General features: G+C 37.1%; 5 protein-coding genes and 1 non-coding gene across 8 annotated transcripts; 3 read left to right on the top strand and 3 right to left on the bottom strand.

Annotated features, from left to right (window-relative positions):
* Window positions 1–4,458: 4,458 nt before the first annotated feature.
* On the bottom strand, window positions 4,459–12,743 carry Rassf (Ras association family member). The gene is made up of 10 exons (XM_076442356.1): window positions 12,535–12,743; window positions 11,890–11,984; window positions 11,631–11,761; window positions 11,488–11,563; window positions 11,277–11,417; window positions 11,020–11,193; window positions 10,447–10,941; window positions 9,965–10,247; window positions 9,669–9,888; window positions 4,459–9,576 (listed from the first exon to the last, which is right to left on the bottom strand). Exons 1-10 carry the CDS (start codon window positions 12,572–12,574, stop codon window positions 9,516–9,518), a joined length of 1,716 nt encoding a protein of 571 aa, XP_076298471.1. The 5' UTR covers window positions 12,575–12,743; the 3' UTR covers window positions 4,459–9,515.
* A 360-nt stretch (window positions 12,744–13,103) lies between these two features.
* On the top strand, window positions 13,104–15,617 carry Ndc1 (Nuclear division cycle 1). Its single transcript, XM_076442345.1, has one exon. It carries the CDS (start codon window positions 13,377–13,379, stop codon window positions 15,105–15,107), a length of 1,731 nt encoding a protein of 576 aa, XP_076298460.1. The 5' UTR covers window positions 13,104–13,376; the 3' UTR covers window positions 15,108–15,617.
* On the bottom strand, window positions 15,428–18,648 carry LOC143217722 (WD repeat-containing protein 36). Its single transcript, XM_076442282.1, has 3 exons — window positions 16,876–18,648; window positions 16,515–16,792; window positions 15,428–16,392 (listed from the first exon to the last, which is right to left on the bottom strand). Exons 1-3 carry the CDS (start codon window positions 18,407–18,409, stop codon window positions 15,538–15,540), a joined length of 2,667 nt encoding a protein of 888 aa, XP_076298397.1. The 5' UTR covers window positions 18,410–18,648; the 3' UTR covers window positions 15,428–15,537.
* A 476-nt stretch (window positions 18,649–19,124) lies between these two features.
* On the top strand, window positions 19,125–19,196 carry Trnae-uuc (transfer RNA glutamic acid (anticodon UUC)). The gene has a single exon. It is a non-coding gene; the product is annotated as a tRNA-Glu (tRNA).
* Window positions 19,197–33,507: 14,311 nt separating this feature from the next.
* Window positions 33,508–35,304, bottom strand: LOC143218405 (peptidoglycan-recognition protein SC2-like). Its single transcript, XM_076443557.1, has 4 exons — window positions 35,192–35,304; window positions 34,243–34,406; window positions 33,875–34,037; window positions 33,508–33,755 (listed from the first exon to the last, which is right to left on the bottom strand). Exons 1-4 carry the CDS (start codon window positions 35,268–35,270, stop codon window positions 33,571–33,573), a joined length of 591 nt encoding a protein of 196 aa, XP_076299672.1. The 5' UTR covers window positions 35,271–35,304; the 3' UTR covers window positions 33,508–33,570.
* Window positions 35,305–42,287: 6,983 nt separating this feature from the next.
* Window positions 42,288–79,920, top strand: LOC143218495 (protein dissatisfaction). 3 transcript variants are annotated; one of them, XM_076443711.1, is made up of 10 exons: window positions 42,289–42,792; window positions 48,207–48,287; window positions 49,583–49,744; window positions 71,974–72,103; window positions 73,240–73,444; window positions 74,168–74,203; window positions 74,676–74,795; window positions 74,987–75,229; window positions 75,851–75,932; window positions 76,706–79,920. In XM_076443711.1, the coding sequence occupies exons 1-10, from the start codon at window positions 42,783–42,785 to the stop codon at window positions 76,957–76,959; spliced, it is 1,323 nt and encodes a 440-aa protein (XP_076299826.1). In that variant the 5' UTR covers window positions 42,289–42,782; the 3' UTR covers window positions 76,960–79,920. The 3 variants fall into 3 exon arrangements, with proteins under 3 accessions (XP_076299835.1, XP_076299826.1, XP_076299818.1); XM_076443703.1 differs by having other exon boundaries at window positions 42,290–42,792; window positions 71,971–72,103; XM_076443720.1 differs by lacking the exon at window positions 74,168–74,203 and having other exon boundaries at window positions 42,288–42,792; window positions 71,971–72,103.
* The last annotated feature ends 27,967 nt before the right edge of the window (window positions 79,921–107,887 follow it).

Here is a 107,887-nt window from a genome sequence, read left to right as displayed (position 1 = left end):
TCATTTCTATGCTTTAACATTTTCAGGATGAATTACATCGTATTAACGATATCAGGTCCATGTATTTACTTCCTCAAGTTGCAAACAAATAATTCAATTATTGTAGTAACAAAAGGTCAGTATACACTTTTATTATGTCCCCAGTTCAGTATCCATAAAAATTGAGGGTTAAAAGATAAAACAAACCGAGTCTGTATAAATGCAGTGAAAAACACGATTCCTTCAGTATCTCTAAAAATCGTGTAAAATTGGCACGAGGGATGAACGAGGGTTAAAGGATGAAACAAACCTAGTCTGTATAAATTGCAGTAAAAATGCGAATTATTCAGTATCCGCGAAAATTGAGTCAAATTGTCACGAGAGGAGGATGAGAGATGAAGGGTGAAACGTCCTGGTTTGTATAAATCACAATAAAAACTAGATTTATTCAGTATCCATAAAAATTGAGGGTTAAAGGATGAAACAAACCTATTCTGTATGAGTCCTTGCAAAAGTCATAGATTGAAAAGCTATAGATTGAGTGCAACTTACAAAACGAAGAGGGTAGTTGAAAGATTCCAAGCACGAGTTCGGATCGAAGCAAAACACGGTCCACGAGGACATTCGGCGAGTTAACCGATAGATCAACCCCTACGCCACTCCTTGCCGTCACGTTTGACTCGGAGCTTTCGTGTGCGAGCGACGCAAAAGCGAAACAAAGCGGTTGCGAGGCGTAATTAGCGGGACGCTGTTGCCGGGTGGCGCGCTGGTCTGTGATAAAAACAAAAAAAAAAGATGAAAAAAGTCGCGGACGCGTATTGTATTTTTTGTAAGGCTCGATTGTGCCAGATTTGTGATAGCCAAGTCCGCGACATCCTCGATTAAGTGGACGATGATGATGGGCAAGCGTGCCACCCCGGCGCCGAGGGAAACAAGCATGGCGACTCGACTACGACGAGTTTCTGCCGTCCGAGAACATAGAAAAAGGAAACAGTGCTGAACGAGCCTCCCGACGCGACGCGTTCTGTTTGTACAGAGCACATATTAGAGCATTTATTATTGCAGTGTACAGGCGATTAGGGGAACCAATGGGCTCAAAGTCGAAGCTCCGGAAGCTCTAGGGCCTCTGAACAGCACTGTTTCAAACCGTAACGATCTTCCTTCAGCTAAACTTCTTCCGTTCTAACAATCTTTGTCTGGTGTATCGTTTCGAAACTGCTTCCGTGTTTATTTATTGTTCAGGTGACTAGGAAAAACACGGTAGAGTTTCTTTCCGTTAAGTGAAAGGAAGTGGTGTGTATGTATAATATTGAAGACAGCATTTAAAATAATTATGGAAGTTATTTCGTTGTGTGTGTGTATTTGAGGTATTTTATACTGATTCGAAATACTACCTACCAGTTCCACCAACGAGTTTCATCGCTAACTTTTTTGTACTTTCTAGCAGTCTGAGCTCGAGAATATTAGCATAGTTAGAAACCTATAGGAGATCGCGAATCGAAAGAAAGAAAGGGAAAAGGGGAGAAAGGGAGAATCGTTACGGGCGCAAACGATCGAGAGAAGGAAACTAGTCGGCGTAACACGCGAGGAAGCCTAAGTCATAAATATTGTGTGCGACACACACCGCGTTTCGCGTTCCATGAGAAACCGGCGGCGAGTAACATGAATACGCAGTGTGCGTATGTGTGCGTGAGCATGTGTTGTTGTTGAATCTGGTGTCCACGATGCCAAAGATGTAAGTCATGTAATAAAGTTGTGACTAAGGTATTATGGTAACGTCAATGATAACGATGAACAACGGTGATAATCGTTATTGCTATCTTGTAACGTTTAATGTATATGAGTGTCGTGCAAAAAAAAAAAATATGAGCGGCTGAGCTCCTCGGTGTTGTGGGTATACATACTCGTTCCTAGCAACTCGTATGACAATTACTACTCGATACTACTCATAACATTGCATTGATCTACTTTACTCTACGTATTTCAAAGATAAATAAATACATTCTGTCCAATCTCAATAGCCGAGTGTTTACTGCAGTACCCTCTACGAACTTCTAACGTTATAAACAATTTTGAATATTGAACCGATGACAAATATACATATGTTGCAAAAAGTTCCATAAAGAAATAATGAAAAATAATGTATTGCAAATACAGTAAATCCTCCATAAATTGTTAGAGTATAATTATAAATTAGAGCACAAATGAAGATATAATTTCCACAGTACATATGAAAAATATATTATATTTATTGTCCATGAACAATGTGTGTCGCTCATAGTGTTGCTAAATATATATTTGCAAATTGTAAATGTCAATTTTACGACGATTTCCTGTCGAGAAGAATTTTTATATCTTTTGCCGTTAGGAAACCGGTTAAAAAAGGGTTCACAAAAATGAAGCAATCACTTTATTTCTTTCTCAACGATTTAATACAATTTTCTTATGCATTCGTATATTTTACAATCTCACATTTATATATATATATTTTTTTCAATATTTTGGACTGTGCACTTTCCAGCGTTGTTTCGTTACACTCCGACACATCAAGCGTCGAGTGTTTCATGTCAATGTGTCATGGTACGGAATATTTAAAATCTATTAATCTCTGATAAAATGCTTCCGTTTTTCTTATTTTCTACATATAGCTTAATATCTGACCCGTCTCCTTTTTTTCCTTTCCTTCTACCTTGTGTCCATGTCCAACACAAAAATTCCGTGCGAAACACGCTGTAATTGGTGCCAAATATTTCTCTCAACCGATCAAGACCATTTCCCTAACCATCAATGTGACATCGAGAATTATCCTCTCTGCGTACACCAGAAATCTACAACCTCTATTATAAGATAAGGATGCACATATTTTGTTATCGCAGTCATTTTCACATCATAGTACATTTCAATGTACGCTACTGTGCAAAAGAAAGAAGCACCCAGTATAATTATAAGATATAATGACAAACAATATCTTTATGTAGAAATTGTATTGTACAATGATTGATTTATTGCATTTAAAGTATTACATAATCCGCAATAACACATATTCTCAGAATTATTCAATTAAACAGCGGAATCCTTTTTCAATACTTACTGTGTTTTTATTTGATTTTTTATGCTTTTCTAATTAAATATGACCGGGTGCTTCTTTGTGTTGCACAGCAGTGTATGTTTCTGCAGCCCAGTCTGTCACTCCAAAAAGCAGTAAAATGGTTCTCCAAACCTAACATTTCACCCTCCTTCCGGTTTTATCAAGAATATCCTTCCAAGTTTTCAGAAACAAATATATAAAACGATGTCTAAAACAACTCTTTGTTGTCTCTTGTTGCCTTTTTCAAGATACATGCAACATCAATTAAAATTTTCTCGTTGTTGCCTTAGTGTGGGCGTAGCTTTAGGAATTAAGTTCCCTCAAAACCTCTGTTCTATAAATTCCTGTGAAACAATGTGTCGATACGTTTTATTTAAACGTGTTGAGTAACAAAAGAAATGCAAAGTGAGAGTTCACCATGGCTTGGAGCGGTAAGAAATATTTGGCAATCTTTGCATGTGTTTTCGATATTCTAACTGAACGCTGGAAATAAAGAGACGATCGTCATATCGGTCATAATGCATTCTTACAAAATATCGGTTACGATTTCGGCTAAAAACTAGCAGAAGCTACCCTTAAGAATTAAAGAGGATTCTTCGATCTGACAAATCGTTCGATCGTCGAAATCCTTCGTCGAGCACGTGGTCGTCGCAATTCGGACACTTGTTACGGTTATAACATGGCAAACAAAGCGCGCGATACTTGATTTATTAGAAAACGTGTACGGTTAGCTTCACATGGCCCAGTCCATGATCATCTGGTTCTAGCTACCTCTCTTTCTTTGCTATTTCTTCATCGAATTTATTTCGAGATATGTCAAGAATTCAATACGCATGCAGACTATAATTCGCGAAGCGATCGTATTGCGATTCGAGCGTCGCGTCAATTGTTTGTGAAACATGTTGGATATAAATTGTAATTTTATGTAGACTAATTACAATTCTATTTAGTGAACACATTCTACATTTTGGCAGGCATTCTGATATCTCCGGAATCGCAGCATTCTGCAACTGTGTCGATTACGGCAAAGACTGTATATAACTTCATTGATAAGTAGACTAGCAGTCCATTCGTATAATTTAATAACGTAGAATTTAATACCAATATTGTTATCAATAAAAAGTAGCAAAGTAGAAAACTTGCAGAAAAAAACACTTTAATTGAAAGTGAACATTTAGAAAACTGCCTCTATCGTGAAAGTCAATTTTCTCTTGCTCAATCGAGCAATAGATTAAACTGTACCTTGGGCAACCAGAAATTTTGGCTTTTCTCCTATGTAATCCAGCAAATTTGGATAAGAAAATGCCAAAAATTCAGTTTCAATTCTAGGAGAGCAATGGTTCAAAAGTTGCGAGTGTTTAAATTTGAGCGATTTTCAGTGTTTTTGACAGATAAGAGTGCCGCCATGTTGGTATGTATAGAGCGTCACGAGCCGCTTACAAATCTACTGGAGAACGTAGGAAGAAGGCAAAAATTTCTGGTTACCGAAGTTACATCATTTATCAATATACAGCGTATCCCAAAAATGTTGTGCTTCCTTCAAAGAGAAAATGACCTAAGGAATCACCGCTTTTAAAGAAGTACAATATATTTGAGACACCCTGTATATGAAGAAACTAATTTGTTATTTGCTTTTAGGTTTATTGGCAACGAGAGACACCGCTACGAATGAGGCATTATAAGCTTACTCCAATAACTGTAATATATTTACACAAAAAAAAACGAATAACCAAAAATAAAATAAAATTGATAATACAACTCATACTTCCCCCGTGTAACATGTTCAAAAATATTCTGTAATAAAAATCACGAGTTTTCAGGCCATTCCAGCTGTAGTCACCCCTCGAGAGGATCAACCGAAGTAAAAGGTCTTTCTCTACACTTGCACAGAGCGTAAAACTAACACTGAAAGTCTGTGTGCAACTCTTGAGTCGCAAACACGATCGCAACACCATACTTTGTGTGACTATACAAAAACAGTGACTAGCTTAAAATTATGATTATACGATCGGTATCTATTGTCATAAAAACAACGGTCGCTAACGATCTGCGCCGCTGTGCGTTTGTATACATCTTTTGCATGACGAGGAATGGTTCACAATGTGCAGTATTAACTTTTCTGTCGCTACACAATTATGATTGTGCGTAAGTATCTCCAGTTACTCTGGCGTACAAAGCGTTTGAGACTAGCAACGTACAAGGTGACGACTAAAAAAAAACAGACCAAAATACTGTGCGCATAGGACCACACGACCGAAGAGAAAACTTCTATATTCTATGGCGATTGCACGCCTGTGTGTTTGGGGTAACTTTTTAGTGGTGGGAAAAAGGGGGCCCCCCAACATTTCTCTAAATGGGAACTACAGTAAAGTCGCGACCTAGCTCCCATCACCTGTTCCGAGCAGGGACAGAGATCGTGTAGGGAAACTATTTTTTTACGACTGATAGGGCAGCATGTAAACACGGACCGCGCGGCAGCTCGAGCTTCTTGGCCCCTCGCAGGGATGCCCCAAGTGGAAAGGGTAGGCGAAGAGACAGTGGTCGTGGGCAGTGATCGAACCGGGTGCCAAATTCTCGGAAATACTCTTCTCCTTTTCCCCTTCCACTATCCCATTCCAGCACCATGCGCACACTCCAACGTCCCCCACTAAGACCGTAGACCACGGTGTCCCGTGCCATAGACTGGTCTGCTCATCAGAGAGGGGGTACATCATCTCACCGTGATTCCCCTCATCTGGCATTACTGGTCGTGGAGATCCTCAGGGAACTAGATCGCAACTTTAATGTAGTATTGACTTTTTGCTATTGTGATACCTCTTATTAAACTCAATAGAATTTAGGTACTTGAATCTTTTTTTATTGCGCGTAATTATAGAGTTTATTTAATGGTTTAATTGGCGGTATGTAATGCGTCTTCGGCCGGGCCGATCCGAGTTCGAGGGCAACCGCCGATCATCGACGACGATCTGTCGCAATGGTCCGATCGCGGCTTCATAATATACGCGAAAGTCAAAGTGAACACGCGTACTGTTGGTTATCTCCGAGCCACCGTTCTGATCTTGTCAACCGCGTCCATTGTTACTGGGACGCAGAGTGTATACGACGCAAAGCGGGGACCGTTATATGGTACGTTTCCGTGTTACATCATTCGACAGGAATCAAGATTTACCTTAATTGTTATTAGAGTTAATTCTGTGTTCAAGCGAGTTATCGAAGTGAAACCTGTTGAAGTAAGGACATTCTTAGGCGCACCGCGTACACAATTTTTGTTAGGCAGCGAATGAGTCTGATCCGTCACGCTCCGAGGTGAAACGCTATTCGGGTAAACTCGTGGGAGCAAGAAACAAACAGATGTGTAATCGCTATAAAAATTTTCACTTCGGTCGTGCGGTCTGCTTTCTTTTTTGTTTAAAAATACCGAGACAGTAACGGTGCAGCGATCGACCAATTTGTTCAAACTAGGAATGTGCGGGTTCCCGAAATTACGGGCTCGGACGGGCTCGGGCGATCCAGATTAACCTTCGCCGGACGGATACAGGGTCCAAACGTAAGGAATCGAGGGGAATACAGTTACCCTCTCTTTGTCATTACTGGATTAGTCACGTGACATTGTGACACGTGGACGACAGAGACGAAACGCGTCACGTGACCAGACCGTGGTTGAAGGGTGGAATATGGGGAAATACACCGCCCGAGCCCGTCCGACTTCCTCCAACCCGACCAGAACAGTCGGGTACTCGACACATCCATAGTTCAAACAAAATATAAAATTAATTAAAATTCCGAAATGGAAGAATTTTTTGGTCACATTAAAAATGATTCGTCTCAAAACGCTCTACGACAAGTGACTTTCGAAAAGTTCGCCATTAAATACATCCGAAATTTTTATTATGGATTTCCGTCGATATAATGATTAAATGAGTTTTAAAACACCGTGGAAGGGTAGTCGTAGACGATTCTTCCGCGAATCATTCGTAGTAGACAGTTTGAAATTTTTATTATTTAAAATAGAACAACCGAAGACATAGACTTCAAAAGTTAAACAAATTGCACTAATAATCCAATCACAGGTTTCGAAATTTCATTTTTGAAAATTCCATTCAGCAATTGTAGTTTATCCGCGATCCGATCACGAACAATTAAAGCGTCTTCCCTTGAGAATAAATTTCGGAAACCGTATTTACGATTCAAATAATTCCTATCTCGATGTCGTAAATATTACACTACGTGGTAAGAAGTATCATTAACTATTTATCGGCAGTGACACGTGTCGAAAATTGTCGTCGAGTAACGACAATCTCGTTACCTACGGATTTGATCGGAGCTGTCCAACTAATGTGTGACCCAAGGTACAACGTTTTATAATCATTTTTATCTAGGCAATATATACATACAGGCTGAATTGCGTAACCACAAAATTACAGATGCTGTCGCTTTTAATTGTGATTCAAAAAATTAAACAGGAATACAATGACGCCAATGGTTCTGTATTTTACGTAAAGAAAGTCAAGTTAATGTGATTCTATCACTATTCAAAATTAAAACACATAGCATGATATGCAGGGAGTTTATGATTTTTCTAAGATAATATGTTCTCCATATATTATAACTATAAAAATTGTTACAGTGATAAATGTATTAACCAAAAAATGTAAAGATTTAACGAATTAAAAGACAGAACTCGATTAGTATTATTTCTTTTTGTATCACAAAAAGCATTTGCAACTCCTGCGTTACTCAATTCAACCTGTCTATGCGATGATATACATATACATATACATATATATATATATATATATATATTTTTTTTAAAACTTTACGCCTTCCTAATATCTCCATTTCAAATTCAACAATTTTATCGTTAAAATTCTATTTTTCATTCACCGTTCACTATACAATAGGTTCTTTCCTTTTTGGCATCTACGCGACAAACAAAATTTTACAGAACACTATCCCACAAGGTGAGAAGTTGGACAGCCTTGTGTTAGAATTGCATACTATAAACAGCGACGAAATACTCATATAAAAGTTCCTGTTCGTTTTGTGACCGGAAATCATTAGAAATTGACTTGATATTGGTGTCTATCTATTACATGAACTTGTTTGTTTACCCTTTACGAGCTGCGACAATGATCTCATTCGACTTCAATGTTTATAAACGATCGAAACGCACGAATGGTTTAGTGTTGCAACCATAGTTAGTGTCTCGCAAGGTAGGTAGATTGTTCCACTATGCCCTTATTATCAAAACGGTAGACGAACAGAGCATCTCAACCATATCTATAATTGAAGAGGTTGAATGGTCCGCAAAATGTCATTCAACTTGCTACTGTGCAGAATAAGCACAGTATTGCAAAAGGAGGGCGGCGTATGCGTTTGTAAAAAATGATAGCAGAAGAAGTATGAAATCTGTACAACATGAACACGGCATCAAGAAACCCATTCATGCCCCATAGAGTCCGATAATGTTAATAAGAGATGATTTAGGGTGACAATGATTCTAGAGAGTCCTTATAATTTTGTATTAATAAAAGTTAAACGCGTGGAAAACTCAATCCACGCGTTGTATCATAATGTCCACGAGGAAGTTTTGGGGCACTAAGTATTTTAAGTATTCTAACAGCGATAAGGAGAGGCTCTGAAACTGAAGAAGACATAGAATTGTCAATGACTGACTTTTAAGACAAAGAGAAATTGCTGTCGAGCCATTTTATCGTTGGAATAGGTTCAGTCGTGAGTGCTATAATGTTGCAACGATGAACAATAAAAATTTGCGATTTGAACAGAATTTAAGCCCTTCGACGAATCTTGAATCGAAGCTACAGTGTACAATTTGTTCGTTGAACTTGTTTTAGAGAAAATTATAATGTATGTCGCGAGACATATGTGCAAGTCCATTATATGTATATATGTATATATTTTATAAATTATGTCCTATTCCGCATCTAGAACAGTCAGCAATTTAGGAGAAATCGCGTTAAACAACGACTCACATGACTATGTCATTACTACTGTTCAATGCACAGTCGACATAAAAAATATGTCCTTTACATATATAATTTTCTAGTTAAATTGCACTGATTTGTTCGATAATTAGCTGCACATACCGAGTGTGAATAAATGCAAGAAAGACGCAAACAAGTGAACGGAGCTAGATAATGTAACAACAAGACTTTAAGCTAAAGAGTGTTAGTACGTTACCGCTCGATACACTCAAACGTAAATCAACATTCTACATTTGATCTCTCAAATGGATTTATAGGGTAAAGATTATGTGCCGTTACTGCAATACGTATACCTATGAACTGATTATAAAAAAAGAATATTTCACGGCGAATAATTTACGTGTACGTATAAAAAAAAGAGAGAGAACGAGTGGTCTGTAAGTGTGGATTAATAGAAAAATAATGATATGGGTAATCAAGTATTTGTTAAGAGAGTATACTAACTACAGTCGGACTTTCAAGTCTTCCATTCTTTGCCGTATTCTTCGTCGCATCTCCTTGTATCTGTAAGTAAAGCAAATAAAGTTCAATTATACGTTTTGTTAATCGACTAACGTACATTTTGTTTATGTCGCTTTTTAAGAAAAGAATCGTACTTTTCCTTCAATAAACAAATTTGATGTTCCTCCTCGTAATGATAACGTTGTAAAATACCGTGACACTCGGCCAATGAGAGATTAAGAAACTGCGCGACGTCAGAGCTGATTTCTGGCGTGGACAGTTTATCCACCAAAAACAGTCGCGCAACATTTTCGTGCGGGCCCAGTACTACTCGAACTTCTAAAGGATATTCATCCTCTCTCAGTCTTCGTTGTTCTAAAGAGAAAGATGTTTAGCACGAGCACATCGGTGAGATCAACAAAGTCGCTGATGCTGTTTTATCAGTACCTACCCCCATTATCGCGGACCACAAACAATGCAAAGTTATCCGGCTTAGCGTCAACTTTATACTTGTCCAACATAAGATTGATAACCTCTTGAGTATTCACTAAGCTTGTAATCCACACGGACATTTGAGAGCCATGAGGAGGAGTAAAAAAACTGGTTTCACGATTATAGAAATGGCCGTTGATTGAACAACGACGCCGCAAACGGCTACGAGATTGCCGTCGACCTCCGGGTCGACGTCTGATAGCGGTAGAGCCTTGCTTCCGTCGTAAAACTACACCATCGAGCTAAAATATACCATAATTAAAAACATGCAAAGCTTGACATACAAGATAGAATAGAAAATCAGGTTATATTATTTTAAGACATTGTCTGCCGTGTTGGTCGCATACGCCCCAAACTAAGCTTTCCATTGAGGCCATAGGGAATTTTCAAACGACAGATTTTTAGAAGTAACAACATTAAGTGTGTACAAATACTACATACCTCCAAGCCACTATCAGTGGACATTGTCATATTGTCATCTTCTCGAAACTGAAGAGAATTAACTGAATCTGTGTCACTATCTCGATGTCTCTGAAGGCAATCAGGTCCCGACATCGACCGATTTAATCCTTTCTCTATCCAACTATCGTCAGTGCTGATAGATCTATTACTGGATGTGTTTCTTTCCAAATTGTCAAAGTATTCTACTCTTCGAAGCGTTCCGTTTCGATTCGGAGTTCCATGATAAATGGGTGTGTCAGTACTGGAAGAGCTGCCTATACTGTGCGTGGGCGTACTAGTTATACTGCTATCATTACCCCGGCTTGTTTGATGATTCGGGCTACTAGTCTCTGAATTTTCACGGGAATCGGATTTTTCGATACTTGATTGGGAGGAAAGCGGCATCGCGTCAGAACTGTTCTGTGAACTTATCGACGGTAAGTTCTCGGGCATTGTTTGATATAATTTGTTTCCATCTTCGACTTTACGCTCTACCTACAAAAGGAAACTTCAATAAGTAACAATATAAATTGTGATTAACATGTATATATATGTAAAAAATTGTCGTGCAACCTGAAGGAGTTCATCCAACTCGTCCCATTCCATACTTTTTACATCCAATTTCATTGGCAAAGTGAGACTTTTCAGATGATCAGGAGAAGTTGGTGCAGACTTTGCTTCAGTTTCTGTATCCGGTTCTGCTATTTCTTTCACCGAATTGTCCTCCTTTTCCTCATCTTCTGCATTCTATAATAAAATTTAAAAAATAGATTAAAATATATCACATTTTCAGTAATTGCATGTTGTTACTCTAGGTCGTAAATATGTACATCGGAAACACTGCGTCTGCACGAGTTTCTATTCCGAGCTGTAACTACCGTACGTTGATCATCATCTTCTTTTAGGTGGATTACTCCTCTGACACCCCAATAAATTCGAAGTGCACCTTCTAATATTAATCGCCCATTGACCTAAGTTAAGAAGAATTTAAACTACTGTGCTTGTCTATTTGTAATTGTATAATCAAAATATTACTATTACCTCACGACTTCTTATTCCTCCACTTTTGCCTTCATAATACTGATTGAAAACTTTCAACTTTGACTCTAAGTGAGATCTAAATATCAACAAAATTTAATTAATGTACCAATTTATCGAATATATAATTTATAATAGTTACACACCTTGGTAAAGATGGTCTAGCTTCTTTTTTTCCAAAACTAGTATGTGATTCTACTCTCGTTCCATGACCGAACAACTGCGGTCCAAACAATGCTCCATAACAAGGTACATGACAGTATGGTACACCTTTGTGCTAAGTAACAATGTATAGAGTAACATTAAATATCATCTTATAATTAAAAACATTGTAATAGAACATGAGCAATATAATTTAGCAATATTATGGTCTACTAACAATAAATAAAGAAATTCAAAGTATACCTCTGCATGCTGGCCAGGATTTAAACGTTTCCCACATTCTTCACAGCGTAAACATTCTGGATGCCAATCATATCCCAATGACTGTTTGCGTTCAGCTAAAGATCCATCAATAGTTGAATTGCAAATAAACAAATAACTTTGCTATATATTCGTATCAAATATATATTTGTTCTTGTAAATTTATTCATAAATGTAAAAAGTGTTATATAGAAACTTTAATTCATGTAAACATTCTACAACATATATTTACTCACACAGTGTTACTATTTATACTATTTATTACTATTTCTGCAATAATTTAAAATGAGTTTAACAAAGGTACATTGAATTATCAAATGTTGCTAATAGAATGCACAAATAAATATTTATTTTTATAGATTATTTACTTCTTTTTTGAATACGGAGTACATTATAATCTGTGAATTGCAACAATAAAAATACATATATTTTTATTGAGAAATATTTTAAACAACAGTCAAATATCCTGTGTATACACGTACAAGTTAATTTTCAAATAACTTTTTTGTTTGTGAAACATATACATGTAATGTCCGCATAAAGAAAAATCAATTCGTTCTAATGACATGAAGCAGTTCTTGTCAAAATTAGTACGCCTTATTAATATATGCGAAGATTGAGACTGACCGAAGTATACAGGTTTCCCACATTTATGGCACTTCCACATGACGAAGAGCACTTTAGGGTTTCATAAAATAATAAAAACTAATTTTTGTAGAGTTTTAAACCATTTTGTTTATACTATATAGATAGACAAATTGAAAATGACATGCGGGTTAATTGAAGATGTTACTAGTAAGGCAACCTTCCCTGAATAATGAGTAGTTCCTGTTTGGGTTCGAAAACTTATCAAATACTTGACTATGTTATATTTCTTTATCAGATTCATAGAATATAAAACACGTAGAGAAGAAATTATAATCTATATTTTCTGATTGTACAGCATCAACGAGATTGGAGATTGTACGGTAATTGTACTTTGTAAAAATATTTCATGTTCCTAAACTCACCTAAATATACAATTGGTTGTTAATGAAGCGACAATTCTATATAAAATAACTTGTTCAAAATGTATTGAAGCATATGTAAATCAAGTACTTTATATATGTAGAACAATTTATAAAGATTTATGTTTACATGAAATATTTACCAGACATCAGAACAGAAATTTCCCCTCTGGATGTTTTTCATGAAAGCAACCTTAAGGTGCCATTAATTATGGCGCGCTTGATGAATTTAACGGAAAACGTACAAGTACTTATACCGGCGTTTCAAAGCTGTGAATGGAACGTTTTCATTTTCTCGTAATATTGCAAAAGTATACATTTAAAATAATGGAGATTATTGATAAGACCAAGTGAACGTCTTTCATACAAGAAGTACTTATTTGCTAGTGTACTGATATATTGAAACAAATTAAAAATATACAGTAAAAACAGTGTATAGGTTAACTGTCTGAAGAAAACAAGATGATGCAGACAAATAAAAAGGGATATAAAGAATTGTTGATGCAGAGGATGTTCCTAGCTATAATCTCCACTATAGTAATACAATTTTTTCTTATATCAACGTTACTTCTAATTACAAATCTGAACACAAACTACGAATCGTGGTTGCAAAGTACTTGGACAGCGATAACCTCGTTTCGCATGTGGAGTTATTTTTGTATTCTTGCTACCGTTACGTTCTTCCAAGGAATCATTTGTAGCAAGAGCTTCTCAAATACTCCACCCTACATGAAAAGCAGATTTGCAAAATTTTGTGGAATGCTCACGTCGCAGAGTATTCTACTATGTACTCTGCACGTTATCATCGGCGGTCTGCTTGTTTGGCTGCATTTGTTAGTCAAAGGAGGTACATACAACTTTCTAACAACAGAATGCAAAGTAGTATATGGAACTTGTTTGATGGAAGAACAGTACATTCTGTTCCTGAGTGGATTTTGGTGTGGATTATATTTTTTCTTAAAGACTAGCCTGTTTCGTATAAATTACTTAAAATTTCCTATTATATCGTTGTCGAAAGTCTTCCGATTTAAGACAGAAATATGTTTGATGCTGCCGTCATGGATGATAAAATGTGTATGGCCAGTTGTATATTATTTAGTCGCCTATTACTTCTTGCGTTCCTATTGTCGTTCTATAATATTGTTTCTTATTTCTGCACAATTGGAAAGTGAACCATTAAGCAGTATTTCGAATTTACTGAGCCTATCATTGATCTTCCAATTATGGTTGTACCATTTGACTTATGTATTGACAATTGAAACCATGTACTTGCTGTTCGACTTGTACTTAACAGAGTGGGTTCCTTTTGACTTTAAACAAAGTCAAACATTTAGTAACGAGGACTCTGTGATAACGCTTACCGAAGCATTGTCTATGGATAAGATACCAATCATGCAACAGTTGGGCTATTTGGATTTAGTTACTATGGCAGAGAAGGAGAAATCGAGAAGAGGCATACTTTTCACATTAAGTCAACCCGGTGGTCATCCTTACAATTGGAATTGTATTGTAGAAAAGTGTACCAGTCTTATCAAGAAATTTTCAGACGATCTTAATGCAGCATGTACTAAAATCCAAGAACCACTGACAATGAATGCACCAACTTCAACCACAATAACAAAGAACGCAGCAATTCAAACAGGATATGTATACCGAATGCGTAATTTGGTAAGAGAAGAAACACCAGTATCTGCTCAACAAGACGAGATAAAGACATATGTTGAAAATGAATTATTCATTCAAAAATTCATAAAAACGAAATGGAACAATTTTCTGACATATTTACTATCTAAACCTTTGATCTCGTATATTTTTGGTGAAATCGAAGGTGGTCAAGTATGCCACATTTTATTCAATGGACAATCAATTATTTGGGCTGTTCAAGCTATCTCTTCTTTAGCTGTGTTGTCGTTAAGCGAAGATTCATATGGAATCGTACAAAAAGATCTGCCGCTTATAATCACCACATTACTTGATTTGAAACAAACACTTGATAAATTACAAAAGTCGAATTTTATGACGAAGAAACAAGGAGATGATCAATTTATTAAACAAATTTTTCAATCTCTATGCACCACCACAAAACGGAGTATTTACAGAGTTGTCATAAATTTCGAAACATACATCGGAGATTTGGCATTAGAACCAGCAACCATGGAGCAACTACATCATTTTCTTGTATACAGAGAATAAGTTTTGTAGTTTAATATTTGTAAACACTAATGTATATATCGTCATACTACAAAATAGTTACAAACTTTAGAATACTATTCAAGAGTCAAACTATATTTTACTTTAAAACTTGAATTACAGAGATTTCAAAACTATTTTTGTAATTGTTATATTTATATATATATATAAGTTGTATTTGTCATCGGTCTTTTTTTACTCGTACATTTATGGCTACTGAATCGAATGTCTGAAACTTTATATGAGATATAAGTTTGTATTGAAGAATGTATGTGTGATAATACTATGAAACTTGTTATTTGTAAATTGTTTATAAATCGAATATTTTCCAAACAATATGAAGTTTATTTTTCAATATGTACTTAGAAAATGGTTCGTAGTCTAGTTTAAAAAATGTATAAAATAATCATTCATTTTACTATTTAAAAATATATTACATTTTTTTTAAAGCTTGTACAACACTAAGATTATAGAACAATTTATCTCGCAATAAAAACCAATTTTTCGATTGTACATCTTGTAACGTGCTTAAATAATTTCTTAACGATTTTGTCTCCGTTATTGCAGTCCCGTGCCACTTTAAATACACGGCTAAGTAAGCTTGTGCCAATTCAAAGTCTATTTTCTTTTCCATCATATAGTGTATCATTTTCATAAATTGAAGTAATAAGGTGCTCGTTGTGTTTTCATCAGCTGAGAGTGACTGAACTTCAAAATCGATAGAAGTTGGACTCATATGTTTCAATTTTTCGATAACCTCGTCAAATTCGTTGTTCTTAACAGACAATAAGGCTTTGCTGAAAATAGTAATGTTCTGTAGGTCGGGATGTGTACCCACTTTTTTGTTTGCCTCTGCGCTTTTAACGTCCGAAAAGTCAAATTTCAGTTCTAATGATGCAACTGTCGGCAAGAAGAATGGAGCACTTTCTGGCGCTTTAGGTGCTTCGGTTGGTTTGTTTCGTTTTCTCACAATATCTATATTCAGTAGGTTCTGCCATCTTGAATTAGCGATACCGGACATTGTAACGAGATCATTCTGCAGTTGTTCCGGAGAAACATATTCTAACTCTGGTTCGATAAGCTCATCTTCCTCAATGTTGACAACTTCAACTACCGAACCAGGAAGGCCGATCATAGGAATAGGATCGTCTTTATTTATTGCTTTTAATGAGATATGGGAATAAAGAGTACGGTTTGACCATAAATATATCCCGAGATTACATACATGTGCTGTAGCAAGAAATTCTCCAGTCGGAGAAAAATGTAACGATATACATGCTTCTGGAACCTAAAATATTATCATAAACCATTAATAGATCGCAGAATAAGGATTATATTTAAATGTTCAAATGCACAGAATAGCACTTTGCACACTGATTTTTATAAATATATGTATTTTATAACAAGTACCTGAAAAATATCTATTAGATTTGAAGAGGGAATATCCCACACACAGATTGTACAATCCATTGATGCTGTTATTAACCATCTTGAATCTGGGTTAAAACATGCATCTGTTAATCGTCCTTCATGTCCTTCGAAACGACGTACAATTCTTTTTGTATCAAGATCTATCAATACGATACTAAAATCTTCCAAAGCAACAGCCACAAGAGAACTATCATTATGGTATCTCAACCATTCAACTGGTTCTTCCATTGCTAATGTTGTTCTTGGTTCTGTGACTCCTAGAAAATACATTCAACACAGATTACATTTATATAGATAATTAAATTATTCATATGTAGATAGAGTTATTTACTTGTCCTACCTTTTTTTGGTTTAAAATCCCAAAATTTGACAAAACTGTCTCTTCCAGCAGTAATTACAGTTTGATTCAAAGAATCTACCATTAAACCTTTTACATGGCCATCATGGGCTCCCTTTTCTGGTCCATAGCTGTTTCTGTGTATTCCCGATTGTATATTAAACTTTTCTACATGGCCTGTATTGTAACCAATAATAACAAAATTTCCACATTTTGTCAAGCATACAGTAGTTGCAAAAACATTGCGGTTGCCTTTAAATTTTTGTGGAAACAATTTGTATTCTCCCATTTTTGCTTGATTGAATGACCATGTAGTAACTGTACCCAAGCCTGTGTGGGCTGCTGCAATATTATCCCATTCTTTTTCCCTTGTTGTTTCTACAGCGAATGTAGTTATTGGAGGCATGATCATAGGATCATTAACAGCTCTTCCTTTCTTCTTTGAAGCTTTCCTATTGAACGAAGCTCTTCCTAAACTTTTGTTCAATATTTCTGTGATTGTTGAAAATATTCTTAAAGAAGAGTCACTTCCAGCTGTTAATATATTGTCACCTTGGTTCCCATAGAACCGTATCATAGTAGGAGGTTCTGAGTGAGCTTCTCTAATTTTCAAAAGTCTGCCAGCACCGTCAGCTAAATCAAATATCCACATCTTCAAAGAATTATCAGGTGACGACGATATTAACAGTGGCTCATTCGGTAAATACTTTAAACCAGTGACTCCTCCAAAGTGAGCCTTGTGAAGTTGACTCTCTACTTTTTGTTCCTCCAAGTTCCAAAACACAATATGGCCTTCTAAGCTTCCTGTGGCCATAATCGGATGATCGTCTGTGCGGAAAGAAATGGATATGACAGCACCCCAATCTTGTACCAACTCGAAAAGACTTTCATTGTATTTGAGATTATGTAAGATGATTCTTCCAGTGCTTAAACCCACAGCTACAACATCTACCGCAGGAGCTTGTTCCAACGCTGTTACAGGTGTATTCCAACCGTTAAATATATAAATGGACTTTGCAACTTTTATATTCCATAGCTGTAATTGGCCTTGTTCACTACCAAATAATATTTTGTTCATGTAGGTGTTAGGATGGACTAGTGTAGTTATTTTAAAAATATTATTGCTAAAGTTAAGCTGCACAACAAGCTCTTCCGATTTAATATCCCACACTTTAACATTACTATCTTCATCAACAGAAATTAAATGCGGACCAAAAGGTAAGAGACTATGGACTGCACATTCGTGTCCTTTGTACGTATGCTTCAACTCTGAACCTCTTCGCCAAGCATATATGACATTTCCACATGCTGTATAAATGTGATACGTGTCCGCTGATAAACATGTAATTTCACCTGGATGTGTTCCTGACACGCTAAGTAAGGTGAAATGTGCACAGCCGTACGTGTGAAACGAATTACCCACGCATGTTACTACGAGATTTTCTTTTCGCCGTTGAATATACCTTGTCACGAGAGGAATGTGATTACTGACATACCCTAACGCACGATTTTTAAAAAATATTTTACTATGCGCCATTCTTTCGTTTCATTAGATGTCAAGAACAGTGTTGTGTTTACACATGGAAAGTTAGGTTAAGGTATACAATCATGCTTTGAGGACATCAGCCGTGGGTGCCTCCATATTGAAAACTATGAACAATGCCTTTCTAAGAAGCACTAAGAAGGTAAAATCAGTTATACCAAAACATGGCAGTTTTCCAATGAATTTGTGACAGTTTGTTTGAATATTGCAAGTGTAACCGCTTGTGTTTTATATTTAAAATCGGGTACGAACTTCCGCAAGCATATTAACTAATACTTACATCATTTTATATATACGGCAATTAAATCTTTTTTATGAAAAATAATATCATGTACACCACAGAGAGTATCCTCTCTGGTAGACATAGACTATACACAGTTATATTGTAAAGTTTGATTTGAAGGTACAAGAATTTTTATTTTCTGAAAGAGTAACAAGTAAAAGTAGCATAAACCTAAGTTAAATATTAAGATATGTGAATTGTTAACGTTCTTGAACATACAAACGCAATACTTCTCACACATGCAATTACTGCAAGAATCATAGCAACTTAATATGAAATCACAATGTCTTAAGAATTGAATACGCTTCAAAAGTCGTTAAATAAAATTATTTATTCAGTGTTGATAATATTTGTTTTATTAATTTAATTGTATATGCAATTTTATTATATTGAAGTATCAATAAATTAACTGTGTTGAATAACTCCTCCGGTATGGTCTAGTGGCTAGGATACCTGGCTTTCACCCAGGAGGCTCGGGTTCGATTCCCGGTACCGGAAATTTTTTTTCATCATAATATTAATTTTACAATTTGTAAATAATATTTATTTATTAACATTTTGTTATATTACACCTTGTACACATATTTATTTTACTCTGTTAACTTGTACAAACGAGTTAATTCATCGCATCTACAATACACGTGAAATAACATAACTTGCGTCCCAGATAGCATTCGATGTCTCATAGACGTCTGTTTTAAGTCGTTTTTAGGTCTGAACGTCTTACGTCCCAAAAAGACGTTTTTAAGACGTTGTTTTTACGTCTGAAATAAGACATCTTTTCGGAGTTGTCGTCTAAAAAGACGCCTAAACTACGTCTAAAAGACGTCTGAAGACGTCTCAGTGCTATCTGGGGTCTTCCACGATTATAATGATGGGTAACTTTAATTCCTTTTCTGTACATATTAAAAATGTTATTTTAAGAGATGCGAATTTTTATTAAATCAGTTATATATCATTGTTATTGCATAAGAATATTATGTTTTGTAGGATAGTGTATTGCTGTTTTTAAAAATTTTATATAGTATTAAATAGTGCCATATAATTGAAAACAAAGCTTTTGTCCAAAATTTTCATTTTGTTTTTAAAAATGCATACCTTTTTGTAAATAAAGAACAAGATGACAATTCTAACTTTGATGTGGAGATAAATGGCTATAATAGCACGGTTTTGCCGATTTGTAAAGGAAAGCTCAGAAGATTTATTGCAATACGGTGACTATAAAGGCAGTATTTTGTAATTTTTCAATTGTTTGTTATTGAAGTACACAAAATGAATTTTTGTACCTTGAGAATGTGCTGTAACGTTATGTTTAATTTACCTACGTTTTTCAAGATTATTTATATCGTGTTATGACATGTCTTAGTATCTAGTAGTTATTAGTAGCTTTGCAACAGAACAAAGGTCATACTTGTACTATAGATATCTATAATGACAAATAATAGACATCTGGAATTAATGAATTATCTAACAAGTGCATATTATAGTACCGATTGGTATACGTGCACAAATTCGCTACTTTTAACCAAGACCCTTATAAGGACTACGTAGTAGATATGAATAAAATGTGTTCATAATGTTTCAAAATAGGATATGTTATTTGCCTATTAAATTTTCTTCATTTTCTCATTTGATTTAATTTGTATAAACGCAATACGGAAAGGTATATCCATAAAATGAAAGGTACATTGCAAACAAATTGCAGATCTGACGAATGTAATAATAAATTCAATAGTAACGCAAAACACTGATTAAATGAAGTTCGATGTTAGTTTATTTAATCACTCCATTTTGTACATAATACTTTTAATTTATACTTTTACCCTTTCCTATCATTTTTATCATAATATGATATATTTCAAAATAAGTTATTAGCAGATTTCACTCTGTATATCTTAACCACGATTCATACAGTCTCCACGATTTTGCAAAGGATAATCGCATGTTCCAATGTTCGGATTAAATTCTGTTCCTGCTCCGCACGATAAAATGAAGCATCCGCTTTGATCGCAATGTTGGTATTTTGAGCAGTCGCCTGGATACGGTAGAACTTCTCCCTGAAACGATAGTACAGTCAATTTTAAATTGATTAAATCATTTCGAATCATACGGACGACTAGTTTCAAAATCATTGAATATTTTGTTCCGGTTATCTGAACACATGCAGATTCTGCTAAACCAGTGGTCGGCAAACTGCGACTCACGAGCCACGTGCGGCCCTTCCACAAATGATGTGTTTAAAATAAACTTATTTTATTTTAATTTAATATAGTATTTTAATACAATTTTCAGTTTTATTTACAGTGTATCTAGTTTTAGCCGACTTTTAAAAACTGGGTTCTCGTAAAGAAAGGCTCTCAGAAGAAATCTAAATCGTTGTATGTACTGCTGATATTTAGCTCTTTTGACTAATGAGTTTGCCGACCACTGTGCAAAACGATACGTTAACTGTCAACGTTGCAAACTTGCTAGTAAAATGATATATTATTGATATAATATCGAAATACTAATTGCGTGCACATCACTTCTAAATTATAAGCGGAAAATGTTACTCACATGAGTCGGTGCACTGAAGAAAAATGCGATGCATGCGATTGCGCACAATAAAATCACCGTGAGCTTCATACTGGCTGTTGCTTCTTCTACGAATCCGTTCTTCGAATCTCGAGTGTCTTCTTTACTGAAGGAATCAATTTTATATACGAATCTCCTAACTTACTGTTACGTAAGAGTAATATGACTTAACACGTTATCTGGGAATACACGTTTTTCCAATGACTTCATGCATGTTTTCATCGTCGACGGCTTGTGCAAGATGACATTTTTTCGCAACTTTAGTTCCTCAAAGCGCGCAAGATCAAAGTCTCGGGCAAGAGCGCATTTACTCGAGGACAAATAGTCTCTAATAAAATTGGCTTTACTTGAAGAGAGAAATTCGTTATTTAATTGTTGGGTTCAACAATCGTGATTGATTGAATTTTATTCAAATATCTGTAGATGGCTAGCTCTACTGCACGTACATTACAAAAACATTCACATACAAATATTCTTTTTCTGTCATTAAAATATTCTAAATTTTCATTCAAACGCAACGGGTTCGTCCAGCTCGATGTATTTAATTTATAGGTGTTCGTTAATTAGTTTATTTTGTTATGTACGTATTGCTACTCATCTGAAAAATGTGAAATTTTTTCCAAGTCATTACGGAAGTAGAAAATGCTGTGAACTTTTTATATGAATATATATACGTATGTGTAGAATTAATGCTAATTCAGCTGTTACGATTTCGAGAAATACTACGTTCCGTCATATTCTTTTCGGAGCAGAGATCGTAAACCTCTTTAACTGGTATCGTATACCGGTTTCAGCAAGATACATTATTACTGTAATCCATAATTACCTGCAGTCACGAGCTAACGTTTCTGAAGTATTCTGGGGAGCTAACCCGGATACAAGTATCTACTTAGTTTACAAGCGATTCAATGGATAATTGTAGTTGGATATAATTGTACATGCACGCATAATCGACGTCGCGTAATACTTTGCACGTCGGCTTAACGTTGTGTGAGTGCCCAGTCAGCCAGGCCTGACTCGAGCAGAAATCGAGCCCAGCCTGTCGAGCAGGTAACGGGCATTATATTGGCTGAACGTCGCTCGAAGCATAGGATGCTCGATTTTGGACGAGTATCTACGCGCGCATAAAGGTCAGGTCATACACGTCGGTCAGTTAATTGACGCTGTTTTTCGGTGTTTATACACGTTCCGTTCGAATTTTAAGGCAACTTGAGAAGGGTCGAAATGCTCGAACAACGGCCAAGTGCCGAAGATCGTGTCATTTGCTAGCCTAACCCCAGGGGTTCTGAGAACCTTTTACTCCTCTCTACACCTCAGGAGATGCCTATGCCATAGCCTCCGAGAAATTCGGAAGGTATTCTCCTCGAGAATATCGTGTTCAATCTCTGACGGCACGAAGGCAGGATATAACATTTATTTAAAAAGCTATCACCTAGAACTTTTCAGAGTTCGTCGTGCTAATATATCCAGTCAGTCAGACCTGCCCGAGCAGAAAGCGAGCTCAGCGTGCCGAACAGTGTCGCCAGATTGTCACCAAAACAGATATCATGTACTGTCCAGAGAAAGAGTAAATTACCAGGAGGGGAACGGGGCTAGAGGAAGGCAAAGGCAATCTGAATGGTCAGGCTTCTTTCCCCGTTCCCGTTCCGCTAGTTTACACTCTTTCTCTCGACAGTACTCTCCTCCTTTCCACTTCCACAATCCCATTCGAAAAACTCTCATAAAGTTATACCCAGAAACGAAAAGTAATCAGGAATTCCAATTTCAGAATTAATCAAAATTTCCACTTTTTTTTTAGAAAAGATACCTGTTAACGGTAGCCAGGGCTGTTGCACAATTTTCCAAGCTAAACATTTTCTGGTAAATATAAGCACGGGGCCCCCAAAACCAAACCGCGGGTCCCCCAGACCGCGGAGCCCCCCGCGACCGCTTAGTCCGCTTACCATTACATCCGCCTCTGTCGCAACGCATTGGTGAGAAGGCGAATCATCACGGAACCATATCGATTATTATTAAATGTTACATTCTCCGCCACATTTCAGACGATGTTTTGGCACTAATTTGATACTATTCTCGTCGGTGGAAGAACTTTTAGCCATGTGGTATTTCAGATCACTGTACGTTCCACGTTATCCCCACGCCCACTCGCGCCCACTTACTGGTATCGCTGAAGTATTATCGCTGAAGTATTATCGCTTACATCTTGTCACCGACGAGAGACTGCCAGCCCCTGTGATATTCAGCGGGACAAGTAAGCGGGCGCGGGGATAACGTGGAACTTACAGTGATCTGAAATACCACATCGCTAAAAGTTCTACCACCGACGAGATAGATACTCGTCAAGTAGAAGAAGAATGATATAGTTGGATATAGTCTAGAATGTTCACATTACCCATTCTGTAATTGCCTTATAATACTATCACAGACGAAATACTATCTCGTCTCTTTACCTAAATAGAAACAGACGATATATGATATTGTTCACGCCCGGGGCGAACCAGCTTGAATAATACGTATATTTTGTTCTGAAGGAAGGTGAAATTGCAAAATGTTATGGAAGACACACACACACACACACACAATAGGTATAGGAATAGAATTTATTGAAAATCAACATATTTATTAAATGTGCAGCTATTAGCTCGATATTATCCTTTATTCATAAGACACTAGAAGTTCTTACAAATAGAGGATAATACCGATTGCCCAGGTCTCACCACGAGGAGGTTGCTGCACAAGAGACCCGAAAGGGAGTCAGAACGAATGCACTATTCCTTCTGGCTCCCTTTCTTACAACGACCAACTTATACTAAATTACGCAAGTATGTCAAGTAATTATCACGGGGCAAGCAATTATCGGAGAAGAAGTCTCCGATCCACGGGGGATCAAAAGCGAATCAGGCAGAAGGCTCTGATTCTTTCAAAGTGAGAAACAAGATCGAATCAGAGCAGAATCAGAGCAGAAGGCCCTGGTTCGAAGGTAACGCGGCGCGTACAATGCTTGCAGACCAGCGCCGGTCAGAGCCGATACCCGACGTGTCCACACCAAGAGAAATGGACAATGAGAAGTGTTCAAACAATATCCCATTTCTCTACCAACTACCTGTCACCAAGCAACACAACCCCGACGGCACACCGGCTCGGTTTCAGCCTGGCACCTGTGCACAAAAGGGCGCGATTTTCACCTGCCGAGGGCTCTAAGCCCAGGTCCTGCCGGCCGGGCTAGGATTCAGTTCGAAGGTAACGCGGCGCGTACAATGCTTGCAAACCAGCGCCGGTCAGAGCCGATACCCGACGTGTCCACACCAAGAGAAATGGACAATGAGAAGTGTTCAAACGATATCCCATTTCTCTACCAACTACCTGTCACCAAGCAACACAACCCCGACGGCACACCGGCTCGGTTTCAGCCTGGCACCTGTGCACAAAAGGGCGCGATTTTCACCTGCCGAGGGCTCTAAGCCCAGGTCCTGCCGGCCGGGCTAGGATTCAGCCGATTTGCAAGATTGCAAGGGTGCGGGATTCGCGTTCTCATTGCGTGATAATAGAAACACGGGTTTTTCAGTAGTCAAAAACGCCAGATAAAGGTCAATCTAGGCAGCAATCGCCCTCAAAGGTCTTATTTATTAACTTATTATACTTTTGTCGGTAACAAGGGAGACTGCTACGCATTTGCAAAGTACTGCCACATTGATGCAACCCGCCCTGTGTCGCGCATGCGCGAGAAAAGTTGGGCCCAATCGAAGCACTGATTGGCCACATTAGTGTGATACCGTGCTGCCCTCTCAAAAACAGGCTGAATCCCAGCCCGGCCGTCAGGCTCTGGGCTCGAGCCCCCGGCAGGTGAAAATCGCGCCCTTTTGTGCACAGGGGCCAGGCTAAATCGTCCTGATTTGGTCTCAACGCTGAGCCAAGCATTGCGTTAGCCCGTAACGTGTCGGGCTGGGGCTCGGCTAGCTGGGTCCGGCGGTGGGCTCGGGCAGACTGTGCCGTCGGGGAAGTTGCGGTGAACGCGGGTAGGATGACGAATAGAGAGGACACTGTAGCATGGCTACACGAGTGAACAGGTCTCACTGAGCCACGCCTCTCAATGTATCGACGCCGGATACCGACTCGAACCGGTCTGGTACATGCAAGCAAGGTCCGACACAGCAGAAGGAAGAAAGCAACTAATATCGCATAGTAAATTAGTTAATTTAAAGTTAACATAGTTATAGTTAAAATAACATAATTTAAGTTAAGAAGACTATACAAAATAAGTTTTGACCTATTTCATAAGTTCTGTAGATAACTAAGTCTAAAATATTACATATATGTAATGCGAAGAGATCTTGCGTCGCGTACTTAGTCCATATATGTATACCTGTAGACCCGGCACAGATAGTTTTCCCCTCGGCAAAGATAATGTGCTCTGTGGCGTCACATTTTCAAAAGATGTATGTATAAGCTATGCTCATCGACAGTGCCTACGCTTGGTTTATACGGGGGTGAAAGGGATCAGCGGGTGCGCCATGTACACAGAGTTGGGCAATAATCAACTAATATTTAAAAATGACTAATAGTCTTTTTGAATGTCAGTTATAGCAAAATAGTCATTAGTCAAAACTTTTTTATTAGTTAGTGATAACTAATTAATAATATTAATGTATGTTAATCGCACAATAGTGACTTATGACTGATCATCAACTACTAATTTACTAATAAGCAATAGCTAACGATTACTAAGAGCTGTGACTAATTATTTGCCATTTAGTTATCGCTAACTAATCAAAAAGTTTTGACTAATGACTATTTCGCTATGACTAACATTCAGAAAGACTATTAATCATTTTTAAATAATAGTTGATTATTGCCAAACTCTATACACAGTACACGGAAAGAATGGACAGGATAATTTTAAAGAATTTGTCATTTTATCATGAAATAATGAATTATAAACTGTATTTGAGATACAGACGTTTATTCTATATGTTTTATTAAGATATTACAATGAAGAATAAAGTAATAATAGTATTATGTATTAACTATTTTAGGAATCGGTATTTGATTCTGAAGATTAACAACTTTCGCATATTATGCAGGTTACAAAATGTGATTTACATATAAGTCGATCACATTTACAACATTTTAAGGTAGTACTGCTAGTTTTACATAATTTACATTTATCTCGCTTGTGATTAGTTATTATTAGACTGCGGATCTGTATGCATTTACAAAAAAATTGAGTAGATGAAATTCAGTATTGTTGAAAAATTTTAAAAATTGAAAATGTCAATACATGATTTCTGTTCTATTGCAATCATTCAAGGAAGAAATAACAAGAAATAATAAGAAATTCAATTTAGTTTCTATTTCTTGCAATCGATGTAGACAATTTTTATTTTCAATGGAGATTACACTTGTGTCGTACTTATTGAATAAAAAAGTTATTTTTTCAAAGAGTGTGTAATGGCGTAGTGTAATATTGATTTATTTCGGCTTCGCAGCCTAGAAATGGTCTTGGTTTTACATTGCTATCACACTCACTCATTTCCATACCGCACACATACATACTATATTCCTGTATCCCTACTGTATACATTTTTGTTTCACCTATCCTACATTACAGCTTATCAAATCTAGCTGTGCGGTTGACCAAAACTTAGAAATGCGCAGAAAAAAACGAAGACCGCACTCGACGAGAGAAGGATGCAACATTTGAACGATAACGTACACACATCGTCAAAACTGCGTACTGTCCATTATTTCTTACAGCAGTAAACATACAAAACAACTGTTTATATGTTTGTGTGAATACACTTGTGTCACTTTACTTTTTAACTGAACTGTCGCCACGTACATCGTTTGACAGGTGACGAACAGTTCTTTATCATCGTTGTGAAGTTCCGCCTATTTACCACTGCGCAGCGGGATCATTTAACCTTGCGGGGGACATTCAGCCGCACAGCTAGATTTGACAAGCTTGTGAATACACGTGAATATCTTCGGTCTATTGCTCACACATTCATAACTCCTCTGCGCTTCGCTTCTATCATTCTCAGCCAGCTTACCACCCCATCCCCTGATCGACCCTCAACTATTTCCTCCTCTCGTAATTCGCTGCCCTCTACTTTATAGCAGTCTTCTAAAAGATGCGTGTAATGGCGTAGTGTTTGGCGTCGGTTGCCGTGACTGCATTTTGAAATTATCTTAAGACATCTTTTGACGTCACAGAGCACCTTGTTTTTGTCGACCTGAACTCTCGGTTTTCCTATACACGTACCATACCTATGCCGGGTCTATTAGTATACATATCTGGTCTAAGGTCGCGTCGAGTCGGTCCGAATACATTTTGATAAATTGTTAATGTAATAATAGTTATAAGAAATTAGAGATAGGCTAATATAATGGTAAAAGTAATAATAAGAACGCTAAAATTATACAAGAAGGGATATCCAAATCCATCAAATTCTTAAAAAAAAACAACAACAGTGTAAGAACTTAGTATGATCAAATAAATTCTGATACTATAGACAGAAAATAGAAAATATAACCAGAAAGTATACCCATATAAACTAATCTCACAGCACAACTCCCGATGTTAAACAACAGTTTAAATTCTCGTTTTCTGCGCAATTCATATTGTGTGGTGTGCAATAATACTGTGTGCAAAAGAGCCGTGTGCGCAATAATCGTTAGGCTTCGAAGACTGTCTTGTACAGGCCAGCCTGTGCAGCTTGACGTCGGCACAGTATTCAATTTTACTCGTATTCGACATTTCTTTACATTTTGAGTTGTGCTTTATAGTAATTCACGCTCTAATGATCCAATTATGATGCGGTTCGGTATCTACATATATGGCATTGGGATGTCGCGGTAGAGAAACCGACTGGCATATCGCTCCCCAACCTTGGGAAAACCACATCCATTCCGCGAGTATAAGAACGCACTCTGGTAGTACTGTAGTTATCTATCGGCCGCCGACGTTGCAGAACGTAAGTTTACGATTTACCTTTAACCAACTTAGAATAATATCATATAGCACCTATTTGGATTTGTCTCAGTACTTGCTCTTATTTTCTGAAGAAAAAAATATAATATTCCATTTAAGGAAAGTAGATTGATCTTCAGATCTCCTCCACTATTCCAGTCACAAGAAAACAATTAACAGTACGTAATATAGCCCGTCATACCAAACAACTTTTGTAGGAACACTTTTTTGATAACGACAACGCCTTCCGAAATATCCTGCTGTTCTCACTTGAACAGGACGCCCTGTAGATATCAAATGCAAGTAATGATATTGTCGGTCTTCTTTATTAGTACAGTTGTTTAAACTTTATGAAACATTGCTTTATGTGCATAATATACAGAATATGTAGTGTTTCCGAATCAAAGGAAATAGATTGTGGTTCTAGTTAGCGTAAGGTTGCTCAAGTCGTACCCCTTATCGGTTTTCGAGCGAGAGAGTGGTGGCACACTCGCACACCGCTAGACACATATACGTACACAGAATTGCAAGGGTCCGGCATTTAACAAACCCCGTCTCGCTAATGCACATTTGGGGCCCCTACGTAGTCACAATTGCTAGATAGAAGATCAATATAGCGGGGACGTATCCCAATTTGGCTTACTTTTGCGTTTTCGAGGCGTAATTTGCATTATTCGGCAGAATGTAGTGGAGCCGCGAGAAGCATTGGGCGGCGCGACAGTGCTGCTACTGTCAAGAGACACGTCTTCTTAAATATCGAGAGATGTAGGGTTCTTATAGACAAAGTTGGAGGACAATACACTATGAGTAGCAATACGTAAATAACAAAATAAACTAATTAACAAACACCATAAGTGAAATACATCCAGCCGAACGAACCCGTTGCGTTTGAATGAAAATTTAGAATATTTTAATGACAGAAAAAGAATATTTGTCTGTGAATGTTTTTGTAATGTACGTGCAGTAGAGCTAGCCATCTACAGATATTTTAATAAAATTCAATCAATCACGATTGTTGAACCCAACAATTAAATAATGAATTTCTCTCTTCAAGTAAAGCCAATTTTATTAGAGACTATTTGTCCTCGAGTAAATGCGCTCTTGCCCGAGACTTTGATCTTGTGCGCTTTGAGGAACTAAAGTTGCGAATAAATGTCATCTTGCACAAGCCGTCGAAGATGAAAACATGCATGAAGACATTGAAGAAACGTGTATTCCCAGATAACATGTTAAGTCATATTACTTATGTAACAGTAAGTTAGGAGATTCATATATAAAATTGGTTCCTGCAGTAAAGAAGACACTCGAGATTCGAAGAACGGATTCGTAGAAGAAGCAACAGCCAGTATGAAGCTCACGTCGATTTTATTCTGCGCAATTGCATTCATCGCATTGTTCTTCAGTGCACCGGCTCATGTAAGTATCATTTTCCGCTTATGATTTATAAGTGATGTGCACGCAATTAGTTTTTCGATATTATTTCAATAATATTTCATGTTACTAGTCAATTTTGCACCGTTGACAGTTAACGTCTCGTTTTGCACAGTGGTCGGCAAACTCATTAGTCAGAAAAGCCAAATATCAGCAGTATAACGATTTAGATTTCTTCTGAGAACTAAATTCCTTTACAAGAACCCAGTTTTTAAAAGTCAGCTAAAAGTAGACACACTGTGTCTAGAAACTGAAAATTGTATTAAAATACTATTAAATTACAATAAAAGAAGTTTATTTTAGACACGTCGCAGTGTGCCGACCATATAATTTGTAAGTCAATTTAAAATTTACTGTACTATCGTTTCAGGGAGATATTCGACCGTATCCACCCGACTGCTCCAAATTCCTAAATTGCGCTCCAGGCGGATGCTTCATTCAATCGTGCGGACCAGGAACAGAATTTAACCCGGCCATTGGAACATGCGATTATCCTTTGCAGGGTCGTAGAGACTGTAAGCGTCATTAAGATATACAGAGTGGAGGCAGTTAATAACTCTTATTTTGAAATATATTATATTATGACAAAAATGATAGGAAAGGGTAAAAGGGTAAATTAAAAGCATTATGCACAAAATGGAGTGATTAAATAAAGTAACATAGAACTTCATTAATCAGTGTTTTGCGTTACTATTGAATTTATTATTACATTCATGAAATCTGTAATTTGTTTGTAATATACCTTTCATTTTATGGACATACCTTACCTTATTGCGTTAAAAGGAAGAAAATTTAATAGGCTAGTAACATATCCTATTTTGAAACGTATTATATGAACACATTTAATATATAATTTTATTTATGTAAGGAAAAGCCATAAGGAAAAGCGGGTTTATTAACGTCTTTGGGCACACGGATAACCAAATATTAACGACAGACGTATTTGTCGCGGGCGCTTGTTTCGATCTGCCTTCCTTTTAGACCCCGTTCAGAACCGGCGGAATCCGCGCGTCGCTACGGGGCTGCTAAAAGTGCTATATTAACAAAAATTAGGAATAGTGGTGTGTAATATTTAATTCAATTTAGTTTAGATTGATTATAGCATAGACCGGTAGAAAAGCAAGCCCCTTAATAAGTCGGGTACGCGTGCGGCGAAGTAAAAACGGTTGCCGGCGTAAGGCGCTGACCCGGGACGAGACCCCCCGTGCGAGAAAGACACGATTAAAATAGATAAGGACAGACAACTGGGTAGCGACAAGATGGCGGGCAGACAGAGTAGCTCAGCAATAATAAGTCTTTCATTAATCAATTAATAATCAGGGACAAATGGCTAACAAAATGTAAACGAGACGTGGTTTTGGGGTTGCTGGAAACGGTGGTAGGAGTATAGACTATTATAAAGGTGTATTCAAAGAGTTTTTTTTTACAGTAAAAAAACTACTTTTGGTAATTATTTAGAAGTTGGATTCCTCTCCGATTTTCATGACCTCGAAATGCGTTGTCAAGGTTTACCGCCACTCGATTTTAGTTTTCGAGATATTCGCAAAAAACTATTGGTAATACTGTATTGAATTTTCCGAATGCTTGCACGCTCTGTGGCAACGTAAGCCTGTCCCGGCGCGGCGGAAACACGCTGTGGAGATGAGGGAGAAAACAGGGTCTCACTCTGGTCATACATAGCATTCAATTTTGGAAGACTACTCCTGTATTTTCGTATGCGTGGTCGAACCGGTCTGACGGCCGGTCGTCTCCCCCCCCCCCCCCCCCCCCCGCCACCTAATCCTAAGTAATTCTGATCGCATGATTTTCATTACTGGTTCAAATTCTGTATGATTCTGTACGGCTATACAGGGTGTCTCAGACCACCCGTACCACCCATTTATAATATAGAAAATAGGTTATTTTCAAAAATTCATAGTGTTCCTATTATAAATCAGATGCGCTCTATCAAATGGTGATATTTTTAACTTCCGGTTTCGGCCGGAAATAGGTGATTGAGACCGGAAGTTACATTTTTTAAATGGAACATCGTATTTTATATTTCGGATTCGGATTCTATGCGAAAAAACAAAAAATTTTTGTCTGAAACATTTTTTCAAGAAATGTCATTTTATGTCCTTTAAGTAACCTTCAAAATGAGTTGGCGAAATAATGTTTTCACTATCTGCTCTTGGCATAACTCAGAAAGATGCCAGAAAGATGGCAAAAGATCATCGGACAAAGTGGAAAATGTTTTATTGATTAAAGTTTATTGCTTGAATAAAAAAATTGGTCTATATTACACAGATAGTGAGTAACACAGAAATCCTTCTCCCGATTGTATTTGTGCGCTGATAACAGGAAACCATGGAGTCGTGTGACATCGATACCACCGGCGAATATGTAACTCTTAATCAATATAACGCCTCTTTATTCGTTATGAGTCGGTCAGTAAGTACTGAATCGGGTACAAAGGCCAATCTCGAGAACAAACTCGTCCAAGGCCGTCGCTAGGTGCGAATGCTCATTGTTCTTGACCCCCTAGATCCGAAAACTGGATCCTTAGCAAACTTCCCGTTTCTGTTTCCTCAGAAATTCCTCTGTCTACTGGAAACGTATCTTCTATCTTCTGCGACTCGATCATTTTTTTTATCGATATAAATTTCGTGTGTTGGTCCACGCAGCTAAATAATATCGTGATTTCTTGTGGAAATTCTTTCTCTTGTGGAAATGTTATAATCGGACGCGTCAGAAGCTGATAACTAGACTGCGGATGTTGATGTAAATACATATTTCGATATGAGAATATTATTTTGCATATTGCATATGTTTTTTACCATGTGCATATGCACAGATATATTACATATTTCTTTTATATAATTTCACTATATTTGCTGCGATTTGTTTGACTCTAATGTTTTATGCCGAAAATTTTGATAAAAGAGGTTCAAATATTCTTTTTTCTTAACATCCAAAAACAGTAAAATCATTAAATCGCAATCTTTACTTTGTTTGTGTAAATAGGTAGTTGAAGATTTTGATGAAAATGATATAGTTGCAATTGCAACAGCTCAGAATGTGTTGTAACAGACACAAGTTGCACAAAATTTGACGTTTGTAAAAGTACATTTACAAACTCTTCTAACAACATTAACCCTTTGACTGCGCCGCGCTCTTGGGGGAATCCATCAATATCGCTGCGACCGTCGCGTCGCTGCGATTGGTTGTCCACTGACTAGTGACCAAAACAGTACCCGGAGATTTGATACCTTTCTTAGGGTTTAAAGAGAGAAATAATAATTACAAACAAATTAAAAATATCCATTTTTTAATTTATTTTAAGTAGCTTTTTAAACTATTTTAATTTACTTAACTTAATTTGTATATTCCTTCGATAATAATTCCTTCGATTAAAATATTTCATGCGTGAATTATAGGATTTCCTTGAGGGCCGCGCTGAGTTTGTGACGGTTTCTATGGATTTAGATTCAGGCATACCGCATGGGACAAAAGTATGCATACCTGAGCTTAATGCAAAATTTGGGCGCCAAATTCCCCTCCAGGTACAATTATCAATATTCAAAAAATGCTTGTTTCTCATGGAGTCTATCTTGAAATATCGAATATACTTTTCTTCAAACAATAACGTATTTTCTAATAATTAATTTGATTAATTTTGACCACCAGGCCAGAGACACAACTCACTACAGCGACGGTAAAGCAAAATCACCGGACTTTTCGCATATAGACATTTGTGTAAGAACTGAGGAGGACACTTACGATAATGCTGTGAACGGTGTCGTGACACTTTACGTATGAGTATATGTGAAAAATGAAATATAATAATGTAGAGTGTTACGATAGAAAAGATACATTTATTAAATGAATAATATGGTAATACATGACAAGGATGCGTCTTCACGCGGTTGCTGACCAATTTGGCCACGTTTGGATCAATCCATATAGTTTGTCTCCTGGACAGGTTGTGCTCGCAGTTTGCCGATGACCCAACAATGTGTAATTCGTTTTTATTTTGCCGATGGACACTCCGTACGCTATTAATTTCTTAGTTGCATCAATCGCTGCCGCGCTTGGCTGCTGACCTGCAACAATTTTTATAAAAATAAACTAAAAGTTTAGGGACATCAAAATCAGTTTAAATGGCCAGGACTATGGTAAAATGCTGTTCAACTCAAATCAACTAACATGTACTAGCGCTTACCGACAAAATTGCCAATTAGGCAGATTCCAATACTGTTTGAGTTGTAAAGTGGCGAATGGGCGCCATGTTTACCCCATCCCCTTCCCTCGTACACGTTACCATCTCCTCCAACAACGAATTGATAGCCTATGTCTAACCAGCCTTTATCATCCATGTGATAATTCTGAAATTATGCACAACAATCCATAAATCAATATAAAAGTGGACAGTCATCATTGTGAATGCCATTTCTTCTATGTTCAAAATTATATACAGAATACCTTAAAAACTATTCAAGCATGCTGCTATGTCTCGTAAAAATATCATAAATGAATTTCTATTTAGTTACAGTAATCATGACTTTTTTTAAGTTTCATTAAGGTGATTACCTGGAAGCTTTGTACTTTGGCTTGACAATTCGCTCGGGTCGTACAGGAATCGCTCGCACTATGATGGATTATTACATACGGTGGTGGATCTACTTGCAGATTTTTTATTGTTCCTTTAGATGATCTGGCTCCCCATTGTGACCTCGTGATTATGTTTGGACCAGCTACGCACAATATAATTCTGGACTAGTAAATAAAATATATCAGAAGTTTATTTACGATTAGCGATGTATGACAATTTCCGCCACGACATCTCCACACCTCAACTAAAACAATGATTTCCGTAGTGCCGTACAGAGATTGAATCTTGTAGACAATTCATGGCCGACACAAATTATCTGCTTGAATGTTAACAATGTCACGACACTGGCGTGACCAGTAACTATCAAGTTTTCGCGATGTGCTAACACATCTAAATTCTAAATATAAACATTAGTGAGACAAAGTGCCAATTTTAATTACAAATACAGCAGGTTCTCCACTTTTATCTACAAACTTGAAGAATATCGAATAGAATGCTTAGTTGGTGGAGGCAGAAGGTCGTCTCAATACTAATTGCATGCTTGTATACGTTTAAGTGGCCTTGACGCCTCCATGCAACAAAATTTCGACCACTTTTCGAATCCTAAATGAGAATACGACAATAACACGATAAAACAATAAAATGTAAATTTTAGTCAACAAGTTTTATGTCAGCTTCAATCTATTGCAATCACTAATGCAAATAAATAAAAGATTTAAATGCAACGTAAACTCGCATACATGTTCTTAGGTTGTTTATTAATGAAGAACATCATTCGCAAAGTGAATAAACGACGTTTGGGGGAAAAAATAAAATAGTACAGCGAGATGAACGTTGTATCAACAATTAAACTATAAGATGACATTAACTACTTGAAGTACAATGTTATATTGAAAATTAAAATGAGAAATATAAACAAATTCTTACCACGAGTTTCGTGTATTACGCCTCCAAGCGTTACTTGGAGAGTCGTCAGCGTGAGCAACACAACAATTGAACCATTCATTTTCGTCGATTATGACAGACTGCCATTGATACTGTTACGTAGCAGATATTTATACATAAGTGGCACATAGCTACTTTGGCACTTGAACTTTGGTAATGAGAGTAATCAAATGTATTCAAGATATATTACTAGTATTACCTCGGTTTTCCCCGGACAACTTAGTATGATAAGAACCACCAACAAGACAGATTATGTTAGGGACATTACTTATACAGTAGGCAACTCGTGCACAATAATCTTTTTATGTTTAAAAGATGTAGCTACGACTATTCCCGTGATCCTCCGCGTCAGTTTGATTACGCGCCCCAATCACACAGTGTCGATTTTCTTGATCACTTTTATTGATTAACTATTACGTAATACTTCTGTCCTCATAATCTGCATTTACTGAAAATTATTTCGATTTATCTGACGCATGATGAAATTTTGGACATTTATTAGTTACCTTTAGATTCGAATTTAAATACCTCTGGCTGTAATACAGGACAATTTTTTTTTATTTACAATAATTTATTTATTTACGAAATATTTACACAATAATATTACAGTTAATTTCGTAAAATTTTGTGTTTATTGGTTTATTTTCAGTACGTATGATTATTGTCGTCTCACATACTCGTGTATAACTATTTGTATGTATTAGAAAGAAACAAGTTTCTCAGGAACATTAGTTACTATTGATAATTACAAGCTAATTATAGGGCAATTGTTGAACAACTCGTTTCACGTTATCCTCCTCTAATAACGACAAATAAGTTGCAATCAAGGTGAAACATTCATTCATTAATGTTTCAAAACTACCTGTAAAAGGTATTTCAGCCACAGAAGTCTTCGTCATTTTTCGTCATCATTCTTCAAAATTATGTTAAATATGAAGAAAGAATAAATAGCCGTTTAAAACAGAAAACTTTGGAAAAACGAAACGGACGCCATCTTGTCGCCATCTGGCCCTATAAAACGTATGAAACCGTAACGCTCCAACGAGATAAATGCAAATGTTCACTTATGCTGGCAATAAAGCAGTTGTATTTAACTAGATATTGACTAAGACTGGCTGGCAATTGTTCTAAGAGTATAATCGTAGACATTAAGTATTTTTAATTGTGTTCAAGCTGGTTTTATATTCGCGGGAAAGTCTCCCACCTGACGGGCAACGATAAAACGATGAAGCCGCAAGACACGAGGAAGATGAGCGCACAGGCGATGTATCCCAATGTAGTTGATGATCCCATGATTACAAGCACCGTAGCAGCTTGTGTTAAATGTGTAACTGTATTTCGCTCAAAACTGGAATTAAATATTGTAGCGTTATTTATGGGTTCAGGGTCATAAATAAGTAGGTCGTTGGATTCGTCTTGAAACTAGCGATAAGATTATGAAATAAAAAACATACTTTAACATTTAAAAAATCAAAATACTTCTTATTTTCTGTCGGAAAAAAGTTTTTTTTCGAAATTTTAAATATACAATTTTGTACATGTCTAAATACTGTTCAACTTTTATTTCAAACATTTTGTCGTCAGATTATCCGAACTCTTGAAAAGTAGTGATAACTGAATGCTTTGATTACGATTTACCGAGTTGAGTTGAGATAGGTGTACAAACTCTTCACAGATTTCAGTCTGTTATCATCTAAATTAGTATTGCTATTAATATTCCAACATTACCAATTATTCTGAAAGTTTTTTTTCGATTTGAAAACTTTATTGACGATTTTGGTAAACCATTCCGCTGTATTCCGCACTCTTTCTTGTACCATTACATTCGATAAAGGTTTACGATCATAGTCCAAAAAGAATTGGTTCCGTATCGTTCTGAATTGGAGAGTTATAACTAATTTAAGTAGAAATGAGCGTCGAAAGTGGCGACTTTCGTTTCAAAATAGAAAAAAAACTTATAGAATGATTGGTAATGTTCAAATATTAATAACAATATTAATTTAGATGATAACAGAATAAAATCTGTTAGTGCCCTGTACACCTACCTGAACTCTGTACATCGTAATCAAAGCTTTCAGTTATCACTACTATCCAAGAGTTCGGATAATCTGACGACAAAATATTTGAAATAAAAGTTGAACAGTATTTAGACATGTACAAAATTCTATATTTAAATTTTCAAAAAAAAATAAGAAGTATTTTGATTTTTTAAATGTTAAAGTACATTTTACCACGTTTTTATTAGTTCGCTTTCTTGTTTGTCTGTCTGTCTGTCAGATGGCAAATTTTGCAATTCATTTTAAACTAACTTCCTGATGAGCTAGAGATTTGAAATCGGTTACATGGCTCAGAACTGGATGACAATGCATTATTCAAAAAAAAATTTTTAAAAAAGTCAAGACGAATCCAACGACCTCCTTATTTATGACCATAAGCCGATAAATAACGCTACAATATTTTATTCCAGTTTTTCAGCGAAATACTCCACTGTGCGTCGCCTCGTCCCGCCACAAAGTAGAGTTCCGACAAGGGTGGTGCGTTTAGATCCAGGGGAGGAATCGCCTCTCTACCGGTCGAAGAATCGACAGGGATTACGTTTCGCGTTGTGGTCTGGGGCCCAATGACCCTCGAAGGGACCATCCTGTTATATCGAAGATCCCACGTGGCGCGCTTATGAGGGAAAGAACCCCGCACTAATCATATGGAAACTCTATCCCTGTAAAATCAGTTGGATTTTTCATATTTTGTAGCTTGTGATCTACTGAACAAAAGATATAATGGGCACAAAGCTGAATAATGGACAGTTATCGAATGAACAAATTCGAGCTGCCGAATACTCAAATCAGAGACCACCACAAAAAAACCAAATGCGTAATACATAATAAGATCATTTTTTTATTAATCCACACACATAGCAGAGAGGGTTTGGAGTAAAAAAATACTACGGGAGTGACGAACCGTGGGGTCCTGATCTCTGCTGTGACACTCTACTTTTCTTAAATGGAATATTGAAACCAACATCGTCTGAAATATCTGCTCGGTACAGAATGTTACAATTCATGATGATCAATATGGTTCCGTGACGATTTGCTTCTCAGGGAGAAGTTCTCACCGACGAGAATCTCCTCAGTAGCCTCCTGCACCGACGAGATCATGTCGATGGCCTTCTGTTTCTCACTCCAGTCAGAATATATCCTAGAGGGCGTAAGAGAACACCGTAGTATTCGAATGACACGATCTTCCATAAGGCTTGGTCGGTGTCCAGGCTAAAGATGATATATGTATAGGATCTTGTCCATGCTAAAGATGATGTAGGGAGCTGATCCAGGCTAAGCACTAGAGTAGGGGCAACACTATAATAATGGGCACGGCCCATTCAATTCAATTCATAGAATAAAGAAAAGAATAGGAGTGAGCGCCTTTAGGCGCTCATAAGAGTGAAGAAGGGCAATCAAGCCAAGAGAGAGATATTAAATCAACATCGTATTTCATAAAACGTGAAAACCGCAATCAATAACGTTGTAACGATATTGAAATAACGGCGCAATAGTTTTGGCTACAGAAAGTGCTGTTGCGGTGCTGGTGCGTTCTAGTGTGCGGCAAACAGTATCAGCGCGGCATCAACGCGACGCGACGCGTCGTCGGCGGTGCGGTGCTGGTCAGGCTGTGCGGCGTGTCGCAGCGGTACGGTGTAGTGTGCGGCCTTATCTCGTCGGTGACTTCGTCTGTGGTATGTATTGATTTCCAAGTCGATAAGGACGTGAACTTGTCTCACAAAATTTTACTTCGCACCGATAATAATATTTTTTATTTCAGTAAATACATTTTACCGTGTTACACAGCTTTGATTCTGTCGTACATCTACTTTTCTTCATTTTTGTAAATCAATTTCATCATTTCACACTTTGCATCTGATGATAACAACCTTTCTCGCTACCTAATTTATCGTTTACGATAACAAAGGAATCGGTAATGATTTGACAGATCACAGAATATAATTGACAAGAAATACATATACTTACAGTGTCCTAGAAGAAACTTTTGAAAAAACAAGTTTGAAGAATTGACGGAATCACGTATCCTAGCATCAACTGCCAGGAACAGAAATTAAATGAAAATATTTTCTTTCTTTTAACAGGTTTAACACGTCGACAATAGAGTGACGATAATATTCTTAAATTTTCCTATTGTCTTTACAATTTTCTATTCCATCTGTATATTATCTGCTGGCTAATTGTTAACCTCTTGCATTATAACATCGAGTCACACTTGTGATGAGAATTTCGAACAGAATTTACTAAATATGCAATTTCCTTCATATCAACATAAAATTCTATTTTGTTGTTGTCGATTGAAGAAAATGAATTTTCTTTTTCTTCTAGGAAGTTGTGAACAACAAAGAAGTTCTTATTACTGTAATTGTAAAATAAATCACAGTTTAAGGGGTGAATCCTTTAATATTACTGGGCATATCATACGTAATTATTGGCATACACTCCTCAAAAAATGTATAATAGAGGGTTTCCAATAAAACATGCAAAACTTTAATAAGTAGAAATTTCTATGTGTTTTCTACACGGAGGTTTTCGATTACAGTAAAAAGTGATAACATTTATCATACATGATCGCAGGTGCAAATAAGTGTACAACAAATATTTTCTATCGCATACGAAACCTGAGCTATTCGTGCAAGAAATAATAAACGCATCTGTGTCGCGTAACCTAACTTCTTCGAATCAAAGCGCAACGTTTAAGCGTTGAAAAGGGGATGGTTCGCCGGCAGTGTCTTTGCATTGACAATTTACCATCCCTTCTTTCTCGCGGAAACCGCAGCGTACACCCATCATGTCGATTCCCAGCACAGCCCCCACTTCCGGTACGAGAAGAACCGACGTCGCGCGACGTAGCGTTCCATCGACAAATGGGATTGCACCCGTAGCAGCCACCTACGACGTTGGCCTAATCTCGAGGCGATGGTTGGTCGTTGGGAACCTCGCTCTTTCCCCTCGTCGAATGAGCGTGCTGGCGCCGCCCATCAACTCTTGCTACATAGATCCGCACCCCGTCGCCGTCTCAGGGGTGGAGTCGACCAATGACACGGTGGTAACGCTCGTCTGACAACGTGGCCTTCGGAGCCGCCCCCGCATTTTCCGTGGCTAACTAGCACTACCCCACTATAGTCGCGTCAGCCACTCAGCCAGCAAGTCCTCGGGCCGTCTAGTCGCACGTTGCAATTCCCCACCTATCTCGCTGTCACCTTCCTCTGGCCCCTCTTCATCTACCCTACTCTTCTAGGCCAACGTACCAGCCACACCGAAGGAGCGGTGTACATCGCGCGATAGCTCGACTAAAGCTCTACCTAGCAATGGCTTAGAACCCGTGTTCAAATTGTTCCTCGAGCTACAGGCAGACCAGGACACTTCTGAAACAGGGTTGGACACATTTCATTTTTGAAATATGATAACAGATAATCATTTTAAACAATGTGAATTATTCTAGAATACTGTATTATTTGTATTTTACAAATAACATGAAACATTTATTCTCATTTCGTGTTTAAGTGAAGTAAATTATTGAAGCAAAACGCTTCGGGTAAACTCGGGGGAGCCGAGTTTAGCCGAGCAAGCAAGCAAAAGACAATTTTTTTATTTCGATTGCATCGTTCAAATCAAATAATAAATAATTTCACCTGAAGAAGCGGTTATTGAAGTAACTAAAATTCGATTTAGATATGATAATTTTTGTAGTTTGATTATATTAAATTTTAGCTGCATTCGCTTTTAAAACTGTTCTTTCGTACACGAAGTAAATCGAATTTTCGCGAGTATTTGATCGAATGAAAGATGAAATGAAAAATTATTTGAATTTCATTTGAATCGTTCTACCTTCATTTGTGGATGAGGCGACACATAATTGTGTGCACGCCTTGAGACAAAACAAATTTGAAGTGACTTATTCGTTTGTATTAATGTTAATTTGGCTATTTCTTTTGTTTCAGGTTTGAAACTATCCAATTGAAGAAAGCGAAAACTTCTGAGGTGTTCTTTTGTTTTTGTTTGATCGAGAAGTTAGCTGAGATTGCCAAAACGTCTGTGCTGTATAAGGTAAAATATCTGCCTCAATTACTTCATTGTACTTATTGAGTAGTGGTTTTAAATATAGATTTCGTTAGAATCTCTTAAAATTCACTATCTGCGAGATTTATAGATAAGGAAAACTTTGTTCCAATCTGTCGCAAGCTTGATAATTCGTCTGACAATGAATACAAAATTCGTAGAAGCACTAATTGTATAGAACATAACAATTTTTAAGGGGACAGTGATTAGACAGGCACATTAATTGGAGGCACACAAATATGGATGAATAAATTAGCACACAACGATTTATTCAAAGTATTTGTACAAATAGTCACAGTAATTGGGACGAAAACCCTTTTGTTTATTTTAATTACGTTTTCGTGAAATGTTAACCATTATTCCATATTATTGTACCATTACTCAAAATACTGTTTACTACACATTTACCATTTACTACACATTTAACCCCTTGCCTTACGATTTAGTTTACGGTTTCAGTGATTAGAACTTACATTGTAGTTCGTCATTTCCTAAAAAAGGAGAAAATTTATGACTACATGTTCTCCAATAACTACACATTAAAGGAAATTGGTGACATACATATTTAGGTATTAGACTCTGTTCAAATTCTTCATCTCGAGTCTGACACGATATTGTAGGGCAAAGGATTAACCATCATATCAATTTCTCATATTAATAAAATAAAAAAAAATCGTATACAAAGGAATTATTCTATGTCTGAAGAAATGTTTAATTTTCAAGTTAAAACAGCTCCGACTGCAGAGGGTTAACACTTTCATCCTGAATTAAATATTCGATAAAGAGGAAGAGTCTGAAAATCAATTGAAATTTAGAACACATCGAATTAAAATGAAATAATTCATTATCTCATTGAAGAGTGAACAAGTTAGCTTAGTAATTGGGAAAAATGTCTTATTTAACATTTGAAGTAGCATTTCACCGAGGTTTGTTGATAACACACGAGGGGTTCGCCGCCATCGCTAGCTACTGTCGAAGTCATGGCTACGGCGACTTGTGGCCGTTTAGAAAGTTCTGTAGGTGTGCGAGGCGTCGCCCACACTCCCGCCGCGTGGCCAACCCCGCCGGGGGGGTTAGGTGGCACGTCGAGCGTGGTGAAGAACGACCCGTGATTCCACGTAGTATGGCTACGGTCAGGAGAGATGGGTAATTCCAACAGCCAGTCGGGCAGCGGTCCTATACATGCGTAGAACCGGGTGGAGAGACAGGGACGCGAGTCCTGTGCATACACCGATATCAACACCGCCACCCGACACCGACACCGACACCAACTGGCAACATGAACGCGGTCGCGGGTACGCCCTTCCCGGCAAGATGAGTAGGTACGCCGAGGCTCGAAGCCACCCCGTCACGGAGAACGCTTCGGGACTTCGCGCGACTCCCTCGGCGTCGTATCGGATCGGCCACCAGCCCGGTTGTCCGTCTGGGGATGCTCGACTTTTGATCAGCCGCGAAGGATGGGCGCAGGTCAGTTCGATAAGGCGCGTCTCTTGCTTATATTCCCAACGGTACATACATATATAGATGTGCGGCTACCCCCCTCGGGGCATGTGCTCTCAGTGTACAGTGATTGACATACAGGGTAAACGTTGCTAATCATGGAACACCTGAATCTCGAAAGCTCGCCGCAGCCGGCAGAGGTTCCTCTTTCTTAGAACGGAACCTACGGTCGTCGGTCGGAAAGTCGCCGTACACCCTGCGACCTTTCAACTACCTTCGCATTACGAAAATTCTTTTTTTTTTTCATTTTATCGCCGACACGGTTTCAGTGTAGTTCGAGAGAGACTGTTCTTTTGACTGGTACTGATTTTAAACAATTTCTTTTTAGTTCCGGTCGACCCTTTTGTAGTTACGGTGTTTTGAGAACGTATTTTGTGATGTAACACGGTGCGACAATTGCGACAGTTCTTGTCAAGCGGTTTTCATGTAGCACGAGTTTGTACTCTTTCATTATTCTTGTATTACACGCGAATGTTTTCGTCACACTGTTTGTTTTTCTGATATAAACGGAGAGTTCGTCTTGTACAAGTAATCCGGATTTTGTTAGTTAGGTGTTCTTATTTGTATGACTTTTAGAATTTGTTCAACACGATATTCTGAAAACGGTTTATTTATCACGGAAGGTTTCGATACAATACGAGAACGAATTAACCTGGTTATAGGGTTAGAGGGTCGACTGTATGTTGAAAATAGCTAACTGCGGGTACGGAGTGTCTCCGAAATCGTTGCAGAAGCGGTGAAGTGATTCTACATGCAAAGATAAGTTGAAAAGACAGAATAAAATGTTCCCGTTTAAGGTTTCATTTTCGAGAAAATTGAGTTTGAAAGTTTGGCAGGTTCGCGAGCTCTAGTGTTTATAAGTAGAATCGGCAGATCACGATCAGACGTATCAGTTGATGCCTAGCGTACGTGCATTTGGTGAATTTTTAAATTTGATTTTGTTGAAAACGAGGCGTCAAGTAGAAAAGTGTTGTTTCTTATTTGTTTATTGTTAACAAGTGTGACATCAATGTTACTTTTGTAGATTCACTACCCGGTCATTTGCACAGTGATTTCAGAGACACACTGTATATTGCTCTTCTAAATGAAAAGGAATTAATATTATCAAATTTAATGCAGATTTACACTAACAATTTAAAGATATTGAATCACACTCAATAGAAACATAAATTCTCAGGGAGTGGGAAGGTTTGACTGAAGATGACGAGTTAATTCGTCATTAGAGTTCGTTTTCAGAAATGTTTCAATTTTTCCCTAATTCAACGAACAACTCTTTCATTTTTAATTGTGACGTAGTACTTATGCTGGTGCAAGACAATTTACGTTGGTTGTAATGAAATTTTTTGTTATATCGGTTTTGAATGCGTTCATAATTGAAAGGTCACTCCGTTAAACAGTTAAAATAAGGTAGCTTCTTTGAAAGGGGACCTGAGCTATCTCAAGAACTCGGAGTTAGTTTGCTACACGTGAAACACTTTCGAGAAAATTGTGATTGGCAGGAATTATGAATAAATATTGATTTTACTGTTCTTTTAGTACGTTACGTTTTATTTTTACTCGGCTGAATCATTTAGAAGTGGATGTAAAATGAATCATAGAGCAAGAGGTTGAGATCAAAACTCCCTCTAGACAGAACAATTTAACATTTTCTTGAAAACCAAGCGTTCAATCTAATTTGATCCATTTAGTGGAGCAAGTAACAACCTTAAAACATTTTTTACGAATATGATTAGTAGTAACATAAAAATTGTGTACCTGAGTTGCAGTAAACTGGAGCAAAGGAGCTCTATCTCCTTTCTTAATAGGTTTGTAATGCTTTTATTGTTTTGATTCTCAGTTTTGTCGTAAATGCGTCAAACCCGCAGTGCGATGATCACTATATCGTCAGTTCAATAACATGTATGATGTACCAGAGACACTCGGACGAGTTTAGGGTTAATTGACGCTTAGGATATAAGAATGCAAGTATAAGTAGAAACGTTGAAGGAGGTAATCTGTTGGGGTTGAAGTAACTCGTCTGATCGGGTTAGGTTGGTAGGTTTTTGGGTGTGAGAAGAAGGTGGTTGGTTCCCCAGGCCAGAAGCGGAAGCTTTGGTTGGCTTAGGCATGGCCGTGTTTTTCTTGCCGCGGATCATTAGGGCGATTAGGGTTCCTCCGAAAAGGGGAGAACAGATTAACGCTCGAGTTCTTCTTGTGGTCTGCCTCGCTTTCTTAAACGGACACCTCTTTCCGTCAGCTTTTCACGTTTTTAAGATTCCCGATGAACTGTACATTCTACAGAAAACGTTCGAATAAGAGCGCGATTATTGAAATAGTTATTTAGTCGTATATGAACACGTTACAGGCTGGCTGTCGTGTTATCCATATTTGAGCGGCGCAACAATTTCTCCAGACCTAAAGGTTAATTTTTGCGATGAAAGATCACAACAATATCTCAATTGGTTTTGTAGTGGGTACAACAAAAAATTAGGCTTTGTGATTTTTTGAACGAAGAATGGACAGCTTTTTGAACTGCAGTAGGTACTTTGTATTCCATGAAAACTATAATAGTCATTGCGTTATTTTGTAACTAATTATTGATATGCGCAATTTGAATTTATGTTAACTGCAGTTAATAAATTATTTAATTAACTGTTATACAAGATGAAACTTTTATTGAATTGGGTCTGAGCAGACAGTGACGTCAAGTTGTTTACGATGTGGTAATTACTAGACTGCGAATCTTTATGCAAAATAAAAGTTTTCTCCATTAATTACAAGACGCAGGAGTTGAGTATAATTTTCTTTCTTTCTTTAATACTTTTAATAAATTGAAAACGGTATATTAATATTCTTAGTTTCTTTTAATCTCTACACTGTTTTAAATTGTACCCACACAATTTTCGCCATAAATGCATAAAATCCGCAGTCTAGTAATTGCAACTATTGTAGCAATATTTGTAGACCTTAGAAGACAACTCATAAGGATAGTAATTATTGTTTAAACTGTGTGTCATATAAATAGTAACGATATAACGATAAGTAATAACGTTAATATACAGTCGCAACGAAATTTTGTAATATATTACCACGCTTATATTTTATCTTAATTCTACTGTACAGTTAAATTAATTGTGTATAAGTATTACCTCGTAATGCTTTGAAGCGATTGAAGTGGAAATGCACGATGTGTTTACTGGGTCTGATCAGTGAGATCCACTTCTACTGACAGTGTTGCAACGCTCTCCTTTTCTCGATTACTGTATGAATTATTTAATATACAGGGCGATTCTGGGAACTGGGACCAGAGTTGGGCAACAATTTTATTGAAATAAAAATTTTGAATAAAGTGGTTTTTTTCCAAGTGGCTTTCTGACTGGTACAAGTTACGAGATATTTTGTGTCAGAGAAAACACGGCCACAGTAGGGCAATAATCAACTAATATTTAAAAATGACTAATAGTCTTTTTGAATGTTAGTCATAGCAAAATAGTCATTAGTCAAAACTTTTTGATTAGTTAGTGATAACTAAATTGCAAATATTTAGTCACAGCTCTAAGTAGTCGTTAGCTATTGCTTATTAGTGAATTAGTAGCTGATGATCAGTCGTCAGTCACTATTGTGCGATTAACATACATTAATATTAATAATTAACCAACTAATCAAAAAGTTTTGACTAATGACTATTTTGCTATGACTAATATTCAAAAAGACTATTAGTCATTTTTAAATATTAGTTGATTATTGCCCTACTCTGAACACGGCATTAGTTCCTACACTTCATATCGAGAGTTTAATTACTTCTTGTATTAAAGTACGTTTCTGACACAAATATCTCGTGAAGCATTGACATTTCGATGATGTTGGGTTAGTACTTTTATACGTAGGATAATAAAGGAGATCGATTGGTTTAACAAAAAAATTGGGTGCATTAATGAATAAAGTGCAATTGCACCTGGTGGGTGCATCGGTGCATCCACATAAATAATAAGGTCATAGGAAGTTAGGATATATGATTTTTCATCTCATAGTATGATCAGAATCACCCTCTATAGTACACATAATCAAGCATTTTGCGTATCATATTACATAATGTGGTTACTGCGACTGACCAGTGAAAACCAATTCCACTGAAACTATGCAACGAACGCTTTTTTTTCTTTTGCAACTGCTATTTTATGACATCTCTATAATGCATATTCACATGTTTTGCATATAATTGAATTAACCCTTCCGACCCGACGGAGATACGCCGCACTATAAATCTGTGTCAAAATCAAAGAACTTTCGATAGAAATGAGATAGAGCGATGAAATTTTTTTAAATCAAAGCTGAATCTTTGCAGAATATGGGATAATTATGGAGATTGTGGTACGAACGTTTTTTAACCTTGAAAGAATTCGTTAAACTTGCACAATTTCAAAAAAATTGTGGTTTTTCCAATACCACGCGCGGAAAAAAATTTTTTTAACATGCGACACATCATTTCCCGTAGATTTTTTCACGCTGATTTTAAGTAAACGTTCAAATACTTCATTATGATTATTTTTAATGTGTTCTATATATGAGAATACAATATTCCTTCAAACTAGTGGGTTACCAAATCATTTCAACGAAAAAATGATTTCATAAGTTGTGTTCACAAAAATCGATTTCGTGCAAAATCCTGAGGTCGTAGATAAATTTTGAAACCAGATTTGAAATCAGCGTGAAAAAATCTACGGGAAATGATATGTCGCACGTTAAAAAGAAATTTTTTCCGCGCGTGGTATTGGAAAAACCACAATTTTCTTGAAATTGTGCAAGTGTAACGAATTCTTTAAAAGTTAAAAAACGTTCGTACTACAATCTCCATAATTATCCCATATTCTGCAAAGTTTCAGCTTTGATTTAAAAAAATTTAATCGCTCTATCTCATTTCTATCGAAAGTTCTTTGATTTTGACACAGATTTCGTCGGTTTGGCCCATAGTGCGCCGTCTGTCCCCTTGCACGGCCGACGACGCACTGTTTCGCGAATTGATTTCATATCTTTATATTTAGAAATAAAATAAAGATTTATAAATAAAAATAAAAAAATGATTGAGCAAGATATTAAATAATACTGTTAGTTCTGATAATAATACTGTTTTTATTCGGAATATGTGTCGTAGAATCATAAAACGAAGAAAATTCATCATGATGCATCAGGACGTACGCCGTACGCATTCGATAGATCGTGAGGACGTACACCGTACGCGTTCTTCGGGTCGGAAGGGTTAACTAACATATCTTCCTTCGAGCAGTGTAAATTCGAATCATGGAAATTCGTACCGTTTTTCGAATTTCCACTTTTCAAAGATAATGCTATTAGTTTGCCACACATTTTTGTCTAATTAAGTGCCAGGTAAATATTTGTTGCAGGAGACAGATTGCTCGATATACTGTGTACCGTATGCGGTGATCGCAGCTCTGGAAAACACTACGGCACCTACAGTTGCGACGGTAACTATGAATCTCTTCTTTACTATAATACCCTGCGGATATGTTCTAATAAATTATAATCACAAATCCGTTGATTATAACTACAATCGTTTGTCACAGTTTCATTCATTACAGTTTCTGAAAGATGAAGTATTATATAATGATTTTAATTTCAAGTTTGAATTACGTTTAAATTTTAACTTTGTTTTTATGTAATACAATTCGAGTTTACAAAGATATATTTCAAGACAATCCACGCTCTTTTCCACTAATAAATATATTGCACACTTTATTGATCATTTGTACTCATGCGAAACAATTTATGTTTACAGTATGTCTGAGAGAAACTACTTTTATATCGAAATTCTTTATTACGAATACGAAGTGCTGTTTGAGATTGTTTTCGCAACGTGTCCGTCGGGAACGAACTTAATACTCCTTTGCAGAGTGAATACTTGTGAATAATACATACATTTATAATCAAACAATCAAACTGATCAATGATGATTTTATTTGTATTAAAAAAACAAATACAGGCTACTGTGAATTGATAAACCACGAAGGGTTATGTATATCTGATAAGTGCAATTTATATAATTTATAAATCATTGAATATAATCAGCATAACAGTTTACTCTAAGTGTGTGATTCCAGAAGTATAATATTCAAGCATATAGTCATTACAAATTCTACAAAACTGAAGGGAACTTGTCATTAAAAGGAAGAGACGATTAGATGAAAAATAGTATAAACTATAAAATTTACTTACAACCTACTTTCGAAAATGTCACGTTCAGTTATATCCTAACAGTTTTATAATTGTTGTGTGTGTGGCTTGAAACAATGCAAAAATGTTTAAGGTTTGAGTAGATTGCATACGTCGTGCGACAGCATTGTCAAGTAAAATACTGCACGGCAATATTTATAATCCAAACAGTTTTCAATATAACGATTATAAATGTGTATTCAGCATTAATGTCCAACACCGCGTAGTCCATTGGTCTTATCCACTGATATTTTCAAGCATTGATGCACACATTCAGAAAGTATTAAAATAATAGCGTTAAATTCGCTCTGCGATATGATGGTAATATTATCCGTGAATATACGATTATTAACGCACGGGACCCGTTATAGAATTTTAATAAATTTAATGTCGCGTCTACCTCGACACATAACAGGGCCGTAAAAGATTAAATAAAACACGTTTTATTCATTTCTACCGTGAAACTTACAAATTTTTGAATATTCCATCAATTTCATAATCCGTATACGAGGTTGAAAATGTCACAAGCATGATCTCGTCCGAATTTCAGGCTGCTCGGGATTTTTCAAGAGGAGCATCCACGAAAATCGGAAATACGTCTGTAAAGAGCAGGGTGCTCTCAAAGGGCGCTGCCCCATCAATAAGAAATTGAGAAACCAATGTCGAGCTTGTCGTCTTGCTATGTGCTACAAAGCTAAAATGAACAGAGATGGTAAGTAATACCATCAATTATGCCAACATTACACCAATATTTTAAAATACGGAGTGTCATCGATCCGATATGGTACGAAGAGAAGAATGTACATGGAAAAATTAGCCGAACAAAAAATAATGATGTTCTCTCGTTTAACCCTTATGTAGCCAAACAAAATTATATTTAACCAACCAAAAATATTAGAAATCTTTGGTATTTAACATATTTGCACAAATTCTTATTTTAAGACTATAAATTAATATATTGAGTTGGCAAGGAAGTAATTTCGGTGTTTTAAGGTGAAATAGAGCCCAATTTTTTTATTCAAGCAATGAATTTTAATGGATAAGATATTTTCCCTTTTGTTCGATGTTCTTTTGCCAAAAAGAATAAATAAGAAAATATTTTATTGATTAAAGTTCATCGCTTGAATATAGAAATTCGGTTTTATTTCACCTTAAAATACCGAAATTATACTTTCTTGCTAACCCAATATTAGCGAGCAAAGAATGGACATTCAGAAATTTTATAATATTTTTACAGGAACATTAACAAATTGTTGAAAGAAATGCAGTAAGTGGGAACTCGGTTGGCTACACAAGGGTTGAGGTATCGTTTTAGAGAAAATAGAGTTCTTCTTTTGAAAATTCAGCGAATACGCGTGTTGTTAGATAGGATTCGTCCGCCGTGTCTGTTCATGACCGACCAATTCTACTTCCTGCAAATACTACAGTACGCGAACCCAACGCACCTTCAAACCAATTTTTCTCGAAAACGGGAACGCGAAAACATTGTTGATTTATTTTTTCATGTAGATTCACGTCCTTGTATCATCAGATCGGTGACACCCTGTATTAGAAGCATTTCATTATCATGTTGCCTGGCAGGGTAGTTTTTCTCGTTTTAAATTTAATACGGGAAACAAAATCCCCTAACACCCATGATCAACGAGTAGCTTGTTTGTTTTTGACATTTTAATTACGTGACATATTCTTGTAATATAAGTTTATTCTCAAACAAACATGATTAGCGTAAATTTTTCTAAAGATAAATTCGTGATCGAACGATCATTTGATCACGTAATATGCTATTTTTTGACATTTCAAGTTGAATTCACGTTGCTATACATTTTATTAACACCTAACCTGCCACTGCCGGTCAAATGACCGGTTTCATATTTTTCATTTCACAGTTACTGAAACTATGAAGTTACATGAAAATTGATTCGATAGATTATTTTACTCAGGCTCATATTGTGATAAAAATTGAACAGAATCTAAATAAATAGAGCCTTGTAATTTTTGTAAAGCTAAGACATTTTAGTCGCTTTTAGCGCTCGGTAGGTTTAGTGCTAAGAATTTCGAATTAATAAAGTTTAGAAATTCAGTTTCCAAAAACTTACAGTCGAATAATTGCTAATCCAACTTGTACGACTAAATCGATTACGGCTTCGATGTTCAAAGCAGTTGGAATAAGGTCACTAAACCACAAATATACCACAAAGAAAGTTACTTTAACCGCTGGCCAGGCAAACCTTCCTAAGCAAACGGTCTCCAGGCCCAATGACACAGCGATCTAGCTTGACTAGTCTATTTGATGTTAGTTTTGTACTTGATTTGATGGAAGCTATACTGAAACCATTCTCCTGAAAGCAGTCTCCAAAATAGTCCACAAAATTTGCATTTTCGAAAAAAATTTAACCGATGGAACATTGTAGAAACAAAATTGCGATGAATTTAATTTTGGAATAGATCGAATTTATAATTACATTCTCCACTCAATACTTAATAATTTATCGTGGTGTAAAGTGCTAGGTGTGTGTGTGTCACTATTAACCAATTATGATGGGAGACTTCAACAGGAGCACGGCAAATGTGAAGACTTAATCACGATACTGCAGAATCATGCCACGTTCCACTTTTCGGTGATCTCTCACTTGATCATTACGTGGCACTTCTACTTCATATTTTATGATACAGATATGTATACTTCGCCACTTGGAACACGTTATTGATTAAAACGAATTCTTTAAATTATATTGTCAATATCTAATTGCAAGATTATGCATATACCGCAATCATATTTAGAGCAAAGATACAATAAATTGTTGAATTGTATAACTAAGAAGTTCTTCAAGTGAAAAATTCTTTAGGCGCATCGCGAACACAATTTTTGCAGGGCAGTGAATGAGTCTAATGCGTCACGCTCCGAGGTGCAACGCTATCCTGGGGAGGGGGCCCTCAACAACTTTCTAGACAGAAAGAAGTATTGATTTTTTGTTATCGTGATATCGAGTTTGTTTAATGATTTAATTGACGGTATGTAGTGATTACCTTAATTGTTATTAGAATTAATTGAGTGTTCAAGCGAGTTATTGAAGTGAAACCTTTTGAAGTGAATAGTTTTTTAGGCGCACCGCGTACATAATTTTTGCTGGGCTGTGAATGAGTCTGATCCGTCACGCTCCGAGATGAAACGCTATTCGGGTAAACTCGGGGGAGCCGATTTTGATTTTCAAAATTCAATCTAGTTTTTTTAGAAAGGCAAATTGCGTGGGCTTATAAGAGAAAGTTTGGAAAAAGGATGAACATTAGATGATCATGTGTATTGTATATGCTCGTGTTATCTAACAATATTAAACGTGCATATTGCGAAAGAAACTTTTGGGACAAACTAATATATGCTATGGAAGCTTATGCAAATGTACTAAAGGAACAACAGAAAGTGTGTTAAACCTTCGTAACATGTTAAGTATATTGGGTATATGCAAAAGAGTTAGTCTTTTTCGATCATAACTTATAATTAGACTGCGGATCTTCATGCACTTACGGCTTCTGGCAAAATTATGCTAGGATATAAAATTCGACAGAATTTAGTACAATTTTAATACATTTCAGATCTGCGAAGGTTGCTACCACTGAAAAGAAGATTTTATTTGTTTCCATTTTCTTAAAATTCGTCTACACAAATTGCAAATTGCATAAACATTCGTAGTCTCCTTGTAATTATAATAGAATCGTCAGCCTTTTTGTGCAATCGTTCGTTGGCTGCCGATTTGTCTAAATAACATAACTTCATTATTTACCGGTAGCATACCCCGCGCGTCGTGCGCAAACAAACGGAAATTGAAAAAAAGATTTTCGCGTACACCTGACAAATAGAATCGGCGGGGTCGATGTAATTTGATACGACAAAGTTATTAAATACTCGCATATAGTTCGAGAATGTTTTTTCGAGGACATTCGAAATTTGTAATCGCCAGCTGCTATCTTTATCGCACCGAAAATGTCACCGACCAATGTTTCCACTTGATCTCGCGTTTATCCGGCGAATGTAGACGATATCGGTGACACTGAAACTTTTCACCGGGTCTTCCGTAAGCGTTGCTGGCCATTTCCATTTAATTAATTAATCGCTCGAAAACTCGTAATCTCTTTTCGATGCGGCATTACATTATGTCGACGATGACGTGCCAAATTGTAATTAACGCCTACTTGCTGTAAATTTTCTCGTTTTTCTTGTACAGGATTTGGCGTACACCCTGTTGCTTTCAAAATCACTAGAATCGCGATTAAACGCGCGCGCGATCAGTGATATTAAAAAGATTCAAATTCAAGTTATTATTTCATATACCAATGATTTCCGAAATTAATTCCGTGATTCATTCATTCAACGATTCCCTGCTTTTGGCAGCGTGCAGAATCATGCATGATAATAATAAGAACAATTCCGAGCGCCTAGTTTTCCGCTTAAGTATTCCTTAATTTGGCGTGAAATGATTCGTTTCAAGAGCCCTGCTAATTCGAGCACCCACTGTGTATGTACATTGTAACGTTAAATTTCCTCGGCACGAGTAACATTTCATGGACAGTACGCTTGGTCGCAGCTTGTAAATTCAGACTAATTATTCCGCTTAGAGGAGCAGGAAGCTCCGCGTTTGAACGCCGCGTCGGTCTCCACTCCAAAGTAAAACAACAGGTATTACAATTTTTCTGCCGGTATATTTCGGATGTACAGAATTATGAGAACCGCAGATAAAGGCGAGGAGGCAGGATCGAATAGAAACAAGCGGCCGTCGGAGGGGGTAGAAGTAAATAAGAAAAAGACGAAGGGAAAAGAATGAGAAAGACAAAGAGAGACAGAGCATATTTAAAGGAAGGTAAAGAGTGAAACAGTGATAGAGAGAGAGGGGGGGTAGGGAAGGAGGAGAAGCAGAGGTACATATCAAAAGAGAAAAGCAGCCAGGGGCGGACCAGACCGCTCGATGGGGATGAGGGTGCCCAGGGTGTCGGGGTGCTTAATGCAGGACGGGTGCTCCGGTTCCCAGCAGTTGCTGAGGCTCCAGACGCGAGTAAGAGAGGAGATTCAATTAGTGGCAGAGCTTCCTAACGTTAAGGAGACTCCACACGGGGTGGGGCAGCGTTCTCGTTCTCGCGTTTTCATCTTTCACCCCCTCTGTTCTCTGTTCATCCCGCAGTCATCCACCGCGGAAACGCGCAAGTATGTGTATGTATATGCTCGAGTTGCGAGAGGCTTTCCACGGTTACTCTCTACCTTCCTTGGAAATTAGCGGTAGTTCATGAAGATAATCAACGGGGATGAACGTTGTACACGAACCGGCCGATTCGACGTTCGACACTCGCGAAAAATCCCGCTGACTTTCTCCGAGCTATGCCACTAGCTTGTTACATTAGCAGACGTTCGATTTTTAACATAATCGCGAACCATTCTTATAACCGGACTTTTCTGCAAAATAAACATTGTTTGTATAAATTGCAAGGTGCAGAAGCTATGTCGGCTTTTATTCCTTTTCTTGATGACTTTGTACAGTTGGAAACGGTGTACAATAGTATTGTCAAATTCTTTAAACGTTTTTACTGTTTGTCGTTCGATGAATTAATTTATCAGTCGACTTATAACTATTTGGTTGGCAAGCAAGTAATTTCGGTATTCTAAAAAATGAAATAGAAAAGGTGAAATAGAAACCAATTTTTTTATTCAAGCAATGGATTTTAATGTATTTTATATTTTCCATTTTGTTCGATGATCTTTTGCCATCTTTCTGGTCGTAATCGGAAAAACTGATCTATATAAGTGCGATTTCAGGTCATCATCATTGTCATCAACAAAAGGTCTTTTTCTCCCCAATTCATCGTGTACATTTAATAATTGTTGCTGATAGCAATTTGTAGTAATTGTCTAACCAGGTTTAAGCATCTCATAATGCACGACGCTTTTTAAATACCACCAAAATGTTAGAAAAACTTCTTTCTTCTGAATATTACGCGTGTCTTCGGGGCTAATCCATGATTTTCTTTGTTTTGAATCTTGTGCAGGAAACTCGTCCTTTTATATCATGAATCAATTCTGCGTCTTTGATGCCTTCACTCACCAGTCGAGTCACAGTGCTGGGATCGTGGATCTTGATAAAACTATTTCTGGTGCATCTGGAGAAAATATAAGCTGACCCATGTCCTAGCGATTAACATTGAATTTTATGACATCCAGAAAAATCATTGATATACTTAATTTCTTAATACTTAATATACTTAATCATATCGCAACAGCTATGGTAGCGAGGGTAGCAGAGGTTACGTGTTCAAATCCCTCTTACAATTAATAATTTTCTTTTATTTTTGTTTTATCTTCTTTCAATTTTCAGATTGAAAGTCTTTTTTTCCTTGTTTCTGTTTTATTTAAAAATGTGTTCTTTTCACTTTCTTTCGAATCTTGCTATTTATTTATTGATACGGTTGTCAATAGTGCACTAGTTACATATTTTAAGCAGGAAATGGACAGTTCGTAGGACGGTGTGCTCCGTAAAAATATTTGAAATGAATATTTTCGGCAATATGAACATTTTATGAATGCTAATGAATTACATAGGTACTTGGCACTTCTGATATTATTCGGAAAGCAAACTTGGTTCACGTTGGAAAAAAAATAGATGTGTCAGATATCAATATTGTTGCATACCAAGAATTCAGAAATCACATAAAGCTCGGAAAAATTAAGAAATAAAGTATATCAAGATATTTATGGATATCATAAACTTAGATTTTTCAGCTTATTTTTGCTCTAGATTCGTCAGTAAAAAGTTTAATTAAAATCGACGATCACCACTGTGACCTCTCCTTTTCAGTTCATGGGAGACCCAACGACCAAGGTTTTGAATTTTACCTAACTTTTTAAGGCGGAGAGATGCCGATTGCGTGTAAGAGGGTGTTTGCAACGCTGAAGAGCGACACTTTAACCCTCCGGCGGCCGTGTCCGGGTCTATTTTGATCCGGGACATCAAAATTGTCATTTAAGTGCTCAATTTGTAGAAATTAAACTAAATGAATAGCTGTTGTATGTCAAAGGTAAATTAAAAAAAATTATTAACTACAGCAGTGATCGATCCTAAGCATCGTTAATTATACAGCTATAAAAATCGTCCGTTGTTCGAGGGTTAAAACGCCATAAAGAGCGGGACGAAAGTATAATTTACACTAAAGTTACGGCCGATTGAATAAAAACGCACCGAACTTATTTGCACAGCGAACACCATTTTACTCGCTGGTTGTGAGGAACCCATAAAACGTAGGTGACCACTCGATAAGTGGTATCTATTATGTAGGTGCTACGTGGTGCTCGGTGCTTTCGCGAAACAGAGCGCCGCCGCAGGCATGCAATCATCCGCCGGCTGACAACCCAGAGATCTCTAACCCCCGGCATGGCAGCGGCCTGTACCAGCACCCCCGTCGACAATTCCACGGAAATTTGTCCCTCCCGGTGTCATTTGCTCTGCCCGTCTACCTCGCCAACGAAATGCCCCCGCGGACCCGTATATTTTGCGAAATATGACGTTAAACGATATCAGAAGATTACCAAGCGGCTTACCGTGTCGGATTTGCCGCTTGCAAAGGGAAAGAGGGACTTCGTCGCGGTTTCGTCGAATATTCCTCGTAGGCCGGTGCTTCCAATTCTCAGGGAGAGAGCTTTAGCTTTTTCCTGCTGCCTTTAGAAATTTCGGGAACAGGTCTACACAGCTCGTGATCCGACAAAACTCTTCATCGAGTTGCGGCTCAGAGACCTAAAGTAACAGTTTTCTACAAAATTTGGATAAAAGGGATCATTGACAGATACAGTCGAGAATAATCACTAGACTGCGGATTTTATGCAATTACGATGAAAACGAGTTAGAGCACAATTTAAAATAGTACTAACATTAAGAAGATTTATGGGTGGTAATATATTGTCTTCTACTTACTAAGATTTGTAACACTAGGTTTACGGATTACCAGGAGTGACTATTTTACATTAGTTTATAGAAATAACAAGAACATGTCTATCCAAATTTTTATTCATTTATCGAGAATCTCAATGATTGTAAATCAAAAAGATTAGAACACGTTATTTTGACGTTGTTTTGATGCCACAATTTTGAATTTGCGTCCAGTAATCTGCGGATTTCATGCATTCACGACACAAACACGCGCGAGTTGGACCAATTTAAAATAGTATTAGGTGTGCAAATAAGTTCTTCCCGCTTTTTTATCCAAATTCAAGATTTTATTACGTTTTACGTACACAAAATGTACGAAAATCTTGTCTGGTGACTGCCAATCTTTCTGCCAATTCTTCTTGCGTCTGGGTCGGATTTTCGTTGAGCAATTCCTCTAACTCACTGTCATCAAACTTTCTCGGTGCACCTGAACGATCGTCGTCTTCCAAATGAAATATTTCCGGCTTTAAATCTTTGGTACCATTTCTTGCATGTTCTGTAAGATACAGCTGTCTCTTCCAGTGCCGCACAAACCATTTCAGTAGCTTCAACAGTTGATTTCCTAAGCAGGAATGCAAAGAATAAGCAGTGATGCAAATGATGCTTCTCGCACGCCATATTGCTTGAAATTGTTGCATAGGACGACTCGACTTAAAACTAAAAGAACGCTCTTTCAGATGGCACCAGAATCGGGAAGCAGTTCGAATTCAGTCAGAAGTTATGATGGTAGAAAAAAAGGTGAAAGAACTTATTTGCACACCTAATACAAACGTTAAAAAGATTTAAGGGTGGTAACATATTGTCTTCACCTTATTAAGATTGTTAACACTAGGTTTACGGATCACCAAGAGTGATTATTTTACATTAGTTTGTAAAAATAAGAATATGTCTATCCAAATCTTTATTCATTTATCCAGAATCTCAATAATTGTGAATTGAACATTTTAGAACACGTTATTTTGATGTTGTTTTGATGTCAACAGTTTTTATTTTGCGTCTAGTGATCACTGCAATGCGGATTTCATGCATTTACAACATAAACTAATAAATAGACTGCGGATCTTTATGCAAGATAAAAATTGTCCGTATCAATTGCAAGAAACGGTTCTTTTTTCTTCAAGCTATCTTAACAGACTCTTGAATTTTTCTATAGACTTTCCATTGAAAAAATGAATGTACGCTACTCTAGACATTTATGAACAATTAAATATGACACGGAATTTGAGGTGTCGGTCTTACTCGTCAGTCTTGACTTGTCAAAACCGAATAATGAACCCCTTAGTTCTCCCAGGCCGAACGGTCAACATCATTTCCAGTGTACACATTCAAATCGGGCGAGGCGTTTGGATCCGCAAACTTTGCCTCGTTTCATGCCCAATCGATCGCCGCTCGCAACTTCGAAGTTTAAATCTCTTTGTTTCCGTTCATAATTCGAAGCCACCCTTTCTGGAAGTACGAAGTACTCTGAACCGGAATTAAACCGACGCGCCCCGTGTTTGCCCCTTTCACCGGCAGAAAATCGAGATTATTTCCGATAGTTCGCTCCTCGACCAAACCTTCCATCGTTCCCGGATCACCACGCTTCTAAAAGAAAAGAAATCATTCGAATAACTTTAACCGTATGCGTTCAATAATCGAGTCAGCTTTTTTGTTAACAATTGAAATTTTAGTTACTCACGAGGACTTCGATTATCTGAACCTCTAATGTCAGAAGTCTTCAGTATCCTAGCATGTTTCGGATGTGAATAGCTCAATATAAGGTAATCGATATGTACTTTTTACATATAGTTAAATGAAAATGTATTTTCTCTTTCAACTATCCTAACAAGTCGAAAATAATAGAACGTCTATTGTCTTTAGAGTTTTCATCATGATGTCGATAATGTTGGATTTATACAGATTTCATACAATGTTCGGTGCAGTATGTCGCACTCGTGCGACAAAAGTGACACGAGTAACAAAAACTACGTTTTCGGAAACAGCGAAGAACTGTTTCTAACATAATAGAATATTGTACAGGCGTCGAAAGCTATTGTTTGACAGAATATAGTTTCGAAGTAAACAATAATAATGTCATTTTTGTTATTTTAGCCTTGCAATCCTTGAAAACAACCCTTTTGACGTGTGACGCTTTTTATTTGTATCTGAACCACAGAGAACTGATATATACTTACGTATTTTAAGCTGTTGTTTTGTTGTTAAACGACACAAATGTCACCTGGCAGCCAGACAATAAAGTTAAGTTAATACGCTTTTGATGAGACTCTTGTGAAATAATATTTAAAGAATTAATTAATGGTGATAACTCAAAAATCAGGTTTTTCGACTTGTGTCACTTTTGTCCCAAGGATGCCAATGTGTTTAAGTGAAATAGACTGCAGATTTTATGCATTTGTGACAAAAATGAATACATGCAATTTTAAGCAGTGGACAGATTTAAAAAATTTTAGAGCATCAATCTAAGGTTGAAGTAGCAAATCTTATCTGATCTGAAATAGCAAAAAGTTGCAGCTTACGAACATTATTAAAGCATGAACATTTGTATTCAGTTCTTATACTATGTTGCAGTTGATGTAATCAATTTCTATTTTGTATAAAGATCCACGGTATATTGATGAAGAAGTGTATGCACAAATTCCTCGTGACAACTTTCTAAAAATTTGTAGTTGTGGTCACAATTGGTCAAATGCCTTGACCTTCACCAGGAAATAATTTATGGCAAACAAACATTTGTGTCCCTTGCAAGCTTTGACCATATATTAAAAGCGAGGTATACAAGTATATTTATGCATTATTTCGTAAACATTTGGAACAATGGTGCGAACTTGTTGCATAAAGAATTGTATTGTATATTAAGTATGTTATACTTAATATCACATATATATTGTTCTTACTATTCTTTTTTTTAAATAAGGTAAGTTGTGAATAAATAAATACAGATTTCATATTATCAACAGCTACATTAAAATTTAACTTTTTCCAAATTACAATTGAGAAAATGAGGTAGCACTATTTAACCCACATACGCTCCTCAAAATAGTTGCATATAAAAGAGACTAGGATAATAATTCACCCATGTTTGCTCCACACGTGAAATCAACAAATTATGTTCCATTTGTAACGTCACATTTTAAAGAAATTCATCTCACAACATAGACATAAAGGGATCAATGATTTTACAGTTTGTGAAAATAGTAAATGGGTGAATTATTACCCTGAGGATCGTATAAGGATTAATAAAATAAAATATAGATTACAGTTACAGTTTTTATAGATATTTATACAGAATGAGATACGGCGACGATTCTCCTTTCCCGTCTGAACACGTTAGCTTCGCGATACATACTGCGATTTCTCAACAGACTATAGCACTTTGCCCACATCATATACATATATCGTCTAAGCTTGTAACGTTTCATCTCGAAACTGTTGACAAGATTTCAATGGGTTTTGTGACTTTCAATGGGTTTTGAGAATTCACGACACATTCCGGCAATAAAGAGGATGCTCAAGAATGTAGGATAAAAAGACTAAAACATTATTTTCTCTTCTTTATTTAAGAATAACCTTAAACACATCCGGCACTAGGGGAACTCCCGCTACAAACATTGAGTTTTGCTTTGGTCGTATGTGATCAACACGGGCCGGAACGTGTTAACCCTTAGCACTCGAGTGGTGACTCAGAGTCACCAACAAAAATTGCTGTAACATTATTCAAAATATTTTTTACATTATTAAATATGTTGCGATCTAACCAATTACTAAATATTTAAATACTGTATGAGATACTATATCAATTTCATATGCATGAAATTAAAAAAAAATAATATAGAAAAGAATTATTCTAGGTCGGAAGAAATGTTTAATTTTCGAATTAAAATAGCTCCGAGTGCAAAGGGTTAACATCCGATTGATCCTCGCGTTTCGAACGCAGCCCTAGTCCCGTCCTCAAAAGAAAACTACCCGACGATCGTTCGAGGACAATCGAGCCTACGGCGTTATAGTTTCGACCGATCGGTCGGTCCTGTAGCCAGCGTGGTTTCGTAGACCACGGCACACCGAAGAAAGGCAGACACAGTGAAAACCATAGAACAGGGGGCGAGAATGATGGAAGGGGGTTGCGTGGGAGTGGACGGCTGGTAACGCAACGAAGCGAGGCGTGCCGTACACGCGGCCGGCAGCATCAATCCATCCACATAAACGGTAAACTGTAAAGCGGGTCCTGAAGAGAGAGAGGTAGCGAGAGAGAGAGAGAGAGAGAGAGAGAGAGAGAGAGAGAGAGAGAGGAATGCGATATGGTATCGTGCTGAGACTGTAGAGAAAAGAGGAAGACAGGCGCGGCTCTGCATGCTCTCCCTCTTGTGGTAGGGCACGATCTGTGTGGACTGAACGACTCGTTGCGCTAAGCTGGGCTTTGATCGTCACCTGTCATACTAACGCCCAGAAGAGCTGCACCACGGATACGGTTCACATAACTGCGAGAATTACCTCTACTGGCTTATGCATCGGGAGCAACGCGTCGCTTCCATCCACGATCGGATCGTTCGCTTTTTTTATACGTTTGTCGCGGAATGTTTATGTGCAAAACACAGTTCTCTTTCTCCGAACAGACCATTTCTGGGATATATTGCAGCTCTTGTTTAGAATACTTGAATGCATTCTTTGCCTTATCATTTTATCGGTATCTCTTCGCCGAAAATTTCCATTTATCATGTTGCTGCGAATTTCCGAGGCATTTTAATTGTATTTTATCCAAACGAACTCACAATTTCTGGCAGTAATTTATAAGAATTGTTTAGTGGTCAATCATATGGTACGATACAACAGTTTCTTGAGAACTAGTCGCTTCTATTATTCCTTTAGAGGTTGTTGACTTCACTAAGGGTTTCTGAGTCAGGTGGGCTGAATGCATAATTCATGTCATACAGCAGTGCAATCCTATTGTACAATCCATTAATCTGTGGTCATCTGATTTAAACATGTGTGAAATATCATATGCGTTAACCCTCCTGTCAATCTGCAATTACAAACGTACCTCTACTTGGAATACCGTTTCCGGAAGAGACGACGAATTAGCTGACATGTTGACATGAATCGTGTCTATACATATTAAACTTGTTTTGTTAATTTTTGTAATTAAATTTTCAGCTCGAATTTGAAGCGATCATTATGCATTAAGAACTCTTTGGTGTTTTCATTGAAACCTTTGTGCACTATGTTTAATTTGTTTTATTTATTTTTATTTTATAGAACGAATATAATTATTCAAGCCTGTCGTATTCTTTTTATTTTAGTATATTTATTCTTTATTCTTATACTCAAAACAAACGCTTGAGCAGCTGCTTGATCGCAAGAAAAAATTTGAAGCTACCAAGTTTGGTAATTGAATTTTTCGTAAATACTTATCGTGTTACCAAACTTGACTAAAATATTGATACATCATGATTAGATTGTGGCTCTTTATGCATTTATAGCAAAATTGAGTAGATGAAATTTGAGATTGTTGGAACATTTTTCAAACTGAAGATGTCAATATACGATTTCTCCTATATTAAAATCATTAATAACATTCAATTCAGTTTCTATTCCTTGCAATCGACGCAGACAATTTTTATTTTGCATGAGGATCCGCAGTCTAATCATGATTCTCACTGTCAGTGACAGTGACAAATTAGAGAAAAAATCCGGCGTATATTGGACCGATCTTTCGTATTCGAAAACGTGAACGCGTCGAAACGCGATATTCCGGCGCGCGGCACGGCGCTGCAACAGGCTTGGCATTTTCCAGAAGACAGGAAAAAGGTTCGCAAGGTCGTGTCCCTTTGGCACACGCGTCGCTGCGCGTACACACGGGGGCCCACCATATGAATCTCTATGGAGTGGTAACACGTGTACGGGCGCGTCCTACACGCGAGTCCGACACACGAATCGCGAATTCGGCCCCTCCAATCGGCTAAACTCGCCGGGGCAGGGGAACGTTGATGGCGACGGGAGCAGCAGGGTGATAGCTGATGGTGGTAGTAGGTGGGTGATGGCGGCGAGGGTGGTGGTGGTAGTCGATGTATCAACCCCACTCACTCGGGGATTAGCCTTCGAGATCGCTGACTGCTGAAATGTTCACAGATCGGTTTACCGTTTAGCAGGATAGAGAGTGTGAGCCCCGTGATCCATGGCCCGTGTGAGCACCGACGACCCCACACACACACACGATCGTCACACGTGCACCCTCCCAACACACACATATACACACACACAGTCAAATTTCGCTCTCGATACCGCGCGCGTTCACGTTCACGTTCCCTGGACTATATTTGTCACTTGTGTACTCGCTTCCTTATCCGCTTGGTTTTTTGCTGTCCGCCGTTTCGCTATTTCGAGTTCCCCACGAGCTCCTCGCGAACTCTTTTTCGCTCGTCCGTTCTCCACCGGCTTAACCCGATCGGTTTTCTCGGGCTCCGTTGCACGCGGAATCCGCCATATATCGCTCGAATAAAACTAATTTATTAGTTTAATTAGCTTATCCTAAGTGGGTTTTAGTAGAAGCAATTTTTTGAGATACACCCGACCACCGTGGAACATGGTTGAAGGCCGATTTAACGTCGATTTATACTGCCCCCTCAGACACGGAACGGTTACGTTCAGTATAATAATACTTTTTTTGTTTAGCTTCCGATACGTGTATATAAACACCTACTATTATATTTGAATGCATTAACGAATGTTCGTCTGATCAGTGCTGAAAGGAGCAGTTCCGCGTCTGTGCGGATAATATACAGCGAATCACAGTAATATATCCGGACAATTTGAACAGGACGATACGTTCTTGGATTAGAACAATTAGCTCACTACATAATGTGAATGAAATTTCGAGACAATTGCGATTGGTCGAAATGACAGAGAAAATAATTCTTTCAAGAAATGACACTACCATGCGGTACGAGGATCACATAAAAGAACAAATTCCTTCGGCTCAAACATATCGATACGGATCCAGGATGCCCCAGTATCAACTCCGCTGCTTCTCAGTCAAAGTTGCGTGCTCGGTGTAGCAAGGGTGTGCAGCTCGAGGGTTGCTCCATTTTTCCTGTAAATCGACCGGCGGGTATCTCGGTTGTCCGTCACATTATCCGTCGCGTTCTCTCGCCTGGTTTCTCTCGCGGCCTCTGGTCAACGTTTTTCCTCGGTCCAGCATGAATGACAAAACGCAAAGCCTAACCTGGTGTCGGATCGGGTCGGGTCGGTGAACGCGCGTGCGCGCCCGCTCGGGTACACAGAGAAGTCCGACGCCACTCAAACTGTGGGAACTCGCATTGTGTAGCACACGTGGCCAGAGGCCGAGTATTACGGTGGCTCGTGGCTTCTGTGTGCACTGGATGTGCCGGTGGACGAGCGAAATAGCCCAGGCTCCTGGAAGAGAAACAGAGAGGACAGGCTGAATGGAAAAGGGAACAGGGCGCGGTCCATTCCAGCGCATGCGATCCTAATCCCCGCGTCCATTCCACGTCCGGATCGCGAGTACGCACGTACTCGCAAAATCGCCCCCTTAAGCCCCTTACGCTGGGCGAAAAATTGTTCCGGCGAATTAAGAGGAAACGTGTACACTGGTCGCACGTGTGCGAGAGGACGTCGCGCCGACTACCGGGACATCCGGCATGAAATTCGAGGTTTGTCCGTCGACGAACCGACGCGACGGCGAACGTCCGACGGATTCTTCCAGATGGCTCGTCCTGCTTCACCGTAATTTTTGGGTTCTGCCATAAGAAGCGTTTAATTCCGCTTGTCTATCGCTACCGACGGTGAAATTGCAGATTTAGTTCTTGGCGAGCATATTGTTGTTCGTTTCACTGGATTACTTGCTCTGTTTCAGTAAGTTTAGTGTTATCGGGCTATCCAAATTTAATGTTACCATTTCACACGTTCACACATTTATCGTGTGTTCGAAACGTAAGAGACTGTCGTAATGGTTCAGACACGTTTCGTTTTTATAGGTATACAATTTCCTAGGTTGAGAATCACGCAAGAAAGTTTATACCGTTGGAAAGATGTAGTTGCCAGCTACGTTTTCGCTGCGGAAAGTATAATGATAGAGTTAATGGATAAAAAGTTATACACAATTTTCTGAAGACAATGTTTTCGACAAAAAATAATTTTGCCTTATATGTTGTGACACACCCCCACAAACTCTGAAAAGTAAGTGTTGGAGCGAAGTCAAAACGCATTATATTCAATGTTTATTGGGTATTATATTTCTTCGAGGATGGCACCGTTCGCGGCTGTAAAGGACGCAACCGGAAGGAATGCGGGTCTGATAAATGCTTGTTAGTAGACTGCGGATGTTTATGCAGATGCATATTTTTATAGAAAATGGGTAGACAAACGGGACCTGGACAGAAATTTATGTCATGATTAGATGATTCCAAAAATATATTTATTTTCCATATTTTTTGCATACAGCATATTTTGCATATTCTCATGTAATAATAATCAAAATTAAATTGCTCTACCGGTTGCCGCTCTCTGTATGAACATGGCCTAAGAAACAGTTAATAATTATTATTATTTTATCTCAATATGGTACATATAACATGTGTAGCACATGGATTCTACAGAATAGCGGAGGTAATACGAATACACTTTCCTTTGGCCAATAAATTAATAGCTTCTGTAAAACAAATATTCTTGAAAGTTCCACGTAGAATAGAATTCCTTTACAACCGGAAGCGGTCGTAACACGATGGGGAACGTAGGTAGAAACGGCGATATTTTACGTAAAACATGTGCATGCTATTAGGGAAGTGAGTAAATATATTTGGTAATATTTCAGTTCATTATATATATAAGACTAAATGAGTTATTAATTTTGTGTCAAATAGTCAAGTTTTCCTTTATTTCCAGATTGTTAAATCCTTCAAAGAACAAAGTGTACCTGGCACGTATTAAGACAGCCCAAGAGAAATGATAAAAAATGAAGATCTTATTGACGATTTACCATTTATTGAAATTAATTTTTCTACTTTGCCAGTTACAATAACGAAATTAGGATCGAATACGGTAGCATTAATAGATAGCAAAATATAAATGTTTTTCAGAAAAATCTAGGATTTTAAATATCGTCTAAACTTAATAATAGTTTAAATGATTCAAATATCGACGGTACGAAGGAAATAAAAGCACGATACTGGAATAAGTATAAATATGCCCCCATCACATCTTGTGATATTGAAAGGACATTTTCAGCATATAAATTAATTTTATCTGATAACAGGCACCAATTGACTGTTGAAAATATAGAAAAAATTATCATCACATATTCTAATGCCAATTATAAGCAGTAATAAATATTATACAACTACTCTACATATATCATATTATACTATAATCGACTGTTTCATTCGTTACTAATACAATTATTCAGGGCGACCATATCACATATTTTTTGCATATATTTTATATAAATTATGCATTAAATTTGCATATATTTTGCATATTTTGACATATAAAATTTGCATAAACTTCCGCAGTCTAGTTATTATGTATGTACACATATGAATCAAATTATGAACACGCAGGGTCTACTTTTGCCCTTGCGCAGTTCTGCAGACTTTGTCACAGACAGTACATGATGTAGAAACTATTGGTACCAGATAGGTACGAGTTAGTGTATAGTGTTTTCTACAAACAAAAACACCAACGTGCATCCTTCGCCATGCATTTGAGGATTGTAAGTCGTGCACTTCAACTCTGTCGCACTCATGTGGCATTCGTTTACCTTCTCTGACTCAACTCGTTGAACGAAGTATAGTATGTACAAGTTAATTTAATTTTGTTTAATTTTGTCAAGTTAAATTAATTTAATGAAATAGTTTGATATCAGTCTTTCGAGTAAACGTCAAATAGTCCAAATGAAAAGCCGATAAAAAACAACTATGGACCGTGTTGAAGCTAAAATAAAACGAAAATTGTTTAGGATTTGAGTGTAAAGAAAATGATAATATTATTCTAATGAAATAAAACAAGACAAAACATTTTGAAATGGTGTTCCACATATTCTATAGTCTAAAGTCAGATGATTGGGATTAAAGCATTTATTTTGATTCGTCACCACGTTTCATTTATACGATATTATAAAAAAATACCCGCAGGTTAAATTGATATGCAGTCGAAGCATTTTATAATGATTTCAATTAACGCGAACCGATGAAATATTTAAAATCCAGAAAATCCGGACGAATGATTTATTCTGATTTTTCACAGTGTACACCACATAGCGATACAAATATCGCAATATTTTATATCATATAGTCAACGGTATTTGTTTCGGGGCCATTATTTCTCCTCGATACGAATTTAATTCGTCCAATGTACTTTAGTCGTCACAAGGTTTATATCATACGGTTTTCCCCGAGTTACATCTGATTTTGCACGATTAGAAATCTGCATCAGATATAGAGAGATGTGTATTTTATAAATGCTTAAAGACGGACTATTTCTGACATTTGTTTTGTTAAACTGATTTTGAAGACTGCTCTGAGAAAGGTAAACGTGTAACAAAAACTTCAAAAAGGAATTACGCAAAATATATGTACAGAAATATGCAATGAAGATTTTACATAATCCGCTATTTGATTACACTATACATATATAAAGGAGAATGTTAAAAGTCTACTATTTCCAGAAATAGTTCAAGCACTAAAGTCTCACTCTCTAGAAAAATATTCGAATCACATACGGATTCACACAAATATATTTATAAATATTCTACACATCTACAGTTCATTATACTCCCTCTGTCCCACAATGATATAATAGTAACAGTTGATGAATTTAATTTGTTCCATAATAATAGTAGCAAAAGAAAATAAACAATAAATTTAAAATATATTACTCCCAATTTTTATTTTGAGTGTTCAGATAGTTTCTGGATTTTTCAATAGTTTCGTTACTGCATTTTAAACCTGTAGGTAGGATCCCTTGGCTGCGAAGCTTTGCTTTCGCCAAATGCGTGAGCGTAAAATTATTGGAGCCATCGTTCTTCATTGCTTCCAGCATAACTTGTTTTTTTTTCATCTTACTTTTACAATGGGTTGATATGCAACTGAAATAAGCCAATTGATTTCGATCAGCGGATGAAATTAGAAAAATAGTTATAATTCGTAATAATTAGGTCAACCTAAAAATTGAAAGATGTGTCAAAACAAATGACAGGTGTCATGAAACATTGATTTTGATTGAAGGCTTCACAACATAACTTACACCTGCATTCTTCAATAATTCCTGTTCAAATATTTACCTGCTACTGTTATTATGGTACAGAGGGAGTAGTATATTAGAAAGATACCAACTTTAATTCTGTGTTCGTACATGATTTTTTGTGTTATCCAATCTACCTTTCTACATTAATCGTACAACCTGAATATTTCCAACACAAAAACACAGCATTTCAAAACCATTTATTTGGTCGCAGCGACTATTATTTTTTAATAACCGATCATACGGTGGGTATCTCTGGTATGAGGGGAAAAATGAATAGGAGGACGCTTTTAAAAATGATTTCACGTTCTAATATCCCGACTGCGTGCTGGCTGTATGCGAGGAAGTTTGCTTACAAAGCAAACAACCGCGCACCGGCTCGCTGTTTTTTCCTCGAGCGGGGTGTTCGCTGATGAAAAAACAATTATTACACTCGGAAAATAATAATATTTGTACCTGTTTCGATGCACGGCCAATTTAGTCGATAAAACAAATAGACCCGAAGCGGATTTCGCCGCACCTTACTTTCCAACGTACACTCGCTACCGTAGTCTGTGCTTGCAAAACGTTCTGTACCCGACTAACGAATATTTGCATTTTTCTATTCGACAATCGTTTCACGACACAAGGTATCGCAGTAATAAAAATGAGAATACACTGTCGTTAATTATTATTCTATTTGACAGGATAAGCAGATCTTCATGTTCAATGATCTCGTATATTATAGATCCTATATTCACAAATAGATAAACGAAGAATATGATCGAAACCCGAAGTATAGTACATAACTAGACTATTTTTACGCAAAATAAAAATTGTCTGTGGACACTGGTGCTGCATAGACGTTCATTTCTTGTCATAATAATTTTATTCGGCCAAAAATAATTGAATAATAGTTTTAAATCTTCATCTATATTCACAAATAGATAAACGAAGAACATGATCGAAACCCGAAGTATAGTACATAACAAGACTATTTTTCTGGAAAATAAAATTGTCTGTATTCTTCACAAGACACTGGGGTGCTACATAGATGTTCATATCGTGTCATAATAATTTTATTCAGTTGAAAACAATTGAGTAATATTTTTAAATTCTTCCAAAGGCTTTTCGGTTTTGTATTTGATCTGTTTGTTTTTGTTCATAAATATTAGGTTGGCAACTAAGTTCGCGATCTCCACATTTTCCCAAACACAGTCATTTAAATATTTTTAAGCACGAGTATTTATATCAAATTAATCGCAAAATTCAGAGCTTTCCAATGACATACATTAACACAATAAAATAATTACGAATTAATAGAAAATTAATGATACAATGAAACAATTACGAAACAAAAGGTCGCGAATTTAGTTGTCAACCTAATACATAAAATGCATAAAAAACACAGATAACGTTGTTCTTATCCAGTAGGCACCAGACCGCGGAACTTTCGTTCCGTAGAGTCAGCGAACCCTCTAATCAGTTTAATCAACCCGCCAGAGATTTCCCGGATAGTGGGTTTAAAGGAACCAGCCCCGTCGCGCATTAATTACTCTGAAAACACGAAACGAGCCCGCTCCGTGTCGATCTCTGACCTCCTTCTCGGCAGAGGAGTTCTCCCATCGCAGGCGGGCACGCGATTTCGTCGTCAAAGGCCACAGCCGAAGGGAGATATATTCTTACGCCGCCAATGGCCGACCGAGGCTGTTGGATCAAGCGCAGATATTGCGACGCCAGTGCGAACGTGGGAATCCACGGCTGCTATCCGCTCAGCCTCATTAATGATGATGTGCTAGGTACCCGGTTGCACTTCCATCCTCCCTCTCTATCCCTCTATCTCCTGCTCGCCCACCCACGGTCCACACCCTCTACATATTTCAGAGTGTGTGCCTGTCTCTACCATAGATTCTCCACGCACCCCCTCTCTCATGTGCTCTCTTCCACGCTCTCTCTCTCGCTGTCACACTCAGTTTCTTCTTCTCTCTTCCCCTTTCACACTCTCTTTCACACCATCTCTGTCTCTCGCGCACCCTTCTCCGCGTCTTGCCGAGGAGAGCCAGTAGAAGCTGACGCCCGGCCAGCCAGCTCTTGTTCACCCTCCTCCCGTGTTTCTCTCCCATTTCTCTCAACCCTCCCACGGCTCGGTCGACCTCCAACCAACCCGCCCCTCCGTCCAGGATCACGAAAATACAGCTCGTACATCTCGAACAGGCCATACCATCCCCGAGACTCAATTCCGCGCAGTCCGCACCGGACTTTTTCGCTCCCACCGTTAAGTTCTTAGGTGATATTAATAGAAAAACCATGGAGGGGAGGGGAGCCTTCTATTAAGGGATGATTTGTGATTCTTGATCGGTTCCTCGGCTACGGTTTCGGCAAGGGGAGGCCGTACAAGACGCGGTAAGACTTCGGGTGTTTCTTGTGCAAATGAGACGACCGATTCGAAAGAGATACACGGGGACCAGGGAATCTGACTTTGAGGAGTTATCGCTGGGAGATTGGGACAATCAGTGGGATTGTTGTTGGCGGATTGGGCTCTCGTTGAATCGGTGCTCGAATATTAACCAGGAATTTGATCTTGGTTAATATTCGAGCACTGAAACAGTGGAAAAACTCGTACGCCAATTTTCAAGATCTCGTTCCACAAGGGGAGGCTTCAATCTTCAAATCTGTGGAAGATTCAGTCTCGTCAAAATTTTTTTAACATTTCTACAGACGATTCAATATACCATAGATTGTCTCCATGATCCTACTTAATTTAAGCAGTATCTTCTCCCCCACCTCGTTCAAACATCAATAACATCAAAGTCTCGTTGTGAAGAGGAAGGTTTAATCTTGAAATCTGTGGAAGGTTCACTCGCGAGAAAAATTTCTCAGTTTTTACAGATGTCTCGATTTGTAACATTTTTAAGGGAAAACGTATCCTCGATTTTTTAGCTGCTGTATCATGCACAAATATCCTGAGGAAAAAATGAATCGTGGTGTTCGAAAGTAGAATGTTCAAGTTTTAAAATTCAGTCGAGAGGTTAATATTCAGCCCTATGTCGAGCCTGACTGTGACATTTTTTCGCCAATCGTTACTTTATTTGGTTCACGTTACACTCGTCAATAATGCCACACTCGCATGGTATGTAACAATAGTATTTGTCAAACTGTTCCATGTAGGCTAATAAAGTTACATATATGGGAAATGTATAATTGAATTATATGGTGTCGTTGGAGGTTTGCAAGTGTTAATGAAATGGTTCATTTGAAATTTCATGGAAAAAATTACAAGACAATGTAATTGGGAATCAACAAATTTTACAGTATCCAAAATAGAAAGTAAACAATTTTGCACCCTGGGATTTAATTTAGAGAATCTCGAATTCCACCACCCTCAATCTTTATCGAGCTTCTTTATGCTATTTGTTTCTGTCTCGTTTCATTAAGTCCTGGGGTGGCGCCCTTCAATTCTTGAAGATGATATTCCCACAATAAGAGATCATTTTGTGATTACATTGCGAGATGTATTGTAATTATCGTTCACGTGTAAATATTCCTTTCACTTCAAACACATTTAATGCTTTGAATAGCTGTCTGTAGACATTGCTCCAAATCGTGAGTTCATTACAGAAAGATGGTCTGTAAAGAATAATTAAGTGTACGTAATACATGAAGACTGTGCTAAAATTGAAGATATTGTTTTCATGAAAAATTCAGTCAAACACAAAGATAATATGTGTATGTCATCGCTAATGTTTAGCAGTACAACATGTACGTGGTCCGAGGAAGCCGAAACCTCACTCAGTGATTTCTGAAAAGCAACAGTCGCCGATTGAGAACGACGATCGATTAAGGACTGGCCCTGGCTCCGGTTATGTTCTACTACCTCCCAGGTACGTCAAACCTTTGTTAATAATCGTTCTAATTCATATAATCGCGAAGAAAATTGTATGACAGTGGTTAAAGCGATCGAATCGCTGCAAATTGAGCAGCTGCGGAGTATTTGCCCCGAAAAGTTGGCCAAAACTGTTTTAGCATTATTTTAAGACTTGCATGCATAGCGCAGTGAGTCATTGCATTCAACTTGACGTCAGCTATAACAATATGTAATCAAAAAATTGGTGACTGAATACCGATTAACTTTCGTACGAAACATTTTGTTGCCAGATTATCGCCTGTGCCTGAAAATCGCTGTAACTATTGGGAATTTTCGCCGTATTGGCACATCTTGGCAACCAATTCTTTTTGCATTGTCAACAGAAACCTTTATAGTTTCCAATGACGCAAAAAAGAACATTGGGATTCATTTGGTAGCCTAAAAATTTCATTCTTGACAATTCTACAAATACGAAATATCGCAGTAAGTAATAGGTCATCTTCAAGCAGATAAACAATAAGGAAGTGAAAATTGCTGAAAACTGTAATGTATACCTGTCTAAAAAGTGTCTGTAATAGCTGAGCGATATTTCAGAAACGGGCGAAGAGAAAAAAATGAGTACTACAAAAGTATTTACTTTATAAATAATACATAAATAAAAAAAATAAAACTGGTACAATGTTTTTCATACATTCCAATAGCTCAGACAACGAAAATTTTTCATCCTACGTAAGTTTTGAAAAATCGTATTTTAAGGGGGCAGACTCCTTTTTCCAGGATTGCAAGGGTACGGGATTCGCCTTCTCATTTCTCGATAATGCAAACATGGGGTTTTTCAGTAGTTAAAAACGCTAGATAAAAGATAAAATATTTTCATAGCTACATGCTGCTGAATAATTACGCCTCGTAAACGAAAAAATTGGACTTTTGAGGGAGATAGCGCCCTAGATCAATCGAAGGCGAATATCGCACCCTTGCATTCATGGAAAAAGGAGTCTACCGCCTTGACCAACTTTTCGAGGCTAATACTCTACTCCGAGTTGTCGAAACGACTTGCTAGAAAGTTGACTTTTGAAAATGATCCGGCCCGGGCCGGAAACTTTTGGACGCGGTGTAGCGTCCGGGAAATCAATGAAAACGTAATGACCGTAGAAGGTTAAGGTGCAACCAAAGGATCATGCCTTACCCACGACCAGTGGGGCTGGTACAGAAACCACCGGAAGACTCTCAATCCCCTGTATCGCTGGCTCTGTCGCATTCTCCTTCGGCCACGACCCTCTATTCGGCGTCCCCGAACGTCACCCTGCCGCCGCAACCGCCCCTTCTTCAGATACTAATGTCCGCCGAGAAGTGTCAGGTAAGTAATTCAGCTCAATTTGCTCGGCGCCTCCGTGTCTCTCCCCTCTGCAAACTTTATAACCGAGTAAATCCTGCCTCTCTTTCGCACAATGGACTGATACTGACTATCCTCGAGACCTCCACCACTTCGCCGCATTCTGTTCTCGCTTCGAGACGCGTCTTTTCCAGGCCTTGGAATTAATGTGTATCCCCTTGGTTCGTGGTTTTTCTGCACTCATTCGACGCATTTAAATGGATTATAATTAACAATACTCTACCAATATCTTAATGAAAACATGAAAACAAGATACGATTGCTTGAATTTTAATTTTCGGTTCTTGTTAAATATGGCCTCATCAAAAGTCACCGAAAATAAGATGAAATATTTTTTCCAAAATTCTCAATCGATGTTAGAATGTTCTTTATTCTATCGCGTAGTAAGTATGTATATGTATGTCATGTGTACACAGCGGATCTTTATGCAAAATAAACATTTTCTACCTGATTTTCACCAAACTGGTGAGAAATAGAATTTATTTTATCTTTAATACGTTTAATCGATTTAAAATAATATAACAGTAAATACTTCTAACTTTACTGGTTTAAATTGCACCTACTCATTTTTGTTATACATGCATAAAATCCGCTGTCTAGTCATGTGTGCTATCTGTGCATGCTGTCCTTTCTTTAAATAAGAAAATTAATGTTCCTGTGCATCAATTATCGGTGTTTTTATCTACAGTTTGCCGACAACACAGTTTGGCAAAATGCGATCAAGGTAATCACTACAAACTATAGTTGCTGAGTACTCGCTAATGCTATGTTGATTACTTAGTAACAATTATTACTATTACAGTATCATTAAAGAATACAATTATCACGATAAAAATGATTTATTTTGGTGACTCAAACTCAAAAAGCTCCGAGAAAGCATCGTGAAACTTTTGTATTATTATGGGAGAAAAAGAAACATACAATTACAGCCATCTTATTGTTGTATTGAAACTCCTAAAAACGATACCAATTTGTAGTTTCAAATTGATAATTGTGCTCTTGAATGACTATTATTTTATATCGAAATTTTTACGACACGGAAATTGAAACGTAATTTTATAAATTGGCTGTAATGCATTAGAATATCACGTAAAAAAATTACATTTTCCTATGAAATAACATATCTTAATAAAAGTATTCAATTTTTCTGTATGTTTCTCTTCTGCAAAACGTATTTTCACTTTCTTTTTGTCCAGGAACTCGCATGGAACGCGCGGCTGCAACCTGAGTCAGAATATTCCCTGGAACATACAGAAGTCAGCCAGAATTCATCAGGCACTTTACAAACAATTCCATCTATTCGAGAGCCATTACAGGTAAAGCTACATCAACGTTATCCTGTTTCAAGTAGCCAAAAAATGGTATTGCTGACTCAACATTTCAATTCTGTAAAAATCAGTAAAACATTCTTATCTCTCTTGTCACACTGTGCTTGAAAAGAGAAAAAAATGTTTAATGGACAAATGATGATTTTGGAACCGTTTCAAGTTTTGGTTGATTGTTTCAGGAAACAACTGCTCGTCTGCTGTTCATGGCTGTAAGATGGGTTCACTCTCTTCCACCTGTTCAAGCGCTTTCAAAAAACGATCAGCTTCTACTACTAGAAGCTTCGTGGACGCAACTCTTTCTCCTTCATCTGGCACAATGGTTCATATCCTGCAATATTACGGGATTACTGGAAGATGAGCAAATACGAGAAAGACTATCGAAAGACGAAGCTACGACGAATCAAGATTTAATTACAATTCAGGTGAATTGTAACACTGTTGGCCAAATGAACTCCTTTTTCGATTCGTCAACTTTCACTGAACGTTACTAGCAAATCTACGTGTGCTGAATACCAATCTGTGTAATTATCTTAATCCTGATGAATCCTTTTCGGAAAATCGATTTCGAAGAAAAGAAAATACAATTTTTCAATTTCACATCAATCAAATCATAGAATTATCTTCAGAAGCCATGATCAATGTAATCTTTTCACATCCTGCACATGTTCAGTATTTTTTAAATGTACAGTTTTGTATCTCACCTATTCATTTTTATTATAAATATTAGGTTATCCCAAAAGTTTCTTCCGGAATGTGTTCCTCTATTGCTAAATAAATATTAGGTTGTCGAGTTGATTTTCAGTTCCTACACATCATGGAAATTCATGTTAAGAAGTACTAAAACATTAACATAAAGATTATCGCGTTGTTTGTATTGATTTAGCAACATTAAAGGAACAGATTCCGAAAGAAACTTTTGGGACAACACATCATCAAATAAGCAGTCTAATAATAATTATATTTATAGAGGATTGTTCAGGCCTTTAGTGTAAGATGTCCTAAAAGCTTGTTCTACAACTAACATATGTTATTTATAATTACAGTCCATAATATTCCGCTTCAGGCAACTCGCTCCAGATGTTGGGGAATGTGGATGTATGAAGGCAGTGGCACTGTTTACACCAGGTGATACTGCATAAAATATTAATTAATCGTTAGAACGTATAATTTGTATAAACAATGTGTTTGTGCTATTATTGTCCAGTATTTTCTTCGAGTATGTTAAACGTAAGGAAAAAGTGATAAACGAACAAGTTGTATTTTGTTTTGTGTAAGCAGTATACTGACAAACGATGTACGACATACCTCATTAGAATATCGTAAAATATTGGGTTGGCAAATAAGTTCGTTCGGTTTTTTAGAGTGGAATAAATCACAAAAACCGAACGAACTTATTTGCCAACCCAATATTTATTTGTTAGGGAACGAACATTAGGAGTCTAACACGTTTCCATATTAAAAAAAATAGACTACGGATTTTTATAAAAAACAACAATTATCTGCATCAATTGCAAGATGCAGGGGCTGGGTAGACAATTATGTCTTTTTCTAATGATATCAATCGGTTCAAGATAATACAACACTATAATTGTATGCTTTAAATATTCTAACCTGTTGATTTTTCTTGTAAATGCATAAAATCCGCAGCCCAATGATTATTCTGCGGATCTTCATGCATTAAGGTATATGAAAATATTCAAAAAATGCGAGAATGTAACAGTCAATAGAAATTAGTTCAATTTTTATTTATTTTGGAGCTACAAAGGCAGTTCCCACTACAAATGGGATTTTATTTGATTCGACTTTCCTAAAAATGGAAAATTGCATAAACATCCGCAGCCTAATGATAGTTTTGATTTGATTAATTCTGAATTAACGTAAATCGTATTGTGTCGCAGAAACTGAGGGCTTGCAAGCGGTCGAATCGATCAAGATGCTGCAAGACCAGGCCCAATGCATCCTGGGGGATTACACGTCGTCCCGATATCTACAACAATCTAGCAGATGCGGGGCGTTAATGTATCTGGTCGGTTACCTGAAATCCGTCAGCTCGAAAACGGTCGAGCGTTTGTTCTTTCGCGAAACCATAGGCGAGATTCCCATCTCCCGTTTGTTGGATAACATGTGTCAAATGTTGAATCCCAAGAACTGAAGTTCTCGAGCGAACGGCCGACAATTTATCGCGAGATTGCGCACGATTTTCAAAAACTCTTCCTATTCTTCTTAACATGGTACAGAACGAGAAAAGTTTTCGAAATCCGTAGCAGAAGACTGTAACTATAGGTGTACGACGAATTACAGGATCTCTTCGTGACCGATAGATTTTACATGGCCCTTGCGATTTCTTTAGAAGCTTCGAGGATAAGTTTGGAGTAGGTATTGTAGGCTAGGACTGAGACTACTCGAACAATTTGATATTCGAACGTTTCGTAAACGATTCGTTGTTACTAATGTCTCGTATTCTAATATTCGAATCGAAGGGGTTTTTATTATAAAATTGTCCCTTTACAGTCGTGTCTCGATCGATGTGAAAACTTCGGGACTGAAATGTCACTTGTATCGTGCATATGTTACGGTAAATGTGATTAATCCGGTGATTATAATAACCGGTTATTACATATAATCACCACTAAGTTTGCCGGTTATTATATATAATCACCACTAAGTTTGCCAGTTATTATATGTATATAATCACCACCGGTGATTATGCATAATAACCAGTTATTATACATAATAAATTATTACATTTACCGTAACATATACACACTATTCGAAAAGGATAGTGAGTGAACAAAACACTAGCGTATCGGTGAGACAGTATTAATAATAAAACTTTCTTATTTCGTGACATTTTTCTGATTGAAATGATACTAAACCCACAGTTTGGATCATATTTATATATTCCATATTTAACTTATATTTAATCCACGATACAGTACAATCTCGATTATCCGCACTAATCGGCAGAGTTGGGCATTAATCAATTAAAATTTTGACCATGATTGTAATCATTGAGAAATGGACGATTGATTCAATCGATTGATGAGGTTAATAGTCAATTGTTGATTAAGAAAAGAGATCATCGAAAAATCGAAGACTGATTTAATCGATTGTTGAAGTTAATCGCCACACGGTCTATCCATAGATTGTGATAAGGAGGGAGAGAGAGAGACACAGAGAGTGGAGACGGAGAATTGACAGAAATATATCTCGACAAAAACTCAGTTTACATTTTTTTCAGTATGCATACAGTTTTGATTCCGTATTTCATTTAGAAATTTCAGCAGTTAACTCGTTCGCTGCCAAGGTCTCATGGGAAAAACGTCCACCACAACCCATGATGGCAGCGAACGAGTTAATCATTAATCAATTGTCCGATTGCCGATTACAATTGAAAAGTTAACGACTAAAGTAGGAGTTTAATTGTTAATTGCGATTAACGATTGAAGTATTCGTCAATCGTTGATTAAATTTTTGCCCAACTCAGCTAATCGGTCGAATATTACGAAAAATATTTATTGAATATATCATTGGCTATAATGATAGACGCTTCATTTACTTGATCGAACACTTTTTGCCAAAATCAACTGCCAACTTCAATATTTTATTAAACCGAATATTCGAATATTTGAATACTTATATGGATGTAGTGTCCGCAAGTAGTCTCAGCCCTGTATTAGGCTGTTGAACACTTTTGTTTAGTTTAGTAAAGTCGACGAAATATTTGCAACGCTTTATTAGCGATATCATTTGCAATAGTATGTTGTGTAAATTACTTTTTATATAATATTAGATATTCCTCATGATTGGTGAAACGTAGGTGTGGATTTGAGAAAGTTGAAGATCATGAGAGAATGGTAGACTGTAAAAAAATTATTCGGTTGAACAAAGTTATTTAAAGTAACGTTTGCAAAGTATTTTATAATAATCTAAATAATCTACTGTTCAATTATTTTGTATTATTAGGCGATATGATACATCCTTTACGAGCGTATTAAAGTAATGCATATCAAAGAATTATTATATTTTTTTCTTACATTTTTCATTTGTATAGACTGTTTTGTAAATTAGTATGTTTCATGTACAGACTCGTAAGTCTACAAATAAAATATACTTTTTGTTGTTTCATTACCTATTAGATTTATTTTCGGAGTACGTTATTAACGAGAAGCACAAATCAGAACTATTTCATCTTTAAACATATATGCGCGTTTTTAAATAAATTTTCTATTTGAACAAATGTTACGATCGAGATTACACATCCAAAATTACATGTAGTGAAAACTACCATGTAATGTTTTCCATAGTGTACTCGTAGTTGAGTGCATATATGTAGAGACCCTTCGATTATTCAAATAAAAAGAATTTTAGAAAGATGTATACACGATTCGAAATAAAAATCGATATTGTTCTATGGGCTTTTCTCACAGTTCCTTAATTTTTACAGATTTCGAAAAACAAAAACACGAGTTATGATATATTATCTGATTGAAATTTAAAATTAAATTCTTATGGTTCCTATGCAAAATTACTTTCGAATCGTACAACGTTAATAAAATAAAAAACGTAAGAATTTCTTTTGAACTACTTGCTTCAAATTATAGATACATTTGAATAATCGAGGTTTAGTAGTGCAGTATTAATTAACTGTTACTTTATAATTACATATTTTGCTTCCAATTAAGTATGATTAAAATTGGAAAATGAATTTCATCAATTTTTTTCGACAATTAAATATTACGTACGTTATAATTTTCAATTTTATCTTTTTTTAGTTTTATAATCATTTATTGTAATTTTTTTTCCTGCGGTTAATTGTATTGTTAATTGTAATGTAAAACTATAGTTTATAATATGAATTTCGTTATGTACCAGTGTTTACTTGCAACAGATGAGTTAAATATACACATTGTATAACATTGTATATGTTACTTTAATTAGAAATATCCGATTAAAGTGAGTCAATTTATGTTTGTATATACATTCTAATGTTTGTTGTAAAGGAACAAGTTTTTAGAATATAAACACTGTGTTTTATATAATATTAATTTTGCCAACGATGTCGACAAGCACTCTCTTGACCACCTTGCCATCTAATATTTTACAGTCAGTGTTGAGCAATAAATAAATTTATTTAACTGAATAATTATTTAAATGATTTAATAAACAAGTTATTTGTTATTTGGATATTCAAATAAAACGCAAAATAATTATCTATTATTTGAGCTAGTCTAAATGAATTTATTTAAAATAATAAAGTTAATTGTTACTTACAAATACAACTTGCAATTATTATTTGTATTAGTAAATCATAAATTAAATTGTATTTTCAATCATTAATCCGCCCACTGGACGAGCCCGACCACAGGCGGTATACCTGAAAAGGTTGCTACATATAGCAGAAAAAAACGCGCACGGATCAGCTCCGAATCGGCCGATTATTTACAATACAACCACCGCGCTCCGGAAACTTCAACTCCGACAGATGGACAACACGTGCAACAGACTCAAGCAAATTGGTACAAAAAATAGTTGTATTTATGTAAATATTATACATACGGGTAATCACGATATTAATTTCGCCACGTGTTCATTGTATACATATACAAAATACAAGAAATAAGAGAAGACCAAAAACCTATTTAATTGTTTTCCACCTCAGTCCAAATAATAAATAATCTTTTATTTGCAAATAAGAAATAATAAATACATCATTTAAATAATTTTTATTTAGATAAAAAGTGTAGTTAATATTTGCAATTAAAATCACACGTTTATTTATTATTTAATTATTTATTATTTAAAATAAAATTTGCCCAACACAGTTTACAGTAAAGTCTTTATCTAACTCTTAATCTTACTTTGCTTTTCAACATATTTCTGTTCCCACAGATCCATTCTTGGAACATTTATGTATAAAAAAGTGTAAGGTAATATATAATTCTCGTTTATGAAATGTTTTGAAATTACAAATTGAGGTGTCTCATATAAAATTTGAAAGAGGAATTGTTGATTTTCCTAAAATTATGCTTCAATAATATATTTCTAAGAATTTTTGTCCTTGAGTTTTGCTTTTAATATTGAAACCAACATCGTCTGAAATATCTGCTCGGTACAGAATGTAACAATTCATGATGATCAATATGGTTCCGTGACGATTTGCCTTTTTCACCGACGAGAATCTCCTCAGTAGCCTTTTGCACCGACGAGATTATGTCGATGGCCTTCTGTTTCTCACTACAGTCAGAATATATCTTAGAGGGCGTAAGAGAACACCGAAATATTCGGGGGTGATTCCACATTATCAGTTCCGACCGATACGGTAGGATGTGACACTGGTAAGAGATGGTAAAGATGGTAAGCCTATTGCGAAGATTGACGTCTGATGGCGCCACACGTATTTTAACATCGCGGACATCCGATTCGGAATATGGATCATATTTTATTTCGGAAAAATGAAGTATATTATAAAAAAATGTAAATCTAATATCATTACTAATCTGGCTTTTGTTAACCGAGTCCAGTACTATATTTTAAACTTAGGTGTGACATTTAGTTTTATTTCAATAACAGAATATTTTAACGATCCACGGGAAACCTGTTTCTTCTGTTAGTTATGTTTCAACTGTGCCGTTGTTAAATATGATTTTAGTAGCCGGGAGTTATTATAAGTGTATGTATTATGAAATTAAAATACTAAAAGTTACGTTGTATGGTTTGAGCGTTATTATTACAATAAGTTGTTAGTACATACATACTTTGGAACATAAAAGAAAAAGAATAAAAGAAGAATTACCACTATTTCAATATGTTGTCGTTCATTTCTGCGTCGGCCGTTTTCAATGAAATATCCAGAATGTAAGAATGTTGTTGCTTTTACCATTTCAAACCATTTAGTTAGGTTGATCAAGTTTTTCTACATTTCTATTACACCTTACCTAGCGATCTAATTCTAAAAAACACAGAACGTTCTAAACTTCTGAAAAACACAGAACGTTCCGAATTTATGAAAAACGTTCTAAACTTCTGGAAAAGGCCGAGAATATCCGAATATTAATAGTAGTCGTGGTGTATGGTTAACAAATGTGCATAATTTTATACTGATTCATCCCGTAACTAACACAAGTTTCATTTCACACTTTTGGAACGTGAAACACAACATAATCATGATGATCAGTGTATGTATATTTCCTCTCTTGTTTATAACCGATATATTGCTATAAATCATATAAATTTATCATGTATAAAATATGAGTATAAAGGTACGCGTCCATCCGAGAGTTTCTGTCGATAGATGCTCTCGAGTGTACTCCCCCCCCCCCCATTTTGTGTATCCATTTCAAAGTCAATTCTCGGAACGTCCTCTCAGGTATGTGGCTATTTGAACTTCATGCGTGTAGCTCTCAGATGAATTTCGATAGTTAGAAAAATATTCGTGAACACAGAATGAATGTACCAACGTAGGTGCAATTGTTGCAACGTACTTAAGGGGGGAGACTCGTTTCCAGGGTTGTGTGCAAGGGTGCGGGATGCGCTTTCTCATTTCTCGATGATGCAAAAGTGGGGTTTGGCAGTAGTCAAAAGCGCCAGATAAAAGATCAGTCTAGGCCGTGATGGCCCTCAAAAGTCCAATGTTTACGTTTACGAGGCGTAATTTGCATTATTCGACAGCGTAATTTGAATTATTCGGAAGCATACAGCTGCGACAGCTACATGCTGCCGAATAATGCAAATTACGCCTCGTAAACGTAAAAATAGGACTTTTGAGGGCGATCGCGACCTGGATGGATCCTTTATGACAAGTTTTATAAAATGAGAAGGCGCATCCCGCAGCCTTGCAATCATGGAAACGAGTCTCTCTCTTAATAAGAAAAAAGAAATATTTCAAAAAGAGAAAACGCTGAACTAAACCGTGGATGGTGGTTGCGGTCGGATCTAACTAATAAGAATATAGTACAAATAATACTACTCCTGGAGAGAGCCTAATTTCTGTACATTTAACAATATATAATAATAATAATTTGGTGAATTAATTTTCTAATAAAAATTGAAAAATCGATACATAAATACTTTTAAATTGGGGATTCTCCGACTTCTGCGTTAGACCATATTTTCCCGGCCATTGTTCGATTTGTGTATATGTATAAATATACATATGTATACAATAATGGCAGAGAAAACTAACTAGAAGACTCTCAGCTATACGAATGGCGTTCGTATACTGACGAATTTGACTCTCGCGATAGTTTTACTCTCAGATGAAGAAGTACCTTTATTTACAAGAGAGTAATTATCTCCACAACGCTTTAGTTTCTCATCATCTAAAATCTTGGAATGAAACTTACGCTTGTAGGATAACCCAGTATATTTAACACGTTCGCTACCACCACCACACATAGTATATGACGTCCACGATCTGGTAGTTTACACGAAGACGGTCAAGTTAATTTTATGCACGTTGTTATTTAAACGCATAGAGTACATCAAATCCAGTGAGATCACGGCGATTCATTGCTGAACGGTTTCAATATTTCATGAATGAGTTATGTCGCGTTCAATGAAACATTTTAACAATGAATATCGACGGGGTATGTGTTAAGAAAGAATCCGGTACTGGGAGTAGGGTAAACTGTACAATGATTGGCACCCTAAGCCAAGATTGTAGCAAAAATCTTTTTATCCTTTTTTGAAATGTTTAAACGAGCTTAACTCTATATTATTATAAGCTAACAGAGATTTTTCAGCAAAGTCAAACAGTGTTTAGAGTCATAAATCTAGTAAGACAAATGGTACAGTCATTGGCACATTTGCTAACAGTCATATGCGGAACTCTGTTATGAAAACTTATAACGTCAGAAGCAACGTCAAATCAAAAGTGTCAATAACTACTGCAGTGCCAGTAAATAGTACAGTTTACCCTACCGACTTTGCAGACACGAAGGAACGGAAACGAAGGGAAAAGCTCAGTGCTTTTGGCTTCTGCACGCTGGTCGAAGCACAGTTGACATATCGTTCCACGTGGAAGCGTACTCCACGGTCCATGTATCGTGTGATTTATAGCGGCCAGATAATCAAAAGCGAGGGCACGTCTCATTTTGATATAGCCGGAGCAGAAAACACGTTCTCGGCGTTTCGGGGCAACGCGTTGCTCGGATATCACCATCGCGTATTGTTTTGCTTCTCGCGGGGTCATCACAATGACGTCACGTGTAAGGGGGTAAGGCACCATACGGGGCTCAGCGATTGGTCCGTTCCGGGATCGCACCACCCATAAGACGCGCAACGTTATCCCGAAATACGATAATATATGTATAATTGCATATTTTCATTCGCGATTCTCTTGGTAACGCGGCCGATGTTTGCCCGCCACGGAACACCGAAAACGATAACACTTCTCCACCCTTCTCTAGCACCCGTTATCGTCATCGAACGATCCCTTTTCAGAACGGCGAGCGATCCACACAGGTTCGGTCATTAACAGATTCGAGCAACTTCTGAACTCGAGCCGCGTTTATTACAGAAAAACAGTTAATCATTGGACAATGTCAATAAAAAATGTGTAAAGCACAATAATATCGATGGATTACGTTTTTGTCTTATGCAAGCCATTATATCTCAATTATTCTATTTAACACTAACAATAAATCTACCACTGCCGATCAAATGACCGGCTTTATATTTTTTATCTGACAATTAATGAAATTATGAAGTTGTTTACATGTGGAAATTGATTCGATAAACTCTATCCAAGCACATATTCTAATAAGTAGACTACAGATGGTTATGCAATTCTCAATTCTTGTAGACGAATTTTAAGAAAGTGGAATAAAAATAGAATTGTATTTTTCGTGGTGGTGGCCGTTTTAGATCTGAAATAAATTGAAATCGTACTAAATTCTGTCATATTTTATATCCTAGCATTTTGTGAACATTTTTAGCAGCCACCAGGCACATAAAGATCGGCAGCCTACTAAATAAGAGTTGCATAAAATTTAAACAAATAGAGCCTTGTCATCTTTTAGTGCTCGGTCTCGAGGTGTGTTCAGATAAAACAGAAAAACATTAACTGTCACCACTTTTGCATTGAACGGCTCATTTAGCGGATCTTTGGGCGAAATAAAAATTGTTGGCTTCAATTGCGACAAACAGTAATCATATAGCCCTTTATTTTCTTCTTTGACAATCTTAAGTCGAAGACAATATACTGACATTCTTAGGCTTTTAAAATGTTTTTACTGTTTCAAATTGCCCCACTTCGTCCGAGATTCACTTTCGTCCACGATGAAGGAGAAAGGCACCATTATTACCATTGAACAATAGTAACTAGACAACTATAACTGGACATCCACAATGTTAACCCTCTGTAGTCGGAGCTACTTTAACTAAAAAATTAAAGAATAATTCCATTCTACAGGGTCATCCGTTTTTAAACGGCCAAACGTTAACCAGCTGTAGACGACCCCAAATGGAACAACTTTTACCCCTATCACTTTTTTTGTTTCGGCCTTGATTTCCAGATAATTGCAAAAAACCATCATTTTTTGAGTTTACATAAAATTAAATATCTCAGGACTCCAATGATGAATCTTGATGGTTTTTCCTTTGTTTAGTTTAAAATAACTAGGGGCATCTTTTTTATTGAATAAACTTTTTTGTATGACCTTCGGATCATGGTTTTTTTGGCGTGGGGCACACCGCCACTTTCCAACTTATTTCTTTCAGGCTCCACAAAAAGGTATAGCTTTCTTGTCTGTCTGTTTGTCTGTTCGGTAGAAAATTTTGCAATTGATATTAAACTAACTTCCCGATGAGCTAGAGACTTGAAATTTTAAACATAGCTCAGAACTGGATGACAATGCAATGTGCACAGTGCAAAATCTTACAAATATTTTCATAGCTATTCAAAATTCACAATCACAAATTTTCAGGATTATCTGTACGGGGTTAGGAATCTGTATGGGGCTAGGAAAAATTATTTTATACTTTTTAGTTCTTTTTAAAAAAGTGGTATTTTTTAAAAATTTATTTTTATTTAAATAATTATTTTACAATTTTTGTAGATAAATTTTAAGAAAGTGGGAATGAAATAAAATTCTATTTTCAATGGAAACAGCCTTTGTAGATCCAAAACAAATGAAAATTGTACAAAACTCTATCGAATTTTATATTCTATCCTTTTTTGAAGATTTTCATAAGCCATAAATGCATAAAGATCCGCAGTCTATTGATTAGATACCAATACATTTAATAATGTAAACAATAACGTGAATAATGGTAGATCAATTTTTAGTGTTGACTCTAAGTCACCGCTCGACTGCTAAGAGTTAAAAAGAATTGCGGATGGGTTGCAATCTCTAATTAATTCAAAGTATTCGAGAAAGACGATCAGAGAGGTCAAGAAAATCTCACAACAGAGTGTTCAGTGTCTTGACTAGTAATCTTTCAGTTCCTAGAATCAGGAAAGTAGGCCGTGGATGTAGCAGAGTCGGTTTCAGAGTAGAAAGAAAATTCGAGGAGAGCTATTCGGAAGTTCGGGTTTTCCAGAAGCAGCAAACTTCGGTATCGAGCTCGACTGGTGACAGTTGCTCGAAGTGTAATCACTCCGGTATTACGTCAGGCGCGATTGTCATCTTGCATTTTCTCTGGCTTTCTTTTTTTTCATTTATTGTCGTGACAGTCTGTGAATCGTCGAGCGACGATAGGAGGAGCACCACCGGCACGTGCGGTATCTCTGATAAGAAACGATAATGATCTCGTATTATACACGAGACACCATCGAATTCTGATCGGATCTTTGTTCTGCGATACATGTATAATTCAGGCCGGATTTACGAATCGGCTCTGTCCGAAGAACGGTTTCTTCTTTTCCCTTCTTCTTCTTCTTCGTTTGCAATCGGTGCAGGATGATTTCCATCGTCCGAATTAGGGTGACTTGTCCAACTAGTGAACACTTAGCCCTTGTGTAACCAACCGGATACCTATTTACTGCATTTCTTTCAACAACTTGTTAACGTTTCTCTAGAAATATTACAAAATTTCTCTGAACGTCCATTCTTTGTCCGTTAATATATTATTATAATTTATGGTCTTAAAATGAGAATTTGTGCAAATATTTTTTAAATACAAACTGTTTTAACTAATCTATGCATTTTGGTTTGGCTGTACATATGTATACAGTGTTGGGCAAATTTTATTTTGAATAATAAATAAACGTGAGATTTTAATTGCAAATAATAACTAAACTTTTTATTTAAATAAAAGTAATTTAAATAATTCCAAAAGTGATCTATTTATTAATTCTTATTTGCAAATAAAAGATTATTTATTAATTGAATTGAGGTGGAAATCAAATAAATAGAGTTTTTGGTCTTCTCTTATTTCTTATTTTCTATATACAATGAACACGTGCGCGTTTTTTGTCTGCTATAGCAACCTTTTCAGATATACCGCCAGTGGCCCATCCGGAGGGCCTAGTTGCCTATAAAAAAAAAATACAATATAATTTATTATTTGTCGATACAAATATATTTAAAAATAACAATTAACTTTATTGTTTTAAATAATTCTATTTAGACTTGCTCTAGTAATAAACAATTATTTTTGCTTTTTATTTGAATATGTCCAAATAACAAATAACTTGTTATTTAAATTTTTATTTACATAAGTAATTATTTAAATAAATTTATTTATTGCCCAACACTGACTGTATATGCGTCAAGCTGCATGTTTGTTGAAATTAGTATTCGTAAATCGTTATTTCCTTTCCCGAGTACTATTTCCATGAGAAGTTATTGTGTTAAGTTCTCAAATTCCAGAACACAAATCTAACAATATTTGATAGTTGTGTCTATTCAAAATCTGGCGTAGGATTAACTGGAAAATCAGCCAAATGTTATAAGAATGATAATCAATTTCTAACTACTGAACAGAGGTACCCCAGAGTGAATGATAATTATCCAAACAAACTTGTTGGCACAAGAAATTGTTTCCTGTCCCTAAAGATCCAAAAATCCGCAGAGTAGTTGTGTACTTTTAACGATTAACGGTACTCATTATATTTCTCGACTCCCAAAGACGCTAGTCTTCAGTTTCGCTGAATAATCTCTCGTTCAAATGAAAACGTTTACAGATTGAGCGTGTACGAGGGGATTTATTCCTGACGGAATGATTTCTTCGCATTTCTTATTTCCCAAAATTCGATGTAGAGGAGGGGTCGAGCAACTTTTTGGACATCGCTCATCCCCAAAGATCGGTCAGTTTACAAGACCACCGGACGAGTTCGATAAGAAACGATCGCATTCAGCGTTCGAACAGAAGCTGGTCGTTTTATCGGGTTTTGAGGGTCGGCGGGGTCGATGGTACGACGCAAGATTCGATAAGTTAAAGCCGTTCTCATATTTTAACGCCTCTCTTCTACGACTCTCGTAGTCTCCCTATCGTGATATTCCTCGGTGGTTCCCGATCACGCTCTCTTCCGATCCCGATGCTCCGATTGATCATCGGATCGATTCGTGAACCTCTCGATCTCATGCTTCGCTCGCGCGTCACAAGAGCCCCAGAAAAATCGTGGATACGTCGAATCGTGTCGGCACGAGGGAACACACTCGATAATACTCGACTCGGAAGCGCTGTATCGCCGCGAACAAACAAAATAACCGATCGTGTTGATTCACTCGCGCGAACTTCGACACGAACAAAACATGTTTTCTCGGATATCTGTTGTCTCTTGTTACGGATTTATGGTTCTCCGATATCAATTCGCGTGTCACCGTGGATTTTTCTTTTATGGGTCGATCAAGCGCTAAATTATGAACGACCGTGTTCCGTTCGTTAAATACCTGTCTTATGGAGAGTCGGCGGCCTTTTTTCAGGAAGCTGTAATTTGTAAGAAAGAGAAATATCCATGTCTCTTCTACCAATGGTTTTGTTATGTTCCCAAAAGTATATGTTATTGAAATATGTATGGTCATCGAATAATTTTATTATATTTTACGTGTATGTGCGCGTGTGGAATGCTATGTCCTTGAATAATCGATCGTTAATGATTTTTTATATTATTATGATAGTACAGTCACTAAAACACTTGAAATCAACAAAACTGCAGGACATCATCTTCGCCACTTTCAGGGATATGAAAATAATGTATTTGCGAAAAACTCCTTGGTCCGTGTTGAGAAGATGCAAAAATTACCCTGTTGTTTCAAATAAAATGACATATCTGTTTTAATTTTAATCTGTCGACTATGGTGCACATTTTAATCCACTGTCTGAAATCATCCCTGGAACCATCCGTATTTACGTATGTAAATTATGTTTCAATGATGTAATTTATTCTAAATATGTACTAAATCAATATTAAATGTGTGGACCGCGAAACTTTTTAATAAGCTTAAATACAAATATATTTTAAGAAATTTTAAAATCCTCACTATTAATTTTCGTCAGAAAACACGCTGCGACTGTTACTGCTTCTTTTTACTTAAATTTTGTTATAAATCTTCAATCTGTGCAAATCTGGGACTAATTCCTGTTGCACTATGATCATTATGACTGCGGATCTTTATGCATTTATAGCAAAATTGAGAAGGTAAAATCGAAAATTGTTGAAATATTTTAAAACTTGAAGATATGTCAATATATAATTTCTACTTTATTAAAATCATTAAGGGATGAAATAACATTCTATTTAGTTTTGTATTTCGTGCAATCGATGCAGACAATTTTGATTTTGCATAAAGCTCCTCAGTCTAATGATCACAAACCATTATCGAATGTACAGTGGCTCACGAAAGTATTTCGAAACCGATTTCGATGAAATTTTCAGCATGTGTATAACTAACATAGATCTGCAAAACATATATTTTAAATTTTCATTCAGGGCCCTAATAGAAAAGTTAAAAAAATGCCTTTATTATTTTTGCATGTAACTTTGTAAATTATAATTTTTTGTAAAATCGTTTTTGCACATCATTTCATAAACCAGTGCTTCTAATTGATTATAAAAAATCAGGTCGTTTGTTACAATAATAAAAAAGTTATTCTGTTTTAAAGGGCGTTCGAATACTTTCGTGAGCCACTGTATACAATAATGATACCAGAAAGAGCACCAGATACTCAATATTATAATTAATAAAATCGTCAATGAAGTTTTATAATCGTAAAAAAACTTACAGAATGATTGATCGCGTTCAAATATTAATAACTACTCTGTATACCTCCTTGAAAAGGTTTTGGTAAGTAAGACTTTACACAATTTCCTGAAAACACTTGAATATCGCTAACGAATGAACATTGTTTCGGAGATTGTTTAAGAACGCAATGCGTGCTATAAAATTTCTCGACTACTTGTGCAAAATTTTGGAATCGATTTTTCTTCGACTTTTCGGGCCAAATACCCCACTGTGCGACGTGACGATTGTCCGGGCCCGGATTTTTTTCGAAATAACCTCAGATAGCTCAGCGAGTTCTGAGATTAACCGCGGCGGCAACGATACCGCGGTTTAATTTTAGAGTTTCTGCGGAGGGAACACTATAATGATTCGCATGCGACAACGGAAACGGAAAGCGCGCAATACTCTCGCGGCACTGCCAAGGACCCGACTTTTTCCCTTTTTATTTTCATTCGACTTTTTTCTGTCGGTTCACTCGGTTCTGATAAGAGAGCCGACTCTTCAGCTTTTCCGTGCGTGTCCAAGCGAGAGGCAAAGCTCGCGTCCTTGCGTCAATTGAACGTTGATCTCCGTCGTCTTGACGGCACACGGTCGTCATGAATCATGCCACTGCAACATGTTCACCCTCAGTAGCTTCCAAAGTATGCATTGTATGAAAAAACTTTTTCTAGAAGAGTTGTATGGTTTGAAGGGATGCATTATGTAATTCATATTCTTTCTTTGTAAGTGGAGGCGTTTCGGTGATCTGAAGGTCAACTTCGTTTTTTTAAATAGAATGCTATATTTTCCATGCCAAAAATCGAAGAGCGTTAAATTTTGAGTAAAAACGTGCTGACCTTTATTAACTGTAAATCTATTAGTTAACGAATAATTTCACTTTGTTTCTTGAAAGCAGATTCAATACCAGCAAAGATTTCTTCTATAATTACGTGAAAGCTCTATTGAAACCATTCTATACCTGATAAAAACATTTTCAATCGGACTGATAATATATATATATAACAGAGTAATTTCTACTGGTCACGATTCGCGATTTACCCCCTGTATAACCATTTATTCTCATTCTTTTTCTACATATCTACAATGTGAGCACTTATAACTATGCATGAAAATCAATATGTTCTTCAACATATAGATAAATAGTTTGAAATATCTAAATATCTAAAAATTGCCCGAACAGCGTTTCATTTCGGATCGTGACGGGTCAGGCTCATTCGCTGCCCAGCAAAACTTGTGTACGCGGTGAGCCTAATGATGTTTTCACTTCAAAAAGCACCGAATTGGTTTGCACACCGAATAAGTATAGACTGTGGATCTTTATGCAAAATAAAAAATTTCTACATCAATTGCAAAAAACACAGGGGCCACCTAGAAAATTTTTTCTTCTTCTAATTATCTTATACAGTTCAAAGTTCAAACTAATACACTGATGTCCTTAAATCTTTTTAATAGGTATACTGCTTTAAATTGTACGTACCTATTTTTGTCATAAATGCATAAAATCCGCAGTCTACTAATAAATTACTCTGCTTTCGTGTGACTTTTATTGATGAGCCGTTGGTGATTAGTGGGGCGGGATCTTGTGCGGAGGAGGTTGGTGATTGCGATGGTTGCGTCAACGGGGAAACGTTGCATCGTCTAGCTCTACCCTTCAACTATAAGCTTCGTTTGATAACATGTTTGCGCGGACGCTTGTTTTGGCTGTTTCATGGTTCACACCGTTGTCGGCCAGATCGTGCACACAGGCTGCCGCCATAGCGGCAGAGGCATAATTTTCCATCGGCCGGCATACGCACTTATTCCGCTCGAGTGACGATTCGACTCGGTAATGATCGTGCGGTAATTACGCAACGGGGGTAGAACTCGGCACGATCGTTGAGTAAGAGACGAGGTGAAGGTGAGCAGTTAGCAGCGAGAGTAAGTAGCGCCCGCCGCGGTGTAAACTGCAGCCGATTCGCGCTACCGTGGGTGGAAAACCGAACACGAGGACCAATCGCCGCGGTTCGATCGTCATTAAGCTCTAATCGATCATTTTTCATTTCTTGTCTTGGAAATTAAACGAGCAAATCTTTCAAATCAATTGGAAGCAAGTGTCGGATCGTTTCTATACTTTCAAACAGATGTGTACAGGGTATTAGAAGGTAGATGTCCCCTCTATATAAGCCATTTAGTGGTGCAGTCCTTCTTTAACACTAAACCTACCGACCATCAAAAGTGACTGATGTGTATTATAAAAATAACAAGATTAAATTTATTTATACTTTGTGCGGTTTTTATATATCTACCACAATATATGTATACTGGAGTCAAAAAATATATTCAATAAATTCCTATGGAAACACCTTTACAATTTCAACAATTGTCAAATGAAAAATCTAAAATTGGTCATTTCACCCCTCGTGTTAGGTTTAGTGTTGAATAAGTCCTTTCAATATATTAGATGATTGCATAAGTTGGTGCTAGATTTTCATAGATGTAAAAAAAATTTATATAGTCACCATTCTTTTCTAATCGTAGAAAAGAATAGTGACTATACAGGGTGAGGCGCCAGAAATAGACCACTTGAATAACCGGGCTGCTATTGGTGTTAGGAAGAAATGCATCAGATGGAACTTGCTTGGTTTCGAGGGGGCATTAATCAGATGTTAGTAGCTTTTCTGTAGGTGGACGCGTAAAGGACATATGCAGGTCAACTTCATTTTTTTCAATGGACTGAGGTATTTTTTATTACATCAATCGATGCAGCTGGACATTCGTTATGAAAAAGTACTAAGCTATGTATGTCGAAAAGTTAGTAGTCCAGGAGATATTGCAATTTAAATAACTCTAAAATACCATTACTGTCGTACTAAGACGTTAGTGTTCACTTACTTATGTAACGTCTTAGTACGACAGTAATGGTATTTTAGAGTTATTTAAATTGCAATATCTCCTGAACTACTAACTTTTCGACATACATAGGTTAGTACTTTTTCATAACGAATGTCCAGCTGCATCGATTGATGTATTAAAAAATACCTCGTTCCATTTAAAAAAATGAAGTTGACCTTCATATGTCCTTTACGCGTCCACCTACAACAAAGCTACGAACATCAGATTAATGCCCCCTCGAAACCAAGCAAGTTCCATCCGATGCATTTCTTCCTAACACCAATATCAGCCGAGTTATCCAGGTGGCCTGTTTCTGGCGCCTCACCCTGTACAATTGATTAATTAAACTGAATTCTTTAAAATTTAACCATTGAATTTTATTTTCAAATCGGGCACGAACATATGCAAACATCTGATAAAACATCAAGAAATAAATAAACAAAGAATGAAATTTAAAGAAGCGCATACTTGTAGCTTATGAATAAATATGAAATTTTAGAGTAAACGAAATTAACTTGCAGTAACCATGTCCCCTCTACTGGCCTAGCTGTCCTAACTACTGGTATACTCACGTCCCCTCAAAAGTCATCATAAAAATAAAGTAAAAACAAAAAAAAGCTGAATTATTTACTACGTTGATTAAAAAATTTATTCATAGAGTAGTTATATGAATTTTATCACCACGAAACGACGTGAACAGAGTTATACGATTGACTGGCTCAGCGTGGGGACTGACATCTACCTTATCTGTTATAGTAACTGGGCCGAATTCTAACTCGATTGTTATTGAAGCTGGACAAAAATTCTAGAGGAAAGTTTTGCATGGTCTAATAGGGTCCGTATCATCATGTTACGGATTTTCACGGAATCGGTGCAATCGCAAAGTCCAACTGTAACGTTTATCTTCATAACCGCAGTAGTGGAACAGTTGAAAAGTGACTGTAAACGCTGGAAATGGGTTAACAGTGTATTAAATTATCTGCACTGTCGTGCCTCTTCCTTCAATGAGGTATTATGTTTAAAGAAATATTTTCTGCACTGACATACCAATAACTTAAGAATTTATCATTGAGGCGCAACCAGTTGACTACAATGAGTGGCGCCGCACAGTGGGACCTTTCGTCCCAATCGGAGACAAAATCAAAGAACTTTCGATAGAAATGAGGTAGAGCGATGAAATTTTTTTAAATTAAAGCTGAAACATTACAGAACATGGGAAAAATAGGGAGATTATGGTAAAAACGTTTTTTAACGTTGAGAAAATTCGTTAAACTTGCACAATTTCGAGAAAATTGTGGTTTCCCCAATACCACGCGCGGAAAAAAATTTTTTTTGAACATGCTGTACTTCATTTCCCGTAGATTTTGTCACGCTGATTTCAAATCTGGTCTCGAAATTTGTCTACGACCTCAGGATATTGCAAAATCGATTTCTTGAAATTCTACATGTTTAACGAATTTTCTCAACGTTGAAAAACGTTCGTACCATAATCTCCCTATTTTTCCCATATCCTGCAATGTTTCAGCTTTAATTTTTAAAAAATTTCATCGCTCTACCTCATTTCTATCGAAAGTTCTTTGATTTTGTCTCCGATTTGGACGAAAGGTCCCACTGTGCGCCGTGGAAGACTTCGTCTATCGAGCAACCATAGGCTACCCGTAACATTCAGCTTTGAAAAATGTAACGTTTGCGTGGTCAACTGTGAGAGCTGACGCAATATCGGTTCAAAGTTAGCGTTCTCCGTAATTCGTTTTTGCGAGTGTCTCCAGATGGAAATATTCCTCTGTCCCGTTATAATTACGCATTTTCTAACGAACTTCGAAACATAGCCAAAGACGATTGCAGAAAGAATTTCATTGATTAGAGCGTTTCACTCCTTTCAACCACCATTAATGATGATTTGCTTGACAAATGCGACATGTTCGAACAATGAGACGGGAATGTCCTGACGTGATGGAGAGGACGACAAGTGATCCCGTTTTTCGAAGGAAGCTATATCAAGGAATACCTGACATCTGTGTCGAAATCTCGGTTAACGCTGACTCGTCACACCGGACTCGTATACAAGCGAGCCCACTCGCTGGAACGTGTAGGCTCGAGTGGGCCTGATAAAAGTAGGTGCGCGAGTATGCACGTAGGGGGTTTTACGAGGAAACGACGAGAACCGTAACCCACTTTTGTGTGGGTGAATCGAGGAGGGAGCGGGGTGTTCTTTGGAATTCGTGTGGTCATCACAAATCAAAAAGTGTATCCTCGGTGTTCTAATTCTTTTGACCCCCTCCAGTTGCTTCCCCATATTAATTTCGTAATTTATTTGCCACCTCGAGTTGCTTGATGAAGCAGCGTCACGAGCTGTTTACGACCCTACCATCGCGATGTATCGCATTCGGAACAATCGGATCACAATAACAATGAACTATAGTGGAAAGCTGAGGAGAAGTGCAGCAATGTATCGATATATTCTGTCACTTGATGTAGTCTCTTTCTCTCTCTGTCACTTGTGAACTATTTTAACTTGAAAATTATACATTTCTTCCGACCTAGAATAATTCCATTGTATATCATTCTTTTCATTTTATGGATATGAAATTTATATAATGCCTCATACAATGCTTAAATGTGTAGTAATTGATTAGATACCAACATATTTAATAATGTACACAATATTTGATGAACAGTTTGATGAACAGAGATTGGAATTTAACAAACAATTACAGAAACTGCATTTTTTTCTTCCGCTTTCATGCAATGTTCTATTCTCCAGTCCTACGGTGGAAATATGCAAAATAAGTTACTCGTTTTTGAAGGCCTGTGATTTAAAAGTTTAAGATAACGGTACATCTTTAAAACTACTTGAGTATTGGCCGACGTTTATTTATATTTTGTATTGTATTATAAAAAGTATCACAATGTATTGAAAATTTATGTATTGCAAAATAATCTCTATCTAGAGATTCAAATTGTATTGAATAAAAAAAAAAAGATATTGTGAATAATTAACGTCAATTTTTAGTAGTGACTCTGAGTCACCCCTCAACTGCTTAGGGTTAAAACACTTTTCAAAAGAGGATTAATCTTTATCGAGATGTTAGAGGGTTGGTCCCAATCGATTCGTCTTGACGTCAGCTATAATATTATTTAGTAAAAAATATATAGTGACAATGACAAAAGCGAAGCGATTTAAACTTTTATTGAATAAAAAATATTTTCTGAATTTTTTATATTGAAGTTTATAGGAGAGTGATTACTAATTAATTTTTGTTCGAAACATTTTTTGTCAGAGCACCAGAAATGCCTTAAAAAATGCGATAACATGTGAATAATAAATGATATTGAATATATTATTTAAAGAAATTTTATCTATAATACTGTCCAAGATATTCGTAGAAAATGTTTCTTATTCCCAACTTTCAGGTTGTGACCTTAGCTCTTCAGGGTTTTGGAATAAACAAGTAAATGTGTCTTTTTGCTATTTTTAATGTAAATATTTAGCCGTCTTATCTTAAAACAATTATATAACGGCTACAGAGACGCTTTAAACAACGATAACTTATTTTGATGGACAACTATGAACGTAATATTGGTCTAATCATACAGGCAAGAGTATGTTGAAAACATTCCACTTTGAAAGAAGGTGGGACTCCTTGGGACTCGAAAGATATTAATTATATTATTTATTATACATATGTATGTAACGTTCACGATTCTCCTTAATCAATTGAATATTAATTCTTTAAATAAATTATAAGGAATATTTCTTACAGACAACAGAATCCTTAAGTACGAGAAATGTACTTTTTTATTGATTAAAAAAAATAGGTCAACATTATTAAATAGGTTCTCCAGGGTATCAATAAGAAGACGAGCTATTTTCACGGTGAAACATGGTGCTTACGAATTGTTCATATTTAAACGCTTTTTCTGACTACAATTTCTCGAAAATTCAATTGATCTCATCGTTTCCAACAGTGCTGAACATTTATACAAAGCGATATACATTTGAAAGAAAGTCGATATGAGAAAGTTGCTTTTTTAACAAACGAACTGCTAATTTTTCGATTAGGACCACGGTGGATCGCGGAGAAAATTTCGTAGCGAGGACACAACCCTTCCAAAGAAAGGAAGATAAATGGTTTTCCTACAAATTGTTTATTAAATCGAAGAGTTGTGCGAGACATTGAAATTTTCCTTGTAAATAATTCAATCATTTCAAGGCGAGAAAGATAGCGAAAGGTTGTTGAAGATGTTACTGCACGAATCTATCGGTGGACACTCCTTCGAAAGAAGATACGAGTATATCGACGACGAGGCACAAAGCCCGGTGTGTTAACGAAGAAAAGAAGTCATGAGACAAGAAAATAACCTCGACCGGAGGATTAAAATTCATTATTTTAGCTTATGGCTATCGGCCTACCGGGAAAAGGGTTATCGGCGGTGTAGGGCTATCGGAGCATTTTCGTCCATGGTCTGCGCGCTGTTATCGCGCACGTGTTCGTACATCCTTGCACCTTGTAACCGGCTGCGGATACCACTAATTATTTGTTTGCATATTCCAGGGAATTATCACGTCGGATACAACGGGAACGATTACACGCAGAAATTAGTTCGGTGATTATGTTCAAATACAGTAGAACAGGAATGTCAAGCACGCGGCCCGTCGCACAGTGTCACGAAATGCATGTTTTTTGGACAAAATTCAATAACTTTTGTTCTGTTTATGATAGAGACATGAAATTAATTGGGTTTTTTCATTTATATTGAAAGCAATCTGAACATGATATTATTATAAATATAGTAATTTATTTAAACATTGTAAAACGATATTTATAAATAAAATTTTGTTTTATTGCTGGTTTTCAGTAGATGAATTCTCAGTTCAGTTCTTCCGAAACTGAAACTTCGTTTTAAACTCTTATAACATTCGCCTCCTCGACACACATACACTCTTTCTCTACCATGCCTGCCGCAACTAACTAAAAGTAGGATTATTCGCTCTGGTCTAAACATTCTTTAATCATAATTCGCTTTTATAAACAAATGTATAGTCATACTTAATCAAAGCTTACGAGTACATAGTATTTACAATTTTTAAGTATCATTATTAATATATGTATAAGCTATCAGAAGTCGTAAATACCCTCATTTTACTATGTTAAATAACTCTGTTATTGGCAAGACTTTGCAATTAAAATTTATATAATATCAAAATATACTATCTTACTAATACAACACAAAAAAAATCTCCGGGGTGTTTTTTTTAATCCTCTTCTAAAGATTAGGGGAACCAATAAAACTTAATGGTTTCATTTCAGGTTAATTATTAAATAACGCATAAGTATTACAAAATTTTTGAAGATGAATCATAATTAGCCAACCCCTAGCCATCATTTTCTAAAAAGATTATTTCTTACAAACGTCTTTTGTTCATAACACAACGTAAACAAGTTACGCTATGAATTCATGTACTATTTCATCTTCCAAATTTTCGCTTACCGATTCGCTTGTAATTAATTTCCTACTGAATTTTTTGAATTTTTTTTTCAAAAAATGCTTTATTTGGACATTTTGACATAGTATGAACATAGTTTTCAATCGATATGAAGTAGTGACTTTTCCGATTTTTGTCAATGGCTCGTGACACTGTGCGTCGCGTCGACGAGCAGTCTGCGGCCCGATCAACACTGAATTTCTTAAAATTAAAATTATAAATACGTACAGTAACGTATACAATGTTTAAATGTGTAGTAATTGATTAGATACCAACATATTTAATAATTTAAACAATATTGTGAACAATGGTACAGCAATTGTTAGTGGTGACTCTCAGTTTTCAAAAGAGGATTAGTTTCTTTCGAGTTTGTTAGGGGTATTAAAAAGTTATTAGCATTACAATGTACTTCAAGACTTAAAGCTATAGTAAAGTACGTCATTTGATTCGTCTTGACGTCAGCTATAATATTATTTAGTAAACAATATAGTGACAAATAGAAAATCGAGGAGACTTTAATTTCTTATGCAATAAAAGGAATTTTGTAATTTTGTATTGAAGTTTACAGAAGTGTGTAATACCTGAAAAATTGCGGTAGCATGTGAATAATAAATGACATTGAATATATTATTTAAACAAATGGTAATAGTTTAAATCTGTCTTCGCAGATGTATTCCTTATAAAAAGGCACAACTTTGCTCTATTTACACTATTCTTCTATCTACATTAGTGTCAAAGATATTCGTGAAAATGTTTCTTATTCTCAACTTTCAGGTTTTATCTTAGTGTTAAAGCAGTAATGGAAGAAACTGAATATTGGAAAGAAAGAAATTGAAGAATGAAATTATAGTTCCGGAACATAACTGGCCAGATTGCCCACGGAGGATTAAGAAAATAAACACAATGAGATCTGACTATTTGTCATCGGACGGTGATAAAAACCGGTAATTTGTAACGAGAATAGAGAACGATCATTTATTCGTAGAGATCATTCATTATTAATTATCGTCGAGCAGCGACGGCGGCGCTCTTAATCAATTCTCTCTCGGCGGGCGAAGAAAAAAAATCAATGGAAATGTTGCACGAGTTCGAGACGCGGGGGGTTCGTCTTGAGCACGCGCTAAAATTCCGCCGAGTAATTAAACAGCGAAGTTTCATCATCGAGCACGTCTCCGGAAAGAAGCTCGTGCCGTTGGCGTAGCGGCTTCGAAGATTATGGCGGGCAATGTTTACGCGATTCGATAAAACAAAACAGAGCTATTGAAAATAGAAAATCGAAGTAGGAACGAGAGAGACGGTCGCCGATACGGTCGGAAGAAGGAAAGAGAAGGTGGCAGAGCGCGGCGGGTGCAAGAGCAACGTTCAAAGTGGAAAACAACAATAACAACGATCTCGGGACCCCCTGCGACGCATATCGCGGATACAATTGCGTCAGTAGCCCAGTAATGACGCGACCCTAGCGTTAGTTCTGACCCCGTGGGTTATCGGCAGTTTTTACCCGTGCCGGTCTCTTCCTCGCCGTTCCGTCGCCCGAAACGATAATAACTCTCCTCGACAATTATCTTCCTCCTTCAATCGGCCGGTTGCCTCGCGAACCGCTCAGGAACGATTTTGCCTGGCCTTCACCTTCGCGACCTGCTTTTGGAGATTTTTCCATAATCGTCCCTTGCCGATAAACGCACGCGCCGAGTTTTCTGGCTCGGCGCCGCTCCGCGATCGTTCGAGACGAAATCTCGCGATTGGCGAACAGTCGATTTCTACTTCCCGAAGATTCTGGCCGATCGCAATTGTTCGATTCGACACTGTCAAAAAGTCAAAACGCTTCGGTCTCCTTCGCCATAAGTCAGTCGACCGCCGCGCCGCCGGCGCGAAAGAATATAATTAGCAGATTTAATCTGCTATATGCTAGCCTACCCTCTGACCTCCGGAATAATTCCACTGGTCAACGTTTACGCTGCCGTTCGCTGTAACACTCCGCTTCTCCGCGTACTCCGTATTCCGTGATCAATGTTCTCTTGGCTCAATTTGACACATTTCTTTTCCTTGCATCTATTGAATGAGAGCTTTAGCTTACGTCTTCGGCGTCCATTAAAATGGCGGTCCGTTCGATTAAGCCCCGAAGAACGGACACTTTCAACGCGATCTGGGTCACGTATGTACTTTCGACCTGTTGAAAAATTAGAGAGTGATTCATCCATTTTCTTCGTGCGCAAAACGATGTTCCTTTAAATGATTAATATGCACATCTTATTACACGATGCTCGAGTTGTATTTACTGAAAAAGCGGTAGAGTCGCTATTTCTGTGGTTGTCAGGACGAACGCCGCATGTCGCGCACTTTCACTTTCGAGATATAGCCGTTTAAAGTTTTGATCACTAATGCTTTGCCATAGGATATCGGTTCAATTGCATTATGTTTTTAAGCCATTCGAATTTATTTTCATGATTTTTTTTCTAATAAAGACGTTAATCCTATACTATAAATCTCGATTAATGCATAAACTGAAGATTTTTTGAAACTGTGACGTGCGGCGTTTTTCCTGGTGACTACAGATATATAACCAACGAAATAAATTTGGTAAATAACTCCTCAGGAAAGTATCTCTACAATCTTAGTAATCGCTAATTAACCTGTTCGCTACCACCGTCACAAATATGTGACATAATCAGACAGTTCACTCGAAAACAGTAAAATTAATTTTATGCAGTTCGTTGTTTAAAGTCATAGTATTAGGTTGTCGCAAAAGTTTCTTCCGGAATCTGATCCTTTAATATTGCTAAATAAATATTAGGTTGTCCCAAAAGTTTGTTTTCGATGCATGCACATAATGCAAATTCATATTAAGAAGTACTAAAATATTAACATAAAGATTATCGCGTATTATTTGTATTTATTTAGCGACATTAAACGAACACATTCCGGAAGAAACTTTTGGGACAACCTAATAGAATGCATAATCCTCAGAGAATCTGTGACTTTCTTCTGCCAAACTGTTTTAATAATTCATAATTCAAGATTGGGTAATAATGAAACTTTCGAACAAGGAAGATAAGCAACGAAAGAAATGCTGGTAGCGAATATTAAGAATATTAAAACCCGTCATTTTGACGGGTCCCGTAAACCTAGTGTTAACAAGCTTCCGCTTGTCTGACAGTCCGTCGGTGGTAGCTCGAATCTATTCCGGCTATTTCCGTCTCGAAGTGTCTCGGGTCGGATTGGATCGTTCCCATATCGATGGAAATTCTTCGTTCATTCATCCGATCGGTTCATAGATAAGGGAGCGGTGCGCGGCTGTGTGCATGACCAGGCTGTGATAAGGGATTCATTGAGACCCAAGGCGAATCTCGGCGGTTTTGTTGCGGCAACGGGTAAACGAGCGATGAAACGGATGCACCAGGAACTCCTCGTCGGTCACTCGGTCACTCGTGGTGCACGCGGCTGTGTGCGCTAATATTAGCGTGGCAACATAGTCACCGCGCATCAAGCTTATTCCTGGCCGAGCAGCCAGCTGCTTGGCTAGCCAGAGTCAAGGTCACGGCATTACTAGCTGACTCGTTGTCAGAGCACTAGTTGCAGATATCACGCGTGGACCACGTCAGCATGTATGCGAGGTGTGCTCAAAAAGACACCAGACTCTGTCAGTTTCCCTGCGAAGGTATAAGACATAAGTGTTCGATGGCTTCGCCGACCACTTCTCTGTACCCTTATGTATCAGTTTGTCAAATTTCATCGAGCTCTGAATGTTTCAATACGCGTTACGAACGATTTAGCAGAGCTGCGTTCGTACGGCTTGGGAAAACGAATGGGTGGGCGCGAAATTTTTTGTCTGACTGCAAGGATCACTGAGACATTCAAACTGCTTCGGCATGATCATTCCTTGTAACTTCTTCTTGTCTCGAAATGTGAAATCGGAGTTCAAAGGGCGACGCTTTGACATTCCAACAACTATTTGAGAGATAGTAGAACTGAATTAGTGGCTGGAGCATCGTTGATGGAGCATCGTGTGATTTCCTTCAGATCTATTTTAAGTTTTATTGTTCTCCTATCAAAGCCTGCTCTCCTCAATTGAAATTCGATAATTAAATTGTTAGATGGAACAACGTTGGACAGTATAAAGTTCAAATTTTACAGGAGAGTAGGATGAGAGAACAATAAAAGCTAAAATAGATCTTAACCCCTTGCCCTACAATATCGTGTCAAACTCGTGATGAAGATTATGAATAGAGTCTAATAAATATGTATGTTATTCATTTCCTTAGCACCGAGATGAAGTTCTATTTTGGTTTCGTTAATGTATAGTTATTGGGGAACATGTAGGCATGCAATAGATATAAATTTTCGCCTCTTTTAGGAAATTACGATCTACAAAGAAAGTTCTAATCATTGATACAGTAAAATAAATCGTAGGGCAACGGGTTAAGGAAATCTCACATCCTACGTTGCTCCAGCCACCAATTCAACTGTCCGAATCACTGCATTAATGCAGAAGGGAACTACTACGGAGAAAATGGAAGTCAAATTTCGGTTGGCTGATTTGTAGAACACCTTTTTGAATTTAGTCTGGTTTCTTTCCATTTTTGGGTACATTGTCGAATCCCAGAGCCACGCTATCACACTTTTAAAATATCCGCAGTGCGTTGACAATTGGCAGACTGATACACGAGGGCATAGAGAAGTGACCAGCAAAGCCATAGAATTTTATCTGATACTGCTGCAAGAGAATCGACGGAGTTCGGTTTCTTTTTTATCACACCTCGTACGAATAGCTCGTCGGCTTCGAGCTCTCTTCGAGGCGGGAAAACGGAAGAGAGATGATATGAGGAAGATCTTGCGATGGTCACTTGGATTCTTCCGTAAGAGAACGCGGTCCACGGGTCACCGATTTGCCGACCTATTCCTCCTCGAATAGATTTTTGGAGAGGTCATGTTGGGTCAGACAAAAATAGAGTCGTAATTACCGACGCTCTTCTGATCGGTCGTTATCGGTTTAATTCTATCGAGCTCGTCTCTGATTCGTCTTGAACTCCAAGCAGACCCCTGATGATGTTTTCGGTTGTGTTTAGAGGATTGTTTTGGAGACGGAAAATCCATTCACAAATTGGCAAGAAAGTATTCGCTTGGAATTCACTGACACATTGTTTCAACAGACTTGAACTTGACTGTATATTTAACAGATCAGATATAAGTCCTTTCGGTCTAGCTCAATCAAGTAATATGTTACGGAAAGACCTATGGTCAACGTACCTAGAACTGCGGGTGTACGTTCTGCTGCGATATTTTTTCCCAATGAGATTAAAATACGTAAAAATAAATATTTCGCGTTGATTAAATTTGTACAATTCAATGAGAATGTACTCAAACAAAATTGTCAATCGTTCTCATATTTTTATAATCTCAGGATTTGAAAAAACATTCTTCATAAAAGGTAAAAATACAACCATTTTTCTTCTATCACCAAAGGACTGTTCACACGATTATACATTCTTTATAGTGCTTTATATTGCATAGGTGAAAGTGTTATTATTATTTAGATACCGACTTCGATACAGTACAAATATAGAAAGATCCTTTGTCTTTTTAATAAACAAATTAAGCCCTCATGAGAAACGAGGTCCACTTCAACCTAATGTTTTAGTTTAGCTTTAACCTGTTTCAAAACAAAATTTTGAACTAATTGCTTAAAATTTTTGGGAAAAATATTATTAATCATTTAACTGGATTCAGTGTTTTATAGAAAATCAGCAAAAAAATTATTTTCTCCTTTTTACTGCATTTTAATATAAGCGTGGTTTTTAAGAAGTTCCTTTTATATATTTTTTATAGAAACGGTTCCAATTAAGGTTACGCGGCGTTCGAAAAAGTCGGTCTCGTTAGCAAGTGGAGAAAGAGGAAGTAAGACGATACGCTGGGCGTGATCGGGTCGTCGATGGCCCGTCCACGGGCAATTTGCGCAGCGGCGGAGGGTGTTCGCGATGTGAGGACGCTGATGCCGACCTTGGCCTTCGTTTTGAAACGGCGTGCTCGAACGCGGTGCTGTCGCCCGGAGCGAATCGCATGTGCGAGAACGCCTTGTTGCGCGAGAGCCAGCCCACTTTGTTTGCGCTCGCTCGTGTATGTGGAGCACGGTAAAAGTGACAAGGCGTTAAACGACCCGGTCGATCTACGCGATACGTGCCCCGTTATGGCTTATACGATACCCGCGCGACCCGCTCGCTCGTCTATCCTAAGCGCGACTCGTAACCTAAGGCCAAGGTAGTGGCTACGTACTTTCACCGATTATGTCAATTCCTGGCAGCCACCGCGTTTCTTCGTTGACATTACGAAATATACCCTCTACCGTTGACGGATCTCTCGAGAGAGTTCCGACGCTGCTCCGCCAGAATTCCAAGTTAATTTCGACGCTATGCGGTCACATATCAACGCCGGCGAGTCTTGTTTGGCACCTCGACTTCGTCCGAGTTGAAGATTCCCCTTCCATTTGATTTTAGACTTTTTCGAAATTAACCCTGCAGGGACGATGACCGATTCTTGGCCTCCTTCTGCACGATTGACGCATGCTGTCACGAGCAATGAACAAAAAGTTAAAAATGTGAAGTCTGAAGCTCCGTGGGTTGTGGTACTGTTAAATATTAATAAGTAGATTGCGGATTTTTATGCATTTGTGAAGTAATTAGGTGAAATATATACAACAGTGAAAAATATAACAAATCTAAGAATATTGTTATGTTGTAATCAACGTAAAAAAGCTATTAAGGGGTGGAAAAAATTAATTTTGATTTAACCACTGCTTCCCACAATCGATGCAGAATATTTTTATATTGCATAATGATCCGCAGTCTGCTAATAAAGAAAGGAAGATTTTAATACCATTCGCAATTTTTACTGAATTTTCGAACTTGTTATCAATAATGGTACTTGAAATTTTGTCCTAATTTTCAGTGCGTTCATTTAGTCACGTGCCTTTGGCAAAGGCTTCTCTGATCAATTTTATTTTTATAATTTATGGTCTGACAAGCTGCAAAATATTTTTTTTGTAATATTAAGAATTTGTCCCATCTTTCTTATGTGACGTGTTCATTGCAGTGGTGAATAGCATTAATATTAACATTGTTAACTTGTGCTACGATTTATATTATGGTTGCAATGATTCGAATTTATTTTGTCGTTCATGTTATTTCCTAGAAGAGAAAGAAAATTGATATTTACTGGGTGCCTATGTTATTTTCTAATTACTAAAATATTGACAATAACAAAATGGAAAGAAAATAGTATCACACATATTTAGTAGAACAAAACTTGTATCACGAGTGTGACTCGATGTAATAGTAGAAGGGATTAAGTCAATTATGCCAACGATAAAATGCGTTTTTCTCGCATAGTAGAGCGACTTCGTGAAACAATTTCACGACGAAAGAACGAAGTCCGGCGCGAATGATCGTTGCCTAATCTTGAGATCGTGGTCCCAGGATGCAACGAGTAATTGGTGTCTTCTCATTCTGCGGCTGAAGGAGATTGCAGGCCGCGAGGTTTTTCAATGATAATTCAGGTATCGTGCGCCGAAATAATTGGTTCTTATCTCGGTCCCGACGAAGATTGGCACGGTTGTCGACAAAATTAGGGAAACAACTGACGGAAACGTCGAAGTCATTCGGCTGGATTTGGGGAACAGCTTTCGGCTTGTCGAACGTATTAATACTTATGCAGCTTTTTAATAGGCTTCCATAATTACGCTGTACTAAAAGGAAGCTTAAAAATTTTCTTGCACATAATAATTCCGAGCGAGAATAATTAAGTTACGTTACTGTAGGCGACCCGTTGGTTCACGATTGAAATTGCTATTGCTGTTGAAATATATATCTATTAAAACATTTTTAGCCATGTACCATAGATTTTAAATAATTATGTAATTTTTATCCGTAAATAATGTGTTAATTTCGGGTTCGCTTCGGGCTAAATACCGAGTCGCATATTAACCAGAGTAGGCCAATAATCAACTAATATTTAAAAATGACTAATAGTCTTTTTGAATGTTAGTCATAGAAAAATAGTCATTAGTCAAAACTTTTTGATTAGTTAGTGATAACTAAATGGCAAATAGTTAGTCACAGCTCTAAGTAATCGTTAGCTACTGCTTATTAATGAATTAGTAGTTGATGATCAGTCATGAATCTCTAGTCATCAGTCACTATTTTGCGATTAACATACATTAATATTATTAATTAGTTATCACTAACTAATCATAAAGTTCTTACTAATGACTATTTTGCTATGACTAATATTCAAAAAGACCATTAGTCATTTTTAAATATTAGTTGATTAATTGCCCTACTCTGATATTAACACGTTTACTGCCGCGTCGGTCACATGTGGGTGACACAATTTTATGCTTATCTTTGAAAATTATTTTTGATCATAGTACATTTGTTTGAACCATAATACTTCATTATGTTTCATACAATCTAGAGGAGTTCGAGAAGTAATTCTTATGATAAGCTGTGTAATTCTGCAGTTTGAATTACAACGATTAAATTACTTTGATTTGATGGTATTTTTGGGGATGATTAGGCAACGTAATTCTAATACTCCTCGTAATTCTAATATTCATTCTAATTCTCGCTAATCACGGTATCTCCAAGTTACCGTAGCTTATGGTTTCGTTTCGTCACGTTTGAATTTTGTTTCCGGCAGTCGCCGCAGTATACTCCGTCCACGGTTGATCGGAGGGCGATTTCTACTCAGCTCGAACGTCTTGGAAGCGTGCTTCCAACTTCGAAATCCTTTGTGCCAATTCTTTCTGTCAATTTTGTATATCTACGTTGTAACATTTTTGTCTTTTGAAAATGTCCAACAAACGCAAAAACATAAAATACGACAGAATTTACTACGTCTTTTATTCATTTTGGACTGACAAAGGCTACTTCCAATGAAAACAAGATGTTATTTGATTCCACTTTCTGAAGATTTGTCTGCAAAGATTGAAAACTGCATAAAGATCCGCAGTCTAGTTACAACTAAGTAAGAGTTTTACCGAGCAGAATTTGATTGAACGTCGCGTCAAAGAGAGAGGTATCAACAGAGGGGATAAACGGGATTTTGGTAAGATCGTTGTCTTTAGTTTCGCCAGCATAGTGGTCGAATGAGTGCGAAGATATAGGCTAAGTGCGCACTAGTACGCGCGTATAAGTACGCGGCTATGAAGGAACGAGAGTGAATGAGCGTAAGCGAAGCGCTCCTTTGGCCTCGTAATGAAAGTGAAATCGAGGGCGCCAGAGTGCTTGCTCGGTTGCTCGGCTCTTCGCTTCGCCGCGGTGCCCCACCACCGCCAGCTTCGGCGAAGAGTTATGTACTTCGAACACGTATATTCAACGCTAAATAAACCGGACGCCTACCGGTCAAGTCGAACTGTACCATATACAACCGCTGAATCCCTTGTCAAACAAATTTCCCGGAATCAGCTCTCTCGAGCCTCTCGGCGAAGAAGTGTAGTTCGTAAATTTTTCGAAAATCCATCTCTAACGAATTGGAGAACGTGAAAACACGGAACACGTAGC

Source organism: Lasioglossum baleicum, chromosome 2 (assembly GCF_051020765.1).
Source record: "Lasioglossum baleicum chromosome 2, iyLasBale1, whole genome shotgun sequence".
Taxonomy (NCBI): domain Eukaryota; kingdom Metazoa; phylum Arthropoda; class Insecta; order Hymenoptera; family Halictidae; genus Lasioglossum; species Lasioglossum baleicum.
Note: the sequence above shows the minus strand (reverse complement) of the source record. Positions and strands in the feature narration are given on the sequence as shown.

Excerpts from the sequence above, each read along its gene's own strand:
- Rassf (XM_076442356.1), bottom strand. The coding sequence starts at position 12,574 with ATGTGGAAGTGCCATAAATGTGGGAAACCTGTATACTTCG. Across the intron at positions 11,194-11,276 it reads GCAGACGCAGTGTTTCCGAT|AATGCAGAAGATGAGGAAAA; the intron begins GTACATATTTAC and ends ATTTTATTATAG. Across the intron at positions 9,889-9,964 it reads TGTGGTCCGCGATAATGGGG|AACAACGAAGACTGAGAGAG; the intron begins GTAGGTACTGAT and ends CTTTCTCTTTAG.
- Ndc1 (XM_076442345.1), top strand. The coding sequence starts at position 13,377 with ATGATGCAGACAAATAAAAAGGGATATAAAGAATTGTTGATGCAGAGG.
- LOC143217722 (XM_076442282.1), bottom strand. The coding sequence starts at position 18,409 with ATGGCGCATAGTAAAATATTTTTTAAAAATCGTGCGTTAGGGTATGTC. Across the intron at positions 16,793-16,875 it reads GGATTTTAAACCAAAAAAAG|GAGTCACAGAACCAAGAACA; the intron begins GTAGGACAAGTA and ends TGTATTTTCTAG. Across the intron at positions 16,393-16,514 it reads ATCTAATAGATATTTTTCAG|GTTCCAGAAGCATGTATATC; the intron begins GTACTTGTTATA and ends ATAATATTTTAG.
- LOC143218405 (XM_076443557.1), bottom strand. The coding sequence starts at position 35,270 with ATGAATGGTTCAATTGTTGTGTTGCTCACGCTGACGACTCTCCAAGTA. Across the intron at positions 34,407-35,191 it reads CGTAATACACGAAACTCGTG|CTGGTCCAAACATAATCACG; the intron begins GTAAGAATTTGT and ends TATTGTGCGTAG. Across the intron at positions 34,038-34,242 it reads CCAAAGTACAAAGCTTCCAG|AATTATCACATGGATGATAA; the intron begins GTAATCACCTTA and ends GCATAATTTCAG.
- LOC143218495 (XM_076443703.1), top strand. Across the intron at positions 74,204-74,675 it reads TTTGGCAAAATGCGATCAAG|GAACTCGCATGGAACGCGCG; the intron begins GTAATCACTACA and ends CTTTTTGTCCAG. Across the intron at positions 75,230-75,850 it reads AAGATTTAATTACAATTCAG|TCCATAATATTCCGCTTCAG; the intron begins GTGAATTGTAAC and ends TTATAATTACAG.